The sequence below is a fragment of the Xenopus laevis genome, chromosome 6L (assembly GCF_017654675.1).
Source record: "Xenopus laevis strain J_2021 chromosome 6L, Xenopus_laevis_v10.1, whole genome shotgun sequence".
NCBI classification, from domain to species: domain Eukaryota; kingdom Metazoa; phylum Chordata; class Amphibia; order Anura; family Pipidae; genus Xenopus; species Xenopus laevis.
The window spans coordinates 154,935,274-155,079,452 of NC_054381.1; the positions used below are offsets into that span (position 1 = coordinate 154,935,274).

Here is a 144,179-nt window from a genome sequence, read left to right on the forward strand (position 1 = left end):
CCAGCTGGAAAGGGAGAAGCTGCTATTTTGTTCCAAACTGTCAGATCTGGGGCTGCTGAGGTTTCACAGGCCGGGGAATCCACTGCTGAGGATCCTGCAGGTAACGAGACACCTGAACCCAACTCTCAGCTTAACCCTTCACCTGCCCAACTGACTGCAGCCACTAGAAGGAATCAGGGAAGTTCAGCTGTTGCTGCTGGGAATGTGATGCCTGATACAGATGCCTGTGCAGAAATCCCAGGACTCCGGTGATTTAAGTGCAACGTATGAACCAACTGCACAAAGGAGAATGGGGGCACCCACTGATGTAAACCCCCAGCTACCCAGTCATAAGGATTTTGCTCCTATCCTGCAGCAGCTGTCTGAGGCCTATAAGCAGAAGGGAAAAAAAGAGGCAGAAAATGTTGCACAGCAGAAGCTGATCAGAGCTGCTTATAAGAGAAATAGACTGGAATTGGACCTCATTACTCTTAAAGGGGACCTGAGGTCTCCATAGAGAAACTGTTGAGCAAAGCAGGGCCCTGGAGAGAGACTTTTGAAAACAGTGAGCGGTTTGAGAAGCTGCAGAAATCTCTCAGGGAGGAGGTGCCATACCGCAGCCGTAAGCTCAGCACCACCAGCTACTCTGCCTCTTCTGATACAGAGGGGGATTTCAAGAAGCCACAAGCTCCAGCCAAGAAAGCACCAACAAAGAGCAAGAAGGGCGGGATCCACTGGCAGGAACTGGCATTTCATGTGCAGGAGGAGACAGAACAAGAGAAGGAGAAACAGCAAAGGGAAGAATTTTATTGGCAGAGATGGTCTTTATGATGATCACACAGGGAACACTCAGCACAGCAACTTGGGAAAGGATTTACTTGTGAATCACTCAGGGATAATACAGAGCACATTTAACAGTGTGCAAGATCAAAACCAATATGATGGAGAGAAAAGAAAACCAACAGAGTGCAGTAATACAACAGCAAAGATCATTGCAATCAAACATTAACAATATGCACAGCACCACCTTGTGACCATTTTAATACTCCAGTGTTTAAGCATGAATGCTGTTGCATGTATTCCAACACCCCTTCTCAACAGTGAAAGGCTTAAACTCTTCTTTAACAGTTCCAAGTGTCTCTTTGCATGTAGAGGCTTAGTAAGCATATCTGCAACCATGTCCTCAGTCGGACAATATTTTAAGTCAAGCTGTCTTTGCTCTTGCAAGTCCCTTAGGAAATGATACCTTACATCAATATGTTTGGTTCTTGGGTTGACTCGTTCTGTCTGTGCAAGTGCAATGCACCCTTGGTTGACTTCAACATCTTTGTGGGTAAAATTAAGCGTAGGACTGGCCAGATATGGGATGACTTTGACGTAGTTGTTCAGCTTAAATATATTGCAATATATGGACAAACAATCCCTGTGTTGTTTAAAGGGTAAGGCATTTTTTAGTAGCAGTATGCACAAAATGTCTCTGTCTTAAATATATTGATAATGGGTTGAGTGCAGAGGACTCTTGTATTTGACTATATGTATTTTGTGGTCACAGCCTCATTGCACCCCCGCCTAATGGTTTTAAAAAATAGTGGTGAGCACAACTTTCCCTTGTTTGTTATAGTTTAAACAGGAGCAGTGACCAGCTCCATGTTGTAGCTCCCACCCTTCCCAGCTATAGTCAGGTGATCCCACTGGTGTCTAATAAAAGGGCAGCCAAGTATGGAGGTTTACTTTGAAAGCAGCGAGTAAGTTGCAGGTAAAACCAAGTCCCTTTGTAAAATGTATAATGAAGCAATAGAATTCTTAATGAATCAGATAAAATTGAGCATAGGACTGGCCAGATATGGGATGACTTTGACGTAGTTGTTCAGATTAAATATATTGCAATATATGGACAAACAATCCCTGTGTTGTTTAAAGGGTAAGGCATTTTTCAGTAGCAGTATGCACAAAATGTCGCTGTCTTAAATATATTGATAATGGGTTGAGTGCAGAGGAATCTTGTATTTGACTATATGTATTTTGTGGTCACAGCCTCATTGCACCCCCGCCTAATGGTTTTAAAAAATAGTGGTGAGCACAACTTTCCCTTGTTTGTTATCTTTGTGGGTTCCATCTGCTATTGATCCAAATCTGCTAACAGTTGTCTTAGCCAAATTAACTCTTGACTTCACGCCTGCAACACAACTAGGCTTAGCAATGCCTAACTACGGATCATACTACCTAGCAACGCAAGCAATACATGCCTCCAATTGGAAAACATTTGACACTGAAAACCCTGCCTCGCTGTTAAAAGCTCTATACTTTGGTTCCATTGAATCACTACATCATGCTCTTTACAGGCCTAAAAAATCCTTACCACCATTAATTCCTTTGTTAGATGCTACTAAGAAATCATGGGACATGTTGTACAAATCTACCAATAAAGACAATTCCCTCTCACAGATGTGCCCCTGTGGCATAATGCTTCACTAAGCAACTTTGATAAATTTATAGGGGGGGGGCTTCTGGGCACGAGTGGGAGTCAAACAACTCCAACACATAACACAAGTGGGTATTTTTAAAACTCTAGAATAATTCCAGCAAACTCTGGAACTGTCAGGTCTGTCGGTGTATAGTTACCTGCAACTGCAACATTTATACCATGCTCAATTTCACCCCACCCAAAATACAACAGACTAATGCTGAGACTATAATAAGCTCACCAAGGAAACAGAAATTAGTATCCAAAACATACACATACATTGCATCTCAAAAATACGACCCCAGACCCAGGGTCAAACTTAAGTGGGAAAGTAGTGGAGTTCACTTAGATCCCGATGACTGGGAAGAGTTAGTAGACAACCTCTATCTCCCTCTAATCAGTACAAGAGACAGGCTCATTCAATTCAAAATTGTACATCAAACATATCTAACACCCAAAAAAACTACAACTTATGGGCCGTCTAGAGCATTCCAGATGTCCTCGCTGCAATTCACCAGATGCGGATTTTATGCACCTTATATGGTATTGTACAGAGATACAGACATTTTGGAAAAAAGTAATGCAGTTTTTAGCCGACGAATTTGCTCTACCACAAGTATTGAACCCAGATACCTGCCTACTGGGAGTAGCAGATGCTCTGGTACCCAGAATCCACTCAAGATTATTGATGAGGGCACTTTTGTTCTATGCCAAGAAAACAGTGGCCCTACACTGGATGGGGCCAACACCTTCTACACTTAAGAAATTGATAAATATCATTAATTCCCAACTGGAACTTTATAAGTTAACGTACATGGCCAGAGGTTGTCCACAGAAAGTATATGGTCTCCTTGGCTGGATTCACCCGCAACAACGACCAATAAGTCTACTGTGAAGTTCCATTATATCCTCTCCATGTCTACCCTTCTTCTTCCTTACTTCTTTATTTCCTTCTTTCTTGTTTGTTAATGGAAACCTAATAAAAAGTTACTATTAAAAAAAAATTAACTCTTGACTTGCTTGTGCAACATACTCTGCTTCAGTTGAAGAAAGTGTCACAGTTGACTGTTTTCTGCTGTTCCAGCTAATGGGTCCACCAGAGAGTAGAAACAAGTGTCCACTAGTAGATTTTCTATCACTTGAGTCTCCAGCCCAGTCAGCATCAACATATCCAATCAGGTTACATTTGCCCCTTGCAGGCAACTTTAACTTGAAATGTATCGTTCCCTTTAAGCAGGGATCCCCAACCTTTTGAACCTGTGAGCAACATTCAGATGCAAAAGGAGTTGGGGAGCAACACAAGCATGAAAAATGTTCTTGGGGTGCCAAATAAGTGCTGTGATTGGCAATTTTGTAGCCCCTATGTGGATTGTCAACCTACATTGAGGCTCTGTTTAGCAGTACAACTGGTTTTTATACAACCAAAACTTGCCTCCAAGCCTGGAATTCAATAATATGACCTGCTTTGAGGCCACTGGGAGCAACAGCCAAGGGGTCGGAGAGCAACATGTTACTTACGAGCTACTGGTTGGGAATCACTGCCTTTAGGTAACGTATGACCTGTTTTACAGCATTCCAGTCCATCTGACTTGGCTTAGACACCTTTCTGCATACAAATCCCACTGCTGTAGTGATGTCGGGTCTTCCAACTGTAGCAACGTAAAGCAGTTTTCCTATAGCTTTTCTGTATTGACAGTTATTTGGTAGCAAATTAACTTCATTGTTCATTTCTTTTAAGTCATTTGTTTCCATAGGAGAGTTAACTGGTTTTGCATCATTCATCCCAAAAGTTTCAATTACTTCTTGTATTTTGTGACTTTGGTTCAGAAGATAACTGCCATCTTCTTCTCTTTCAATCTGTATGCCAAGGTAATGTTTTATGTCACCTAAGTCTTTGGTCTCAAAGTCCTTATTTAGAGCTTGTAGTAGTTTGATGTGATCCCCTTCTTCCTCAAAGCATACTAACAGATCATCCACGTATATGAGCACAAAGATCCACCTACCAGCCAGTTTCTTAGTATACAAGCAGGGATCTGCTTTGCTCCTTTGAAATTTTTCTTTTGTGAGCACATCATTAATTTTCATATTCCATGCTCTAGCTGCCTGTTTGAGGCCATAGAGCCCTTTCTGGAGTTTGCACACTAGGGGCCCATTCCCTAAGTTCGAGTGAAGGAATAGAGGAAAAATAGTTCGATTTTCGAATGTTTTTTTGGCTACTTCGACCATCGAATTGGCTACTTCGACCTTCGACTACGACCTTCGAATCGAACGATTCGAACTAAAAATCGTTCGACTATTCGACCATTCGATAGTCGAAGTACTGTCTCTTTAAGAAAAAACTTCGACCCCCTAGTTCGCCACCTAAAAGCTACCGAAGTCAATGTTAGCCTATGGGGAAGGTCCCCATAGGCTTTCCAAGTTTTTTCTGATCGAAGGATAATCCTTCGATCGATGGATTAAAATCCTTCGAATCGGTCGATCGAACGATTATTCCTTCGTTCGTTGCGTAAAATTTTATTAACCCTCGATATTCTACCCTTAATACATCTGCCGCTAGGTCTGGCTTTTGTGGATTCTCAAATCCCTGTGGCTGTTCCATGTAGATTTCTTCTGTTAGCTCATCGTGTAAGAAAGCTGTTTAGACATCTTGAGTGCTTTATCTGCATTTTCTTTGCAGCTGCTACAGTGAGCAGAGACCTAATTGTAGTGTGCTTAACTACTGGAGAAAATGTCTCATCATAGTCTTCTCCATATTTTTGAGAATATCTTTTGGCTACTAGTCTTGCTTTGTATCTCTCAACTGTACCATCAGTATTATACTTGATTTTAAGAGTCCACTTATAGCCAATAGCTTTTCTTCTTGTTGGTATTTCTGTAAGCTTCCAGGTGTGGTTGTTATGCAGAGATTTTATCTCCTCTTCAGCAGCCTTTATCCACTTATTGGCTTCCCCTTCTGGAAGTTGTGATACGTCTTTCCAACATGTAGCTTCACATATGCAGGTATGTATTTGCTTTGTATGAAAGTCGAGCAGGTGGTTTGCCCTTGTTCTCTCTTATTGAACGTCTTGGTTCATTGTCAGTGCTTGGTTGTGTCTGCTCATCTGTGGTGTCAAATTCAGTGCCAACTTCAACTATTTGTTCTGGAGATGTACATGTTACTTGTTCAGTATTTTCCACCTTTTCTCGTCTTTGTTCTAGTGAAGTCATTACACCATCTCTTAGGTCTTCAATAAATGTTACACTGGTACTGATCACCACCTTGTCAATCTTTGGATCCAGAATTCTGTATCCTTTGGAATTTTCTGCATATCCAACAAGGATACCTTCCACTGCCCGATTTTCTCTTCTGGAATGTAAGCAAATGCTTTGCACCCAAAAACTCTAATATGTTTAACACTGGGTTTTTCGCCATGCCACAGTTCATATGGTGTTTTCATGACAGATTTGGAGTACAAACTGTTTTGCAGGTAAGTAGCTGTCATTGCTGCTTCACCCCAGTATTTTTCCGGAATCAGTCAGCATACATCTGATCATTTCTGTTAGGGTTCTATTTTTCCTTTCAGCCTATTCAGGCTGGATCTTTCATGTCGTTTTTGCAATGCATCCCACATGCCTTTAACAGTATTCTGATGCCTTATATGAATAAGATGTTCATCTTCCACTAACAGACTTATTGTTGCCTGGGCCTGTCTGTTTTTCTTATCCCATTCCTGGTGATTAACATCTGGTCTATCTGTAGTTATAGCTTCCCACAAGTCATCTCTGGATAGCAGCATTTCTACTTTAAACTTCCACAGTTGATAATTCTCATTATTCAGTTTAGCCACTGCTAGTTTAAGTTCTGAGCTGCTAACCATGTCTGCCTCACTTCCTTGACTGTGATTCCCACTTGTGCTTTGTAGTTCACAGAACCTCTGGAAGTTTCCTTGTGCCAGTCTGTTCACTGAGTTGGATTGTGCCTGGGCCCAGAACCTGTTGGCAGAGATGGTCTTTATTGCTAATGTGGTGCCTCTATTCAAAAAAGGATCCCGTTCTCAGCCTCAAAACTATAGGCCAGTTAGTCTGACGTCAGTGATAGGAAAGCTTTTCGAAGGGTTAATAAAGGTAATAAAGATACTGGACTTCATAGCAAATCATAATACTATGAGTTTGTGCCAGCATGGTTTTATGCGTAATAGATCTTGCCAGACTAACTTAATTTCTTTTTATGAGAAGGTAAGTAGAGACTTCGATTCTGGGATGGCAGTGGATGTGATTTACTTAGACTAAAGCATTTGATACAGTGCCACACAAAAGGTTACTGGTTAAATTAAGGAATGTTGGCCTGGAACATAGTATTTGTACCTGGATAGAGAACTGGCTAAAAGATAGACTACAAAGAGTGGTGGTAAATGGAACATTTTCTAATTGGACCAGTGTTGTTAGTGGAGTACCGCAGGGCTCTGTACTAGGTCCCTTGCTTTTCAACTTGTTTATTAATGACCTGGAGGTGGCCATTGAAAGTACTGTTTCTATTTTTGCAGATGAGACTAAATTGTGCAGAACTATAGGTTCCATGCAGGATGCTGCCACTTTGCACAGTGATTTGTCTAAACTGGAAAACTGGGCAGCAAACTGGAAAATGAGGTTCAATGTTGATAAATGCAGGTTATGCACTTTGGCAAAAATAATATAAATGCAAGTTATACACTAAATGGCATACTAAATATACACTTAAATGAGAAGGATCTTGGGGTTTTTGTAGATAACAAGTTGTCTAATTCTGGGCAGTGTCATTCTGTGGCTACTAAAGCAAATAAAGTTCTGTCTTGCATAAAAAAGGGCATTAACTCAAGGGATGAAAACATAATTTTGCCTCTTTATAGGTCCCTGGTGAGGCCTCATCTGGAGTATGGGGGGCAGTTTTGGACTCCAGTCCTTAAGAGGGATATAAATGAGCTGGAGAGAGTGCAGAGACTAAGTGAACTAAACTGTTTAGAGGGAGGGAAGAGTTAAATTATGAGGGGAGACTGTCAAGGTTGGGGTTGTTTTCTCTGGAAAAAAGGCGCTTGCGAGGGGACATGATTACACTTTACAAGTACATTAGAGGACATTATAGACAAATGGCAGGGGACCTTTTTTACCCATAAAGTGGATCACCGTACCAGAGGCCTCCCCTTTAGACTAGAGGAAAAGAAGTTTCATTTAAAGGAACAGAGTAGGGGGTTCTTCACAGTCAGGACAGTGAGGTTGGGGAATGCACTGCCGGGTGATGTTGTGATGCTGATTCAGTTAATGACTATAAGAGGGACTTGGATGATTTTTTGGACAAACATAATATCAAAGGCTATTGTGATACTAAACTCTATAGTTAGTATAGATATGGGTATATAGAATTTAATTAAAAGTAGTGATGGGTGTGTGTATGGGTGCTGGGTTTTCATTTGGAGGGGTTGAACTTGATGGACTTTGTCTTTTTTCAACCCAATTTAACTATGTAACTATCACACAGGGAACACTCAGCACAGCAACTTGGGAAAGGATTTACTTGTGAATCACTCAGGGATAATACAGGGCACATTTAACAGTGTGAACGATCAAAACCAATATGGTGGAGAGAAAAGAAAAAAAACAGAGTGCAGTAATACAACAGCAAAGATAATTACAATCAAACATTAACAATATGCACAGCGCCACCTTGTGACCATTTTAATACTCCAGTGTTTAAGTATGAATGCTCTTGCATGTATTCCAACAAATTTAACATCATTCAGGAAGATTTCCCTCCTTTGTCACCTGCCGCCCAACCAACCAAGTCACCCCAAGCCCAAGCGTCGCAGGAAGATCCAGTTGCCCCAATGGAAGTATCGTCCAACCATTCAGCTGCGAGTGGCATGTCTGGGGTGGTGCATGGAGATGCTGTTGGCATGAATGATGGTGCGGCTGATGCTGTGCTTGTGGGAGCAAGTGCTCACGGAGAGTCAGTGGTGGTGGGTACACAAGCGGTGCTGGTGGCAGGTAATGATGGCAATAAAATGGCAATAAAAACCCAAAGCCATCTGTAAGTGATGGAGGGAGAGATGGTAGGGCCCAGGCAGAGAGACAAAAACAGCAGGGACAGAATGGTAGGGCTCAGCAACCTGGTGAACAGGCCTCAACTTCTGGGGCAGATGCCGGCACTTTCTGGGAGCGCAGGCGGTTTTTCCCTGCAGGTGCAGGTCCTTCTTTTGGGGGTCAGGCTTTCCGTAGGCAAAACTGCGTTAAACTGGTGTGGGAAGGGAAGAAAGAAGAGGCTCCTAGTAGAACCTACATTATTAAGACACTGCTGGAAAGGTCTGCCAAGTTTAAGGCCCGCGAAATGGAGGCCTGCATTGTCCAGTCCCCTACAGAATCGGATGTCGGCTTTAAAATACCACTGGGACTGGATGCATTTTGAAAAGAAGAAGAAAAAAAGGGTAAATCAGACAGTGAGCAGAGAGACACCCATAGCCCTGAGGAAGGGGGCTGGCAGTTTGTTAAGACCTCAGGTAAAGGAAAGAAGTCCCCTGGAATCATGTCTTTCAGCCAGGGCCGGATTTACATTATGGGTGCCCCTAGGCCCACTACCGTTCGTCACCCCTGTCCCCTCCAGGGGGACAGGAGCAATGGGGATTGGCACATGGGAAATTCAAAAAATTATTGTATCTCCAGCGCATCCCCAGTGTTTTTTGAACCAATGTGGGTGAGGTTGGGCAGCATGCCGCCCCCCTAAAATCCTGCCGCCCTAGGCCCGGGCCTAGGTGGCCTTTCCACAAATCCAGGCCTGCTTTCAGCCCACAAACATCCAATCGATATGCCCAGCTGCAAAGCGAAGGTGATGATTTGAATGATGATGATTCTTGGGGGTCTAAATGGAGACCGAGTTTCAGAGAATAGATAAAGAACTTTCTCTACAACAGTCAGTGCAGGATTCATCTCCCATTAGTCAGTCAACACCTATGGGTGGTGGGACCATATCAGATGATGTGGTGTGTAGTGAAGCCTTGTCAGAAGTGGTTGGACCCACTATGGCCTCTTCAGAAGAGGTTCAACTTGTCCTGGCATCGCCGGATATGGTTATCTCTCAGCCTGAGATGGATCCAACCACAGAGGACGAGATGGTCCCTCTTGAGGATGAGGACCCGATACCAGCAGGGGTCCAGATCAAGAGGTTTGGAGAGGGGGTATGTGAAGATGAAAGAGAAGGAAAAAACACCAAATTAAAAAAACAAAATGACTATGGTACCAGTTAGCATTTACACCTCTAATGTCTGTAAAATCCAGGACTAGATTTCTGGCCTTCTCTAGTGTCTCATCATCCGATGGAGACATTTTTTTTCCTTCAGGAGACTCGATTGACCACCAGGGCTGACATTCGGAAGGCAACTTATGAATGGTGTCATGGGCCTTTTGTCTGGCCAATAGGGCTGAGCCATGCGGTGGTGTTGGGGTGCTGTTCAGAGCTGCATTAAATGTTGTCATTCACCGTCTTATTGAGATCCAGGTAGGCAGGTGTCTGCTCCTTGATGTCACAGCTGGGGGTAGGAAGATGCGCCTCATTAATATCTATGGGCCACACAATGCACAGGAAAGGAATACACTGCTGTCTGACATGAGGCAGTACCTCCACACCTCTCTCCCAGTGGTTCTTGCTGGCGATTTTAACCAGGTTTTAAGGCCCCAAGATAGGACAAGTGGTAGAGTCAACAGGGCAGAAGGATATTTCCTTAATAATATTATCCAGCAGGCAGGCCTGGTTGATGTTGCTACCAAGGGTGGCCGTATCGGGCGGCATACTTACCACAGTGCAGGGCGATCTAGTCGTCAAGACATGGCCTTTGTTAGGGGAGGGGAGACCTTTACCGATGTACGTGAGCAGGCTGTTGACCACTTTACAGTCTCTTTCTTATGGGGGGCTTCTTCTATCCCAGCCAGAGGTAGAAGCCTATGGAGGCTTAATGCAGATTCCCTGGCAGGGCAGTCAGCTCAGCATTCCTTCAGGATGCGTCTTCAGAATGAGATTGATAGGGTTGACTTTTATGACTCTTTGTCATTGTGGTGGGAGGATGCCAAGGAGTCGTTCCGAAATCTCTTCAGAAAGCTATCTGTACGTAGGGAGGGAGAGAGATACAAAAGATACCTGTCCCTACGAAAGAAGTTGGAGGCCTGTATTTCGGACAGGGTGGACAGGCCAAAGTTGAACCAGCTGAAGGCTGAGATCAGGCGGCATCAGTACAACCGGTACAGATCTTTGGTTCTGGAGAGGGATTACGGGATTTTTTACTCGCCGGACCCTTTTCAGAACTACCAAGAATCTGTGGCCAGGAAGTTAGTGACCGGCCTCATGGACACCCAGGGTTACAGACTACCAGGGAGGGCATCCTGGGTGTTGTGAGGTCTTACTATGCTGACCTTTTCCGGAACAAGGCTTTGGATGGGGACTGGCTGACTTGACTACTTGGAGGCAACCGCAGGGTCTGATACGTCTAATTTGGACTTTTCCCCTTTGGAAGCACAAATAACGGAAGGCCGAGGTAAGAGCAGCTATTGACAGCTATTGACCCTTTCTTTGGGTCACTTTTCCTGAAGTTTAACTTTGGGGGCTTGGCCCAAGGAAATGATTCCCTGTGGGAAGTCTGTATCAGGAATTGGGTATCGCCTTTTGTAGGGACAAGGTTTCAAGGCGGTAGAATGAAGAGATTTCGAATAGTACAGGGATCCCTCCCATTATACCTAGTTCTCACTCTGAAGATTCTGAAGAGGTGGGATTTCAGGGTGGGTGAACTGGCCACATCATCCCGAAGGCAGTTGTACCACAGGGTGATCAGGGACTATTTTGCTGTTCCTCTCGCTTTGAGAGACTGTGTGTGTGACATCCTTCAGGAAAGCCTTCACTATCTTAATGGCAAGAGACCCCCCCCCTATGTTTTTTGACAACTGATGGCTTTTACTCCAAAGGAATCTCTATGTCCGGGGCAACTTGAATTATTGGCAGCACAAATTGCCCCTGGGAGTGTGAAGAGGAGGAGACCCAGGATCACTTTCTGGTCAGTTGCCCTGTGACTAGAGATGTGTATGGTCAGCTCTTAAAGTTCCCGTATTAAACAACTTGACCTATACAGAGTCAGCCTATGGGGTTTCTGTCAGGCAACATCTACTGGACCGTGAGACCCTCTACTTTATCATTGCCTGTACACGGTACCAGATCTGGCAGCATAGGTGCAGGAGATCCTTTGGCTATTCTGGTGCTACTCCTGATAACATTGTTAGGGCAACTCTGGCTCAGTTGAGTTTCCTGAAGGAAAATTATATAAGGAGGTTGTACCTTTCTCTTTCATGAACATGCCCTCTTGTTATGTGCTGTATGGGGGGGGGGACTGTTGTACTTTAATTAATACTGTCTGCCGTACTCTGATACAGCTCTCCTTTTCTTCTCAGGGGTATGGTGGTACCATTGCCTAGCCTGGAGTATGAGGACTGGCTAATGTTTTTGTGTTTTGGGGTGGTATAAAGTCCATATGGACAAAAACAAGACTTTGCAAGTTTGGCCTTGTGAATTGGTGGGTTGGATGAGTTTTCTTTGGACTGTTGCCTATGGACAGAGGGATGGACTCTGAGGGCAGGAGGGTGGGTGGATGCATTTGTGGCTTTTGGATTTGCTAATATTATGTTTTGATGAATTAATGTAAGTGTATTTTTATAATAATAAAAACTCTATACATTAGGTACCTATCTGGTGCTACCAATCCCTAATTCATTAGGAGACAGAGCAGAGCCATTATGATGAGTGAAGAGATGTAACATGTCTCCATCTAGTGGCAAAATGACTTTACATCACTTTACATCTTGGCTTGTAAATGTCACGTAGCAGTGCATAAGGCAGCCCAGAACAGACACTTGCAACGGCATCACAATAACATTACTACAAACATAGACGTAGCACAAGAACAAGGCTCTTTGGCTGATTAAGCACCAAACTAATAAACAGCAGTGGGAACCCACAGATCCTACAGATTTCCTATATATCAAATAAAGATAGTCTGCCAACAACAGGGTGAACTGGGGAACAAGCACTTGTATAGTGGAGCGCTCCATACATTACTTTATATGTCCCCTATGTACAGTATGTCATCTTCAGCCATTAATAATACAGTCACACCCTGATTTTACTTTTCCTGGAATTTACAACCCCATCATTATCTAATGCATTTCCTTATTTAAAGTCAGTTTTCCCACATTTTAGGTTATAAAAGCACAATTCAGCAGGAACAGCCCCTAAGTTTGCTCATAGTCTGTACAGAGAGATCCCATAAAACTATGGCAGCATAGGTATTCCCTGTACTAAGCACAATTCAGCAGGAACAGTCCCCTAAGTTTGCTCATAGTCTGTACAGAAAGATCCCATAAAACTATGGCAACATAGGTATTCCCTGTACTAAGCACAATTCAGCAGGAACAGCCCCCTAAGTTTGCTCATAGTCTGTACAGAGAGATCCCATAAAAATATGGCAGCATAGGTATTCCCCTGTACTAAGCACAATTCAGCAGGAACAGTCCCTAAGTTTGCTCATAGTCTGTACAGAGAAATCCCATAAAACTATGGCAGCATAGGTATTCCCTGTACTAAGCACAATTCAGCAGGAACAGTCCCCTAAGTTTGCTCATAGTCTGTACAGAGAGATCCCATAAAACTATGGCAGCATAGGTATTCCCTGTACTAAGCACAATTCAGCAGGAACAGTCCCTAAGTTTGCTCATAGTCTGTACAGAGAGATCCCATAAAACTATGGCAGCATAGGTATTCCTCTGTACTAAGCACAATTCAGCAGGAACAGCCCCTAAGTTTGCTCATAGTCTGTACAGAGAGATCCCATAAAACTATGGCAGCATAGGTATTCCCTGTACTAAGCACAATTCAGCAGGAACAGTCCCTAAGTTTGCTCATAGTCTGTACAGAGAGATCCCATAAAACTATGGCAGCATAGGTATTCCCCTGTACTAAGCACAATTCTGCAGGAACAGTCCCCTAAATTTGCTACAACTATATCAATATCAATATCCTGTACTAAGTACAATTCTGTAGGTTATTCTCAATGCTTCCTTGTCCTTTAACTGTGTGATATCTGTGCGTATACCTTTTATACATAACCTTCTTTTATTCCGGTGCATTTTCTTCCAGGCTAGAATGATGTATTTCCCAGTCCAGCCGTTAGAATCAGACATTGTAAAAGTGTGGCCGCGAGGCAGCGCTCCGTAATTACCAGCAATCTCCATTCCTCGCTCCTTCTGGACATAAAACATTCTGACCAAGGGAACAAACCCATAAACAAACCAGAGAGGTCGATATTTAATAAGAATGAATTTATTTCAAGTAAAATAAGTGTTTGTATCAATTTGAAATACAAAACAATAGAAAGAAATCTCACCCAGAGAAACTTTGGCTTTTTTTTTTCTATATACACAATTTTCAACATTTTCTTTTTTTTGTACAAAATTAATATCTTTGTCACAAATACAAAGGGGCGCGACGTCGCGTCAACAGCATGCGCCAAAAGGGAAAAAAAAAGTGAACTAAAATGAAAATTCTGTGCAATAACAAAGCCGGAGCGTTAAAAGTCCGATTTGATTTTTTGATTTTTGTAGATTTTACAGTTTTTACATACAGTAAATGAGTCATATTTTAATAACAATCTGCAAATAATTTGCAACCAAATTCTACATCAAAATTCTGAATTAGGGAACAAATTTATTATAATTCCCATTTAAGGTTTTTGCTGTGATTTTAAGAAAATCGTGTAACATGAATGGGATTTGAATTATTATTTTTTTGGTTATTTTTTGTTTTCTAGATTCAATGAACATGAATCGGATCAAGTGTTTCATCTGAGCACTTTTGCAATTTACATGATCATTTTTTGGTTGCTGTGATATTAGCACTTTTACACGTCTAATAATTGTCGGATTTCGTAGTAATGGGAGTTTTCTTGAACTCCCATAACCTCGTAATTCGAATTAAAAAAGACCAATTGAAATTCATCAAAAATTTATCGAAATCGTTTTTGGGCAAATAGGTCCGTTTTCGAATCGTACGATTCAGCGCATTCGATTCTAAGTTTTTCCAAAAAAAACCTTTGATTTATCAAAGTCCTACAATTGACTCCAAATAGGTTCTAGAAGGTCCCCCATAGGCTAAAACAGCAATTCGGCAAGTTTTAGATGGTGAATGGTCGAAGTCAAATTTTTAAAGAGACAGTACATGATAAATTTTAATTACTTGAATTTGAATTTTCGATTCTTTTTCAAATTCGAATAGAATTTGGACTATTCCCTAGTCGAAGTACATAAAAAAAGCTTGAAATTTTTTCCTTCAAAAATTCACCTCGACCTTTGATAAATCTGTCCCTTAAAGTATGAAGATCTGAATTACAGAAAGATCAGTTTTCAGGAAAACCCCGGGTCCAGAGCATTCTGGATAACAGGTCCCATACCTGTACTGAAACCCCATTTGCAGACCAAAAACACTTGATTGTCATGATTTGGTTATAAATACATGAAAATATTTGTAACTGAAAAGTGGTTCCAGAAACGCTCCCTGTTCAATAACTCTCAGACCCTATAGTCCCTTCTCCAGCTCAGTCTATGGATGTTGGGCTCGGGGGTGAAAACACTCACAGGCTGGAGTATAGATATAAACAGTGTCACAACTTTTTGAGCCCACCAAAGTGCCCAATATCTCTCTTGAGACAGAGACTAGTGATGGGCGAATAGATTCGCGAGGCGCGAATTTGCAGAAAAATTCCGCTTTTCTCCGCCGGCGAAAAAACTTGTGAAACTGTCGCAGAAAATCGCAGGGGAAAAATCTGCCACGTCAAAGAATCTGGCACGTCAAAAAAATTTGGCCGCGCGTCAGAATAGTCGCGCACATAAAAATTGTCGCAACACCCATTGACTTTAATGCATTTGGACAAAATAGCCGTGCGTATCAAAATTGTCACAGGTGTCAAAATTGACGCACATCAAAATAATTATGACGCCCATTGATTTCAATGCGTTTCACGAATTTTTTCACTGTTTCGTGAATTTTTCCGTCGTTTTCACGAATTTCACGGGAAAATGTTGCAATTTTTCCGGTGAAGCAAAGCGGGACAAATTCGCCCATAATTAACAGAGACATTTTCACATTGAAATCTAGAAGCCTTACAGCACCGACCACCCCCCTGAAATGAAAAACCTCCCATTGAAATGGAAACCACATATACGTGATTTAATAATAGTGTTTTTGAATTACCGTATATACTCGAGTATAAGCCGAGTTTTTCAGCATCCAAAATGTGCTGAAAAAGTCTACCTCGGCTTATACTCGAGTTAGCGGCAAGTAGCTGAGATTGCAGTCACTTTTAATCATTCCTATACCAACAGTTCACTTGGGGAGAGACTGCAATATCACACAGCGCCCTCTGTTGGTTATATGAAAGAATAACAGTGCACCCTCTGTTGGTTATATGAAAGAATAACAGTGACTGCAATATCACACAGCGCCATCTGTTGGTTATATGAAAGATTAACAGTGATGGCAATATCACACAGCACCCTCTGCACATGGTAGTGGGACTATGTACACAGTAATCCGTTTGGCAATTCTCTGTCACCATCAACTTTGCAAAGAAGTCCGGTTGATCGCTGGGGGGGGTCGCTTTGGCGGAATGTGCGCTGCTGGGAGACAGGGCTGTAGTTGTGTCTAGGCTTATACTCGAGTCAATAAGTTTTCCCAGTTTTCGTAGGTAAAATTAGGTACCTCGGCTTATACTCGGGTCGGCTTATACTCGAGTATATACTGTACTTGGCGTTGGCCTAATGCTCAGCATTACATACGGGCAACAGAACTGCCCTCTGGGGTCTTTGTTGGATGGCTATTTATACATTAGGTTAAAACCACATCACGCGTTTCGCGCACAAGTTTGGCACATGCACTGGCTCCTTTGTTTAAGTGGTTTCATAAATACAAAAGAGGTAGATGTCATACTGTCTCTTTATGATGAGTAGAAGGTCAACCTGTTCCTCTAGTACTAAGAGCCCCAAACCATCACAATCATTTAATTCTGCTGCCGAACTCCATTGTTTGATCCAATAACAGTGGAATTCAGTTCTTCTTTAAATACAAAGTACATTGCTCATAAACTCAGGAACCTATAACTTAATGGTATCCCCACATCTCAATGGAATGGACTTAAGTTTTTATGCACATCATGTAATATGATTGGTTATCTTCCATTACAGTGATATTTCCCACCACATGATGCCCCATATCTGCTGTTGTGTCCTAAAGGGGCACGTCTGAAAGGCGTCAGTATCAACTTTACCACAATATAGGAAGGTGCTCTACAAAGACCAACTGGTCATACTTTAGATGATCCTTCTCACTAATTTATGATAAAACGAACAGTTAAAAGTTGACAAGTGTCACCTACATCCACATCATGACTCTTCTGATTGACCCTCTTGGCCCATATGTGTTAAAAGGAAGCAAGTAGACACAAGCCAGCTTATAAGGAGCACCTAATATATTGGTATTGCTTGGGGGAACCCTCAGGTAGAAAATAGATCCAAAATCTCCAAAGCAACCTTGACTGCTAAGAGTAACTTTGCAGATATAGGTACCCCCAAAGTGTAGTAGATACTGAACTCTGTCCCCCAGCAACCTGTTACAATTTTCAATAGACATAATGCAGTTACAGCTAAGGGCTTGGTATGATATGGTTGATATTGTTGGATGGCATGGGTTATAACAATGGAAATAATTTACTTATGAACCTCCAGGGATGGTGATCTCATTATGCTTTCTTTGAGACATTCTCAAATAGGCAAGAGATGGTTTCAGTCTCAGATTTAAATACCACAACCCAAAAATGACAAACAATTTTGTAGATATAGAGCTCTGAAGGTTCAGGTTGAAGCTGACTTGCCACCTCTTGTAGAATAATAAACCACTGCTCTGTATCTTCCCACCAGGCATCATTCTTACCGGCCAGGTGACCACCCTATGTGTAGGTCATGGTAGAATCTATGACTATGGTTGTCAATTTCAATACACAAGTTCTTTGAGCCATCACACACTTGATACAGCAGTTAATACAACCTTCCACAGCCCAGATTTTACAGACTCATAGAATGCTCCTACCACCAGTGCTAGAGGGGACATCTTAGACATTCTAGTTGGAGAACAATAGTTTGCCTACTCCAGCTGTACCCAAGTGCAGCCTTAGGGTCTGGGCACACGGTCAGATTTGGGGAGATTAGACACCCTGCGACAAATCTCTTCTTCTTCGTGTCAACTAATCTCCCCAAATTGCCTTAGTTTTCCGAAGTCGCCTGAAGTTTTCTCCTCAGGCAACTTCGGCGACTTAGGAAAACGAAGTGCTATCACACCGGCTAATTACATTCTAGCATGCAGGAGGCAGTTTGGGGAGATTAGTCTCCCCGAATATGAGTATATGCCCTGACCCTAAAAGCTGGAAAGGTGCGATCGTGTCTCACCCATTTTAGCCCAATCCATAAAACAGTCTACTATTTAAGCACTGAAGAACAAGAATGAGAGTAGACCAGAAATGGTCCCTCAAAATTCTGCTGTATATTGGTCTGGGCAGATTCACAGAAGGATTTTATTTACAAAAACTAAATGTCCATGTTGACTGCCAATTCTTGATTTCTTGACCAGTTTGCAGTCCATTATTTATTGGAGCCAACAATTGATTTCATTCAGTCGTTTGGATATTGATCAAGTTGGAAATAAAATGCGAGGACCTCAAAAATGGTGCTACCATATATATATAAATAACAGCATATTAGCCATGCCAACATTCTTTTTGCCTACAACCTGGCCTTTGTTAGAAGGAACTTCAGCCTTGAATACACCCGATGCATCTCCAATGGCCCAAATGGGTGGATGACAGAAAGTAATTGACTTCCAACATGGAACCATGTGGTGCTTAGATGCTTGCAAAGAAATATTCTATGAAATACAAACGTAGCCTTAAAATGCAGGCCAAAAAAGTTATTAAAAAAAAAAAAAAAAAAAGCTGTCCCTTCAGGCTTGGGCCCCTACAATAAATACATCTGGATAAAACTTGTGAGAACCTGAAAGCTTTCCTAAAAATAAATACTTGGATAAAAAAAATACAGTTAAACCGCGTGTAATCAGATATTGAGATTGAAACGCCTGGAAAACCTTTGGAAAAATATTCAACAATAGAAATATTAATGTCCAAGAAATGTCTATATTGGTTCTGTTGAGAGGGTTCCAGAGTTCCGGGGCAACCAAATCCAGAAATCCATTATGCTGTATGGGCCCTAAAAATGAAATGGACCCCGGCTGAAGAAAGGTCTACAATATAAACATCAAGCTGAACGTCTAAGGCTTCAGCAAAACTTGAAATGGCTCAAGAAGGGTTGAGGATGAAATGTTACCACTCATTCCTTTTAGAAGAAATCTTTTAAAAAAATAATTTTTCTATCCAAATTAAAAAACAAAACAAAAAGCAAACATATCCCAGATGCAGCGCAAAAACCCCCCTTCAACTTAGTGCCACGTAGTTAAGAATATAGTGGTTCAAGGGTGGTGGCCATAGTCACTAGAAGACCTCTGGCTATGACAGCATAGGGGGCAGCAAACTCTTCATTATCTTTTTCCACGTTAACCAGAAGCAGCTGGTGGGTGAATTTTTTATTTGAGGAGAGTGCTAATTGAAGGTTTTTTTTTAAAAATAAATATATAGGAGATGGTGTCCTTTTGTGGAGGCCAAGCCTCACTAAGCAAGGACGGAAAGACCATGACCAGTAATCAATGGTAACCTTATAAATGGAACGTTACAAGTAATGTATAATCCGGTTCTGTATGTCTTCACCATGGACTTGACCAATTCCCTACAGGAGAGAAGAGGAGGTCCAGTGTCTAGCCGAGGCTGCAGTTGAGTTGAACGTTACTGCTGGTTTCCTAATGTCCATACACAGCGACTGCGTTATTTTCTCAGCTTTGCTTATGTCAGGAGGCATCTTCCATTATGAACTTTTTGGGCAGGGGTTCTTGCTTTTGATTGACTTTTAGAATGCGCCCAATCACATTCTCCTTAGAGAGGTCCATGCCTGCCTCGTCCGTATAAATATAGGTTCCACAACCGGCCTTTCTCTAGGGTCATCTGCCTCTGAACATAAGCACTTTGTTGATGGAAGTCAGATTTGCTAAAATGCTCGCCTCAAAATCTCCATCGTGGACTCCGGTCACTCGAAAAGCTCCGGCTGAGGCATTGTTTTCCCAGTAGTGATGCCAATTACCTTTGCTGTCGGCCCCAAATCCGTAGATGTCCACCTACATAGGGAATTAAAAAAAACTTAAAATGTTTATAAATCTTATGGGGTTCTGCTGCAAGTCTAGAAGACCAATTGTGGAACAGGTCCATAACATACAAAAAGTTCAATTAAGAGAATTCTAAATGATAAAAATGCTGTATTTTATATACTGAACTTATTGCTACAGCCAATCAGCTCTATAATAATAACGATCCAGGCCTTTAGCGTTGCCCCCAGTGTGTCAGTGGCACTGCACATGCTCAGTGTGTCCTGGGCTGCTGCTGAGAAGCTAAACTTAGGGGTTGTGGGAAATCTTAAAAATTTAGGTCACATCTGTCATAGAAGCTGACGCTACAAGGCTGATGCAGACTGCAGTGATTTCTATGCTGACATGCAATGTGAACCTAAACTAAATACAGATATGGGATCCGTTATCTGGAATCCCGCTATCCAGAAATCTCTGAATTACGGAATGGCTGTCTCCCATTGACTCCATTTTATCCAAATAATCCAAATTTTAAAATGATTTCCTTTTTTCTCTGTAATAATAAAACAGTCGCTTGTACTTGATCCCAACTAAGATATAATTAATCCTTATTGGACGCAAAACCAGCCTATTGGCTGACATTGATGCTCGGTAGGTTTTAGGTGGCGAAGTAGGTGGTCGAAGTTTTTTTTAAAGAGACAGTACTTCGACTATCGAATGGTCGAATATTCAAACGATTTTAAGTTCGAATTATTCTTTTCGAAGTCGAAGTCATAGTCGAAGGTCGAAGTAGCCAATTCGATGGTCGAAGTAGCCAAAAAAACCCTTCGAAATTCGAAGTATTTTTTATTCTAATCCTTCACTCGAACTTAGTAAATGTGCCCCTATATGTTGTGCTTCTGTACCAGCCCAAGGCAACCACAGCCCTTTAGCAGTAAAGATCTGTGTCTCCAAAGATGCCCCAGTAGCTCCCCATCTTCTTTTCTGCTGATTCACTGCACATGCTCTGTGCTGCTGTCACTTACTGAGCTTAGGGACCCACTCACAATATACAGTACACATAGAATAGAAATGTCACAATATAAGGCTGATTAGTAATTAATACAGATAATTACTACATGGCAGCACAGAAACCAGTGCAATTAGCATCAGAATTTAATAATCAGCAAACCTGTAGCATCAGCTTATATTACAGCCAGGGAAGCTCATTTTCTGCTGGATAATTAGTGACGAGCCCTAAGCTTAGCTTCTCAACAGCCAATCAGAGCCCACTGAGCATGTGAGTGTCACAGACACTTTCCAAGATGGTGACCCCCTGTGACAAGTTTGAAGTCCTGGATCATTGCTGCTATTGACAAGCTCAAACTTTAGCCTCGTAAGTTCACTATATAAAATATGCAATTTTTAGCCACATTCATTACTAGGGTTTAGTTCTCCTTTAAAAGTCAACTTCCAGTATAATATTGTTTGAGAAGGAAAGGGAATTTGTACCTTATCGCAGACGTGGAGGGCAAATATGACAGCCAGAAGGCCGGTGGATGGGTATCGGCCATGATTTAACAGCCACTTGTCGTACACGTACTTCATCAGCTCCGGACTGTATACCAGAACCTAAACGTGAAAATTAGAACATACAACTGAATATCAGAACTAGGAGTGCAGAGAACATTACCAAACCTCCCGTTTTGAGAGGGACATTCCCTCTTTTGACATCTCAACCCGCAGTCCCCAATTTGTACTGAAATGTCCCGAGTTTCTCTTTGATCTGCTGCACTGAACAGTAGTGACGCGCAAATTTATTCGTCAGGCGCGAATCCGCAACGAATTCCCGGGATTCACCACCGGCGAATAAATTTGCGAAACTGGCATCCGTTTTTTTGAACGCCGGGGCATTTTCGCCAGCGAATGTGCGCCGGCGTAAAAAAAAGAGTCTCTGTTTCAAGAATTTTTTGCCGTTGCGCGAATTATTAGGCGAAGCGAAACGCCACAGATTCGCCCATCACTACTGAATAGCCAGAAAAAGATACAACGTTTCTAACTTAATTGGCTCTTGGCAGAGAGCCCAGAATAGATACCTAAGATACTTTAGTAACACATAAGAACTGACTCACAGCTTAAAGGGCAATTCACCTTCATTCGCAAAACTGGAATAACATATAAAAGCCATAGAAAATGTGTTCAAACTTTTATAACCTGCCAAACTTTGTAAAATGGACATGGTGATTAGGGGGTGTGGCCACAAAATGGGTGTGGTCATAAAAATTTTGCCTCGCTACGTGCAACAAATCTTTTTGTCTCCAAAATGTTGGAGGTATGCATTACACCATACAAATTCGCCAGGCGCGAATCCGCAACGAATTCCCGGGATTCCCCGCCGGCGAATAAATTTACAAAACCGGCGTCTGTTTTTTTGAACGCCGGGGCATTTTCGCCAGCGAATGTGCGCCGGCGTAAAAAAAAGAGTCTCTGTTTCAAGAATTTTTTGCCGTTGCGCGAATTATTAGGCGAAGCGAAACGCCACAGATTCGCCCATCACTACTGAATAGCCAGAAAAAGATACAACGTTTCTAACTTAATTGGCTCTTGGCAGAGAGCCCAGAATAGATACCTAAGATACTTTAGTAACACATAAGAACTGACTCACAGCTTAAAGGGCAATTCACCTTCATTCACAAAACTGGAATAACATATAAAAGCCATAGAAAATGTGTTCAAACTTTTATAACCTGCCAAACTTTGTAAAATTGACATGGTGATTAGGGGGTGTGGCCACAAAATGGGTGTGGTCATAAAAATTTTGCCTCGCTACGTGCAACAAATCTTTTTGTCTCCAAAATGTTGGAGGTATGCATTACACCATACAAATTCGCCAGGCGCGAATCCGCAACTAATTCCCGGGATTCCCCGCCGGCGAATAAATTTACAAAACCGGCGTCTGTTTTTTTGAACGCCGGGGCATTTTCGCCAGCGAATGTGCGCCGGCGTAAAAAAAGAGTCTCTGTTTCAAGAATTTTTTGCAGTTTCGCGAATTATTAGGCGAAGCGAAACGCCTAAGGTATGCATTACACCATACAAATGGCATGCACACAGAATTGCTAATGTAAGTTATGGAAATTCTCTGTCCTGCAGAGCTTACAATCTAATCTTCACCAACTGAGCGGAACTGAAGTCAAGGGGAGATTTCTCAGCAGGTGCTCACATCTGGCCAGGTAACATGGAAACCGTGCTTGGGTTTTTTGGGTTCTCCTCGCTAGGATGGGGGTCACTTGGGAACAAAGAAGTCCTCTGTATGAACATTTGCCATTTGCAAACTGCCGCATTTTTACCCACAATTCAGCATTTTAACCTGGAAATGTTGCAATTGTTTCCTAATTGCAATCAGCGCCCACTGCACCCGTATTTTTTTGCTGCATTTGTATCATCTCTAGTTGGGTCAGTAGGTGGCAGCAAACCCTAACGCTGAACTTGTTATGTCTCAGGGCTCGGTACAAACACGGAGCCAGAGGCTGTTCACCAGGATAATGTTTGTGGCCCTGGATTCCGGATTTTGATGCCGGCGACTATTCGCCGGCGTCAAAATGGGCGCCAGTGGCCATTAAAGTCAATGGGCGTCTGTTAATAGTCGCCAGCGGCCAAATCATCACCGGCGTCGATTCCGTCATCGGCGTCAAAAAAACTTTGAGGCCGGTGAATTTTCGAGGCAAATTTGCGAATTTATTCGCCAGCGCAAAACGTGGAAATTCACCGCGAATTTATGCCTGCCGAATAAATTCGTCCATCACTAGATATGAGGGAAGTTGTATGGCAGCTCCCACGCATATTTAGAAATACATAGATCCATACACAGGGGGATATTTACTAAAATCCAAATGTATCTCATATTTAATTAAAAAAAAAACACACAACCAAACTCCCAATTTATTTATGAAATAATCGGATCGCAGAAAAAACTCGATAAAAGCGAGAGAGAACACGAATCGCTCAAATTCGTCAGTCTTTTTTCCCAAACCGCTTGATTTTTTGCAGGGAAACCCTGAAAAAGTCGGATTTTTGGGTTAAACCCATCGCAAACCACAATAGCTTCAAATTGAGATAGGTGACTCTCCCATTCACTTATACAGGACCTCGACAGGTCTCAGATGGTGGATTTTCGGATTCAGGCTTTTTGCAGCATTTGGGAATAATACATCTTATAAAAAAATTTTTTTACCAAAGCTTCAAGTTTTTTTTGAGTTTTTGCTGCAAAACTCTTGAGCAGCAGATAAAGTTTAGTAAATAACCCCCCACATGTTCGGTGAATAAAATAGGCCGTACCCTTGTACTATACTGTTTCAGAGAAGCAACATGGCAGCCAGTGTCGGACTGGACCGGCGAGACACCAGGAAAAAACCCGGTGGGCCCCGCCAACCCAGATCCACGCTGCTTCCTGCTGTGCCGCCTGTAAATCGAAGTGTGAATGCGGCGGTGCCCACACGCAGTTGCTTGCGCATGATTGGTGGCGCACCAGAGGGGTCCGGAGGCGGGCCATGGACTGCAGCCCCAGTGGGCCGGGCCCCCCAGTCCAACCCTGATGGCAGCTCCTATATTATTATTAGTTTTATAAATATAAAAACACAAGGATGAAGGCCGAGTGTTTTTATACAGGTCATGGAACTTCGAGGTAACTTCTAATATCCTCATATTTTGCAACTGGGGGTACTTTATTTATTATAATACACAAGTTTCAGTGAGTCATGTGACAGAAATGACATCATCACCGTTTATAACTGATGACATCAGAACTCACCGTTTATAAGGATATAATTGACAAGATATTGATGGCTTTTGTGTATATAAATATATATATTCATACAGAGGAGGAATGTATAACTACATATTAACCTGCCATTATCCTTTGTCTTAGGTTAGACGATGCAAAATATCAAGGACCTCTGTACCCAAGAGCTTACAACCTCCCACACAAAACAGCAGCCTGGCAGCAGGGCAGTAAATGCCGTATATCCCGGATCTATGGGCAGGTTTATGGCCCCAGTTTTAATTTATGTTCTGCTGAGAGAGTTCCGGCTGTTTATGGGGAGCTCCGCGGCATCCGGAAGCTTTTATAGCAGGAAACACATTATCCACTGGGATATTTGCACAGACAGACTAAGCTGGACGTCCCCGGATGAGGCAGGATTTTGGCAGCTGACTGAGAAGTGTGACGGGCGTATGATCCTCAGTCATTATAAGGCTCTAGCGAAGCAGCAACAGTCACAGCTGGAGCCTCACCGGAATCCTTCCTCCGTTACTCGGTGTATTTAAAGAGATATTGCCATCGTGGCTCGTCTACTTCTGTCTGTACTAAGCTTTCTCCTCTCATAGCTAAACCAGACGCAGGCCTCTCCAGGCAGCAGTGCTGTATAGATAAATAAGCCCAGATGATAAGGAAGAAAGAATCCTGCCAGTGGGGCATTTACTAGACCCTCGCAGGGAACCACATGGAACGTCCATATTTTATGTGCCGCTCAGTAAGCGCAAGTCAGCAGTGATTAGGGAAACACGGCACCAGCGCTGCCCTCTGTGCAACATGAGGTTAATACACAGGCCACTCCTCCGTCAGCTTCACCGTATCCCAAGGATATTTACTATACGCCTAGAGAACTGGGTACAAATGGAACATTACGGGATACTGTCATAAGAAAAGATGTTTTTTTTCCCCCAAAACACATCCAGCAGAATTCTGCACTGAAATCCATTTCTCAAAAGAGCAAACTGGTTTAATTTTGAAATCTGACACGGGGCTAGACATATTGTCGGTTTCCCAGTTGCCCAATAAAAAAGAGGGACACAAAATGTTTTGACCACGCCCATTTTTGTGGCCACACTCCCTAATTACCATGTTCATTTGACAAAAATTGGGAGGTTATGAAAGTTTGAACGTATTTCTGTGTTTTTTTTTTCAATTATCACAGATTTGCTAATGAAGGTGAATTTCCCTTTAAGCGGTGAGTCGAACTTCTCCCAAGAGACCTGCTTATCTTATTACAATTACTTATTTGCTTATCTCAAAATTGTTCCAAAAGTATCTTATCTGCTGCTGTGGCTGTTCTGGGCTCTCTGCCAAAAGCCAATTAAGTTAGAAACATTGTTTCTTTTTCTGCCTGTTCAGTGCAGAGAAAATCAGGACTTTCCTGTACAAACGAGGGACTGCGGGTTGAGCTGTCAAAAGAGGGACTGTCAATCTAAAAACAGGACAGTTTAGAGGTATGCAGCATCCCAGATTTTTTTATATTTAATTTTGAAATCTGACATGGGGCTAGACACATTGTCAGTTTCCCAGCTGCCCCCAGTCATGTGACTTGTGCTCTGATAAACTTCAGTCACTCTTTACTGCTGTACTGCAAGTTGGACTGATATCACCCCCCCTAGCAGCCTAACAACAGAACAATGGGAAGGTAACCAGATAGCAGCTCCCTAACACAAGATAACAGCTGCCTGGTAGATCTAAGAACAAAACTCAATAGTAAAATCCAGGTCCCACTGAGACACATTCAGTTACATTGAGTAGGAGAAACAACAGCCTGCCAGAAAGCAGTTCCATCCTAAAGTGCTGGCTCTTTCTGAAAGCACATGACCAGGCAAAATGACCTGAGATGCACCTACACACCAATATTACAACTAAATACACTTGTTGGTTCAGGAATGACATTTTTATTGTAGAGTGAATTATTTGCAGTGTAAACAGTGTCATTTATAAATAAAAACGACATCATAAAAATCATGACAGAATCCCTTTAGCTCCTTACCTTCTCCTTGGAGACCCGGACTTTCCGCGGGACAGGAATATACGTTCTGCGGAAATGAAATATAGAAACTGAGCACAATTGAACACAATGACATCATTCGAGCATCCGGTACCAGTCTAGTAACCCACGGCAACAAAATCAGTAAGTTTAGGATCAGTGTAAAGAAGTTAGACATAGGGGCATACAAAAAGAGGGATTCTTGCTACTGCCAATTTGCAACTCTATAGGGCAGATTTATCAAGGGTTGAATTGAAAATTCTAATTTAAAATTTCGAATTTTTTATGGTCAAAACTGTCAAATTCGACTAGGGAGTTATCCAAATTCTAATCAAGTTTTTAAAAAAACATTGAATTCAATTTTCGAGATTTATCATACTCTGGCCCTTTAAGAATTTGAATTCAACTATTCGCCACCTAAAACCTGCCAAATTGCTGCATAAGTCAATGAGGAGCGGTCCAGGGATCAATTTGGGGATGTTTGCAGCCTTCCTGACATTCGAGTTTTTTTTTCAGAGAATCTTATTCGATTCGCATTTTCTTTAAATCCGTCCGAGTTTAGAAATTCGATTTTATTAATAAATTTCAAATGTATGGGAGTTTAGGGGAGTTTAAACTCCTATGAATTCGAATTTCAAACCTTGATAAATGTGCCTCTCTGTACAGACATTATAAATCATTTCCATCAGTCCCTTTCTCAAAGGAGCTTACAATCTAAGATGACAATTACTTACACTATGATAAACATTATCAGGGGCCTGTATGTTTTTGGAGTGTAGGAGGAAACCACAGTACCCCAGGAAACTCACGGGGGGACCCACGCACTCCTTCCAAATAGCACCCGGGCTGGAACTGAAACTACGATCCAAGCCAGATTTAAGGGGGTTATTTATCAAAGTCCAAACTTATCTCAATATTTTCTGCTACAAACTCTGATCAAATCTGCTGGGGGGTTTTGCGCTTATTTATTATTAATTTTTCTCGAAAATTTGCTTTGAGGGAAAAAAAATCAGTTTTTTTCGGATTTTTCATAAAATTTCTACGATTTTTCCAGATTTATCACCCAAAAACTCCAGATTTTTGCCAGAAATCTCCGAAAAAACTTCAGGGTAACCCAGCACACATTAAAAAATCATTGAGATTTCTCCCATTGACTTATATGCAACCTCGACAGGTCTAAGATGCCGGATTTTCAGATTCAGACTTTTTAATTCTCTGGGTTTAATAAATTCCAAAAAATTTGTGATTTTTTAAAAGTCTGATTTTTTCAGAAATTTTTTGTGATTTTTGCATTCAGAGTTTAGTAAATAACCTCCTAAGTCTTTCCAGTAGAACCAGCTTAATTTACAAATATTTTAAATGTAAGTCTCTCTACAACCCAATTTCAAAATCTGATGCTGATTGGAATTTGTCAGCTTGTTGCTGACACTCATTTTGCCCTAGGGGGAGACAGAGAACTACCTGATTCTAATTCTATTTATTATGAACCGTAATAATCACTCTAGTTATATAAAGGCCATGAAACATTTCCATGACTCCGGGGAGTCATATAGTATGTAATTCAAAGACGCCCAGAGAAAAGCTGAAGATTAATAGTGCAGTGTGTGATGTCACAATAGCCAACCGCAGAATCCACTGTGATATCTACAAGCTGTATATATATATATATATATATATATATATATATATATATATATATATATATATATATACACACTGTATATCTATACTTGAAATGCTGCTGCACTCAGTAGGTATGACTAGGGGGATTGGAAAGGTGGGGGTAATTTGGTTACACAAGGCTGCTGGGGAAGAGTAAAGCAGCATTAATGTTAATGAATCACTGGTCATTGTTATGTTTGGTTCCCCTTTAAATACCTTCAGAATGTAAATTAAGGTTGAGTATAATGTGTGTTCTGTTCGTGGGGATACAGGTAATATATTTGTTTACATGTTCTTGCCAAATGAATTTATAATTAGCCTTGGGCGCACCCTGGGAGCCAGAGATGGTATCTTCTAAAATGCACCAGGTGTTCACCGCCCATTGTGACGTCAGTCTGACAGTAGTACTAAATTTTACTCAAAAAATTCTTCTGTCCATAAAATTATCTCTATCTTATCTCTGCTGCATGGATTCCTGGAAATGACTGGTTTCAGCTATAGCAATAAATTAAAATGATATTTCATGGGGAACTGCATACGTGAGTGATGACTTATTTATCCTTCTCCCTAGCAACACATGGACTTATAGTTATTAACTGATAACAATGTCCGCCCCTCCTCCCCAACAGCTGCCTTCTATTCAGGGTACCTTGATTGGAATTGGAATTCTACTGGGATTTTTCAGTAGCTCCAATGTATATTTATTTGTCCCAGTACTTGAACAGATACCTATGGGTGAGAGTTACACCCCTGGCCATGTCCCTAATCATGTCCCCAGGGTTTATATGCCTTTATGTTAATTTTATGTTACAGAATGGCCATTTCAAAGCAACTTTTCAATTGGTCTTCATTATTTATTTTTTGTATAGTTTTTAGCCTTCTTCTGTCTCTTTCCAGCTTACAAATGGGGGTCACTGACCCCATTAAAAAAACAACAAAAGCTCTGTAAGGCTACAAATCGATTATGATTGCTACTCATGTTTCTATTCAGGTCTCTCCTATTCATAATCTACTGTCGTATTCAAATCAATGCAAGGTTGCTAGGGTAATTTGGACCCTAGCAACCATTTTGCTGAAACTGCAAACTGCAGAGCTGTTGAATTAAAAAATTTAATATTTCAAAAACCACAAATGATAAACAATTAAAACCAATTGCAATTTTTTTTTCAGAATATCACCCTCTAAAAGGTAACTCTGACTAAAACTTAACACAAAGGTGAACAACCCCGTTAAATGTCAGGGGTTTAAAATCAGTTCAGTGCAAATGGGAGACTGGGGGTGCCAAAACTATTGGGGAAAGCTGTGTGTGAGTATTAAAGTCTAGCTTATTATATATAAACATACACATGCATGGAAACTGCTCAACGGAAATGCTATTCCTACATGTCACAGATTAGCCCCATCTAGTGGTCATAGACAGAATCACCATGATGAAATTCTCAGCCGAAGCAAGCAACATGGCAGCTCCTTATCAAATTTATATCGGCACAAAAGCAGAGACGTAAAGGCCTAAATGAACAATGCTGGTGGTGCAAGGGCTATAGAGGTAAGGGGCACCCCTTGGGACCTCATACAGGAATTGTTAGGTGCAGGCTGTGTTCTACATTAAATATCCACAGTTTGAGTGGGTGCCAGGGTGCCCTATCTACATGGTGCATAGTGTCATTTTTTAATGAGTCCCAAAATTATTGTGCACATGGCGAGCTTTGCAAAAAAATAAAATATTAATCACTGCATCTGAATGGGATTAAAGTGTAACTAATAATTCTTATTTTCATAAGCCAAATACAATGTTCCTCTGTTGGACCTGAGCAGGGAAAGTGGCAACGGGGGAAAGCTGATGGATTTGAACTTGTGTTTACAAGCTCTAAATAAGTCCATTGTCCCTATGGCTGTGCCCTTCTGTCAGGGAGCCGGGAGCTCCCTCCAGGGAGGTTGTCAGGATCAAGGAGGAAGCCCTCTTGAGGGAACAAGGTCGCGGTGTCCAAAGGGTTAAACGAAGAATAGTCAGGATCAGGCAAGAGTTCACAGGCAGGCAGAATACAACAAGGTCCAAAGTCCAGGCAAAGGGGTCAGGAAACAGATCAGGAACAAGATTTGGCAATAAGGTACACAGGAAACCCAGGATACACTTTAGGGAAGGTAATCCTATACTTGGGCGCCATTCTGGCGTCTAAACAGGCTTTTTATTTGAATTTGGCGCCTTAGTGACGTCATTGACGTCCTTGCGCCGACGTCGTCGCACTGACGTCATCGCGCCGGCGCCGCTTACCCACGTGGCGGCCATGGGCGCCGCCATCTTGGGAGCGACGCCGGCAGGAGAGGACGCGCCGCCCGGAGCTCTTGGACCTGCTCCGGGCGGCGCTCGTGACAGTACCCCCCCCCTCACGGGGGGCCTCCGGACCACCAGGATTTGGCTTCTGGGGAAATTTGGAGTGGAACTCCCTCACCAGACGAGGAGCGTGAACATCACGGTGACCTTCCCAGGAGCATTCTTCAGGGCCAAAGCCCCTCCACTGAATGAGGTACTGAAGAGACCCTCTGGAGATCCTGGAGTCTAGGATTCTCTCCACCTCGTACTCGAGTTGACCCTCCACAGAGATGGCAGGAGGAGGAGATTGACCGCCAGAGAACCGGTTGGTGATGGCGGGTTTCACCAGAGACACGTGGAACACGTTGGGGATTCTCATCTCTGGTGGCAGTTGGAGTCTGACAGCCACAGGGTTGATTATCTCCAAGATTGGAAATGGACCCAAGAATTTTGGACCCAACTTGGGAGATGGTATCTTCAACCGGATATTCCTGGAAGAGAGCCAGACATTATCACCCACCTTGTAGGGAGGAGAGGATCTTCGACGACGATCCGCGAAAGTCTTATGAACAAGAGCGCTCTTCTCTAGGTTCAACTTGGTCGCAGCCCAAATAGCAGACATATGGGCTGCGGAGTCGTCAGCAGCCGGGACATCAGATAGCACAAAGTCTTGGGGAAAAGCTTGAGGATGCAGACCATACACCGACATGAACGGAGACCTCCCTGTAGAGGAATGACAAGCATTATTATGAGCGAATTCCGCCCATGGGAGGAGATCAGACCAGTCATCCTGGCAGAGGGATACGTGGTTCCTCAGGAACTGTTCCAGGGCTTGGTTGACACGTTCAGCTGCCCCATTCGTCTGCGGATGGTATGCAGATGAAAACTGAAGAACAATTCCCAGGTCTTTGCATAGGGAACGCCAGAATTTGGCAGTAAACTGGGTGCCTCTATCGGAGACGATCTCCACCGGGAAACCATGCAGGCGGAAGATGTACTGGATAAATAGCTGGGACAACTCCACCGCAGAGGGCAACTTCTTCAGAGGGATGAAATGGGCCATTTTGGAGAAGCGGTCAATAACAACCCAGATCACAGTATTCCCACCGGAGGGAGGAAGTTCGACAATAAAGTCCATAGAGAGGTGTGTCCATGGACGAGAGGGTACCGGCAAAGGCTGTAACAACCCACTGGGGCGGGAATGGCTAGGCTTAGAAGTGGCGCAGACATTACAAGCAGCCACAAAGTCCTTTACATCCTTGCGGATATCAGGCCACCAGACTAGGCGCCTCAAAAGTTCAAGGGTCTTGGCCGGACCAGGATGTCCAGCTTGCCTGGAGCAGTGGGTTTGTTGCAGGATGGCCAGGCGAAGTTCTGGAGGGACGAAGGCCATGCCAATCGGAGTATCTTGAGGAGCCGAGGACTGCCCAGCCAGAATCTGGTCGGCAAATTGGGGATACAGAGAGGCAATGATCTTGACTGGTGGAATGATTGGTTCCTGTCTCTCAGGGTCACGGTCCACCGGAGTGAAGCTACGAGACAAGGCGTCGGCCTTCAGATTTTTGGAACCTGGGCGATAAGTCAAAACAAAGTTAAATCGGGAAAAGAAAAGGGCCCACCTGGCTTGTCTGGGATTTAGCCTCTTGAGGGACTGTATGAACTCCAGATTTTTGTGATCAGTGAAAATCTGGACAGGAATTTCAGAACCCTCCAGGAGGTGACGCCATTCTTCAAGGGCAAGCTTGACTGCCAGGAGTTCTCGATTTCCGACATCATAGTTCTGCTCTGCGGATGAGAACTTCTTGGAGAAAAACGCACAGGGGTGCAATTTTCCATCAGAGGAGTGTCTCTGAGACAGGATAGCTCCGGCTCCGACTTCAGAAGCATCAACTTCGATGCAGAAGGGTAGTGCAGGATTGGGATGTCGAAGAACAGGAGCAGACGTGAAGGCCTCTTTCAAGGACTGAAAGGCTTCTATGGCAGATGGAGGCCACAGGCTGGGTTTACCCCCTTTTCGGATGAGGGCCAGGATAGGTGCAATGCGGGAAGAGAACCCCCGGATGAACTGTCGATAATAATTAGCAAATCCGATGAATCTCTGGATTGCTTTGGTACTCAGTGGGAGAGGCCACTCCTGGATGGCCGACACTTTCACGGGGTCCATCTCAAATCCCTCTGGAGAGATAATGTATCCTAGGAAGGGGATCTTGGATACCTCGAAAACACACTTCTCCAACTTGGCGAAGAGAGAGTTCTTCCTCAGACGAGAGAGTACCTCCTTCACCTGGGAGCGATGACTTTCAAGGTCCTTGGAAAAGATCAGGATGTCGTCCAAGTATACGACTACGAACCTTCCTAGGAGATCTCGGAACACATCATTCACAAACTCCTGGAAGACGGCAGGGGCATTGCATAGGCCGAAGGGCATAACGAGATATTCATAGTGCCCATCCCGAGTGTTGAATGCCGTCTTCCATTCGTCACCCTCCCGGATGCGAATGAGGTTGTAGGCCCCCCGGAGATCCAACTTGGAGAAAATCTTTGCCCCTTTCAGCTGGTCAAAGAGCTCGGCAATCAGGGGCAGAGGGTATCTGTTTTTCACGGTGATCTTATTCAGACCCCGATAGTCTATACAAGGCCGAAGGCCTCCGTCCTTCTTCTCCACGAAGAAGAACCCAGCCCCTGCAGGAGAGGTAGAAGGGCGGATAAACCCCCGCTGGAGATTTTCTTGGATGTACTCCTTCATAGCGGTAGTCTCTGCAGGAGAGAGAGGGTAGGTGCGCCCTCTGGGGGGCATAGCTCCAGGCAGGAGTTCAACCGGACAGTCGTAGGAGCGATGTGGGGGAAGGAACTCTGCAGACTTTTTACAAAATACATCGGAAAATCCCTTGTAAGTGGAGGGCAAAGTCTTTAATTCCGCAGAGGAGACATTCACCTTCTCGAGGGGTTTTGGCGGAAGGCAATGTTGCAGGCAAAATGAACTCCAACGAGAGATCTGCCCAGTGGACCAGTCTATGGTGGGGTTATGCAGACGTAACCATGGAAGACCCAATATCACTGGAGTAGAAGGACAGGGGATGATGAAGAATGAAAGTTTTTCTTGATGCAGCGCCCCAACTTGTACAGATAGTTCCGCCGTGAACTTTGTGACGAATTCAAACTCCAGGGGTTTGTCATCTATGGCAGTAATTCGCAGGGGAGAAGACAATGGAAGCAGAGGAATCTTCATGCATTCGGCAAAAAAGGCATCCATGAAATTGCCATCCGCTCCGGAGTCGAGGAAGGCCCTTTCGAAGATAGACTTACTTGCCAGGTGAATCTGCAAAGGAAGAAGAAGCCTGCGTGAATTTTCTTGATACTTCTCCAGAGAACCTCGAGTGATGCCCCCTACATGAGAAACCTGAGACATACCTCGGGGTACAAAACTCTTGGCTTTGGCAGGACAGGCGTTGGCAAAATGGGAATGCCCACCACAGTATAAACAGAGACCTGCCATACGTCTTCGGAGTCTTTCCTGCTCGGAGAGGCGAGTCTTTCCTACTTGCATGGGTTCCTCCAAGGGAGACGTCGACACATGGGTCACAGGAACAGCGGGTGTTTGCAGAATCGGCCTTTGAAAGCGAGGGGCCAACATGGGAGAAAATCGTCTACTGCGCTCTCTCTCCACCTGGTGCTCTCTGAGACGAGTGTCCACCTTAATGGATAGAGCGATCAACCCTTCCAGGGTGTCAGGAGTCTCTCTGGAGACGAGATCATCTTTGATGCGGATGGATAGGCCTTGGTAGTATACGGCCTTGTAAGCGTCATCACACCAGGAAGTCTCCGCCATCAGTGTTCGGAAGTCTATAGCATACTCATTGACACTGCGGCTTCCTTGCCGGAGCTGCAAGAGACGGGCAGGGGCGTTCGTAACCCGACCTGGAGCATCAAAAACTATACGAAAAGCCTGGAGAAAGTCTTTAACATCAAAAGTCAGCGGGGAATTCTTCTCCCAAAGAGACGTGGCCCACTCTAGTGGCTTGCCTTCCAATCGAGACATCACATACCCCACCTTGGAACGCTCGCTAGGAAACTGTGTGGGTTGGAACTCAAATTGAATTTGGCATTGCGTGGCAAATCCCCTGCAGGCTTGTGGGTCCCCACTGAAACGAGGGGGAGGTGGAATGCGAGGCTCACCTGTCGGGTAGCTTGTGTTCGTGGGGGCTGCCGCCATGGGGGGATCCCCAGTAGGTGGAGCAGTGGAGGACGCAGAAGGCACTTGAGCCAGCAGGACATCGAGTGCTTGCCCAATGCGAACCTGCTGGTTTTCGTAGTCCTCCATGCGGGATGCCAGTCCGCGGAGCGCTCGTCCGACATGAGGTGTGGCTTCCTCAGAAGGATCCATGGCCCAAGTATAATGTCAGGGAGCCGGGAGCTCCCTCCAGGGAGGTTGTCAGGATCAAGGAGGAAGCCCTCTTGAGGGAACAAGGTCGCGGTGTCCAAAGGGTTAAACGAAGAATAGTCAGGATCAGGCAAGAGTTCACAGGCAGGCAGAATACAACAAGGTCCAAAGTCCAGGCAAAGGGGTCAGGAAACAGATCAGGAACAAGATTTGGCAATAAGGTACACAGGAAACCCAGGATACACTTTAGGGAAGGTAATCCTATACTTGGGCGCCATTCTGGCGTCTAAACAGGCTTTTTATTTGAATTTGGCGCCTTAGTGACGTCATTGACGTCCTTGCGCCGACGTCGTCGCACTGACGTCATCGCGCCGGCGCCGCTTACCCACGTGGCGGCCATGGGCGCCGCCATCTTGGGAGCGACGCCGGCAGGAGAGGACGCGCCGCCCGGAGCTCTTGGACCTGCTCCGGGCGGCGCTCGTGACACCTTCTCTAGTGGAATTCAGGAGAGGATTGTGGGATTTCCAGCAGGCTAGTGCCATACTGAGACTATTTCCCACTTTTTTAAAGAAAGCGCATATATTTGCGGATGTGTTTTCTCAACTGGATTTCACAACCGAGTAGAAGAGGACGCTTCTTGGGTGAGTGACGTATATAAGTTGAATCAGCAGCACTCAGAGTTGGAACTAGCTATTATTTACTCATAGTTACTCATAAGACACGGATGTGATTTCACAAGGTAAATGTTTGCATTGAACACATCTTTATTGACTTTCATCATCGTAATGGTGTAACCTCATAGGATCTTCATACACTTACTAATGATCTTAGCATGGGTTCTCTGTTTTATCCTACAAAGCTAACGTTGTAACTCCCATCCCAGGGGCAGAGAGGTCTGCTGCCATCTTGCTCTGCTCATCAAACTGGGAACTGCCATCAGAACTGATGAGCCTAGACTGTACTGCTATGTTTTGGTTCTGTGATTCACCGTTGGCATATATAGATGCATTTATGTCTTAAATCTGGTTCCTGGTCCCTATTTCTGTTACTATCCTGTTGCCCATGGTTCTTCTGCTCCTGGTGGCTCAGAGTTGGCTGCTCTTCCAGTCTTGTTCACCTTATCCTGTTGGTTACTGACTTTTGGCTGACTCATCTAGTTATTATTCCAGATCAGTGATCTCCAACCAGTGGCTCATGTTACTCTCCAACCCCTTGGATGTTGCCTCCAGTGGCCTCAAAGCAGGTGCTTATTTTTGAATTCCAGGCTTGGAGGCAAGTTTTGGTTGCATAAAAACCAGGTGTACTGCCAAAAAGAATTTCCCGGTGGTTGCCAGTCCTTATAGGGGGTTACCAAATGGCACTTATTTTGCACCACCCAGGAACATTTTTGTGTTGCTCCCAAACTCTTTTTACATCTGAATGTGCCTCATGGTTGGGGACCACCACTCTAGATATTCCATACTACACTTTTGTCTTCTTTTGATTCAAGGTGAAAGAGGTTGATTATAGCTGGAGAGCTGCTCTGGGGCCAGGTTCCCTACACATTCTCTGGGTTGGGAGTCACCTCTTTTTTTATTGCCTAAGTAACCTTGTTACACACTTGTGCTTATGGTTTCCACTATAAGGATGCTCATGCCCCCAATGACAAAGCACTGAAATTCTAGCCCAAGACTTCTCCTAGCTTTTTGTAAAGGGATTATCACACAAAAAATGAGGTTGGGATGAGGTTGTGGCTAGCCAGTCTGAAAGACAAAGGGTGCCATTGATCCAGAGCAGGATCCTCCAAGGCTTTCTCCATGTCATGGACTTATTTGTATAACTAAATCTCAAAAGAAATCCAGCCTGTGAATATTCAGAGCAATCAGACTTACCGGTTGATGGTCCCGTGAGTGAGTGCGCTGATTATCCATTGCAGGTCTAGAGTCTTGAAAGGGATAAGGATCATGCTGACGTTGGCCTGCAAGTCCCTGACGCTCTCGGGATAGACAAAGTGGTGAGTGGTTTTACTCCCAACGTCTTGTTCGAAACGAGCCGTCGGGGCGTGGTTCATCCTGCGTGTCAGACAGATCATAAAAAGATTATTTTATTTTCTTCGCAAGATTATACTTAGAGTTTCTTTTCATAGACAAAAGTGCGGAAATATAAAATTTGGATGAAAACTTTCCTACAAGAATATGAATAACTTCCAAAAAGAAAGAAAGCACCAATTCATAGCCATGGTTTCAAAGCCTGAAATGATGTTTAAATAACGGGATTTCGGCAACAAATTTTCCTAACTTCTAGACATCCCTGGGACTCTGACGGAAACGTTTTGAAGCTTTGTAAACAACCATTTCCAACACCGAATCTTCTAAAACTCACATTTAGAATTTACTGGGCGTTTGTAGGACTCTGTGACAATATACACTGTACAACCCACACACGTATATTTTTAAAGGGGAACATATGTATAAGCATCCACACAACATTTTGTAAAATTACACAGTGTCTGTTCTTTTGAGCATTCTTGGCAGTCTTGAAAGTTCGTATTAAGATACATTGAAAAGTTGCTTAGAATTTTTTGAGTTTTCAATATTGAATAAGCCCTATTTTTTATATAATTCACCATGGTTGGAGTTCTGCCATGAGTGTGTTTTATTGGTTGTAGGGAGTTGGCATCTCCACTGCACATGTGGGGGGTGAAATAATTACTCTAAGGAGGTAGGGGTGGTGGTGGTTGAGTCTTTTCATCAAATATCAGCCGTGCATTCATGGGTACAAGATTGTATTTACCTTTCACACATCCTTGGGCTCATTTTATTCTGGTGACTCATGGTCCACACCTGATTTTATTTATTTTTACAAAGGAAACTGCCCTTCGTCTGATCCTTTGCAGACCTCCAGGTGTGTGTGGGGGGCAGTTTGGGGCGTTCTAAGTGCCAACGCTTGAAATACTGCGACTTTGTTAGAATAAAAGTGACCTAATGCCACGGGAAAGGACAGAATTAAATATTCCTGGACTCATTTCTTCTTCCCACTTTGTATAAACCCAAAGCAAGGAATTCATCTTAACTGACACTGAAGCCAAACAATATTATCTGCTTCATTTATAGAGCAAATATTGTATGTGTTTGACTGTTTGCAAAGAAAACCTGCCTGAGAGTCTGATTTGTCAGCCATCGGAAAGTGCCTTTTAGTCAAACTCATAGGCTTGGCTAACAAAAAGTCCAGCTGGCAAACTGCACAATTTAGCTATTTCAACCAAGAAATAAAAAAAAACCTCAAAAACTAAAATTGTAAAAAATGTTAATTGATTTGTCACACTTTCTAGAGTATTCCCCTCTTCTTAAAAATAACGAAAAGTGAAACAGATTTATTACATTTCTTAGTTTATCTACTTTTTAGTAGGGATGCACCAAATCCACTATTCAGCAGAATCCCAAAAAGAATCCGAACCCTCGTTTGCATATGAAAATTTGTGGAAAAATAAGTAAAGAGAACTGCTCGTACAGCAACATTTATTTCCTTGTTTGTGTGACCAAAAGTCACATGTAGTGATGGGCGATTTTATTCGCCAGGTCTGAATTCACGGCGAATTTCCACGTTTAAATAAATTCACGAAATTGCTGCGAAAATTTGACGCCGGTGACAATTCTGATGCAGGCGACAATTACTAGGCATCCATTGAATTTAATGCATGTCAGAATTGTCACTGGAGTAAAAATTCCCATTTTTTGCGAATTTTTCGCCGTTTCACAAACTTTTCACCATTTCACGAATTTCGAGGGAAATTCGCTAAATTTTCAGTGAAGCGAAACAGAAGAAATTCACCCATCACTGTCGCATGATTTTTTGGATCTGGTTAGGCCAGGCACTTGGATTTGGCCGAATCCGAAACCTGCTGAAAAATGCAGAATCCTAGATTTGGTGCATCCCTACTTTTTAAAAATGATACGAAAAAATGCCAATGTTACAACATTTTCCAGATGTTTCTTCTTAAAGGGATACTGTCATGGGAAATTTTTTTTTTTTTTCAAAATGAATCAGTTACCGTATATACTCGAGTATAAGCCGATCCGAGTATAAGCCGAGGTACCTAATTTTACCTACGAAAACTGGTAAAACTTATTGACTCTAGTATAAGCCTAGACACAACTACAGCCCTGTCTCCCAGCAGCGCACCTTCCGCCAAAGAGACTCCCCCAGCGATCGACCGGACTTCTTTGCAAAGTTGATGGTGACAGAGAATTGTGCAGAGAGTGCTGTGTGTCATAAAACCATCACTGATCTTTTGTATAACCAACAGATGGCGCTGTGTGATATTGCCATCACTGTTAATCCTTTATTCAACCAACAGATGGTGCTGTGTGATATTGCAGTTACTGTTATTCTTTCATATAACCAACAGATGGCGCTGTGTGATATTGCAGTCATTGTTATTCTTTGATACAACCAACAGATGGTGCTGTGTGATATTGCAGTTACTGTTATTCTTTCATATAACCAACAGATGGCGCTGTGTGATATTGCAGTCACTGTTATTCTTTGATACAACCAACAGATGGTGCTGTGTGATATTGCAGTTACTGTTATTCTTTGATATAACCAACAGATGGCGCTGTGTGATATTGCAGTCACTGTTATTCTTTGATATAACCAACAGATGGCGCTGTGTGATATTGCAGTCACTGTTATTCTTTTATACAACCAACAGATGGCACTGTGTGATATTGCAGTCACTGTTATTCTTTGATACAACCAACAGAGGGTGCTGTGTGATATTGCAGTCACTGTTATTCTTTGATACAACCAACAGAGGGCGCTGTGTGATATTGCAATCACTGTTATTCTTTGATACAACCAACAGATGGCGCTGTGTGATACTGCAGTCACTGTTATTCTTTGATATAACCAACAGAGGGCGCACTGTTATTCTTTCATAAAACCAACAGAGGGCATTGTGGGATATTGCAGTCTCTCCCCAAGTGAACTGTTGGTATAGGAATGATTAAAAGTGACTGCAATCTCGGCTACTGCCCACTGACCCGAGTATAAGCCGAGGTAGACTTTTTCAGCGCATTTTGGATGCTGAAAAACTCGGCTTATACTCCAGTATATACGGTAATAGTGCTGCTCCAGCAGAATTCTGCACTGAAATCCATTTCTCAAAAGAGCAAACAGATTTTTTTATATTCAATTTTGAAATCTGACATGGGGCTAGACATATTGTCAATTTCCCAGCTGCCCCAAGTCATGTGACTTGTGCTCTGATGAACTTCAATCACTCTTTACTGCTGTACTGCAAGTTGGAGTGATATCACCCCCTCCCTTTTTCCCCCCCCCAGCAGCCAAACAAAAGAACAATGGGAAGGTAACCAGATAGCAGCTCCCTAACACAAGATAACAGCTGCCTGGTAGATCTAAGAACAACACTCAATAGTAAAAACCCATGTCCCACTGAGACACATTCAGTTACATTGAGAAGGAAAAACAGCAGCCTGCCAGAAAGCATTTCTCTCCTAAAGTGCAGGCACAAGTCACATGACCAGGGGCAGCTGGGAAATTGACAAAATGTCTAGCCTCATGTCAGATTTCAAAATTGAATATAAAAAAATCTTTTGAGAAATGGATTTCAGTGCAGAATTCTGCTGGAGTAGCACTATTAACGGATGCGTTTTGAAAAAAACATGTTTTCCGATGACAGGATCCCTTTAAAAATAAAAAAAGTGAAACTGATTTATTACATTTTCTTTTACATGTTTTTAAAAAATTTCTTCTTTGAAAAAGATTAAAAGTGAAACGTTTCTAAATTCCTTTTTTCTTCTTAAAAATTAAACAGCTATCAAACGGATTTCGTCGTTATTACATTTTCCAGATTGATTTTTTTTTTCCATTTTAGAATAATAAAAAAGGTAACAGATTTGTTTCTTCGAGCTATGTCAATTCTCCTTCAAGAGAACAACAGACCATAAAATGGATGTAATTGCCCTTTCTCACCTCAAGACAAAGTCATGTTCATCAATCTCTGGCCCATAATAAGAGCTCTTCAAGTTCCCGGAGTTTCCCACCACGGCGCACGTTCGACAGCGGTATGGGCTCTGATCCATCAAATCAAAATCTCCGGGAATGACTTTGAATAATTCCTCCATAACTTCATAAATGTCCTTGGGTTTTTTCTCACCCTGCAGAGTCTGTTTGGGAAATAAAACCACCAGTAACCAACACATCTGTGAATCCCTTTGTAATCATAACTTAATGGTCAATTGAAATGAGTAGACACCAGCGTAAAAGTTATTCATCAATGGCCAAAAGTATCTGGACACTCAATCTAAAATGCCTTGTCCTCAGTTGGGACCCTTTTCTGCTGAGTTCTGAATTGTCTCTGGAAACAAAGTCACTGCAGAAACTATTTGTAGGGAGTTTAAGGTTTTTATAGGTGATCAGAGGCAAACAAACCTAACATCACCATGTGCAATGCCAAACGTTGGCTGGAGTGGTCTAAAGGTCACCCACATTGGAATCTGGATCAGTGGAAATGGTTGTCTGGAGTGATAAATGGCAATTCACCAGCCCAAGAAAAAATGTATATGTTCATGGTCGGACTCGGCTGGTGGGCCCCAGTTCTTATGACTTATGATTAAGTACCGGAGGGTACGAAACGTGTAGAGTGGATTGTTGGAGTGTCAGTATGTCTATTTAATAAACTTTTGGACTTTTATGTACAGTAGCTTCTGTGACCTTGTTTTTGATTAATTATTCTATAGTGCCTTGGAGCTGTGGCAAAGTCCTTGAGCTTCTGTTGCCCTTTGTGGACTGGCGGATTGGACTCCCCTATAATTAAATGTATCCTTATTTTTCCCAGCTCTTGTGGGCCCCGCTGACCCAGACCCACTCCCTGCTCTGATTACCTCCCTGATCCCGGCCGTGATGTCCAGGAAAAGGTATGAACATGTCCAGAGCAGGGGGGAGGTGTGAGTTGCAGCTGGGATGGGGTGGCTTGTTGGGGAGAGGGGGCTCTGTGGATGGGGGGCTTGGGGGATGGTGTGGAGGCCCCTGAGGCTGCAGGCCCAGTGGGCCCTGTGCCCCCAGTCCGACTTTGTCTATGTTTGACAGATGACAGGAGAACATTACTTGCCTGAATGCATAATGTCAATGGAAAAGTTTGGTGGAGTTGGTCTGGGGCAGTTTCCATGTTTGAGTCAGGTCCCCTAGTTCCATTGAAAGCAAACCTAAATGTTACAGGGTACAATGACATCTGTGATCCTTCTGCGTTTCCTATTTTGCAGCAAAAATTTGGGGAAGGCTCTTTCCTGGTTTTGCAAAATAATGTCCCCCTGTACAAAACAACGTCCTTGCAGAGTGGGTTTGCCAAGACTGGAGTGGAAGAACACGAATGACCTGCACACAACCCTGACCCCAACTGAATATTTGTGGGATAAATAAGAACCCCGGCTGTGAGCCAGGCCTGATCCCAACTTCACTTATGCTCTTGTGGTTGAAATCCCACCAACAATGTTCTAACATCTAGTGGAAACCTTCTCTGGAGAGTAGGGGCTGTTATAGAAACAAAGGGAGGGGCAACTTCATATTCATCCCCTTGGTTTGGAAATGAGATTTTGGGAATGAGATGCTGGATAGGCAGATGTTGAGATACTTTTGGCCATACAGTCTATATATATGTCATATACATGGGCAACACTTCCATATTGTAGCTCTACATATACCAATATTAATAGATAATACTTATGTTTGCCTATTCCATGAAATAATAATAATAATAATCTCACAGATAGGTGTAAAAATAAAATAAATAAAAATTCTATGGACCACCAGAACCCCCCCCCCGCTACTTATACTTTCACTTGAGTTCAATGAGTTCAAACAGCAAGTACCAAATGGGGTACATTTTCCCTTTAAAATATTTTATATCCATAGGCATTTATCGCTGCTCATAACGGGCAATCTCAAGTACAGTAAACTATGGAATGCTCTGTGCAATGGTGAAAGGAGAAATCAATTTATATGAGGCCAACAAATGCCATTTATCAACAATAAATAATTGTTTTCAGACAGCCTAATACGCAGCCCGGGCAATTCATGTGTTTTATGGTCGGGTGCCGGCATTTCATTTAGTACTATTGAACTACTCATCCCATTAAATCTTTTTTTTTTTTGCAGAGAATATAGTAAATCTCAGCCGAAAATAAATTTGATAGTGAAACTATTTGCAGCAGGGATGCACAGAATCCAAGATTAGGGTCTGGATATAGGGACAATTCCAAGCAATTTAGATTTGGCCGAACTGTAACAGACTTATTCATCAAAAATATAATTTGTGAGGTTTTAGAGGTTTCTTTCTACTTCGAATAAACTCACAATTTAAAAAACTGGAATGATTACTTTTTTATTAAAAAATCGGAATATAAAAAAACTTGATTGAAGACAATTGTGAAAAAAATCCGATACCTTGAATTTGTGAGTTTGCAAGCTCAAAAAAACTAAAATTTGTGAGTTTACAAGCTCAAAAAACACCTTGAAAATGTTGAATTTTCCCTAGGACAACTCCCATTGCCTTCTACGTGAATTTGCAAGCTTTTGGATGCCAAAGTTTTACGTTTGAGCTTTTCGCATTAAAAAATACAAAATACCTGAGTTTTTGAAAATATAATTACATTTTTTGAGTTCTTGTGCAAAAAAATTTGAATCAAGGAAAGAATTTAAATTTAAATGTTGATAAATCACCCTCAGGGGCCTATTTACTAACATTTGAAATAACAATTCAGAAGTCAATTTTTTTCTAAAAATGTGTGTTTTTTTAAAAAAAAAATTCTCTAAAACTGTAAAAACCACGAAAAACTTGAATACAAAACTTCAGCAAGTAAAAGCAGTCGAGGTCCTATGGAAGTCAATAGGAGCTGCAGCACTGATGGTATTGGACCTTTTTTGAGCTATAATGAGAGTTTTCTCATTTTATTTTTCGCAAGTAATAGTCCGAAAAACTCAAATTTTTAGAGATTTACATCATTTGTTTTTTGATCTTAGAGCACTTTTTTTTGTTTGTGTTTTTATGTGGCAATCATGATTTTAGAGAAATTGAGTTTATCTGTGGTTTCAAAAACCTTTGGGGGCCCATTTACTTAGTTTGAGTGAAGGAATAGAGGAAAAAAAGTGGTCGAATATGGCTACTTCGACCATCGAATGGGCTACTTCGACCTTCGAATCGAACGTTTCGAACTAAAAATCGTTCGACTATTCGACCATTCGATAGTCGAAGTACTGTCTCTTTAAAAATTTCTTCGACCCGCTAGTTCGCCACCTAAAACCTACCGAGGCCAATGTTAGCCTATGGGGAAAGTCCTAACAATTTCCTGATCGAAGGAACGTTCGATTCGAAGGATTTAATCGTTCGATCTAACAATTATTCCTTCGATCGTAGGAATAGCGCAAAATCCTTCGACTTCGATATTCGAAGTCGAAGGATTTACCCTAGGTAAATGTGCCCCCTAACATCACTAAAATGAGAAATCTGATAAATGGGCCTCCCCATGTCACAAGACAAATTTTTTGTGGTGCAATTAAAAAAAATATTTGAAATCTGAATATGTAAATTATGGTTTGGATTCATCTAAATCTAAAAAAAAATGATGGATTTGGTGCAACCCTAGTTTGCAGGTAGAGCCCATTAGACTAACATACCAACCACCACTTGTACACACTCTCCGGTATCACGTTATTTTGTTTGGTCAGCAATGGAGAGATGGACAGATTCAATCTCTCGTCGAACCAGGTAGATCCTTCTGGCTCTGCAACACAAGTATCACAGCCGCATTGTCTCCTGGAGCTCATCATGAACCTCCACAGTTGCTCCGGGAACTTGTACAAGGAAGTGGACTTGCCGTTGTCATTGAAACTGATGTAAGTCATGATGAAGAACACAGCAAATCCTACAGACAAAAATATCTTAAAATTCCTCAGTCGCCTGAAAGCCATCGTTTAATTTAAATCCTCCGCCTCTTCCAAGTCGGATATAACGGCTACACCACACTGGTGTCCGTACTCGACTAAGCCGATGGTTATTTTCCCAAAATTGTGTTCTTCTTAGTTTGATATCTACCAGTTGACTTCCGCATGCCTGCAGAACCTATAATTTTTTTAAATTGAAATTTGTTTTCCCAATCAGAGCTGGAAACCCGAGATGGAATTCCTGATCCAGTTTGGTTTTCTCTTATGAGTTTAAAATTTCTTGACACCTGGAAAGAAAAAAAGAGAAAACTGTTAAATTGTTAAAAATTCACGAGTAGATTATATTCATAAAGAAACAAAGGAAATTTATCATGGGGGGTTACATCTTGAAAAACCATAAAACAAATACTGTCTGCTCATCAGGTGGCTTTGTGTTTATGATCATTTTCTTGTCTTCCTGATCGTGAACAAAGATATAACCTATATAAATAGGGGCTAGTGTTTACCATGGATCCAAAAATAGTCCATAGAGAAAAATTGGATTAAAAAAATGCAAATTTTCTTTGAATGGTTATTTTTCAACCAATTTTTTTCACATTTATCAGAACAGAAATACAGTTGGTGGACATTTCTTTTAAAACAGATCAAACCAAGAAAAAACAAGTAAACAAAAGGGGAAGACATAGTACTGTAAGTATATTTATATAGTTCTACTAGTATATACGCACCACCGTCTATTTCTACAATATATTTATAGTGTAGAGAAGGGGCATAAACAGTGGTGTAACTATAGAGGAAGCAGACCCCGCAGTTACAGGCCAACAAGGACAACCCGAAGAACGTCGGCACAGGGAGGATAGTAGGCGGAGTCTGGGTGGGGGATGGGAGAGCAGAGTCTGGTCTGGGAGTGGGTGGAGTTCAGGGAGGAATTGGGCGGAGTCTAGATGGTAAGTGGGCGAGACGATGGGTATCGGGCCCCTCTGAAGAGTTTTTTGCAGGGGAGCCCGGGGCACACGCCACTGGGCACAAATCTGACAAAAATATATAAGTTTCCAAGATAAACTGCAAGGATATAGGAGGTCCCTGTATTGACATTCCAGTGTTAGTCAATAAGCCCCATACTGTTTTTTTAAGCATTTGTAGTGAAGAGGTCCTCTTTCCCATGATTTATCTTCTGATGGGAAGGCAATTAGAGATGTGAGGGATAGGCCAAAACCTGCAGGACCCATGGGTTGGTTGGATTTGGGCAAACATCATTATGTGTCGCAGGAGGGTTGGAGATGAGTAATTCCTTCCACCTGCCTGTAACCTTACTTTGATCCACTTCTGCCTCCAGCAGCCTCAATTTATAGGCATGCGCTTGTTCCACCCTGGCACCTTTGTGACATCAGAGATGGAGCTAACCAGTTCTGGGTCTTTAAATACAGGTAGATTGATGGGCTTGTTCGGTTATGGTTGGTAGCAGATGGCTTAGGGTAAGGTGCAAGTTGACTTTTGAAAACCTGCACATCATTAATGGTGACAGTAGGACAAGATGGTGACAGTAGGGCATTGTGGAGACAGTAGGCAAGATGTTGGCTGTAAGATGAGATGATGGCAGCAGGGCAAGATGGTGGCAATAGGGCAAGATATTGTTGACAGGAGGACAAGATAACAACAGTAGGAAAGATGGTGATAATAGAACAAAGGATGACAGAAGGACATGGTGGAGACATTAGGACAACATGGCAAAAGTATTGCAAGATAAAGACAGCAGGGTAAGATGGCAAACATAGAGCAATATGGTGACAATGGCACATTACATCATTGTTGCACAACTACGTCCCTCCAGTTTTGCTGGGTGCTGATGGGTCCACAGGTTGGACATTCGTATCATATATAAGTAAAGTAAGAAGTAATAATAATAAGTCCCATGTGGTATGTTTTGCCAAAGGCAGCCTTGAATGTGATTGCTAAATATATTTACCCTAAGTATCACATGAGGCTCAGCCGACTTAACCAACATCCCTTTGCTCTGTATGTGACAAATCCTCTTTGTCTCTGAGATCCTGAATGTTTTAAATCAGCTGCAAATTAATCCCCACTTTTGTAAAAAAAAAAAAAAAAAAAAATGTAAAACAACACATCGATGAATGTAATTTCTGTGGGGTGGATTGGTCTTTACACGAGAAACAATCAGTTCCTCTTTTTGTATCTTTGCCTACTTGCTTGCTGCTTAATGCTACTTAATGGCTGTCAAACTTATAGGTTTTAAGGGATGTATCTGCGCCCTCTGACTTGTCTTTTTGTTAACGATGCAATAAGAAAATGAATCAGCAATCAGAAAGTGAGCAACAGTCACTACAGATATTTATTTGGATGCCCTAGAGATCTGGAGTCCCTACTACTAGTCAGCAGCTCACATCACACAAAGTGCCTCTTCAAAGTGATCTTGCTGTGACGACCATTCCCCTGGAGAGTTACCTGCCGTATGTGTCAATAACATACGGAAAAAGGAATAACAGGACAACAACTCGACCTTCTCGGTGACATGCAATTTAAATAATTAAACCTAAAGGGGGAAGAATAATGTTCCTGCACTGACTAGTGATTCCAAATGCTGAACGCTCGGTGCCAGAGGAACTTGAGTTTCACAGCAGACAAAACCCGTTACACAACAGCAGAGAAAGACGGGCACAACAGCTGCCACATAGAGAAACCAAATATGCCCAAGGACCTGGAATTTTAAGGATTGTGCTTTGTTTTTTTGTGAGTGAGCTGCAACATTTAACCATTTCAGGGAGAGATGGAAAAAATCAGGACTGTCATTTTTAAAGAGGAAGTAAAGCTTTGAATAATTGGAACTTCATTTACCTGGCAATGCCTTTGTCTGTAGAAGGGGCCAGTGGCTGCCCTTGTCCTACTTTTAAGAGGCAGAATATGTTTTTTAGAGTCCCGTGGGGTTCTGACTGTGTTACAGATATTTCTAAATATCAGTCATTGTGAAACAAAATATTTAGAAAAGCATGAAATTCTTCACCTAATTGGCTGGGATTCCAGGAATATCTAGGAGAGCAAATATGCATTGACTTTAAATATCACCCCATGTGACTCTCCCACAATAACTTTGGAAATGTAGTTTGGCAACACTTACAGTGACACTGGTTGTTACAAATAAATCAAATAAAAAAAAATGCATGTTTGTGTAACCCTATTAAATAAAACCACGGTTACTGCAAACGAACAGAGCGTCTAATGGGAAATGGCAGTGGAACAAAAATACAATTAAAAGCACAAATTTTATGTCCTGATCTGCAAACCAGCAATATTCATATATCAGCCCCTCGATATAGCACGTCAGCCTATCAAAATGCTAATGAGACCTTTACTTGGGAACCCAGCATAATAGGGAGAACTGGCCAAGTGCTAGGATAGTGCAGCCAGTACACTAGAGTGGAGGAGATAGGAATAGACTGGTACATGCATATCCTGAATGTTTTAAAAGAAACATCTGCAAAACAGGTTTTCATGCCATGAAAGGGAGAGTTCAACGAAGAGACAACTAATAACATGTCTGCTGAGCATGTCTTCCCTGAAAGGACCTCAAGTGTTCTGTGTTGCAGTGGGATAATAGTCTCTAGGAAGGGAGTGTGACTGTGGGATAGCAGGTATAGTAGGGAGAGATGGTGTCTATAGTAACAGTGGGATAATAGTCTCTGGGAAGGGAGTGTGACTGTGGGATAGCAGGTATAGTAGGGAGAGATGGTGCCTATAGTAACAGTGGGATAATAGTCTCTGGGAAGGGAGTGTGACTGTGGGATAGCAGGTATAGTAGGGAGAGATGGTGCCTATAGTAACAGTGGATACTAGTCTCTGGGAAGGGAGTGTGACTGTGGGATAGCAGGTATAGTAGGGAGAGATGGTGTCTATAGTAACAGTGGATAATAGTCTCTGGGAAGGGAGTGGAGTGTGACTGTGGGATAGCAGGTATAGTAGGGAGAGATGGTGCCTATAGTAACAGTGGGATAATAGTCTCTGGGAAGGGAGTGTGACTGTGGGATAGCAGGTATAGTAGGGAGAGATGGTGCCTATAGTAACAGTGGATAATAGTCTCTGGGAAGGGAGTGTGACTGTGGGATAGCAGGTATAGTAGGGAGAGATGGTGTCTATAGTAACAGTGGATAATAGTCTCTGGGAAGGGAGTGTGACTGTGGGATAGCAGGTATAGTAGGGAGGGATGGTGTCTATAGTAACAGTGGGATAATAGTCTCTGGGAAGGGAGTGTGACTGTGGGATAGCAGGTATAGTAGTGAGAGATGGTGCCTATAGTAACAGTGGATAATAGTCTCTGGGAAGGGAGTGTGACTGTGGGATAGCAGGTATAGTAGGGAGAGATGGTGCCTATAGTAACAGTGGGATAATAGTCTCTGGGAAGGGAGTGTGACTGTGGGATAGCAGGTATAGTAGGGAGAGATGGTGTCTATAGTAACAGTGGATAATAGTCTCTGGGAAGGGAGTGTGACTGTGGGATAGCAGGGATAGTAGGGAGAGATGGTGCCTATAGTAACAGTGGGATAATAGTCTCTGGGAAGGGAGTGTGACTGTGGGATAGCAGATATAGTAGGGAGAGATGGTGTCTATAGTAACAGTGGATAATAGTCTCTGGGAAGGGAGTGTGACTGTGGGATAGCAGGTATAGTAGGGAGAGATGGTGCCTATAGTAACAGTGGGATTATAGTCTCTGGGAAGGGAGTGTGACTGTGGGATAGCAGGTATAGTAGGGAGAGATGGTGTCTATAGTAACAGTGGATAATAGTCTCTGGTAAGGGAGTGTGACTGTGGGATAGCAGGTATAGTAGGGAGAGATGGTGTCTATAGTAACAGTGGATAATAGTCTCTGGGAAGGGAGTGTGACTGTGGGATAGCAGGGATAGTAGGGAGAGATGGTGCCTATAGTAACAGTGGGATAATAGTCTCTGGGAAGGGAGTGTGACTGTGGGATAGCAGATATAGTAGGGAGAGATGGTGTCTATAGTAACAGTGGATAATAGTCTCTGGGAAGGGAGTGTGACTGTGGGATAGCAGGTATAGTAGGGAGAGATGGTGCCTATAGTAACAGTGGGATAATAGTCTTTGGGAAGGGAGTGTGACTGTGGGATAGCAGGTATAGTAGGGAGAGATGGTGTCTATAGTAACAGTGGATAATAGTCTCTGGGAAGGGAGTGTGACTGTGGGATAGCAGGTATAGTAGGGAGAGATGGTGTCTATAGTAACAGTGGATAATAGTCTCTGGGAAGGGAGTGTGACTGTGGGATAGCAGGTATAGTAGGGAGAGATGGTGTCTATAGTAACAGTGGGATAATAGTCTTTGGGAAGGGAGTGTGACTGTGGGATAGCAGGTATAGTAGGGAGAGATGGTGTCTATAGTAACAGTGGATAATAGTCTCTGGGAAGGGAGTGTGACTGTGGGATAGCAGGTATAGTAGGGAGAGATGGTGTCTATAGTAACAGTGGATAATAGTCTCTGGGAAGGGAGTGTGACTGTGGGATAGCAGGTATAGTAGGGAGAGATGGTGTCTATAGTAACAGTGGGATAATAGTCTCTGGGAAGGGAGTGTGACTGTAGGTATAGTAGGGAGAGAATGATGTTCCAATGTTCTACTTTATATAAAGTCTAAACACAGTAGGGCTAATAAAAGCACTGCTGCCGGCTCTTAAGTATTCCCTGGGCTTCAGAAGGGGTTAAGAGGCAAACTGTTTTTTATTTCAAGAGGGGATACAATCACTGCTACGCTGCTACTTCATATCACACCTGACTGGCTTTATGGCATTTGCTATTGCTACATTTCTAAACGTTATGCATCAGTAAATATAAGCAGTTGAGAACTCGTTAAGAACCCGGAACAAAGGCACTTGCTTTATAGTGGAGATGCCAGACTCGTGGTCCTACAACTATTGTGATATACAGTTCCCAACATGGTCAGAATGATGGGGGGGAAACCATTTAACTCTTACTTATCACCTGGTCCTTCCTTGTTACTGAAAACAATGACCTTCTGATCAGGTGAAGATAAGCCTTCCTATTACCATGGTGCAAAACTACACAATTACAAAGAAACTGATAAACCAAAAGTAAAACAAAAAGAAAGAATATAATACTAGGTGCATCTAAGCCCTAGTAATCCAAGCAAACAATTAGAAGATAATATTTTTACCTGGTATTGCAGTTATATTGCTGTGGATTTTTGAGGAAGCTCCATAAACAAGTTTGGGAAAAGCTTTTGAAGTAGCCCTCACTTTAAATCAACATTAGTGAAAGCAACCATAGTTACTTATCAGGGGCTGAACATGCTACTTACTCAACAACTATCAGTGACACAGCAGCCATAAATGTGACCCAAGACCTCCAGTCTTGGCCCTCACTGAGTAGACTATGTGCAACCATTCAGTAGAACTCATTGGGGGTAGCTGGTTTGGCTGTTTTTGACTTCTTGACCATCGGCAGGGGGCTTTTTCAACAGACTGTCCAGGTGTTGAAACCTCATCTCAGCACATTTATGGAACTTGTGATCCAAGATCACTGGAGTAAGACCTCCAGTTTTTCTCCTTACTGTGTACAACATGTGCACCCATTCAACAGAACTCATTGGAGATAACTAGTTGGTTCTAGGCATTTTGGCTGTTTTCGACTTCATGACCATGGGTAGAGGGCAGATGATGGTTCATCTGCCGATATCTAATCTGACCCCATTTATGGAAAGTGTGATCCTTGATTAGTGGAGTAAGACCTTCAGTTTTTCTCCTTTCTAAATAGAACTGATACACCCATTCAACAGAACTCATTGGAGATAACTGGTTGGTTCTATGCATTTTGGCTGTTTTCGACTACATGACCACGGGTAGAGGGCAGAGGATGGTTCATCTGCCGATACCTAATCTCACCACATTTATGGAAGTGTGATCCAAGATTAGTGGAGTAGGACCCCTGATTTTCCTCCTTACTGAGTAGAACATGTGTCCATTCAACAGAACTCACGGGAGATAACTGGTTGGTGTGGGGCATTTTGGCTGTTTTTGATTTCATGACCATGGGAAGAGTACAGAGGATGGTTAATCTGCCGAAACCTAATCTCAACACATTTACGGAACATTAGCAGACCGGAAGTCAGAAGGCTGGTAGCTCCCTCTCACTTACATGTCATTCAAGTCAATGGATTAATAAAATTTGGTCATTCATGCGAGTTATACAATATAATCATTATTCCATTAATGGCCTTCTAAAATGGAGGCTGGTAGACACCATGGCCATATTATAGGTTGTCAAGTTCTCTGGTGGGTTCTAGAAGACCCAGTCTTACACTGGATAGACCAATACAATTGTGGGCACCAGGTTCAATTCCTTTGACATAAGTAAATGCTATAAACTAGTGCAACTGTTAGTTAATTAATATGGCTACATGACGCTGCTAGACCTGGGCTTTGCCTTTAGACTGCAAGCTTATGCTAAGAGGAATGATAAAAACTATAAACTGGCATGCAGAGAGTAATATATGTCTTACAATATGTCAGACAAGCAAGTAGAAACTAGAGTCCCTCCTAAGGTTGGTTTTCTTGAAACACGGTGATTAAATTGAAGGTGCACAAAAGATACAGTAAATGACAAATGAAAAGCAATGATCTGATGATGCAGGTCTTACTGTAACTCCCTGAAGCAAAGGAAAGGAAAATGAATGACCCCAAATGCCCCTGGCAGAAGTCCATCTCTAGAGAAAACCTCATTGTGGCTTCCTCTGTTCTGGCAGGTGATGTTTCTTGAGAATAACAGCCTTGACCTTTTGTAGGACCTGTGTATTTCTCGGAAGTGTATTTCTCTGCTGTGTATGCTATGACTCTTTGGATAGCTTTTACAGCACATGTGTTTTTTTTTGTTGTATGAATTCCATATGTCTGTTATCTGCTCATATAGTAGAGCAGTGGTTTCCAGGGTTCAATAACATGGTCTGGTCTCCTTTATGAAGAGGTTACAGATAAGGAGTAATGTGGCCCCTATTGTAAAAGTCAAATATATAAGAAATCACAGAGGAACTTGTATTATCCTCAGATTATAAAGTGGGGGGGGGGCAGTCCTCAAAAAAAACACTCAGTGGCTTTCAGGCCGAGTCGCCATATTCACAGCTTTGGACCAGCTCTACAGTTTGAAAACCTCTGCATCCTTATTCTGAAGAGCCAACAATCTATCAGTACATGACTATTTTATACATGAAGGCTGCAAAAGCATGAAATTTGCAATGGAAAGTTTGACATCTAAGATTTTTAAGATAATTCTACTTTAGCCATCAGTCAGAGCCAAACAAGTGAAAAAATCTGGGAGGTTAAAACACTGGTGAAAGAGAATACAATTCAGATTCCCTACGGGAGCCCCCTGACTTGGATGGATTTTGTTCTCATGCTTGCTTGGTCACTAGTACCTTGGCCTTGAGGCAGAGACACCTGTTTGGCTGTAAGAGCAGTTTGTTTTTCTGTTCTGTGGCACAATAGCTCTATGCTCTCCCACCGCTAACTACAATAAAAACTTTGTGATTCCTTTGTTCGATGGTTCTGATTCTTTGTGAGTTCAGAATCCATGAAGCTTGTGTCAAATAAACTTTGTATTTCACCGCAAGTGATGTCTAGTTCCTGAAATTTCATGACACTGGGAATGCCAATATATTGAGAACCCCCCACCCAGTATGGAAGATCACTTAAATGCATTTTTTCCATAAAAATTGGACTGACACAAGGATTTTTTTTCTCGGATGCCTCAATATTTGATCCATCTCCCATGTATCCCCTGTGCTGCATGTGCATGCACAGTATACTAAACCACCATTCACTTGGATCTGCCCTGGGCTGTGGACACTTGGAAATTGGATCATACATGGCGGTGCTGCACCTTCGAAGAAATCCCCCCGACAGGATGGATATTTTACTGAAGACACAACAGACTGGGCCACAAGGTTCATCAAGTCGTGCTCCACATATTGGCATCTGAGTTTTGTAATTTTAGGTCTACTTTAGGTTCTGTAACTCCTTTTCACTCTCTGATCAGCGATTCCCAAACAGTGGATCTGATTTCCTTGGGGAAGGCTTGGAGCAGTAGGGGTAAAGGTGGCCATAGACGCACAGATAATATTGTACAAATGAATTTTCATACAATATTCGGTGCGTGCATTGAGGGAAAAGAGCTGACCGATATCGGCAGAAGACCTGGATATCATCGGCTCATAGATCAGGTGAAGGGACCCAAACATCGGCTATTGTTTTAGTGCTGAATCTACAGGTAGAATTCTATTGTTTCTATATGTTTATCTGAGGATTCAGCTCTACACGTGTGTATTGAAACAAACAATCTTTCTCGGAAAGATCTTTTCCAAGAAAGATCGTAATTGTTACTTCTCTGGCCACCTTAAGAGTTGGGAAGAAGCTGTAATAGATACACCTGAAAGCCCAACATGAAAGTCATGTAAGTGGAGACTTGGGGTGATCATGTATTTGCTGTTGGGTTGCCACTTGTCCAGTTTTGACCTACACATCCCAGTTTTTGGAAGAGCTGCCTGGGTCAAAACTACCTGCCCGTTTTTCCAAATTAGGAAAACCAGCAGATTGATGTGATGACCATCCAATTGCCGATTGCCATGTCAGAGTCTAACCCTTGTGGAAGTACTATATTGCCCCATGATGTTACTGTCCCAACCCATGATATCACTGTCCATTGTTTTGGCAATGGGGAAGGTGGCAACCCTAGTCTGAGATATCCTTATAATTTTAGCTGAATGGCTGATAAACTATTTGCCTGTATCTGTAACCTGGATATAAGCCAAGGAAGGGGGGCCTTGACCAAAGGTTGGACCTCCAAGGTGAACCTGAACTGAAAAAGTCCAACAACTACTGCATTAAAAAGTTTCACGAAAGGGTCGGGGGCCTTTTTAGCAAAGGAAACAACTTGCTAATTAATCCTCCAGTTCGGCCACCTCTCTCTCTCTCGCCCTATGCAGATCATTTTTGCATAACATTTCGAAGCATTAATTAGCCATCAGGAAGTTAAAGGTCAGGTACTTATCAGTTTCATTATTTGCTAATTTGAAAGCAATTCCAGTTGGATTTGATCATTCCGATGCACCGGAGCGACCTGGCCGGGCAAATTATTTGCAAAAGGAGCCTGATTAATACAGAATGTAACCTTACATTAAAAAATAATGAGCAAACAATGTTTTGCCTAAATGCGAGTACAAGGAGGTGAAATGCGTTGGGTTATAAGAGGCTTCTCGCACGCACGCCTTCACCGCTGCAGCGGCTCTGCAGTAAAGCAAACTGTTTATTCTCGTCGTGACCTTTTCATTGAAAATGCCAAGAAAAAAACGGCGCACTTGTAAACAGAGCAGATGTTATCCATCATTTCCATCCCACGTCGCAGCTAATTAGTACCTTCTAATTAGCTGTCAGCTGCTAGAATACTTTTTCACAATTTTACTGTACAAAAAAACGGTCCAAGTCGAATAATCAGGCAATGGAGAGGGTTTTGCATAATAAAGGGAAACAACAAGCCGTGTACAGATGAGACGTGTAGCCGCCTAAATACAAATCCATCTGCAAACTGGGCCCAATCTCAACTCCATTTGTGCCCCTTAGTAACAGCAGAACTTCACCCCTGGATATAACTGTAGCTGCGTCGGATTAGATCAAAAAACACTCATTTAGTTCTACTCTAACTCAAAAACCACAAATAATAAAAAATGAAAACCAGCTGCAAATTGCCTCAGAATATCCCTCTCTACATCATACTAACGGTTAACTCAAAGGAGAACAATCCCTTTAAAGGAGAACTAAAGCCTAACTAAAGAATTAGGTAGACATGTTGTACATGATTTTTTGTGCTTCTATACCAGCCCAAGGCAACCACAGCCCTTTAGCAGTAAAGATCTGTGTCTCCAAAGATGCCCCAGTAGCTCCCCATCTTCTTTTCTGCTGATTCACTGCACATGCTCTGTGCTGCTGTCACTTACTGAGCTTAGGGAGCCACTCACAATATACAGTACACATAGAATAGAAATGTCACAATATAAGGCTGATTAGTAATTAATACACATAATTACTACATGGCAGCACAGAAACCAGTGCAATTAGCATCAGAATTTAATAATCAGCAAACCTGTAGCATCAGCTTATATTACAGCCAGGGAAGCTCATTTTCTGCTGGATAATTAGTGACGAGCCCTAAGCTTAGCTTCTCAACAGCCAATCAGAGCCCACTGAGCATGTGAGTGTCACAGACACTTTCCAAGATGGTGACCCCCTGTGACAAGTTTGAAGTCCTGGATCATTGCTGCTATTGACAAGCTGAAACTTTAGCCTCGTGCAATAAGTTCACTATATAAAATATGGCATTTTTAGCCCTATTCATTTTTAGAGTTTAGTTCTCCTTTAAGGTGCCATTGCTGCTGGCCATAATCTATCACTAGGAAGGGTCACACAATCTCATTGGAGAATGAACAAGTCAGTGCTGAGCAGAGGAATAATAATGAAAGCAGCAAAAAACCCATCAGTATCAAGTTGCTGGTTTGGGTCCTGAGTGATGGACAACTGGACCTTTTTTTTGCCAAAACCAGGCCTGGCCTGGGCCAACTTACATTGTCTCTGCACCTCACATTTATTATGCTTGTCTGTGTAAATGACCCCCAATGTTTTGCACAGCAAATTCAGCTGTGAACATTATGGGGCAGATTTAACAAGGGTCGAATTTCAAAGTAATGGGAGTTTTTTTTTTTTTTAACTCCCATAACTTAGAAATTCGAATTAAAAACGACCAATCGAAATTTATCAAAAAGATCTAAGTTTTTTTTTTTTGAGGGAATAGCTCCGTTTTCAATTTTTCAAAGTCCACCAATTGATTCCAAGTAGGTTCTAGGAGGTCCCCCATAGGCTAAAACAGCAATTTGGCAGGTTTTAGATGGTGAATGTTCGAAGTCGAATTTTTAAAGAGACAGTAAATTTTGCTATTCTAATTTTTCGAATTTTTTTTCTAATTTGAATCGAATTTGGACTATTCCCTAGTCGAAGTACACAAAAAATAGCTCGAAATTTGAATTTTTTAAATTCAAATTTTCACTTCGACCTTTGATAAATCTGCCTCTATGTTTCCGTACCCATAACCTGCCAAATTTAGTAAAATGGACACGGTAACTTATAACCAACGCAAACTCTTTCTCCTCAAACTGTTGCGGCAGCCGGGGGGTTAAGCCCATCAGTTCCCTGTTACTGGAGCGTAGGGAAGCCAACTTCCATATGTTTCACTCGCTGGGAATTACACTTTTTTTTTTTTGGATGCCCCGAATCCTCGCAACGGAAATGACTGGAATATTCTGGAAAGCGTGAGCTCATCTGGGAAGCCTGAGAAACGCCTGGTCGCTCCGCAGCTACAGATCTGCCAACAGCCACAAAAAAAGCTCTAATTGTTTGCAGTTAAACCCCTACCAATAAACACAAATGATTTCGGTTATTCACTAGAGTTTCATATTTTGCCTCTTTAGAACTGGCCCAGAAAATCAGCGACACCCACAAATAAATGTGTGCGCTACAACTCCCAGCATGTTTTAACCCTTAAACACACCAGTTAATAGTGCTGCTCCTGCAGAATTCTGCACTGAAATCTATTTCTCAAAATAGTACCCAGATTTTTTTATATTTAATTTTGAAATCTGACATGGGGCTAGACATATTGTCAATTTCCCAGCTGACCCCAGTCATGTGACTTGTGCTCTGATAAACTTCAGTCACTCTTTACTGCTGTACTGCAAGTTGGAGTGATATCAACCTATAGCTCCCAATATTTTGTAAATTAAAAGAGGGACACAAAGGGGCAAATTCACTAAGCGCCGAAGCACCGAACGCTAGCGTTACTTCGCTACCGTTTGGCATTTTCGTTACTGCGCAAATTCACTAACGAACGATGGCGTAGATTCGCTAGTGTTACTTCGCACTCTTACGCCTGGCGAAGTTTCGCTACGGACGTAACTACGCAAAATCACTAACGCGCGCAGTGTACTGAACGCTACCTTTTACGCTAGACTTCCTTCGCCACCTCAGACCAGGCGAAGCGCAATAGAGTAGATAGGGATTGCTTCAAAAAAAGTCAAAATTTTTTCTAAGTCCCAAAAAACGCTGGTGTGTCTTCTACATTATGGGTGATAGGCTGAAAAAGATCGAAAAATTTTTTGGGGCTCCCCTCCTTCCCCCCTACATTTCCTGTCTCATGGCAACTTACCTATACAGTGAGCACATGTGTAGGGCAAAATAAAATTTTTATTTGATGTTTTGAAGGTTTTCTAGGCATTTGTAGTGCTGATACGTATTCCTCCATTGAAATTTGAATTTGGCGCCGTATGCAAATTAGCCTTCGCTAGCGTAACTTCGCTTCACTTAGCGAATCAACGCTAGCGCAACTTCGCAACCTTACGCTACCCCTGAGCGCAACTTCGGATTTTAGTGAATTTGCGAAGCGCTGGCGAAACTACGCCTGGCGAAGTGTGGCGAAGTGCGGCGAAGTTACGCCTGGCGCAACTACGAATCTTAGTGAATTTGCCCCAAAATGTTTTGATCACGCCCATTTTTGTGGCCACACTCCCTGATTACCATGTTCATTTTGGAACAAATTTGGGAGGTTATGAAAGTTTGAGCATATTTCTGTGTTTTTTTTGAATTATCACAGTTTTGCTAATGAAGGTGAATTGCTCTTTAAGCTGTGAGTCTAACTTCTCCCAAGAGACATGCTTATCTTATATTGTTACAATTACTTATTTGCTTATCTTAAAATTGTTACAAAAGTATCTTATCTGCAGCTGTGGCTGTTCTGGGCTCTCTGCCAAAAGCCAATTAAGTTAGAAACATTGTTTCTTTTTCTGCCTGTTCAGTGCAGAGAAAATCAAGACTTTCCAGTACAAACGAGGGACTGCAGGTTGAGCTGTCAAAAGAGGGACTGTCCCTCTAAAAACAAGACAGTTGTGAGGTATGCAGTATCCCAGATTTTTTTACATTTACTTTTGAAATCTGACATGGGGCTAGACATATTGTCAATTTCCCAGATGCCACCAGTCATGTGACTTGTGCTCTGATAAACTTCAGTTACTCTTTACTGCTGTACTGCAAGTTGGAGTGATATCACCTCCCTCCCCTGCCCAGCAGACTAACAAAAGAACAATGGGAAGGTAACCAGATAGCAGCTCGCTAACACAAGATAACAGCTGCCTGGTAGATCTAAGAACAGCACTCAATAGTAAAATCCAGGTCCCACTGAGACACATTCAGTTACATTGAGAAGGAGAAACAATAGCCTGCCACAAAGCAGTTCCATACTAAAGTGCTGGCTCTTTCTGAAATCACATGACCAGGCAAAATGACCTGAGATGCACCTACACACCAATATTACAACTAAAAAATACACTTGCTGGTTCAGGAATTAAATGTTATATCGTAGAGGGAATTATTTGCAGTGTAAACAGTGTCATTTAGAAATAAAAACGACATAAGAAAAGCTACCGAAGCAGTTTATTGCCAATAGATTAGCCACTATAGTGCAAGCTATACCACTATATTTATTCTGTAGAATGCTTTAACATACCTGAGTAAACAGCTCTAGAACTCTCTCTGTTTGTTTAGTATAGCAGCTGCCATATTAGCTTGGTCTGACATCACTTCCTGCCTGAGTCTTTCCCTGATCACTCGCTCTGTGCTCAGATTACAGCAGGGAGGGGAGGAGAAAGAGGAACAAACTGAGCATGCTCAAGCCCTAGCCCTGGAGGTTTAAGCTGAAAATAGGAAGTCTGATACAGAAGCCCATGAGTACACAATAGAAGGAAAGAAATGTGGTGTTTCTTTTGACAGAGGACTCAGAGCAGCATTACTTTGAGGGGGTTACTGGTGTATTTATATAGACCTTTCTGATGAAGCTTACTTATTTTTAACCTTTCCTCCTCCCTTAATAATATGCTGGAAGATATAGTTAAGCAACATGTAGGCACGCACCAAACTGTAAAGTTTATATCCCCTTTAAAACCCAAAGGATTTTTCTTTTTCATCTCTTTCTCTAAGACAACATGAAACTAAAATATGTTTATCATAGGGCGAAATGTGACTCAATTACATCTGTCCTTCAGACGACTGAGTCGTTTCATTATGTAAATGCCGTGCAGTTAATAATTAAGACTTTCCTGCATAATCAGTGCCGCGGCTGGTGGACTCATTACAAATGAAAGGCCGGCATTTAGAGAGCAAAGAAAAAATGGTGTTTTAATGGGAGAAAACCTATATTATATTCAATTGAAATTCCTTCATAAAATTACAGTCATGAGGGATTTGGGAACCTATAAAGGAACAACAACGAGGGCTGCCATTATGTAGTGATGTCACAATATGTAGGCGTGTTTCTGTTCCTATTGTCCTTCTGCGACATCCTGTAACTCAGGAAATGAGGTGTGGCTGCTGTAATGATTGGCAGGTGTCCCCACATATCAGTAAGGGATGTTATGAGCTTTGGCGTGTATATGACAGTGATAGGAAAGGTTATATAGGGATTTTTGGGTTGAAAAAGTTCCAACATTCTGATTTAACCCACAGCTTTTATGAAGTGCACTTATATACGTAAATAACAGCAACCAATTGGATGTTTGCTGCAATTAATATGACTGCACAAGACCTTTAAATATCAAATGCTGATTGGTTGCTGTACTTGGGAAAAAGCTGCCCATGTTACTTTACTGAGCAACATGTATCTCAAGGTAGAGAGTCGGTTACACGCATTGGGTCGGTTACACGCGGGTTACCCGCAAAAACCTGTGGTACCCTGCTGGTTGTGGGTAGAAGTACAGGTGCGGATATAGACGCGGGTCGATGGTTCTGCGGGTCACGGGTCGGGCCACCGTTCTTCTCAATAGCGCTTTTAACACCTTTTTTCTGATCACGCCTACTTCCGATGATGTCACTTCCGGTTTACAATGACAGCACTTTCTAATTCTTAATGGTCAGCGGGTCGCGGGTCCTGGTTGCGGATAAGGTACTTGCGGGTCGTGGGTCCAAGCGGGTAAGAATGAGGGTTGCAGGTCCGGGTTGCGGATTGCAGGTTGCGGGTACGGGTTCCAAAAAATGGACCCGCGCAGGACTCTATCTCAAGGCAGTGATCTTAAGCTGTTGTTGAACTACAACCAGGGGCGCTTTGCGAATGAGGAGAGTTGAGGCTGTTGCCTAAATGGCAGCGCCCCACTAGGTACCAGGGACGGCAAAAATGCCGCTCCTCGTACTTCCTAGAATTTCCGATTTTCAAACTGGAAATTTGGCTCTTCTAGCGTAGTTAGGATCTATGCGCCAGCGTACTGGCCCTCTCTGCCGCCCTTGTGGACCCCCTGGACTTTCTCAGGCGCAAAAAGGTAAGCGACCGGGGGAGGGGGTGGCAGCAACTGCGGCTGCCTCAGGCGGCGGAGGGGCCAGGATCAACCCCTGACTACAACTTCACCATCCAACAAAATCCATGCTAGAGTTCTAGTTCAGCAACATTTAGGGGAGTCGTTGCAGGTCGAATACAGCTGGTATACGGTGAATGTTCCCAATAGGGGGGCTGAAGGGTTAACAACTCCAGGTTGCTAAAGTACAGATAATTCAGGGATGCGTCATTAAATAAAACTAAAGCCCGGAATACATGCAAGCACGGACAAGCCCCTCTGCTATGTCTGTTCTTTCCCAATGATATGAATGTTTTTTACCCTTAACCCTTTATAAATGCTGTAGAGGAGAAGAGGGAACCTTAACCATCATGCTGACACTCTAATTCATTGTGACGTCACTACATGGTAAATAAAGCCTAAAGGTGTTTGTTATTTCAGACCAGTGCAGTCATGAGGGTGTCTCAATCTCCTACAGTTGTGCCTGTCAGTGGGATAGAGTTTAAAGGGCAAGTCAACCCCAAAATAAACCTGTGCCTAATAAAAGAAAACATAATTCTAAGCAACTTTCCAATATACATTTATTAAAAATGTTTAGTATTTGCCTAACTCCTGGTTGTTACTCTTTAAACAATGTTGCAAAAGTCTTTGGTTCGCCAGCAAAGACAGTTGCCTTGTCTTGCATTGTATCAACAGTCTGAACCACCAGTGCAGAGACTAGAAAGGGACACACACTGCTTCCAATAGCAATACAGGTTGCAAGTAATTTAAAAAAGTAGAAAATGTGTAAAAAAATAATATTGCAAAGTTATGTTTTCTTTTATTTGGCAGAACATTATTTTTTAGGTTTACATTCCCTTTAAAGAACAAGTCGAGTCCTATGGCAAATAAGATATGCAATCATGCTCCAATTACTTTCTTGGCTTGACTTTACCTGGCAAAGCCTTTTTTCTACTGTTGTTCTTGGGGGTAGCTGGAAACAGGCAAACTAGGGGCTATAAGCAAGGTGGGGCTCACACAAGAGCTGGGGTTCTAATTTACTTTACGTTTGCTTTAAATGAACAGAAACACCAAAAAAAATAGAGCATTTTAAGGAAATTAACATCTAATATACTGTTAGCATTCACTGGAAAAAGTCACATGTTTGCTTCGGACAGTGTCGGACCGGGGGGCCCAGGGCCCATCAGGGCTGCTGTCCCAGGACCCCCCTCCGGTCTCCCTTGCTGAGTCTGCGCCGCTACGTCGCGTATGCGTGCATTCGCAAAATGTTTTTTTACTGCAAGAAGAAGCTTCCGAATTTCGGATCTGGGCCAGCGGGGCCCACAAGAGCCAGGGGCCCACCGGGGTTTTTCCCGGTGTCCCGCCGGCCCAGTCCGACCCTGGCTTCAGAAACACTACTATAGTTTATATAAACAAGCTGCTGTGTAGCCATGGGGGCAGCCATTCAAGCACAGGATACACAGTAGATAACAGATAAGCACTACTATAGTTTATATAAACAAGCTGCTGTGTAGCCATGGGGGCAGCCATTCAAGCACAGGATACACAGTAGATAACAGATAAGTACTACTATAGTTTATATAAACAACTGCTGTGTAGCCATGGGAGCAGCCATATAAAGAAACAGGATACACAGTAGATAACAGATAAGTACTACTATAGTTTATATAAACAAGCTGCTGTGTAGCAATGAGGGCAGCCATTCAAGCACAGGATACACAGTAGATAACAGATACGTACTACTATAGTTTATATAAACAAGCTGCTGTGTAGCAATGAGGGCAGCCATTCAAGCACAGGATACACAGTAGATAACAGATAAGTACTACTATAGTTTATATAAACAAGCTGCTGTGTAGCAATGAGGGTAGCCATTGAAGCACAGGATACACAGTAGATAACAGATAAGTACTACTATAGTTTATATAAACAAGCTGCTGCGTAGTCATGGGTGCAGCCATTCAAGCACAGGATACACAGTAGATAACAGATAAGTACTACTATAGTTTATATAAACACTTAGTTCTTATCTGTTATCTACTGTGTATCCTGTGCTTGAATGGCTGCCCCCATGGCTAGACAGCAGCTTGTTTATATAAACTATAGTAGTACTTATCTGTTATCTACTGTGTATCCTGTGCTTGAATGGCTGCCCCCATGGCTACACAGTAGCTTGTTTATATAAACTATAGTAGTAGTTATCTGTTATCTACTGTGTATCCTGTGCTTGAATGGCTGCCCCCATGGCTACACAGCAGCTTGTTTATATAAACTATAGTAGTGTTTCTGAAGCAAACACAGCAGCTGTACAAGTGCAGAACAACAGTAAATTCTAGTTTTATAATACACAAGATCCATGAATATCCTGTAAATTATATCCTTATAAACGGTGCTTAGTGATGTCGTCGCTATAATTGGAGCTTAGTGATGTCATTTCTGTCACATGACTCACTGAAACTTGTGTATTATAATAAATAAAGTACCCCCTGTTGCAAAATATGAGGCTATTAGAAGTCACCTCGGAGTTCCATGACCTGTATAAAAGCACTCGGCCTTTTGCCTGCTGCTTTTATACGGTCACGGAACTCCTCTGTAACTTACAGTATAATATCCTTATATTTTACAACAGGAGGTACTTTATTCACTGAATTTCAGTTTTTTGTGTTACCGTTCCTTTAAGTAAGAAGATAGTGAGGCACCTCTATCGCCTGTTTTGCAAGGACCTCACCAAATCAGAGCTACTGCCAAGATATGCCTTATCTTCTGCCTCCCCATCCACTTCCAACCTCAAGATCCTCCTCCCTACCCTGGAGGTGACCTTCCAGCAAGCTCCTCACATGCTCCAGCCCCCACTCCTACGCACTTCAGCCTCCCTCCTATCTTTTCTACATTCTACACGGGCCCAGACCTGACTCCATATCTCTGGAACATTCTCCCTCTCCATATTTCCCACATACCCCATAAATCAAGAACATTCTGAAAACCCATCTGCTAAGGAAATGCATTGAAGATCTTCTCCAGCACCAACTGTATATAGGGCTGATCTTGGACTATACAAATATATTCTCTGACCATAGCTTCACGTAGGTGGAAAAAGTCCAGGAATCATCGAACCCAAGCACCTTCCTACCTGAAACAGCTCCATTGCAAATGCACTCAGCATCAATAACAAAAATCACTCAATAAAGTAGAGGACATCCCAATCCCTACCCCTTTAAATGGACCCCATATTGTTTATCATTAAACGTCTGACATCCCCTTGGGTCTGGCACTTTCTCTTTCAGCAACATGTTCTCGGCATGTGTCAGATGTCAGACAGGCTTGGAACGTTTTGGGTTTGGACGCCCAGTTCCCTCTGTTGGAACGAAGCAGCCTTTGAAAAGTCGCCACCTGGTTCCAACCCAAAAAACAATCCAGTGCCAGAGAAGGCAGCGTATGAAGGCCGCGAGCCCACGCTGATTGTTACCATAAGGCTCCACTATGGGTTACAGTCATAGAAAAGAAACAGCCACTCAGAATAGAGGCAGCAGCAAAAGGAGCAACTTAAAGCCCGGCAGTTTTATACCTCCTTTATGTGATATGTAATGATTGTGGGATAAATCTCGCCCATAAACAGGGTTTATTTTCACTGAAATCAACACTGCACATGTTGCAAGGGTGAGCAGAGCTTAGGTTTGCAGGAAATAAAAGGGTTGCTAATTATATACAATTACCGGAGAGTTATTAGGGGTGATATCACAGTGGAGTTTTCTGCAAGGCTGAAACTGCAAGCAACGCCGGCTAATAGCTTCACGTTTTCTTTCAAGTAGACAAAAGGAGAGTGAAACATAAATGTAGTGGCTGTTTAAGGACACTTATAAGGCATTTGCCCTGGAGCAGATATTAAAGGAGAAGTTAACCTTCCTCTTACACTAGGTATATTGTCGACACAAGACATTTACTCAGCTTCATTTATTCCGTGGCTGCTGATTTTATTCTCATTAGTTTATTTCTTATCTTTCTATCCCAGCCTTATCCCAGTCTGCCATCCGTAATACTGGCAATCTCCCACAGTCTGTCACACCGGGAGCCAGATAGCAGCTTAAATGGCAAGCTACAGAGATGTAGGATAAAGAAAAATGATTCAAAACTCAGGTTCTAAGAAAAAAACAAAGGTCATTTCTATATGGCCGTCTGCATTGTAGTGTTTATTGCAGTGAGTGTTTATTGCAGTGAGTGTTGATTGTAGTGAGTGTTTATTGTAGTGAGTGTTTATTGTAGTGAGTGTTTATTGTAGTGAGTGTTTATTGTAGTGAGTGTTTTTCATAGTGAGTGTTTTTCATAGTGAGTGTTTATTGTAGTGAGTGTTTATTGTAGTGAGTGTTTATTGTAGTGAGTGTTTATCGTAGTGAGTGTTTATTGTAGTGAGTGTTTATTGTAGTGAGTGTTTATTGTAGTGAGTGTTTATTGTAGTGAGTGTTTATTGTAGTGAGTGTTTATTGTAGTGAGTGTTTATTGTAGTGAGTGTTTATTGTAGTGAGTGTTTATCGTAGTGAGTGTTTATCGTAGTGAGTGTTGATCATAGTGAGTGTTGATCATAGTGAGTGTTGATTGTAGTGAGTGTTTATCGTAGTGAGTGTTTATCGTAGTGAGTGTTTATCGTAGTGATTGTTTATTGTAGTGAGTGTTTATTGTAGTGAGTGTTTATCGTAGTGAGTGTTTAATGTAGTGAGTGTTTATTGCAGTGAGTGTTTATTGCAGTGAGTGTTTATTGTAATGAGTCTTTATTGTAGTGAGTGTTTATAGTAGTGAGTGTTTATTGTAGTGAGTGTTTATTGTAGTGAGTGTTTATTGTAGTGAGTGTTTATCGTAGTGAGTGTTTATCGTAGTGAGTGTTTATTGTAGTGAGTGTTTATCGTAGTGAGTGTTTATCGTAGTGAGTGTTTATTGTAGTGAGTGTTTATTGTAGTGAGTGTTTATTGTAGTGAGTGTTTATCGTAGTGAGTGTTTATTGTAGTGAGTGTTTATTGTAGTGAGTGTTTATCGTAGTGAGTGTTTATCGTAGTGAGTGTTTATTGTAGTGAGTGTTTATTGTAGTGAGTGTTTATTGCAGTGAGTGTTTATCGTAGTGAGTGTTGATTGTAGTGAGTGTTGATTGTAGTGAGTGTGTATCGTAGTGAGTGTTTATTGCAGTGAGTGTTTATTGTAGTGAGTGTTTATTGTAGTGAGTGTTTATTGCAGGATCAACTGCCCAATGGTAAAGGCCTGAATTGTGCACAATTGCACAAGAGCAAAAAGTAGGGCAAAATTCCTGATTTCTGCTCCTTGAACTACGGTTACACACTGAGGAATGGAGTGCATGAAGCTCATATCTACATCACAACATAGAAGAATATTGCCACAAAATGTTCAGCACAAACACACACCCCTGCACCCCCAAATTCCTTCTATTTATTGCACCCTACTTGCCAACAACCATTCAGCAATTGCATGAGCTTGTCACACCTTCACCAACTCCCCAATAAACCTCACCCTGCTTGACACCAGGAGGAATAATAATTAGGGATGCACCAGATCCGGGGATTCGGCCGAATCCTTTGTGAAAGATTCGTCCGAATACCAAACTGAATCCTAATTCGCATATGCAAATTTGGGGTGAAAAAGGCAGAATCCTGAACTGAATCCTGGATGCGGTGCATCCCTAATAATAATACAGCCAATAGGTAAGTCGCATTTATATTAATTGTGTTTATTTTTACCTTTACATGCGACGGCTTCCGTTAAAACTTCTGCCTGAAATTCCAGGGGATCCACAGACGAGTGTTGCTCAGTGTTTCCTATATCTGGTGCCACAGGAATCTGAGCAAAAACACAAGAGGGGCCAGATCAGTATTTTCCTTATCTGTAAGAGCCAGAGAGGCGGCTCCTTGTAACAGAAACAGTATTGCAACAGTATTGTGGGGAAAAAGCAACAGCGAGGGTTTCCCATGCAAATTATAATACTCCCACCGTCCCAAGTATTAAAACAAAAAATAATAAGGAATAGGCTGGATTCTGAGCAACTAAACCCAGGGAAGGGATAGGCTGCACTCTGAGTAGTTAGAGCCAGGGAAAATATTGGCTGGACTTTGAGCATGTTAAACCCAGAGAAGGGATAGGCTAGAGTCTGAGCAACTAAACCCACTGAATGGATAAGCTGGATTCTGAGCAGTTAAACCCAGAGAATGGATGGGCTGGACTCCACACAGTTAAAGCCAGGGAAAGAATATGCTGGACTCAAAGGTTAAAGCCATTGAAGGTATAGGCTGGATTCTGAGCAACTAAACCCAAAGAAGGTGTGGTGTGTTTACCTCCAGCCACCAGAGGGCTTCAGTCGATAATAATAAGTGTTTATGTAGTTCTTATCTTTAGACTTTTATTCAGAGTAGTGATAGTACACATCAGTGGAGCCTCATGGCTGTATCTCCGTTCCTGAACCAACAAGAGTCTAAAGATAAGAACTACATAAACACTTATTATTATCGACTGAAGCCCTCTGGTGGCTGGAGGTAAACACACCACAGAAGGGATAGGCTGAACTCTGAGTAGATAAAACCAGGGAAAATATAGGCTGGACTCTGAGCAGATAAAACCAGGGAAAATATAGGCTGGACTCTGAGCAGATAAAACCAGGGAAGGAATAGGCTGGACTATGAGTAGATAAAACCAGGGAAAATATAGGCTGGACTGAGCAGATAAAACCAGGGAATAAATAGGCTGGACTCTGAGCAGATAAAACCAGGGAAGGAATAGGCTGGACTATGAGTAGATAAAACCAGGGAAAATATAGGCTGGACTGAGCAGATAAAACCAGGGAAGGAATAGGCTGGACTCTGAGCAGATAAAACCAGGGAAGGAATAGACTGGACTCTGAGCAGATAAAACCAGGGAAGGAATAGACTGGACTCTGAGCAGATAAAACCAGGGAAGGAATAGACTGGACTCTGAGCAGGTAAAACCAGGGAAGGAATAGGCTGGACTCTGAGCAGATAAAACCAGGGAAGGAATAGACTGGACTCTGAGCAGATAAAACCAGGGAAGGAATAGACTGGACTCTGAGCAGATAAAACCAGGGAAGGAATAGGCTGGACTCTGAGCAGGTAAAACCAGGGAAGGAATAGGCTGGACTCTGAGTAGATAAAACCAGGGAAGGAACAGGCTGGACTCTGAGCAGATAAAACCAGGGAAAATATAGGCTGGACTCTGAGTAGATAAAACCAGGGAAGGAATAGGCTGGGCTCTGAGTAGATAAAATCAGGGAAGGAATAGGCTGGACTCTGAGCAGATAAAACCAGAGAAGGAATAGGCTGGACTCTGAGTAGATAAAATCAGGGAAGGAATAGGCTGGGCTCTGAGCAGATAAAATCAGGGAAGGAATAGGCTGGACTCTGAGCAGATAAAACCAGGGAAGGAATAGGCTGGACTCTGAGCAGATAAAACCAGGGAAGGAATAGGCTGGACTCTGAGTAGATAAAACCAGAGAAGGAATAGGCTGGACTCTGAGCAGATAAAACCAGGGAAGGGATAGGCTGGATTGGGAACAGTTAAAGCCATGGCTAGGCTGGGAATTTAAGCATTTAGCACTGAGCTAAAGAAAGTTGTATTGTTATACATAATTCACAAAAAGTAGAAAGTATTTTATGTTCAAATCTGATCCATTTATGATGTAATATATAAAAAAAGAGAAGCAAGCTTTTCAACATATTATTTGTGTCCCTTTATCAGGCAGAATTCCAAGCCAGTGAAAGGGGTCGGCTGTGCGCTCTTTTGAGCAGGAACCCTCGGTGCTTTTGTGGGAACGTGTTGCAGTTGGCAGTTTTTGTGCTTCGCTACACGTGCTGGTAATGATTGTTAGGCACCGCAGCGTATGTCAAACGCAGAATTCTTATCTCCACAAAAAACATGCCTGTGGTTGTTAGTGCTGCATTCACACAGCTCTGAAAGGCGCTTGTATTTCCATTCTTCACATCTCGACACAAGGCAACAAACAAGCCACTTCAGAATACACAAAAAAGTACATGTTAACCCCTTCAGCGCCAACGTAACGGTGCAAACCAGCCGTCTGTTGGCCATAATCTAGCCCAGGGTCGGACATATTGACCTGTAATAACAGGAAAGGCAATACAGGTATGGGACCTGTTATACAGAATGCTCGGAACATGGGGTTTTCATGGGACATGGGGTTTTCCAGATAACGGGTCTTTCTGTAATTTGGATCTTCATACCTTAAGTCTACTAGAAAATCATGTAAACATTAAATAAACCCAATAGACTGGTTTTGCTTCCAATAAGGATTAATTATATCTTAGTTGGGATCAAGTACAATGTACTAGGGATGCACCGAATCCAGGATTTGGTATTTTTCTGCAGGATTCGTATTCGGCGAATCCTTGTGTGTGGCCGAACCAAATCTGAATCCTAATTTGCATATGTAAATTAGGTGTGGAAAGGGAAATCACGTGACTTTTCATCTCAAAACAAGGAAGTAAAACATTTTCATATAGGCTGGACTCTGAGTAGATAAACCCAGGGAAGGAATAGGCTGGACTTTTTCCTTTCCCGCCTCTAATTTGCATATGCAAATTCAGATTTGGTTCGGTATTCGGCCAAATCTTCAACGAAGGATTCGGGGATATATATTACTACAGAGAAAAAGGAAATAATTTACTACAGAGAAAAAGGAAATAATTTAAAAAATTTTTTGATTATTTTAATAAAATGGAGTCGGCCATTCCGTAATTCGGAGCTCTCTGGATAACGGGTTTCCAGATAACGGATCCCATACCTGTACCAGAATAAACAGATAATGTAAAGGGGAGCAGAGCTATTTTGGGGGAGTCTGGTTGTTGCAGTTGGGGAGCCTGTGCAAAACTCAATTGTGTATCAATGCCTTTTCTTCTTGTTGTTCACTTTAAATTAACTGTTAGTATGATGTAGAGAGTGATATTCTGAAACAATTTGCAATTGGTTTTCATTTTTTTTTATTATTTGTGGTTATTTAGCTTTTTATCCAACTCATTTTAAACAATCTGGTTGCTAGGGTCCAAATTACCCTAGTAACCATGAATTGATTTGAATAAGAGACTGGAATATGAGAAGGGCCTTAATAGAAAGATAAGACAAATAAAGTAGCAATAACAATAGGAGCAGATATATCAAGGGTTGAATTTCAAATAAAAAAATTCGAAATTCAAATAAAAAAGAACAACCGAAATGTAATTAAAAAAAAACGAAATAATACATTTTTTTTGGGTGAATGGCCGTTTTCGTTTGAATTCGAATCGTACGAATCAAAGTAATAGCACATTAGCACATAGCACAAATCAAAAAAAAAAAAAAACAAACTTTAATTGACTCCAAATAGGTTCTAGGAGGTCCCCCATAGGCTAAAACAGCAACTCGGCAGGTTTTAGATGCCGAATGGTTGAAGTCGAATTTTTAAAGAGACAGTACATGATAAATTTCGTATTTTTGAATATCGAAATCAAATTTGGACTATTCCCTAGTTGAAGTACACAAAAAATAGCTTGAAATTCTAATTTTTTTCATTCTAATTTTCACTTCGGCCCTTGATAAATCTGCCCCTAAATGTGTAGCTTTACAAAGCATTTGCCTTTTTTTAGATGGGGTCAGTGACCCCCATTTGAAAGCTGTAAAGAATCAGAAGAAGAAGGCGAATAATAGAATAATAGAATTCCCGAGTTTCGCCACCGGCGAATAAATTTGCGAATCCCCCATGAAAATTCGCTGGGAAATTCACTATTTTTCCGTGAAAACATTTGAATTGTGCGATTATTTCGTGAAAAGGTTAGAATCGCTCAATTTTTTAGTGAACACGTTGGAATTGCTGGATTTTTTGGTGAAAACGTTCGAATTGCTCGATTTTAGTGAAGAAGTTTGAAATGCTCAATTTTATTGTGAAAATGTTCCAATTGCACTAATTCTTCGTGAAAACGTTCGAATGTCACGATTTTTTTTGTGAATTTTCGCATTTTGCTGGAAATTCTCGAAATTTTTCGGTGAAGCAAAACGGGAGAAATTCGCCCATCACTAGAACTGGTTTGTTTCTGCTGTAGAATGAAAGTTAGAGGCTAATCAAGACTTGGCTGATGATGATGATGATGAAGAGGGTTTATTCTCGGGATCAAATATTACAGAAAAACAGACAGATCAGACTTCCCATCATTGTTCTACAGGTGATCCGAGCGATGGAAGGGTAAAGAATGTGATAATTTATCCCCAGTGCCGGTTCTGCGCTCAGCGAAACTGCCAGCTGCCCTAAATGAAGGCTCTTCAGAAATACCGAGTGTGAGCTCTCCGCTGCAAGGCGTGGGAATGAATAAACACAGACAAAGGCTCACAGGGAAAAAGTTGGATTTGTGACAGGAGTGGAATGAATGCCCGAGGGACAGGTTGGTTTTCATCCCGGCACCATCGACTGCTGCACAGGTTAAAGTCTAACAAAGTAAAAGAGTAAAAAGCCTTGTAGGGTTTAGACCTTGTGGGAGATAAAGAACGGGGCTATGCAGGTGATGTGGGTCCCCAGTTTTATAAATATGTTAATTTCGCCTATTTTAAGTCTGTCATTCAGACGGCTGCCTTGTTGCTGGGGTTACTGACCATGGCAGCCATGTTTGCAGTTTTATGACCCCCCCCACCCACTCCAGTCCCAGTCTATCTCTGGAGTATTAGCAACTATTGTATCAAGTCTAACCGCTGCCTGTAATGAAACCCAGAGATTCTGCTCAGAAGGGAGAAAGATAAGAAATGTATCAACTAAATGTATCAATTTAGAACAGTTTACAGGGTCGGCGACCCCCCCCCTCCACCAGGGCTGCTTCAGAAGGTGAAAAATGACACTTTACACTTCAATATTAGAAAAACGGTCACACATAGTATATAGAAGGTCATTGGAAAAAGTCGTAATTTCTGGTGATCTGTCTGAAAACAACTAGTTGTTTGAAGGTGAACAACACCTTTAAAGGAGAACTAAATCCCCTGGTTTATAAAAACCCCTACCCTTCATAGTCCCCCCTCCCTGCTCCCCCCCGCACAGGTGTTCACACAAGTAAATGCCCCTAATCTGGTAATTAACTCTCATTGCAGTCAGCGCAGCGGAGCTCACGGCCGCCATCTTCAGCGCTTAGAGAAGCTTCAGAAAGTAAGCGGTGTATCGGCGCATGCGCAGTTGTAACAATATACCAGTCCCGAACAACTGTGCATGCACCGAAAGCAGCGGCAATTGCCGAAGGGACCCGAAGATTCCCGAACCGCAGCAAGGTGACGCCCGGGAGCCCGACTGACTCTGCAATGAGGGGTAATTTGCTTATGTGAACAACTGTGCGGGGGGAGGGGAGCAGGGAAGGGGGACTATGGAGGGTAGGGTTTTTTTATTAGCAACGGGCTTTACTTCTCCTTTAAGATGGCCACACAAAGGCAGAATTCTGCACTGAAATCCATTACTCAAAAGAGCAAACAGATCTTTTGATATTTAATTTTAAAATCTGACATGGGGCTAGACATATTGTCAGTTTCCAGCTGCCCCAAGTCATGTGACTTGTACTGCAAGTTGGAGTGATATCACCATCTCCCTTCCCCCACCCCAACAGAACAATGGGAAGGTAACCAGATAACCGCTCCCTAACACAAGATAACAGCTGCCTGGTAGATCTAAGAACAGCACTCAATAGTAAAATCCAGGACCCACTGAGACACATTCAGTTACATTAAGAGAAATAACAGCCTGTCAGAAAGTAGTTCCATCCTAAAGTGCTGGCACAAATCACATGACTGGGGGCAGCTGGGAAACTGACAATATGTCTAGCCCCATGTCAGATTTCAAAATTGAATATAAAAAAAATCCGTTTGCTCTTTTGAGAAATGGATTTCAGTGCAGAAGTCTGCTGGGGTAGCACTATTAACTGATGTGTTTTTGAAAAAAACATGTTTTCCCATGACAGTATCCCTTTAAGTTAATGTTAAGTATGTTACAGAAAGGCCAATTCTAAACAACTTTTCCAATGGTCTTCTTTTTTTCCTTTTTTATAGTTTTTTAAATTATTTTCCTTCTTCTTCTGACTCTTTTTCCAGCTTTCAAATGGGGGTCACTGACCCCATCTGAAAAACAAATGTTCTGTCAGGCTACAAATGTATTGTTATTGTTTCTTTTTATTACTCATCTTTCTATTCAGGCCTCTCCTATTCATATTCCTGTGCATGGTTGCTAGGGTAATTTAGACCCTAGCAACCAGATGGCTGAAAATGAAAACTGGAGAGCTGCTGAATAAAAGGCTAAATAACTGAATGAAGATTCACTTCCTTGCCCTTTATAAGGAACTGAGTTTAATTGAATTGTAAGCCCCTGGGCAGGATTGTTACAGACAAAGCACAACTTCCATCTGTAAGAACATACCTGGGGCCAGGGATTATTGCAGAGAGACAACACACACTATTACTAATACCTGACAGACACACATACTGATAACTATACTTCCACACCTCTCACTGGCACTTACACATATACACACTCCTATGTACTATTGGCATCATGTGAACACAGCCCCAAACCTCCCAACTGCCCCATTTCTTGAAGAACAGTCGCAATTGCTCAACCCGCAGTCCCAGAATGTTACTGAAATGTCCCGACTTTCTCTTTGAACAACCAGAAAAAGATACAAAGTTTCTAAAACTTAATTGGCTTTTGGCAGAGAGCCCCGAATATGTGGCAGGTGCACTTAGATACTTTTGTAAAAACTTAGGATAAGCAAAGAAACAATTGTAACAATTTAAGATAAGCAGATCTCTTGGGGAAACTGTGCCCTGCAGCTTACAGGGCAATTCACCTTAAAAAAAAACTCTAATAACACCTAAAAACCACAGAAATGTGTTCAAAACTTTCATAACCTGCCAAGTTTTGTAAAATTAACATGGCACTTAAGGAGGGTGTGGTCTAAACATTTTTGTTGCAAAATCTTTTTATCTCCCTTTCTATTTCCAAAATATTGGGAGGTATGCAGCCCCCAGCACACATACATGCAAAACATAGGAGCAGTTTTATCCATATAATAAATAAAAAAGTCACCCAAAGTCTTAACCTGACTGGCCTAAAGCTGGGACTGCACAAGGCTGCAGAGTGAGTGATAGAGGGAACTCATGTATTATAAGGGATAATGTACCCCCCTACTGTACATGATAAGGATATTAGAAGTCACTGAGGGGTTGTTCTGTGACCATATAAAGACACAAGGCTGCAGGCTGAGTTATACAGGGAACTCTGAGTATCACTCATGTATTATAAGGGATAATGTACCCCCTACTGTAAATGATAAGGATATTAGAAGCCACTGAGGGGTTCTGTGACCATATAAAGGCACAAGGCTGCAGGCTGAGTTATACAGGGAGCTCTGAGTATCACTCATGTATTATAAGGGATAATGTACCCCCTACTGTAAATGATAAGGATATTAGAAGCCACTGAGGGGTTCTGTGACCATATAAAGGCACAAGGCTGCAGGCTGAGTTATACAGGGAGCTCTGAGTATCACTCATGTATTATAAGGGATAATGTACCCCCTACTGTAAATGATAAGGATATTAGAAGTCACTGAGGGGTTGTTCTGTGACCATATAAAAGCACAAGGCTGCAGGCTGAGTTATACAGGGAACTCTGAGTATCACTCATGTATTATAAGGGATAATGTACCCCCTACTGTAAATGATAAGGATATTAGAAGTCACTGAGGGGTTGTTCTGTGACCATATAAAGGCACAAGGCTGCAGGCTGAGTTATACAGGGAACTCTGAGTATCACTCATGTATTATAAGGGATAATGTACCCCCTACTGTAAATGATAAGGATATTAGAAGTCACTGAGGAGTTGTTCTGTGACCATATAAAGGCACAAGGCTGCAGGCTGAGTTATATAGGGAGCTCTGAGTATCACTCATGTATTATAAGGGATAATGTACCCCCCTACTGTACATGATAAGGATATTAGAAGTCACTGAGGGGTTGTTCTGTGACCATATAAAGACACAAGGCTGCAGGCTGAGTTATACAGGGAACTCTGAGTATCACTCATGTATTATAAGGGATAATGTACCCCCTACTGTAAATGATAAGGATATTAGAAGTCACTGAGGGGTTCTGTGACCATATAAAGGCACAAGGCTGCAGGCTGAGTTATACAGGGAACTCTGAGTATCACTCATGTATTATAAGGGATAATGTACCCCCTACTGTAAATGATAAGGATATTAGAAGTCACTGAGGGGTTGTTCTGAGACCATATAAAGGCACAAGGCTGCAGGCTGAGTTATACAGGGAACTGTGAGTATCACTCATGTATTATAAGGGATAATGTACCCCCTACTGTAAATGATAAGGATATTAGAAGTCACTGAGGGGTTGTTCTGTGACCATATAAAGGCACAAGGCTGCAGGCTGAGTTATACAGGGAACTGTGAGTATCACTCATGTATTATAAGGGATAATGTACCCCCTACTGTAAATGATAAGGATATTAGAAGTCACTGAGGGGTTGTTCTGTGACCATATAAAGGCGCAAGGCTGCAGGCTGAGTTATACAGGTCAGGTAACTCAAATATGACTTCTTAAATCCTCAAACACACAGAGAATGAAAGGTCTGTGCATAAACTAAGCCATACACTAATCCTAAACTAACAATATGACGGCTTTAACCAATACGCTCACAACAAACTATATACCTGTAATACAGTGTATAAATATACATGAAAGCAAATACATGGAATACGATACACTGCTTATAAACGTCATTATCTTCTCCATTTGACAGGACAGTAGAATGCTAAATGTTGCTAGAATGTTTTAATCTTGTAACAAAAATCCAAATGTCCTCCAACTGTCACCTGCAACTTGATCGAGCTGCAAATGTCCTTCCCAGTATCTGGTCCCTGAGGTTGCTGAACGGTGACATTCGCTGGCCTCCCTCTCTCAATATACTCATTCCCCCTCTCTGCAATACCTTCCCTCCCCAGCCAAGAGCAACTGTCACTTACAGAACAGAACACTGTCATGGCAGCTGCTCAGCACATTTCTTCTAACATTGTAGGGACACATAGGGTTAATAATAGTCCCTATTGCTTTAAAGGGGTGATTCATCTTGAAGTTAGCTCTACATATGTTACAGAATAGCCAAGTCTAAGCATCTATCTTTTTATAGTTTTTAAAAATAATTATTTTCCTTCTTTTGACTCTTTTCAGCTTTCAAATGGGGGTCACTGACCCCATCTAAAAAACAAGTGCTCTGTAAGGCAACAAAATTAATAGTTATTGGCACTTTTTAGTATCTATTTTTCTATTCAGGCCTTCATAATCCAGTATCCTATTCACAACAATACATGGTTGCTATGGTAATTTGGACCCTAGCAACTAAATTTCTGACACTGCAAACTGGAGAGCTGCTGAATAAAAAACTAAATAACTCAAGAACCACCAATAATAAACAATGAAAACCAACTGCAAATTGTCTCGGAATATCACTCTCTACATCATACTAAGGGGTATATTTATCAAGGGTCCAATTTCTAATTGAAAAAAACTTCGAAATTCGAATTCAAAAAGACCAACCGAAATTAAGTCAAAGTTTTTTTTTTGGTTGAATAGGTCAGTTTTTGATCGAATAGGTCCATATTTGGCCGAATCGTACGAATATCGCATTCAATTGAATTCGATTTTTTTTCAAAGTCCACCAATTGACTCCAAATAGGTTCCAGGAGGTCCCCCACAGGCTAATACAGCAATTCGGCAGGTTTTAGATGGCGAATGGTCGAAGTCGAATTTTTAAAGAGACAGTACATGATGAATTTCGATATTCAATTTTTTTTCAAATTCTAATTGAATTTGGAATATTCCCTTGTCGAGGTACACAAAAAATAGATCGAAATTAGATTTTTTTTCATTCGAAAATTCACCTTGACCTTTGATAAATCTGCCCCTAAAAGTTAATTTAAAGGTCAACAACCCCTTTAAATCCCTACTAGTTCCGTAGGTACTGGCAGTGGCCCGTGTTTCATATTTTTTAATCTACATATCCAGGTTATTGTCTCTTCAAGTAGTAATTACTTCTTAGGGGGTTATTTATCAAAGTCCAAATTTACCTCAATATTTTCTGCTACAAACTCCAATCAAATACTCTCGGGTTTTTTACGTTTATTTATTATTACATTTTCCCGAAAATTAGTTTTGCGGAAAGAAAAAATCAGATTTTCATGATTTTTTTCATCAGATTTTAACAATATTTTTGGAATTTTCACCTGAAAACTCCAAAAACTTCTGAGTATTGCACAAAATCCAGAGCACATCAAAAAATCATTGGGACTTCTCCCATTGACTTATATGCAACCTCGACAGGTCTGAGATGCCGGATTTTCAGACTCTGACTTTTCCATCCTCAGGGTTTAATAAATTCCGAAAAATACGTGATTTTTTAAAAGTCCAATTTTATTAAAAAAAATCACGGAGTTTAGGAAATAACCCCCTAAGAGTAGTAACCACTGAAAGTCGGCGAAAAGGAACCCCGTGACCACAATACAGTGAGTTACAGGACTAGCTATAGTTTAAAACAACGTTCCAGTAATGTGAGATAGTCAGGAATAGCTATAAAGAGCAGCCTACGCTCCAACCAGGAGAGCTAGAAGGGAGTAGCTCCACCCAGGAGAGCTAGAAGGGAGTAGCTCCACCCAGGAGAGCTAGAAGGGAGTAGCTCCACCCAGGAGATATAGTAGGGAGTAGCTCCACCCAGAAGAGATAGAAGGGAGTAGCTCCACCCAGGAGAGATAGAAGGGAGTAGCTCCACCCGGGAGAGATAGAAGGGAGCAGCCCCACCCAGGAGAGATAGAAGGGAGTAGCTCCACCCGGGAGAGATAGGTGTAGCCCCACCCAGGAGAGATAGAAGGGAGTAGCTCTCCCCAGACTCTGCTTGGACCCCAGTACTAAAGAGGGATTGTGGCTATATTCTTCTCTCTGATCCAGTTGTAGGGGATCTTAAATCCACCTTAATACCACCTCATTGCTGGTGAGTATTAACCCTGTGGTTCTACATAAAAGCAAGAGAGGTGTAGTTGCACAGCACCCTCAGCTCTTCCACTTAGGGAAGGCCCATCTTGGGCTAGAGAGTCTGATGTGACCCATGTTTTATCATATCTTGCTGGGAAGGACGATTTTTAGCCAAAATGGGGTTACAACTAGTGATGGACGAATTTGTCCCATTTTGCTTCGCCGAAAAAGTCGCGAATTTCCCGCAAAATTCGCAACACTGAGAAAAATATGCGAATTTTGACGCTCGCGTCAATTTTGATGGTGGCGTTAAAGTCAATGGGCAGCCGAATAATGTTGACATTCGTCTGTTGTGACGCGAGTGACTTTTCCGACAAAAATAAGGCTCCCGCTTTACAAACAAAAATGCTTTTACAAATGTGACTTAAAAAAAAAAAATTAAACCGTATTGAGAAGAAAAAGTCTTTGAAATGTACGAGAGGAGATCTTTGTCTGGCCGGAGAGACGTAAATACCATTTTAATGGGCCTCTCGGAGGGGCGCAATCTGGGACGAGAGCGTCAGGAGCAGCGTGTGGCTCAGCGAGTGTCTGAATTACATTGTACAGAGCAGAGACTTCTAAAGAATTTAATTGCCTGCCTGTGGCCTTCAGCCAGGGCTCTCTCACTATCTGTGAGTATGCGAAGTGTTCCTGCCAATGGAACTGGACTAATGCATGAATTTTTATTCTCATACTATTCAAGCCAATGTGTTTCATTTAAAGGGGACAACAAACCTTTTTGCTAAAGCAACACACCATTCTATCCCAGTGGCTGCACAGATTCTATCTGATCCCCATTGTAAGCAGCAGTCCTGCCCTGCTTTATGGCAGCTGAGATTCTAGCTATCTGTATAACAGAGCATTCAGTCCCAGTGGCTGCACAGATCCTATCTGATCCCCATTGTAAGCAGCAGTCCTGTCCTGCTTTATGGCAGCTGAGATTCTAGCTATCTGTATAACAGAGCATTCAGTCCCAGTGGCTGCACAGATCCTATCTGATCCTCATTGTAAGCAGCAGACCTGTCCTGCTTTATGGCAGCTGAGATTCTAGCTATCTGTATAACAGAGCATTCTGTCCCAGTGGCTGCACAGTTCCTATCTGATCCCCATTGTAAGCAGCAGTCCTGCCCTGCTTTATGGCAGCTGAGATTCTAGCTATCTGTATAACAGAGCATTCAGTCCCAGTGGCTGCACAGATCCTATCTGATCCTCATTGTAAGCAGCAGACCTGTCCTGCTTTATGGCAGCTGAGATTCTAGCTATCTGTATAACAGAACATTCTGTACCAGTGGCTGCACAGATCCTATCTGATCCCCATTGTAAGCAGCAGTCCTGTCCTGCTTTATGGCAGCTGAGATTCTAGCTATCTGTATAACAGAGCATTCTGTCCCAGTGGCTGCACAGTTCCTATCTGATCCCCATTGTAAGCAGCAGTCCTGCCCTGCTTTATGGCAGCTGAGATTCTAGCTATCTGTATAACAGAGCATTCAGTCCCAGTGGCTGCACAGATCCTATCTGATCCTCATTGTAAGCAGCAGACCTGTCCTGCTTTATGGCAGCTGAGATTCTAGCTATCTGTATAACAGAACATTCTGTACCAGTGGCTGCACAGATCCTATCTGATCCCCATTGTAAGCAGCAGTCCTGTCCTGCTTTATGGCAGCTGAGATTCTAGCTATCTGTATAACAGAGCATTCTGTCCCAGTGGCTGCACAGATCCTATTTGATTCCCATTGTAAGCAGCAGTCCTGTCCTGCTTTATGGCAGCTGAGATTCTAGCTATCTGTATAACAGAACATTCTGTCCCAGTGGCTGCACAGATCCTATCTGATCCCCATTGTAAGCAGCAGTCCTGTCCTGCTTTATGGCAGCTGAGATTCTATCTATCTGTATAACAGAGCATTCAGTCCCAGTGGCTGCACAGATCCTATCTGATCCTCATTGTAAGCAGCAGACCTGTCCTGCTTTATGGCAGCTGAGATTCTAGCTATCTGTATAACAGAACATTCTGTCCCAGTGGCTGCACAGATCCTATCTGATCCCCATTGTAAGCAGCAGTCCTGTCCTGCTTTATGGCAGCTGAGACTCTAGCTATCTGTATAACAGAACATTCTGTAATCTTGTGGAGAAACACTCCTGATCACCTGTCATTACACAAGAATGGGCAACATTTTAGTCAGACAGGAATGGTGACACGTAATCTCTGCCCTAAAACTCCAATTCAAATAGTTGTTGAAATGTGAACAATAGAAATACCAAATGTCTTTACCTAGTGATGGATATTGCTCTTGGCATTGAGAGACCATTGAGAGACGTACCCACAATCACATGTACTACAGGCTCTCCTATTGGTTATCATGAAGCAGGTGCATGTTCTCGAGCGGTCGACCAGTCTCCAGGGAAAAGGGGGTTAATTGCATAAGAGAACGCAGTGTGTAAAAGATATCTGCACTCTTATACTCTTTATAAAGTGATGTTTCAGAGTGCAGAGACTTGCAGCCCCTTGAATAGAGAACTATAGAGTGAGGGGCAAGGGAAGGAATAAAGAGCAGCCCCTTAAACCCCTTAGCACCCTATAATCACCCCTAAAATATTCAAAAAGATAGCATGACACCCATGCTCTAAGTGTGGAGGGGGAGTTCATCTTTAGGTTAACTTTTAGTATGTTATAAAATGACTAATTCTAAGCAACTTTTCAATTGGCCTTCATTTTTTTTTTTACTTTTTGAATTATTTGCCTTCTTCTTCCGACTCTTTCCAGCTTTCAAATCGGGGTCACTGACCCCATCTAAAAAAAACAAAACAAAAAAAAACCAAATGCTCTGTAAGGCTATTTATTTATTTTTATTGCTACTTGTTTTTACAGGTACGGGATCCATTATCCAGAAACCCACTACCCAGAAAGCTCAGAATTACCGAAAAGGCCGTCTCCCGTAGACTCCATTATAATAATGCAAATTTTAAAAAATGATTTCCTTTTTTCTGTGTAATAATAAAACAGTAGCTTGTACTTGATCCCAACTAATATATAATTAATCCTTATTGGAGGCAAAACCAGCCTATTGGGTTTATTTAATGTTTCCATGATTTTCTAACATCCAAACTACGGAAATATCTATTATCCAGAAAATCCCAGGTCCGGAGCATTCTGGATAACAGGTCCTATACCTGGACCTGATCCCGACTAAGATATAATTAATCCTTATTGGAAGCAAAACCAGCCTATTGGGTTTATTTAATGTTTACATGATTTTCTAATAGACTTAAAGATCCAAACTACGGAAATATCTATTATCCGGAAAATCCCAGGTCCGGAGCGTTCTGGATAACAGGTCCTATACCTGGACCTGACCCCAACTAAGATATAATTAATCCTTATTGGAGGCAAAACCAGCCTATTGGCTTTATTTAATGTTTACATGATTTTCTAGTAGACTTAAGGTATGAAGATCCAAATTACGGAAAAATCCATTATCCAGAAAACCCCAGGTCCCGAGCATTCTGGATAACAGGTCCTGTACCTGTACTCATCTTTCCATTGAGGCCTCTCCTATTCATATTCCAGTCTTATTCAAATCAATGCATAGTTGCTATGGTAGATTAGACCCTAGTAACCAGATGGTTGAAATTGCAAACTGAAGAGCTGCTGAATAAAAAGCTAAATAAGTCAAAAACCACAATTAATAAAAAATGAAAACCAACTGCAAATTGTCTCAGAATATCCCTCTCTACATCATACTGACAGTTAATTTAAAGGGGAACAACCCCTTTAAAACATCTTTATTCTATTAATGGCAGCAGGATGATAACCAACATATTTCGGAGGGACCTTTGTCCGCCTTAGACTCTGGGATCCACCCGAAACCATGTTTTTAAGATCCGTTTGCCAGTTTGAGTGCATTCTAAGCAAACTGTCATCATTAGAGGAATGTGAAATACACTGTAACCTTCCCACAATGACAGTTTCTCTCTCACATTCAAGTCTCTTTGAGAACCTTTTTTTTTTTTGATGCTGATGACAAATTTCTCTGTAATGTCAGTTTGTTTGCTCCTCACATACTTTGTGGAAGAAGCAGGAGAAAAGCAACGCAAACAATTACACCGGAGAACACAGACATCGCACTCAGAGCAAATACAACGTCATTGAGGGGAAATGGCAGCTCCTTTGAATTACAATACGACAGGCTATTTGCTCTATTTGCTTTACCTTTTATTGCGAAATGTTCATAAAAGAAACAATTGCCCTCAAGGCCTCACTTCTTCCTGCCCCAGCTTTGTTATAGTCTATGCATGCAATAAAAAAGTCACTCACTTACTGCACTGCCGTTAGCTTTTAGTACAGATGTGGGATCCGTTATCCGGGAAACCAATTATCCAGAAAGCTCCGAATTATGGAAAGGCCACCTCCCATAGATTCTTTAGCTTTTAGTACAGATGTGGGATCCGTTATCCGGGAAACCAATTATCCAGAAAGCTCCGAATTATGGAAAGGCCACCTCCCATAGATTCTTTAGCTTTTACTACAGATATGGGATCCGTTATCCGTGAAACCAATTATCCAGAAAGCTCCGAATTATGGAAAGGCCACCTCCCGTAGATTCTTTTTTATCCAAAAAATTTAATTTTTAAAAAATGATTTCCTTTTTCTGTGTAATAATAAAACAGTCGCTTGTACTTGATCCCAACTAAGATATAATTAATTCTTATTGGAGGCAAAACTGGGTTAAATTGGGTTAATTTAATGTTTACAGGATTTCCTAGTAGATTTAAGGTACGAAGATCCAATTTACAGAAAGATCTGTTATCCAGAAAACCCCAGGTCTCCAGCTTTCTGGATATCAGGTTCTATACCTGTAGTGGTTTTGTGATGTAAAAAAAAAAAATTCCTAATAATTGAAAAAAAAAAATTCAGACTTTGGAGATATAAAGCGCTGCATCAGGGGGGAGGAAAAACGTCACGTGTAAAACAATGAAGTGAGAGAAGTGACTTCAACTGAAAACTAATTAGCTTTAGTCTGCTACATGGTTTGGGGTCAGGAGACAAATCTAACACCCCTTTGTGATTATTCGCCCGCCCATGCCAAATTTGCTTGGGTTGAGGATGACATGACAGGGTGCTGCACCCGCTGCTACTGGCTCCTCTGTATTTACACCCTGCCGGAATTCTCCAACTTCCTCTCAGAATAAGGGAAATCTTCTTGTTATTCTTTCATTTCAATTGTAAATCCCCCGTCAACAGTGAGCTCCCCAAATAAACTCTGTCTGTGCCCCTTCCATACAGCAGAGGCTCAGGATCTACTGGGTGACCTACAGTGTATGTATATGGGGGGATTGTTCCCCTTTAAATTAACTGTTAGTATGATGTAGACAAATTGCAATTGGTTTTAAATTTTTATCATTTGAAAAGCTTTCTGGAGCTCTCTGGATAATGGGTTTCCGGATAACGGATCCTTTATCTGTATTTAATGATTCTCACTATAGACTACATTAAAGAAAGGGTTACAAACATCTGCACTCAAAAACCTAAGGTTTTCTGGTTGGCCCTCAGTCTAAGGTTTTCAGTTTTTCTGGTGGGCCCTCAGCCTAGGGTTTTCTGGTGGGCCCTCAGCCTAGGGTTTTCTGGTTGGCCTTCAGCCTAAGGTTTTCTGGTGGGCCCTAAGCCTAAGGTTTTCTGGTTGGCCCTAAGCCTAAGGTTTTCTGGTTCGCCCTAAGCCTAAGGTTTTCTAGTGGGCCCTAAGCCTAAGGTTTTCTGGTTGGCCCTAAGCCTAAAGTGTTCTGGTGGTCCCTCAGGCTGAGGGCCAACCAGAAAACCTTAGGCTGAGGAACCACCAGAACACTTTAGGCTGAGGGCCAACCAGAAAACCTTAGGGTGAGGGCCAACCAGAAAACCTTAGGCTAAGGTTTTCTGGTTGGCCCTCAGCCTAAAGTGTTCGGGTGGTCCCTCAACCTAAGGTTTTCTGGTGGGCCCTCAGCCTAAGGTTTTCTGGTTGGCCCTCAGCCTAAAGTTTTCTGGTCGTCCCTCAGCCTAAGGTTTTCTGGCGGGCCCTCAGCCTAAAGTTTTCTGGTGGGCCCCTGGCATCCCAGTCCGACACTGGGCTCATTGATGAGGTCCTTGCTCCGACTTTTCGTTTCCCCTTCATTGTGTTGCAATAGTTTGACCCTAGGGCCAAACAATTGCATTACCACGATATTGTCCACCCAAGGTGGGCCTGTCGGAGGGAAGATTTGCTCATTTGGTGATCTAGCCAAACGAGTGAATCTTAAAGTTTATGGCCACCTTTACTGTATATATACAGACTGTAAGCTCTGCGCCCCAGAGTCTGCCTTTCCCAAGAACCCAGAGCTGAATTCCCATTGTTCACATTAGGAAACTCTGCTAATCTCTGCATTCCCCGGGCACCGATTTGTATGACTGGTGGGAATATAAAAAAAGTCTCTAAAGCCTCTAATGAGTTCATCGAGGGCAATGCTAATGTTATCTGGAGAGGCAAATGCGGAGAGTAATGTAGAGGAACCAAAGGACAAGTCCCCCAGCTGCTGACTCGGTCACGGGATGTTTAAAGGACAAGGAAAGTTAAACTAAAGAAGTAGCTAGAAATGTTGTACATGATTTTTTGTGCTTCTGTACCAGCCCAAGGCAACCACAGCCCTTTAGCAGTAAAGATCTGTGTCTCCAAAGATGCCCCAGTAGCTCCCCATCTTCTTTTCTGCTGATTCACTGCACATGCTCTGTGCTGCTGTCACTTACTGAGCTTAGGGAGCAACTCACAATATACAGTACACATAGAATAGAAATGTCACAATATAAGGCTGATTAGTAATTAATACACATAATTACTACATGGCAGCACAGAAACCAGTGCAATTAGCATCAGAATTGAATAATCAGCAAACCTGTAGCATCAGCTTATATTACAGCCAGGGAAGCTCATTTTCTGCTGGATAATTAGTGACGAGCCCTAAGCTTAGCTTCTCAACAGCCAATCAGAGCCCACTGAGCATGTGAGTGTCACAGACACTTTCCAAGATGGTGACCCCCTGTGACAAGTTTGAAGTCCTGGATCATTGCTGCTATTGACAAGCTGAAACTTTAGGCTGGTGCAATACAATACGTTCAATATATAAAATTTCAGTTTTAGTTATATTAATTGTTAGGGTTTAGTTCTCCTTTAAAAAAAACAAGATGTAGAGGTGATTGGACAAGTTTTACCCGACCAAAGTGATCCGTGTATTTCAACCCCAGATCAACATAAACGACAGACAGACACCCCGACATACAACGTTCACTGAAAACTGAATCTTTTGCAACTTTTTATTTATTTGATTTTTTTTTTTTTAAACAAATTTATTCCCCGGTCTAAATAACGAGGTGGCGAGTAACACTGCCGGGGATTATGGGAGGCAGATTTGTTTTTCTCGTGTCTAACAGGCGTCCGTGGATCATGCAAATGGAGGCTTAAAAGATAGAGCGGCCAATTATAGAAAGATTTCTGCCTTGTTAATCCCCCCAGAAATGAACCAATATGAACTTTAGCCTTAATCCCCCGCGCTTCATTTCCCACTGCTTTTAATTATCCAATTTAGACTTTTGTATCACAAACACACACATGCCTATATATATATATATATATATATATATATATATATATATATATATATATATATATATATATATATATATATATATATATATATTATATATATATAATATAATATAATTTATTTATTAGGGATGCACCGAATCCACTATTTTGGATTCGGCCGAACCCCAGAATCAATTGCGAAAGATTCGGCCGAATACCGAACTGAATCCTAATTTGCATATGCAAATTAGGGGTGGGAAGGGGGAAACATTTTTTACTTCCTTGTTTTGTGGTTAAAAGTCAAGCGATTTCCCTCCCTGTTCCTAATTTACATATGCAAATTAGGATTCAGTTCGGCTGGGCAGAAGGATTTGGCCGAATCCTGCTGAAAAAGGCCGAATCCTGGATTCAGTACATCCCTAATATATATACATAAACATATACAGGTATGGGATCTGTTATCCAGAATGCCTGGTTCTTGGGGTTTATTTCTGGATGACAGATCTTTCCATAATTTGGATCTCCCTACCTAAAAATCATTTAAACATGAAATAGACCCAACAGGATTCATGCAGCTTCATTTTCATTAATACATTGTACTGCTTTATTACAGAGAGGGAAAAGGAAATCGGTTTTAAAAATTAGACTTGTTTGTTTAAATTGGAGTCTTTGGCAGATGGCTTTTCTGTAATTCAGAACTTCCAGATAACTGATCCCGTTTATTATTAAAGAACCAAACTATTTGACGTTTTTTTTTTTTTTAAAGTAATTTTAAGTTATGAAAAAAAGCTTAAAAAAAAAAAAAAAAAAAAAAAAAAAAGCTTTAACGTCTTCTAAGTAACAGTTGCTGCAGGGATCAAGAATCACCGTAGAGCTGGTATTTCCTATGAAAGAGGTTATATAATTAAAGGGGTTGTTCATCTTTAAATTAACCTTTAGTATGATGTAGAGAGTGATGATCTGAGACAATTTGCCATTGGTTTTCATTTTTTATTATTTGTGGTTTTTGAGTTATTTAGCTTTTTATTCAGCAGTTCTCCAGTTTGCAATTTCAGCCATCTGGTTGCTAGGGTCCAAATTACCCTAGCAACCATGAACTGATTTGAATAAGAGACTGGAATATGAATAGGAGAGGCCCGAATAGAAAGATGAGTAATAAAAAATAACAATGCAATTTTAGCCTTACAGAGCATGTGTTTTTTAGATGGGGTCAGTGACCCCCATTTGAAAGCTGGAAAGAGTCAGAAGAAGAAAGGAAATAATTAAAAAACTATTAAAAATAAACAATGAAGACCAATTGAAAAGTTGCTAAGAATTAGCTATTCTAGAACATACCAAAAGTTAACTTAAAGGTGAACCACCCATTTAAAATGTTGGGGTGCAGGAATGAAATACAAATGGTGCAGGACCTCGCACACCCTGCCCGGTACAAAGATGCCTGGTGCACAGGTGGAGGTTCAGCCACCTCCTAGCAAAAGTCCAGTAGAAAAACCCAATGGCACACAGGTACCCCCACAAAGGGGTACGCCCCAAAACGTTGCATTGCACTCCGTAATAAACACTTAAAGTGTTTCAACAGACCTGTGTGCCAATGGGTTTTTCTACTGGTGTGCAGGAATGAACCAACTGAGTTTCTAATAGAGGTATGGGATCCATTATCCAGAAAGCTCCTTATTGCAGAATGCCCATCTCCCGTAGACTCCATTTTATCCAAATAATCCAAATTTTTTCAAAATGATTTCCCTTTTCTCTGCAACGGCAGGGGCACACGGGCAGATTCGGCGAGATTTAGTCGCCTGGCGACTAATCGCCTCTTCTTTGGGGTGACAATCTCCCCAAACTGCCTTCCACCTGCTATAATCAGAAAACGCCAGCGCAATGGACTCGCGGCACTTCGATTTCCGAAGTTTGCTCGTGAGGCAACTTCGGGCGACTTTGGAAATCAAAGCGCCGCGAGTGCCATTGCGCGGCGTTTTCTCATTATAGCAGGGGGAAGGAAGTTCAGGGAGATTGTCGACCCACAGAAGAGGCGATTAGTCGACCAAATCTTCCCGAATCTGCCCGTGTGCCCTTACCCTAATAACAAAACAGTAACTTGTACTTGATCCCAACTAAGATATAATTAATCCTTATTGGAGGCAAAACCAGCCTTTTGGGTTTATTTAATGTTTATATGATTTTCTAGTAGACAAGGTATGCAGATCCAAATTACAGAAAGATCTGTTATCCAGAAAACCCCAGGTCCTGAGCATTCTGGATAACAGATCCCATTACCTGTAGTGCCCTTCCCCCTAACCTCACACCCATGCCATAGGGAACTACACACAGACACATGCGAAACCCGATGAAAAATGGGACGTTCTGTTCCAGACACACAAAGCTTTTATTTTCTTCTTTGGAAATATTAAACATTTATAAACCCTGTGCCAGGTCCAAATCCGTTACAGAGAAGGGAAACAACAGAAAATGACTCATTGTTTATTGCTGTGCAAACAAAACCCACATTGGGATAAAAAACAAACTGTGTTGGCACCATGATGCATCTGTACTGAGCAGGGCGCCGGCCAATCAGAAACGAGCAATCTGCACTGTCAGACGTGACTACTGCTTTCTGGCTCTGTAGCAAGAGGATATCAAGGGGGAATAAATCTCACGGAATTAGAAATGTTTATTCTGAAACCCTATAACTATATGTGAACAACGTAGCTGGGACTTTCCTACAAGCAGGGTCAGGGTCTAGACTGTAAGCTCTGTGGTACAGGGACTATTTGTAGCAGAATATGCTGTGTATAAAGTGGCACTGGAAAATGTTATGTATAGGATGGCATAGATTGTAAGCTTCATGGTGCAGGGATTGTTGTGCCTGAAAATTCTGTGTATGGTGTTTAGTGTGATGGAGCTTACAAAATACTTTGTAGGGTGAAGTAGATTGTAAGCTTTATGGTACCAGGACTTTTTGTGCATGATAAGTTTATTGTAGATTGTAAGCTCTATGGTACCAAAATTCTGTCTATAGTATGGTATGTATTCTAAACTCTACTATACAGGATACCTCTGTGTAAACTCTGATAGATTGTAAGCTTTACAGCAGAGGAATTCTTATGTGATGCAGGTTCTGACGATCCATAGTACAGATATGGGACCTGTTATCCAGACTGCTCGGGACCTGGGGGTTTCCGGATAACACATCTTTCTATAATTTGGATCTTCATACCTTAAATCTACTAGAAAATCATATAAACATTAAATAAACCCAATAGGCTGGTTTTGCCTCCAATAAGGATTAATTATATCTTAGTTGGGATCAAGTACAAGCGACTGTTTTATTATTACAGAGAATAAGGAAATCATTTTTATAATTCTGTGTTATTTAGATAAAATATGGGAGATGACCATCCCGTAATTAGGAGGTTTCTGGAAAATAGGTTTCCGGATACCTGTAAAGATTGCAAGCTCTGTGGTATTCAGACTTTTTTTTCTCTGATATCTAGAGGCATAGATTGTGAGCTCAGTGGTACAAGGTGTGACAATTCAGATTGCGATCTCAGTTGTACAGGGAGTTCTTGTGCCTGGAAGCTTTAGGGTAGAGACACACGATGCTATTCGGGGGAGATTAGTCGCCCAGCCACAAATCACCTCTTTTTCGGGCGACTAATCTCCTTGCAATGCATTCACCGGCTAGAATATAAATCGATGGGGGGGCGGCACTCGAAGCGATTCGTTTCCTTGTGAGGCCACTTCGGGCGACTTCGGAAAACTAAGTGATCCGAGTGCCATTGGGCCGGCAATTTCAATTGTAGCCGGTGGGAAACAATTGCGGGGTGATTAGTCGCCCGAAGAAGAGGCGATTTGTCGCTGGGCAACTGAATCTCCCACGAATCTCCACTTGTGTCTCTGCCCTTAGGGTGTGGGGGATTTTGGCACCTGGGTGCATATAATTAACAGCAGATAATGATCGCGGTGGGAACTCTACAAACAGATGTTCTTTGCCGACAGCGAGTTATTTAAGTGAAAATTTTAAAAATAGAAGTGCTGAGTGGAGGTGCGGTCAGCGAATGCGGTGAAATGTAAGAAAGGAGCTCTTGTAAATGACCGACCCCTTTAAAAATAAACATCAGGAAGCTTGAAAGCCTGGGGGGAGGTGATGGGGGTGGTGGAGGGGGCCTGGGAGTTTTACTAAAAAGCCAAATTCCTAAAAAGGGCCTTGGGAGCCCCAGTGTAAGGGGAGCCTGAAAAGCCACAGAGAAAATGTTCAGCAATTCAACAGACTCTCCTCTGATCTGGGATTCAGGAAAAATAGGCAGCGGAAATTTTATTTCAGTTTAAATCTGTTTTTTATTTTTAATTCTAGAAAAATAAAACCCAATAATGTGTGGTGCCCGACCGCAGAGAAGACTGTGAACCTATTACCGAGTGAAGATTTGACGGTCAAAGCAATAAATACGAGTCAAAAAGGAAAAAACATGATGATCTAGTCGTTTTTGGGGCCTTTGTCTATTTAAAGCAACATGTGATACAAACACATCCGACAGGAAACTGATGGGAAACATTGACGTACGCTGGATACTTTATTGTTGCCCAATATAGCCCCATAATATTGTTCTGTTCCATGAAATACAATTAGGCATATTGCTGCCACTGTACCCCCTACTGTAAATGATAAGGATATTAGAAGTCACTGAGGGGTTGTTCTTTGACCATATAAAGGCACAAGGCTGCAGGCTGAGTTATACAGGGAACTCTGAGTATCACTCATGTATTATAAGGGATAATGTACCCCCTACTGTAAATGATAAGGATATTAGAGGTCACTGAGGGGTTGTTCTGTGATCATATAAAGGCACAAGGCTACAGGCTGAGTTATACAGGGAACTCTGAGTATCACTCATGTATTATAAGGGATAATGTACCCCCTACTGTAAATGATAAGGATATTAGAAGTCACTGAGGGGTTGTTCTGTGACCATATAAAGACACAAGGCTGCAGGCTGAGTTATACAGGGAACTCTGAGTATCACTCATGTATTATAAGGGATAATGTACCCCCTACTGTAAATGATAAGGATATTAGAAGTCACTGAGGGGTTGTTCTGTGATCATATAAAGGCACAAGGCTACAGGCTGAGTTATACAGGGAACTCTGAGTATCACTCATGTATTATAAGGGATAATGTACCCCCTACTGTAAATGATAAGGATATTAGAAGTCACTGAGGGGTTGTTCTGTGATCATATAAAGGCACAAGGCTACAGGCTGAGTTATACAGGGAACTCTGAGTATCACTCATGTATTATAAGGGATAATGTACCCCCTACTGTAAATGATAAGGATATTAGAAGTCACTGAGGGGTTGTTCTGTGACCATATAAAGACACAAGGCTGCAGGCTGAGTTATACAGGGAACTCTGAGTATCACTCATGTATTATAAGGGATAATGTACCCCCTACTGTAAATGATAAGGATATTAGAAGTCACTGAGGGGTTGTTCTTTGACCATATAAAGACACAAGGCTGCAGGCTGAGTTATACAGGGAACTCTGAGTATCACTCATGTATTATAAGGGATAATGTACCCCCTACTGTAAATGATAAGGATATTAGAAGTCACTGAGGGGTTGTTCTGTGACCACATAAAGGCACAAGGCTGCAGGCTGAGTTATACAGGGAACCCTGAGTATCACTCATGAATTATAAGGGATAATGTACCCCCTACTGTAAATGATAAGGATATTAGAAGTCACTGAGGGGTTGTTCTGTGATCATATAAAGGCACAAGGCTACAGGCTGAGTTATACAGGGAACTCTGAGTATCACTCATGTATTATAAGGGATAATGTACCCCCTACTGTAAATGATAAGGATATTAGAAGTCACTGAGGGGTTGTTCTGTGATCATATAAAGGCACAAGGCTACAGGCTGAGTTATACAGGGAACTCTGAGTATCACTCATGTATTATAAGGGATAATGTACCCCTACTGTAAATGATAAGGATATTAGAAGTCACTGAGGGGTTGTTCTTTGACCATATAAAGACACAAGGCTGCAGGCTGAGTTATACAGGGAACTCTGAGTATCACTCATGTATTATAAGGGATAATGTACCCCCTACTGTAAATGATAAGGATATTAGAAGTCACTGAGGGGTTGTTCTTTGACCATATAAAGACACAAGGCTGCAGGCTGAGTTATACAGGGAACTCTGAGTATCACTCATGTATTATAAGGGATAATGTACCCCCTACTGTAAATGATAAGGATATTAGAAGTCACTGAGGGGTTGTTCTGTGACCACATAAAGGCACAAGGCTGCAGGCTGAGTTATACAGGGAACCCTGAGTATCACTCATGAATTATAAGGGATAATGTACCCCCTACTGTAAATGATAAGGATATTAGAAGTCACTGAGGGGTTCCGTGACCATATAAAGACACACAAGTTATATAGGGAACTCTGAGTATGACTATTTTTCATGACTTTGCATAAAAGATAGCACTGATGACATCACGGAGCACCATTTATAAGGGCAGATTGTACAGACACACACACATATATATATAATATACACACACAGCAGTGTACATGTAAATACAACTCCCACCACCTGCTTTGCCCGACAGCTGTGCAAATACAATTTATGTCAAGTATCGGGTTGACCAAATCCAGGCAAAGTTACCCCCAGAAGAAATAAATACGCGTATAATATAAACATCTGCTTTTCTTGTCCCAGTCTCTGAATACATAACATGTGACAGATATGTCTTTGGCACCCACAAAGTACAACACTCAAGACATGAGAGAACCCCTTTCAGCTGAATCTTATTTACAGGATGAGAGAACCCCTTTCAGCTGAATCTTATTTACAGGATCTTCCCCCATGGAAAGGATTCCCGTCGCCTTCCTCCGCCCCATGCAGACTCCCCGCACAGATCTCTCAAGTTTCAACTGGCATAATGTGAAATGATAAAACTGCACTTGCCTGTGAGATTGTTGTGACTCCAGCCAGTAAGTACCTGCAGCCCCAGGCTCCGTGTCTTGCTCAGCATTTCTACACATATAGAATATAACGTCACTTCTCATTCTCTATCACTATTCCTGGGATGTCCTATCTGCAGCCCTTATGATTGTGTTGAACAGCTGCCAGTATTTCACCAATCACCAACAGGCTTCCCATCCCTGCACAAGTCATCATTAGAAGTGTCTCAGAGACATCCACAACAGCTGGGTTTTGCAAAAACATATCATGCAATGCAATGCACCCCTTTAAACTTTATTAAATATCCACCCACTGCAAAGCAAGGTCATGGTTATCTCTGTCTCATTCTACTGTTCTGCAGGGAGTACCTTGTTTTTTTCTGGTTTCATGGTTGAGTCAACCATTATATTAATTATTATAGCTTCACCATTGTGATATCACCTACAGTTTCTCCATTATCATAGCACATATGGTAGCTTCACCCATTGTGATATTATTTATTGTAACTTCACTATTGGAAACATACATACTGTAGCTTCACCATTGTGATATCACCTACCGTTTCTCCATTATCATAGCACATATGCTAGCTTCACCCATTGTGATATTATTTACTGTAACTTCACTATTGGAAACATACCTACTGTAGCTTCACCATTGTGATATCACATGTTTTAGCTTCACTACTATGATATCACATGGTCTAGCTCCGTCATTATGATATTGAATATTGTAGCTTCACCACTGTACTATCACCTACTGTAGCCTCACTGTTATGATATTGCATATTGTAGCTTCACCATTATCATATCACCTGATGTAGCTTTGCCTATTGTGATATTATCTACTGTAGTTTCACCACTGTGATATCACCTAGTATAACGTCACTATTATGATATCCCATACTGCAGATTCACCATTACAATATGTAGCTACAATTGTAGCTTCACCTACTATAACTTCACTATTAGCATATCACATTACAGCTTCCCCACTGTAATATCACCTACTGTAGCATCACCATTATCATAGCAAATGTAATAAAAGTTACAAACAGCAAAACAACTGGCACCAATAAGAATAAAAATCCACATCTCGCAATGTAATATTGCTCCTTAAACTGTTATTGCGTTGTGAATTTTAATTGAGCACTCTTGAGAAGGGCTTGATGGTGTCGTAATCTTTTGGAGCAAACAGAACGATTTTTTCAGTAAGAAGTTTTATTATATTGCGCATTGGCGCAAACTATAAAATTCACAAACGGTCTTCCACTGTCGGATGCGGTCGCTAAACAGTCTTCAGGTTCGCAAAAGCTATATTAAATTTGCGCAAAATTTCGCATTGTGAATCATTTTTCTGTTACCAACTTTTATTACATTCCCCCGATGGTAGCTTCGCCCATTGTGATATTATTTACTGTAACTTCACTATTGTGAAAATGCCTACTGTAGCTTCACCATTGTGATATCAAATTTTAGCTTCACTACCATGGCATCACATGGTCTAGCTTCAACACTATGATATCATATATTCTAGCTTCACCACTGTGATATCACCTACTGTAGCTTTTCCATTATCATAGCAGATATTGCAGCTTTGCCCATTGTGATATTATTTACTTTGACTTCACTATTGTGAAAATACCTACTGTAGTTTCACCATTGTGATTTTTATATATTTTAACTTCACCACTGTGATATCACCTACTGTAGGTCCACCATTATATCAAATATTTGTAGCTTCACCTTATGATATCACATATTGTAACTTCACCGATTGTGATATTACCTACTGTAGCTTAACCATTGTGATATCACATGGTCAAGCTTCACCATTGTGATATTGTATATTGTAGCTTAGCTTCACCACTGTGCTACCACCTACTGCAGCCTCACTATTAGGATATCTCATATTGTAGCTTCACCAATATCATATCACCTTCTGTAACTTCACCTATTGTGATATTATCTACTGTAGCTTAACCACTCTGATATCACCTACTGTAGATTCACTATTATATCACACATTGTAGCTTCACCATTATGATATCACCTGCTGCACCTTCACCTATTGTGATCTATTATCTATTGTGGCTTCACCACTGTGAAATGACCTACTGTAGCCTCACTATTATGATATCAAACATTGCAGCTTCACCAATATCATATCACCTGTTGTAGCTTCACCTATTGTGATATTACCTACTGTAACGTCACTATTGTGAAAATAGCTACGGTAGCTTTACCATTGTGCTATCACATGCTGTAGCTTCACCATTGTGACATCATATAGTGTACGCTAACCAGTGTGATCTTATTTATTGTGGCTTCACCATTGAGAAATCACATATTGCAGCATCAACCCCCAGCAGAGCAGCATATTCTTCAAGAATGAATGCTGGGAAGTGTAGTTCACATAGGGTACAGATTGCACTGCAGTTTAATGGCTGCCGGACGGTTGAAGAAACCATCCACAAATGCATAGAATACATAATGGACAGTGAGCCCGTTATTTCAGTAACCGGATATACATTCAGTAGAAGAAGTTGAAGATGTAACTAGCTCCACCATTCATCAGTCATACACATGCCTTGTTCCACTCTCTTTATACCCAGACCTGCTTCATAGCAACCGTTTCCCTGTTCCTTGGTAGCATTTCACTGGACAGAGCTGTCAAGCAAACACGCTTATTCTTTTTATAATATGGAATGCCTATTAAATAACATCTTGCCTTACTATACACACTACTCCACAGTTACTATAAGGGCCACATCTTCCGTCCCTGCTTGAATCCTCCCAAGTCAGACATAGAGACATTTAACGTTACCCCTGGGCAGGCAGACAAATGTACCAAACAGTAATGTTGTTTTGGCTGTGACCGGCTATGGGTCCAGACAGTGATTCATTGCTGCTCAGCTGTTGTAATGTTTCCAGTAACTGCCAGTTAAATGACTCTATATTTGCCCACGTCCCTCTCTTCTGTCATCACTGTGCCCAAGGAGGTGCGTTCTGAGAATAAACACCAATAAATCCCCCCTCCAGTAGGGTCACAGAATAGGCACCTATACCCACCCAATGCCAACCTTCTGCCATCCAGTTTCAGGCTGAGAATGTAAATAAACTTTAAGGGATCCTGTCATCGGAAAACCTGTTTTTTTTCAAAACGCACCAGTTAATAGTGCTGCTCCAGCAGAATTCTGCACTGAAATCCATTTCTCAAAAGAACAAACAGATTTTTTTATATTCAATTTTGAAATCTGACATGGGGCTAGACATTTTGTCAATTTCCCAGCTGCCCCTGGTCATGTGACTTGTGTCTGCACTTTAGGAGAGAAATGCTTTCTGGCAGGCTGCTGTTTTTCCTCAATGTACCTGAATGTGTCTCAGTGGGACATGGGTTTTTACTATTGAGTGTTATTCTTAGATCTACCAGGCAGCTGTTATCTTGTGTTAGGGAGCTGCTATTTGGCTACCTTCCCGTTGTTCTTTTGTTAGGCTGCTGGGGGGGGGGGGGGAAGGGAGGGGGGTGATATCACTCCAACTTGCAGTACAGCAGTAAAGAGTGATTGAAGTTTATCAGAGCACAAGTCACATGACTTGGGGCAGCTGGGAAATTGACAATATGTCTAGCCCCATGTCAGATTTCAAAATTGAATATAAAAAAATCTGTTTGCTCTTTTGAGAAATGGATTTCAGTGCAGAATTCTGCTGGAGCAGCACTATTAACTGATTTTGAAAAAAAATGTTTTTCCCATGACCGTATTCCCTTTAATTATACTTTTGGAGAGTCACATGATGTTGTCCCCCCTCCAGGTCTCCTGCAGCAACTGTCGAGTCTCCCACATCTTTGCACAAATGGAGCACATTCACTTTAAAATTTAATTGTAGCACGATGGAACTGAAACTGATTTGTGCAGGTATTTAAATGGCATGTAAACCCTCTGATTAGATTCAATGTGCACGAAAAAAACATTTCTTAACACATACCTTTTTAATTAATTTCAGCCGTGGATGAGCAAGAGACTTTAAAAGCTTCTTCTCCTCCAAAAGATCCTGCAGAGATCGAAGATCACTACAAAACCACAGGAATTCCCTATGCAGGAATATAGCTATCATGTCACATTCAGAAACATACCAGCCTCTAGAGAGAGCTGCCATACTGCTCCTGAAACCAACAATGGTAACTCCCGCGCTTCACTCAGCATTGTACAGCCTGCAGGAGTTATTTTAGCTCTAAATGTTGGACCAAGTATATTTTTCACACGACCATTTTCATTTCATTGTAGGTTTGCCTTTAAATACACACATAAGAGGGCAGATTAATAGCCCGGAACCTAGATGAATGGAGGATACAGCGGGGAAGAATTCACTCTTGTTGACTTGTTTTATCTGGACTCAATGCAGCTGACGAAAAACCCTTCTGCTCTCACTGTCAATCTGGAAATTCTGCCACTAAAATTCTAAAGTTTTTATATAAATAAAGAAAACCCTGTGTAAATATTTAGCAGAAACCTCAGAAAGTTCATCTCCTTGCTATGTTGTTGTCTGGTTCCACCTCAAAGCACCTGTTTCAGACAGGGGCGGGGGTGGGGGTTTAATAATCTTATAGATTTAAAGGGAATATACACCCCGAAACAAAATGTGCCCAAATAAAAGAAAATGCAGTTCTAAACAACTTTCCAATATACATTCATTAAAAATTTCCTGCGGTTTTAAAGGTATGCGCAAATGGAACTGCTATTATAAGCTGTGTCTGTTCCTCCATTTCTGTTCTCAGGTTCAGTTATTTGAAACAATGTATCAAAGTCAGTTCTCCTCCAGCCGAGGCCGATCTGTTAATCAGCTGACAACGTTTCAAGAGACAGCACCTCCAGGCAATGGAGAGACAGACACTGCTTTCAATAGCAATTACATTTACAAGTAACTTTAAACCCAGTGAGAATTCTTCATGCGTGTCTATTGGAAAGCTGCTTAGAATTACGTTTCCTTTCACTGGGCAAAATGTTGTTTCTGGTTTTATATACTCATTAAGTATTTTAAGGAACTTCTTTTGTGAATTGTGTCCAGATTGCTGGTAACATATCAATTGATATTATATATATATATATAATAAGATAAAGCATGACAAAAAGAGCTCATATACAAAAATTCTCGAAAAATTCACAGAAATTCCAAAAGAATTAATACTAGAAGTGGATTGCATAGCAAGCAATTGTAATTAAAAGGACTATTAGCATATTACTAATTACTACTTATTCCATGGTTTGTCCATATCAAAGCTTCGAAAACCGAGAGTAAAATCGCTACCGTATGTTATGTAGGTGATGTACTGAGTAGTTGCCTTACTGTGGGAAATTCCCCATAATGTACACTATGCTCTGTGGGAGGGTTGTGTTCCTATTGACCCTGGAGTGGTTATATAAAAGGAATCCTATAGTTCTGTCTCTTTGGACTGAACTCTATGGGGAGGTTGGATACAACCTGTGGCAAGAGGATCAAGGACCATAAGGTATGGAGAGTAACATAGGGCAGTGGCTGCTGGACTTTTTTTTGGAGATTCAGCATTTGGTTGAGGCTCATAGAGATATAGAAGGGAATGCCTATAAAAGGGATGGGATCCTACAGTTCCGTCTCTTTGGACTCTTAGGAGAGGATAGATGCAACAAGGGAGCCTGTGACAGGAGGACCCAGGGTCCTAAGGTATGGAGGACAACATCGTGCAGGGGTTGGTAGACTTGTTTTATGAAGATTCAGTCTTCGGTTGAGGCTCAAAGAGTTATAGAAGGGGGTTGCCTATTAAAGGGACTTTATTCTACAGTTCTGTTTCTTTGGACTCAGCTCTATAGGGGAGGATAGATGCAACCAGGGAGCCTATGGCAGAAGCATCCAGGACTCTACAGTATGAAGGACAACATAGTGCAGTGATTGCTGGACTATTTTGGAGATTCAGCCCTTGGTTGAGGCTTGTAGAGATACAGAAGGGGTTGCCTATTAAAGGGACTGTATCTACAATTCTGTCAATTTCTAGGGGAGGATAGATGCAACAGGGGAACCTGTGGCAGGAGGATCCAGGACCCTAAAGTATGGATGACAACAGGGGTTGCCAGACTTGTTTTTTGAAGATTCCATCTTTGGTCAAGGCTCATAGAGATATAGAAGGGGAATGCCTATTAAAGGGTACTGTAGGTATGGAGGACAAAATGGTGCAGTGGTTAATGGACTTTTTGGAGATTCAGTCTTTGGTCAATGCTCATAGAGACATAGAAGAGCATTTTGCCTTAATCGACCACAATCTCACCCAGGCTCTTCCAGTGGGGGCAGCTCCAGAATTTGGAAAATACTAGTAGATAAAGATGGGGAAAAGGAATCCATTGATGAGGGCTTCTAATAAGTATAAAGGATAATCTATGAGTGTGAGATAGGCACGGTAGTTATTATGAGCAGTACTGCACCCTGACAAGAAGGTATTAGGTGGGGTAGGGTGGGATAGCTCCCCAGATGACACCCCGTCAGAAAGGAACCTTCATAAGCCAGGGGTTGGTCTTGTGAATAATGCCAAAAAAGAACTGATGTGATGTGATAGCCTCTAGTACTAGTACTTTAGTTCCTCAAAAAATTGAGGGTTCCTATTGAAGAACCACTGCTAGTGATAAGCGAATCTGTCCTATTTTGGGAAAAATATGCGAAACTGCGGAAAAATTTGTGAAACGCCAACATTTTTTCAAAACACATTGAAGTCAAGGGCGTTTTTACACATGACAATTTTTTACTCACTTCAAATGCATTAAAGTCATTGGGCGTTTTTTCTTATGGTGACTTTTTTGTCCAAATGCATTAAAGTCAATGGGCGTTTTTTCTTATGGACGTTCTTTCTTATGTACGTTTTTTCTCTGCAAATTTTTTCTGGAAAAAATTCCACACATTGCAAAATTCTGAATTCATGGCTGGTGAATAAATTCACTCATCACTAACCACTGCCGCCCAAAAGAAGACTGTGGGATTTCTAATTCAGCTTGGAGATCCTCCACCTTGGATATGGAGATGCTCTACCTGGAGACCAGCAGGAGACAACCTAGCGTTACATCATATTGTTCAGAGTATCATTAAAATAAAGTCTGCTAACTGGGGGATACTATTGGCAGGGTTGTAAAGCAATTATTAGTCATTTGGATAACGTCTACCCCATTTTCTGCTAAAAAGACCACTGTAACCCCATGACCGCATGGAGAATGATATATATTCCCTCAAGCTAACAACTTCTTAAGGTACGAAAAAGATTATTTTCCTTGGATTATACATGTACTGTAAAGGAAGCATCTTACGAGACAGCCGACCCTCATATAAGGGGTTGTCTATGGTAAGCTCTATGGCAGCTCCTGCTGTGTATAATTATAGAACATGAATATTCTTTCCAATAAATAACCCTGTAGCTGAACTGGCTTATAGCAAATATACATTATCCCTTTATATATTTCTGGAGGAAGCCGTATCCGTGACGATTATGCTCAACATATGTATCAACTCACATGACCAAAGTGACTTTTTATGTCTTTTACACACGGCTATGCAATGTGACTAATTTATCCATCTGGGGACCTTGTTAGAGTGAATCTTCATGCAGTCTCGCTGATGAGACTACAAGGAGAGTGACGTCACAATTAAAGTGGCAAAGTGGCAAACGAGTGTGTCTGTATCTAATGCGAGTGGATCTGACAGGTAACTGCAGCCCCGTTGAGTCAGATTCCTTTTATCAGGGACGTATAAAGCTCCACTTCTTCTATGTTAAAGGGGAACTCCACCCTATATATATAATTCTAAATATACTTCTACAGTATAATTGTAAGCAATTTTGCGATATACATTTGTTTCTATTGAAAGTAGCATCCATTCTCTGCTCTGCTGCTTCTGACTCCCCAAACAATATCGCAGAAGGCAGTCGATAAACAGACTAAGAGGAGGAAGTGATTTCTGCTTCATTGTTTCAAGAGTCAGAACAAAAAAACAAAAAAAAACATTCATTTGCATTCAATAGCAATTCCATGAACAAATAGCTTTAAACAAACAGCACACATGTTTATTAGCTCAGAATAGCATTTCCTTGAAAGAAAAAAAAAGAAATAAACAGGTTCGGGGTGGAGTTTCCCTTTATTGTGCGGCAGATTTTTGTCTTTAGGTTTTTATTTGCCCCCCCCCCCGAGGTAAATCAAACAGGGGCGGGTACCCCAAAACTCAAGGTTAGATAGGGGAAGGGAAATGACCAACAACAACGTTCTGTTGCTTTTGCCCTACAGTAAGTTCATTTATGAGTTCATCTTTAAACTGGGGAGATATGGGGGGCAGAATATAGAAAAACCTTAAGTTGTTGTTGAATTATAACACTCAGCAGCCACAGGGCGACTGCTGTTATAGTAAAGGGGAATGCCATCCATAAGCTCTTTTTTGAGGTATGGGATCTGTTATCGGGAAAGATCCGAATTAAGGAAAGGCCATCTCCCATAGACTCCATTATAATCAAAAAATGCAAATTTTTAAAAATGATTTCCCTTTTCTGTGTAATAATAAAACCGTAGCTTGTACTTGATCCCAACTAAGATATAATTAATCCTTATTGGAGGCAAAACCAGCCTATTGGGTTTATTTCATGTTTACATGATTTTCTAGTAGACTTAAGGTATGAAGATCCGAATTACGGAAAGATCCATTATCCAGAAATCTCCAGGTCCCGAGAATTCTGGATAACAGGTCCCCTACCTGTGCTAGAAAATAAAATTGAATTGTATTCAACTTCCCGGTGATATATATATTTATACCACATTGTTCAGTGGTTTTGATGTCACATGTAAATGCGATTGCTACTGAATGCAGCATCTGTCTTTCCCTTTCCGTTCTCTGGTTCTGACTCTTGAAAAAATTGTAACAGCAGTTAACTAGATAACTGCTGTTACACTGTATCAGGAGTCAGAACCGCCAGTGCTGAGAATACAAACAGCCGCACAGATACGGCTTCCGATAGCAATTACATCTACATTAACTTTACAACCATTGAAAATGTGGAAGAATGAAATGCATGAACAATTTTGGGTGAATTTCCCCTTTAAAGGCGTGGTTCACCTTTAAGTTAACTGTTAGTATGTTATAGACTGGCCAATCCTAAGCAACTTTTCAATTGGTCTTCATTATTTTATAGTTTTTTCATAATTTGCCCATTTCTTCTGACTCTTTCCAGCTTTCAAATGGGGGTCACTGACCCCATCTAAAAAAACAAATGCTCGGTAAGGCTAAAAATGTATTGTTATTGCTACTTTGTATTACTCATCTTTCTATTCAGGCCTCTCCTATTCATATTCCTGTCTCTTATTCAAATCAATGCTTGGTTGCTAGGGTAATTAGGACCATAGCAACCGGACTGCTGAAATTACAAACTGGAGAGCTGCTGAATAAAAATCTAAATAACTCAAAAACCATAATAATAAAAAATAAAAACCAGTTGCAAATTGTCTCAGAATATCGAACATTCCTGATTTATTCAATTCTAACAGTAAAAAGTTGATTTTTTTTTAAAGCAGATGAGGCGATTTATCGCCGGACGAAAACTCAAATCGTTCGTTTTTTTCCCCCGATTGCTCGATTTGTTTCTGGCATTTTCCTGAAAAGCCTTGTTTTTTTTTTTTTTTACATTTTTGCCCAAAAAGTCAGAAATAGTCAGATATTCTCAGATATTCTGAGCTAATTCCAGCAAAGACCACAGAAACTTCAGTCAGTCATGTCAGTCAGTCATGTCTGTAGGGTTGTGGTTGTTGGGGAATGTTGGGAATTGTAGTTCCACAACACTTAGGGCCTTATTTATCAAAATCCGAGTATTTTGATAAAAAAACCAAAACTAGACCAAACTAGAATCTACGATTGGATATTATTTATTGGTAAAAAAGCTTGATTTAATGGGATCGGGGACTACAAAATTGAGCAAAAACGCGAATCGTATGATTTTTTTCGCTCGTTTTTTTTTTGGATTTTTGCCCGAAAAGTCAGAAATAGTCAGATATTGGAGCTAATTCCAGCACAGACCACAGAAACTTCCAAATAGGATAGGGACCTCTTCCATTCACTTATATACAACCTCGGCAGGTCTGAAATGCCGGATTTTCGGGTTCAGACTTTTTCCATAATAAATCATGAAAAATTTTGTGGTTTTTCAACTAAAAATTTGGATTTCATAGTAAAAAAAAAACTCAAATTGTTTGTTCTTTAATAATTAACCCCCTTAAACGTACAAAATGCATTGTAATAAAACATAAAATGAACATGAGGGGGCGCTGCTTTCCTACAACTTGCAGTACCACGTCTCACCTTTAGCCTGCAGGGGAATCCCTTCCATAGAGTAGAAAAGAACAGCGCCCCCACCTATGAATAATAAGATAAGGGTCTGTCTCTGGCTGTGTCTGTACTATACAGTATTACAGGGATCATATTGGATAAGGCAGGGGGTGAGCTGGAGACAGACAATAGGAGAGGAAGGATAGAGGGAAGTATCCAGAGATAAACCAGCCCTACAGCACAGGGTATTTTCTATCATGTTTAATAAGGGAATTTGGACTCACATAATAACTAAATACAGACCAAGGACTTTCATTGTTTTATCCCCGATTTTGATAAAAAAGCAGCTGAGTATAACAGTCCCCTGAGGCTTTAGATTGTAAGCTCTATGGGGCTAAACGCCTGGGTGATATTTATACAGAAAAAGGGGAAATGAACGTGTGTCTGTGCAGCAACTCCCAGCAGGCTCAGTACTCCCCGCACCCCTTGTGTAATTACAGGAACGTGTATTTCATTGAGTCTTATGAATAAGGAGAATAAAGTTGGGGAAAAAAACACAATCCAGACAATTGTAACATTTCCCGCAGAAGTTGTGAGTGTGTGAGTGAGTGTGTGACTATGAGTGTAAGTGAGTTTGTGAATAAGTGTGTGACTATGAGTGTGTGACTATGAGTGTAAGTGTGAGTGTAAGTGAGTTTGTGAATAAGTGTGTGACTATGAGTGTGAGTGTGTGACTATGAGTGTAAGTGTGAGTGAGTAAATGAGTGTGGGGGGGCTGAGAGTTCCCGGCAGTGACCCCGACCCCCTATAACGTCAGTCCCAGGTGAGACATAAGGTCAGTAAGTTACACTGAGCCCCCACTATAAATTCCATTGTGTAACTGATCCCTCAGCTCTGCCCCCCCCTGTAACTCACTCACATCCAACACTCCCCAAACTGATACACTGGGGCCTGAGCTGGGGGGGCTGAGACTTTATTTGTTACTGTGTAATGGGGGGGGGGGGCGAATGGATCTGATGAGTCTGAGAAACTGTAGCCCCAGAATTATACTGTCCCCCCCCATAATGTACAACAGACCCCCCCTCATGTCACTCACCCTGAGAACTTGTGTCATGTGATCAGTCACTTGTGTCAGATGTGGGGGGGCAGTTGGTGTTGGGGGGTCTGTAATAAGAGACAATTAGTGGGGGGTTTCCTTATATAAATAAATAAATATGTGTGGGGGAGAGGTCAGTATTACTGTGCCCCCAATAACCTCACTGTACCCCCAGATTTACATCATCATCATCATTATCATGATCATTATTATTATTATTATGTGGAGCCAATAGCCGAGTCTAATGACGCCCCAGTACAAGACTGATGTTTCTATAGAAGGAGTAGTGGGAGCAGTTGCCCAAGTCCCGTTACACACAGCCCCTTCCCCGGCACCGAGTCTGATTCAGCAGCGACCCCGCCAGTCAGTCGCAGACACAAGACAAGAACTAACCGGGAATCCTCGCGACAATCCTGATCCTGAGCAGCCGCCACTTCCATCCCCTCCGGCCGCAGCTCCAGTTCCCTCTCCTCCCGCTCCTCCCGCTCTCGCTCATATACTGACTGGCACCGGCCACGTGGATTGGACTGAGACAAACAAACCCCGCCCCTCTGTCTCACTCACACTTCTGTCATCTCCCCCCAGACTCGCACATTCTCTCCTCCTCTGCACAAGCCCCAGCCCCGCACCTTCCCCCGATTCTCTCCCGTTATCCGTCTCCCAGCACCGACCCCCCACTTCTTCCTCCGACCCCCCATCTCTTGACCCCTCATCACTTCTCCCGTCACCGGCAACTTCCCTCCTGTGCGCCTGTAGCTTCCCCCAGAGCAGCCGATACCCCCCACCCCTCTCCTAACCCCCCATCTCCCCAAAGCAACACCAGCCTCCCCGACCCCTGTCCTGCCCGACCCCGGCTCTATCTGCACCTCCCGGTCTCCAGCTCAACCCCCAACATCCCCCAGACACTTCCCCATCCACCGACTTTATCCTACACTGTCCCCCCAATTTGTCCCTTCAGCACCAACTGTAGCCCAAACACCCCCCCATCACTCCCCCCAGTGTCCTGCCATTTACTGCTCCCAATTTAACTTTATGTCCATTCCAACCCCCTCCCCAGTCAACCAACTCCCTCATTAGCCTCCACCTTCCTCCTCAATCTTTGGAACTCCAGCCCCTCTGTCTCTATAGAATCTCTGTCCTTCTTCCTCTCTCTCTATAGAATCTCTGCCCCTTCTTCCTCTGTCTCTATAGAATCTCTGTCCTTCTTCCTCTGTCTCTATAGAATCACTGCCCTTATTCCTCTGTCTCTATAGAATCTCTGCCCTTATTCCTCTGTCTCTATAGAATCACTGCCCTTATTCCTCTGTCTCTATAGAATCTCTGCCCTTATTCCTCTGTCTCTATAGAATCTCTGCCCCTTATTCCTCTGTCTCTATAGAATCTCTGCCCCTTCTTCCTCTGTCTCTATAGAATCTCTGTACCTTCTTCCTCTGTCTCTATAGAATATCTGCCCTTATTCCTCTGTCTCTATAGATTCTCTGCCCTTATTCCTCTGTCTCTATAGAATCTCTGCCCCTTCTTCCTCTGTCTCTATAAATAGGGATGTAGCGAACTGTTCTGCTGCGAACTAGTTCGCGCGAACTTCGACCGCTCGCGTCCGCCGAATGTTTGCGAACGTTTGGGAACGTTCGCATTTTGAGTTCGCGTTCGATTCGAATACAAGTCGTTCGACCATTCGAATTCCTTCGACCGCTAAAAATCGAACGATTTCCATTCGTTCGAACGATTGTAAGCATTCGATCGAATGAAAAGCATTCGATCGAATGGCTTCGATCGTTCGATTCGAATGAAAATCCTTCGATCGAATGATTAAAATCCTTCGATCGTTCGAATCGAACGATTTTAGCGGGTGTTCGAAGTTCGCGAACTGTTCGCGAACGTTCGCATTTTTTGCCGGTGTTCGCGAACGGCGTTCGCGAACACCAAATCTTCAGTTTGCTACATCCCTATCTATAAAATCTCTGTACCTTCTTCCTCTGTCTCTATAGAATATCTGTAACTTCTTCCTCTGTCTCTATAGAATATCTGCCCCTTCTTCCTCTGTCTCTATAGAATCTCTATACCTTCTTCCTCTGTCTCTATAGAATATCTGCCCCTTCTTCCTCTGTCTCTATAGAATCTCTATACCTTCTTCCTCTGTCTCTATAGAATATCTGTAACTTCTTCCTCTGTCTCTATAGAATATCTGCCCCTTCTTCCTCTGTCTCTATAGAATCTCTATACCTTCTTCCTCTGTCTCTATAGAATATCTGTAACTTCTTCTTCTGTCTCTATAGAATCTCTATACCTTCTTCCTCTGTCTCTATAGAATATCTGTAACTTCTTCTTCTGTCTCTATAGAATCTCTGTACCTTCTTCCTCTGTCTCTATAGAATATCTGTACCTTCTTCCTCTGTCTCTATAGAATCTCCTCCCAGTGTCCTACCATTTACTGCCCTCAATTTAACTTTATGTCCATTCCAACCCCCTCTCCAGTCAACCACTCCCTCATTAGCCTCCACCTTCCTCCTTAATCTCTGGAACTCCAGCCCCTCTGTCTCTATAGAATATCTGCCCCTTCTTCCTCTGTCTCTATAGAATCTCTGTACCTTCTTTCTCTGTCTCTATAGAATCACTGCCCCTTCTTCCTCTGTCTCTATAGAATCTCTATACCTTCTTCTTCTGTCTCTATAGAATCTCTGTACCTTCTTCCTCTGTCTCTATAGAATCTCTGCCCCTTCTTCCTCTGTCTCCCCAGAAGCGATATAATCCCTGTGTTAGTACCAGGCATTACCCACTCCCCAGGATTTTCCTCCTACATGAAACTATAGCAATTTCCCAGGCACAACCCCAGGACACAGACCGGGGAAGCACAGCATGAGTTCCTGATATCTCCGGCCCAGCTCTGATTTCTATCGCTATTGCAGCAGGTTCTGATGCAAAATTCAGTTCCTACAGGGCACATTACAGTTGTCGCCAATTGAAAGCCCAGTCTGAGACCCCCAACTGCTGTGGAACTTCAACTCTCAAATCCCATGACAGCCAAAAACTAGAGACATCATTGATCAATATACTGACAATTGTTACCCAATAAATACTTTTTCTCAGTTTGTATTTCTATGATAGGGCAATGAGATGGGGCACCTAGGGCAAGTTGCCTCTCTGACTTATTCTATTGCCTTCCCTGCACATAATGTAGAGACAGGAGACGAGATCTCAAAGAATTTACAATTTAGACTATTAGACTTCAAATGGCTTCTATTGGCACAGGCATTCTACTGCCCCCTTCTGGCCAACATAGGAACTGAACTGCTGCGCATCTTCTCTCTGTTCCCCCCAGCACTGCTCCCAATGTACAAACAACTCCTGCTTTGGATGGGCAGTTCTATAGTAAATTGATAGGAATCCTTATAACACCCTAACGGTATTCATAAAATAACCCCAATAGGCTGGTTTTGCTTCCAATAAGGATTAATTATATCTTAATTGGGATCAAGTACAAGGCACTGTTTTATTATTACACAGAAAAAGGAAATCAGTTTTAAATATTTAGAATTATTTGGATGAAATAGACTCTATGGGAGACAGCCTTTCCGTAATTCGAAGCTTTCTGGATAACAGGTTTCCGGATAACGGATCCCATACCTGTACTCAAAAGAGCTTATGGGTGGCATTCCCCTTTACTATAACACCAGTCGCCCAGTGAGTGCTGAGTGTTATAATTCAACAACAACTAAAGGTTTTTCTATATTCTGCCCCCCATATCTCCCCAGTTTAAAGATGAACCCATACATGAACTTACTGTAGGGCAAAGGCAACAGAAACGTTGTTGTTGGTCATTTCCCTTCCCAAAAAAGCTTCAAATAGGAGTAACACGTAACCTTTACGTTAAGGTTTAGTATGTTGGTCTTCATTATTTGTTTTTTATCATTTTTGAAAGATTCTTCTGACTCTTTCCAGCTTTCAAATGGGGGTCACTGACCCTATCTAAAAAAACAAATGCTCTGTAATGCTTTATAATATAATGCACATTTATAGTTATGGCTACTTTTTATTACTCATCTTTCTTATCAGGCCTATTTATATTCCAGTCTCTAATTCAAATCAAATGCATGGTTACTAGGGTAATTTGGACCCTAGCAACCAGATGGCTGAAATTGCAAACCGGAGAGCAGTCGAATAAAAAAACGAATGAATTTAAAAAATAAACGACAAATAAAAAAAAAATGAAAACCAACTGCAAATTGTCTCAGAATATCGCTCTCTACATCATGCTAACAGTTAATTTAAAGGTGAACAACCCTTTTAAAGGGTTCCCACCATTACTGTTTGGGGTGTCTTTCTGTTGACTATAAATGTACCCCTGTAATTGATCCCACGTCCCATGGAATGTAAGTTGGTCGATATTGATAACGTTAGGTGATTGTTACAGTTCTTCTGGGCATGTACCTGGGGAACTGGAAGACTGGACCCATAGACAATATCTGCTCTGCTGGACAGCATTGAAGTATTGATGGATGAATTTATTTGGCAGACGCAAATTCGCAGCAGATTTGAATGTTTCACCGCCGGTGAATAAATTTGCGAATTTGCTGTGAAAATTAACCAGTGATAATTCACAGGCGTCAAAGTTTTTTTGACGCCAGCGACGGAATTGACGCAGGCGACAATTTCGATTCCGGCGATGATTAACAAACACCCATTGACTTTAATGGGCGCCGGCATCAACTTTGATGCCGGCACCCATTTTGACGCCGGCAAATTTGCTGTGAAAATTCACCAGTGATAATTCACAGGCGTCAAAGTTTTTTCGACGCCGGCGACGGAATTGACGCAGGAGACAATTTAGATACCGCCGATGATTAACAAACACCCATTGACTTTAATGGGCGCCGGCATCAACTTTGATGCCAGCACCCATTGTGACGCCGGCAAATTGTTGCGAAATTCGCGGTGAAGCGAAACCAATATGAAGCCCCCAAAGGTGAAGACCTTTAGAAAGACCCAACCAGTCTATCTCTCTAGAGCTGTATGTGTTTCTATAAGAAAAGGCGCCTATTATCTGCCCCAGGCTCATACTTTATGTAAAGAATTCTGCCTACAATTCATTTCTACAGTAGGTTCCACGTTGAGGACCTCCACCTCCACCTCCTCAAGGCAGGGCATCATTACCCAGTGAATGTTAGGAAAGAATATGATGTCGAAGGAGCTTGTGTGATCACTTACACAAGCCCTAGGCTGCACATTGCCATGGAAACGGGCTAACAATAGGACATTTCATCTTTCGGCATCTGAACAAAAATAAACGACATGAAATAAAACAATGGATCTCATTTAGGGGGAAAAAACAGCAGGTGCTCAGCGGTTGCATTTACTTGTTATTGTACCTAGTGCTACCGGGCCCATTTACACCTGTTAATGTAAATTAGGCACTGGGTGCAATTACAGCCAGCAAGGTAATGCTTTACTCTATAGACCAGGCCTCCCTTTGTTCAGGTCTGTTACTTTTCTGCTCTCCAGACAGAGTGGCCATTAGTAATAATCAGGCCTTATACTACTAGGATATATAGGGTTTAATGCAATAAAAGGCACTAAGTTTGCCAAGGAGCTGTAACCAATCAGCAGGTGGAATTTACTGGTCACCTGTTTAAAAGCAAACATCCTATTGGTTGCTATGGGTTACTGCTCCTTGCAGGGGCGTAACTATAGAGGAAGCAGACCCTGCGGTTGCAGGGGGGCCCAGGAGTGTAGGGGGCCCAGTGGGACCCTAATTAATTAGCAATTTTAATATATCTTGGTAAAATAGGCCAACTTATAAATATTTTGGGGCCCTAAATTGAATTTGCTATGGGGCCCAGTAACAACTAGTTACGCCACTGGCTCCTTGGCAAACTTAGTGCCTAAAATTACATACGGGGGATGAGGTTCTACAAACAGTGGGCCCCAGTTATTGGCCACTGATCACCTGGGACCCATGGGTGTTGGACAGAGCTGGACTGTCAGCGGCAGGGTGCGCGTCCCCAGTGCTCCTCAGCATGACGCCCCTACCAACCTCCCTCCCAGCACATCCATGACCATGATCCACCCCATCTACTCCCTAATGCAACAATTCCACCCACACACACCCAACCCTTACACAAACCCCATCCCAAAAATCCCCCTTTTCCATCTCATGTCCCACCCTCTGCTACAGTCCCTTGACTAGTGATGGGCGAATTTGCGGCGTTTCACTTCGCCGAAAAATTACTACCCTTGACTACAGTACCCCCGGTAACCCCCAGACGGAACCTCTGACCCCAGAAACTGTACAAAAATAATGGGCACCCCCATGCCCACCTCTATAACTGCTTATGCACCAGAAGTAACAACCTAGTTGGGGATCATCAAGTGCATTCTCCCCTTATCTCTCTGTATTTAGGCTTCAAACTGTCACCCCCCCAGCAACTAAATCTCTATAGTTGGACCAACCCAACAGCTTAGGGACCTGTGATCTTGGGGTGACCCATATCCCCCTCCATAGGTCCAAGGATCTTTTCTATAACACTTGTGGTCTCTTATAAAGACAGCAAAATCTTCATTTATAGGGTTTTGGGCAGGGCCGGATTCCTGCCTTCTCCATCCGAGGCCTCTTCACGTCGCAGGGTCCTAGCGCCCGGCAACATCGCGACACAGGGTCCTAGCGCCCGGCAACATCGCGCCACAGGGTCCTAGTGCCCGTCAATTTCCCGTGCAACCACCTGCAGGAGTGTGCTTGCTTGCGCCAAAATGATGGCGATTAGCGCCTCATAGAATGCTACCCCTACTGTCTTGCCTCCCTAGGCCTGGGCCTTTGTGGCCTCGCCACAAATCCAGGCCTGGTTTTGGGGGACAGAAGAAAGAAAGTGGGAGGGGGTATAGGAAGTCATATCTATGCCTATTCTATTCATTTTGACATTGAATGAAATCAATACAATCAAGGCAGGGCTATATAGTTTCAACAATCTATACATAAAAGATTAGAGTGTATGCTTACTATAAAAATTAGCTTATGAGTTATAGGGGCTGGTCGGAATCTCTTTCCTATTTAAAGGGGTTGCTCACCTTTGAGTTTATTGATGTAGAGAGGGATATTCTGAGACAATTTGCAATCCATTTTCATTTTTTATTATTCATGGTTTTTGCATTATTTAGCTTTTTATTCAGCAGCTCTCCAGTTTGCAATTTCAACAATCAGGTTGCCAGGTCCAAATTCCCCTAGCAACCATGCACTGATTTGAATAAGAGACTGGAATATGAATAGGAGAGGCCTGAATAGAAAGAGGAGTAATAAAAATCAGCAATAACAATATATACAGGTTGGGGAATGCACTGCCGGGTGATGTTGTGATGCTGATTCAGTTAATGACTATAAGAGGGACTTGGATGATTTTTTGGACAGACATAATATCAAAGGCTATTGTGATACTAAACTCTATAGTTAATATAGATATGGGTATATAGAATTTGTGTGGTGTATGGAGGGATGTGTGTATGGGCTGGGTTTTCATTTGGAGGGGTTGAACTTGATGGACTTTGCCTTTTTTCAACCCAATTAAACAATAGCTTATCTGAATTCAGTTCCATTGTGAAATGTTGGCTCTTTCTGAAATCAATGGTGTTTTTTCTCACTCCAATTGCATTAAAGTAAAGCATTTTTTTTTTTTGCACCAAATTTCTGTTGCAGTTTCATGAACAAATCCACTGATGACGAAATGCTGAATTTTGCAGTGAATCCATAAGTGGTAAAAAAAATTTACTCATCGTTACTGGTAAGGAGAGGTCACTTTTAGGTTTTGGAAAAGTAAGAAGGGAGAAATGCACCTGTGGGTTCTTGAATAGGTTCTTATTGGATCAGATAATAGTTTTCAGTTCTCTAAAGAAGGTCTACTCTTGGGTATAGCTATCGGGAGTGTCACGAACGGCACCCTAAATCCAGAACCAATGCTGGGCTCCCCGGTCTTGGCTCTTGCTTGTTCTTTAACAGCCGCCTTTCACCTCGGGAGGAGCCGTCGGGTAATTGGATGCCGCCAGGTCTAAGAGAGGAGCAAAGCTACAGGTTCTGGACGAGCAAAGGGGCACGATTGTCTCACCAAGGATACTGGACGAAAGAACACAACTTGGAACTCATTGTGGAACAGGCAGGCCGGGCCAGCACAAACAGAGTTAGAATAGTCTGATAGGCCGGAATCAGGATTGTAGAACGTAGAATAATCAGACAGGCAGGGTTCAGCTTGGAGAGGTGAGATTAAACAGCCAGGCAAGGGTCAGGATACAGAGTTCAGAGTCAGGCAAAGCAGGGGTCAATACACAGAAGATCAGGCAGGTTACACAAAGAATAGCATCAGGAACAAACTAATTAAACCTAACAACGGGCAATGTGTTTAAATACAAAGCCCCTTTAAATAGTTTGAATTTTGTGTCATCACGCCGGCGCATAAACCAGGAAGCACACGGCTGCGCGTGCCATAGGAGAACCAGTGCTGGAAGGGAACAGACGAATGCAGTGGGCATCCCCGCATGCCAATGGGTAAGCCACTAAACCACCAGGGAAACTATTTATCGTTACAGGGAGACATTGAAGGATATAAAGTATTTTCAAGAATTACTGTCAAAAAGTCTACTCCAAGTGTCCCCAGCCCTTTTCACCTGTGAACCACATTCAGTTGGGGAGCGCCACAAGCATAAATAAAGTTCCTGGGGCTGTGATTGGCTATTGGTAGCCCCTATGAGGACTGGCAGCTACAGGAGACTCTGTTTGGCAGTACATCTGGTTTTTATACAACCAAAACTTGCCTCCAAGCCTGGAATTCAAAAATAATCACCTGCTTTGAGGCCACTGGGAGCAACATCCAAGGGGTTGGGGAGCAACATGTTACTTGCCCCTGGGCTCAATTGCTAAAGCTACTTACAGAATTATATTTCTGTTTTGCTTGTGCTGTTTTCATGATAAAGAATTGGGACCTATTTATTGATGGAAATTGTAATTCATGTTTCTCCTCTCCAGACCTGATGAAACCATTTCCTATCCATGGGAACGTTATCAAAATCATTGAAATGGTCTATAAATGATGACATTTCAATGACATTTTACAATCATTGCCATGCAGATTTCCCCATCTTTTTCACTTTCCTTCAGTTTCAAAACGCTTATCAAAACATCATTTGAAACATAATTTATTGATGGTATAAAGCCCATGCTCCATACTGAAGACACGAGCAGGTGCAGTATATTCCCCAGGTAGGGAACGGATTATGTTTTAGAGAAAAGAGAAGAAGAAAAACAATTCCTTTTTATTCTCTTTGGTAAAAAGTGTTAAAACTCATCAAAAGGCTTTATTTCAATAGATTTTGACAATTTCAATGTCATTTCCATTGATAACAGCTTTTCAGCATTTTTTGATTCTTTAAAAATAGGCAATTATATTTTACAATAGCGAACAAAATAATTAGACAGGTATTTTATTTCATTGGACTAAATTGGACCATTTTTGCCCGCTGACAACATAAATCAAAGGTAAATATTATATTAAATATAATGATACAGGAAAGCTATTTTTCAGAGATTTCCTATTCCCTCTATACCCCTTGTCAACTATTCTAATAACTATTTCTAATAAAAATGTTAAACCTTTTGTGAGTTTCTATTTAACATTAGGAGGCCCATTTATCAACGTTCTCATTTTTGTGGTTTTAGAGATTTTTGAAACCACAAATAAATTGATTTTCTGTAAGGGGGTTATTTGTCAATATTTTCAGAAAAAAACTGTGACCAAATCTGCATGGGTTTTTTCGCCTTATTTTTAAATACACTTTTCTGAAAATGTTTGCGGGAAAAACCCCCAAAAATACGAATCGTACTAATTTTTCAGTCTTTCCACTCGAAAACTCCGATTTTTTTTATTTTTTTGCCTGGAAACCATGAAATCATGAAAGTTTTTACACCTATTTTTTACACCTGTTTATTGAAGGTTGAATTGTGGTGGTTTTAGAGGTTTTTGAAACCACGACTAAACTCACTTTCTCTAAAACCCTTAAATGTCATGACATTTACTGAAGATCTGAATTTAAAAAAGTATTAATGGAAAATTACTCTGAATGATCTGAAAAATATATACAAATACCTTACCTCAAAACATTTAAAAATAGTTTTTCAGACAATTCCTAGCAAAATAAAAGTCCGAATTGATTTAAAACAGTCAAATAAGACCTTTCCATGGCCATGTCCAAGAATTCTCCATCAGTCTAAAGAAGTGGTTCCCAAACTCTAGGGCTGGCCTCCCTGGGGGGCTTGGAGCTGTGGTGGGGGCTGGTCCTGCAGGCCAATTAGGATATTTGGGTAGAATTCATATTTGCTCTCCTAAATATACAGTCTTATGAAAAAGTTTGGGAACCCCTCTCAGCCTGCATAATAATTTACGCCACTTTCAACCAAAAAGATAACAGTGGTATGTCTTTCATTTTCCAGGAGCATCTGAGTACTGGGGTGTTTTTCTGAACAAAGATTTTTAGTGAAAAAGTATTCAGTTGTATGAAATTAAATCAAATGTAAAAAATGTCTGTGCAAAAATGTGGGTACCCTTGTAATTTTGCTAATTTTAATGAATGTAACTGCTCAATACTGATTACTGGCAACACCAAATTGGTTGGATTAGCTCCTTAAGCCTGGAACCTCATAGGCAGGTGTGTCCAATCATCAGGAAATGTATTTAAGGTGACCAATTGCAAGTTGTGCTTCTGTTTGACTCTCCTCTGAAGAGTGACAACATGGGATCCTCAAAGCAACTTTCAAAAGATCTGAAAACAAAGATTGTTCAGTATCATGGTTTAGGGAAAGGCTACAAAAAGCTATCTCAGAGGTTTAAACTGTCAGTTTCAACTGTAAGGAATGTAATCAGGAAATGGAAGGCCACAGGCACAGTTGCTGTAAAACCCAGGTCTGGCAGGCCAAGAAAAATACAGGAGCGGCATATGCGGAGGATTGTGAGAATGGTTACAGACAACCCAAAGATCACCTCCAAAGACCTGCAAGAACATCTTGCTGCAGATGGTGAATCTGTACATCGTTCTACAATTCAGTGCAACAAAGTGCTTTGGACTGATGAGACAAAAATCAATTTATTTGGTCATAACAAAAAGTGCTTTGAATGACGGAAGAAGAACACAGCATTCCAAGAAAAACACCTGCTACCAACTGTCACGTTTGGTGGAGGTCCCATCATGCTGTGGGGCTGTGTGACCAGTTCAGGGACTGGGGCCCTTGTTAAAGTTGAGGGTCGGATGAATTCAACCCAATATCAACAAATTCTTCAGGATAATGTTCAAGCATCAGTCACAAAGTTGAAGTTACGCTGCAGGGGTTGGATATTCCAACAAGACAATGACCCTAAACACACTTGGAAATCTACAAAGACATTTATGCAGAGGGACAAGTACAATATTCTGGAATGGCCGTCTCGCTCCCCCGACTTGAATATCATGGAAAATCTACGGGATAATTTAAAGCAGACTGTCCATGCTCGGCAGCCATCAAGTTTAACTGAACTGGAGAGATTTTGTATGGACTAATGGTCAAATATACCCACATCCAGAATCCAGACACTCATCAAAGGCTATAGGAGGCGTCTAGAGGCTGTTACATTTGTAAAAAGAGCTCAACTAAGTATTGATGTAATATCTCTGTTGGGGTGTCCAAATTTATGCACCTGTCTAATTATGTTTTTTCCTTTTTTTTCCCCTTTAATTATGTTATGATACCTATTGCATATTTTCTGTTAATCCAATAAACTTTATGTCACTACTGAAATACTACTGTTTCCATGAGGCATGTTATATATTAAAAGGAAGTTTCTACTCTGAAAGCTCAGCCAATGATAAACAAAACTCCAAAGAATTAAGAGGTTTCCCAAACTTTTTCATATGACTGTATGTAAAATTTCAATTGGAAAGGTCAGGTATGTTGAGATTTGAGGTGAAAATTTTCTATCCTAGATATTCTTAGAACTATGACTGAATGGATGATAATGATGCTTCAATCTGTCTGTAACCTGGTTATGGGAAACATGGACCCTACATTGAAAAATCAGACAACCAGTGGCCTAAAGTACAGGTATAGGATCTGTTATACAGAAATCTGATATCCAGAAAAATCCTAATTAGGGGAAGGCCCTCTACCGTATACTCCATTTCAATAAAAAAATTAAAATTTTTAAAAATGATTTCACCAGGGGCCGTTCCTCTTTAACTCCAGATTTGGTGAATTAGGAGATAGAGCTTTTTCAGCCAAAGGACTCCAAGAGGAAGATGGGAATGAATTGTTATCCTATAAGGTAATTACACAGAGCAAGGGGAGAGTGTAATGAGTGGAGACAATCATGTCCTCGTGTGGCTAAACATTCTAAATAATATATTGCTTACAACTGCAGATTACAAGGTGTTGACAATGCTGTACTAATATCAACTGAAACGCTTCAATAGCACCTACACTAAGAGACTTGTGCCCCCTCAGGATTGTGTCTCAATTTTGGCCGGGTGTCAGCAGGTGCAGGGTCTGGGTGCTGATGGAGTATAAAGTGCAATGAGTGTCGCCTCCAGAGCTCACAATTAAGTGTGAATGTGAAAAACGGTCGATGTTTGCTTTAAAAAAAGATTCATTATATTAATATTATCTTTTATATATATTTATTTTTAGGGTGGTTATTTATCAAGGTCCGAATTTTTCTAAGTATTTCTAACATAAAAATCTGATCAACTCCGACTGCCTGAATGGAACTTATTTATTAAGAAAAGAGCCCGAAAAATAGGGGCAAACGTCCGAGCTTTCCTGAAAATTGTTGAGAGTTTTGCGCAAAAACTAAGATTTTTTAGTAGTTTTTTGCGCAGAAACCACAAACTCATCGGATATCGGTACAGACATCAGCGCAGAGACTGGAACCTTGCCCATTGACTTATACAGGACCTCCAGAGCTTTGAGTTGTCGGATTTTCAGAGTCAGACTTTTAAGACCACCAGGCTTTAATAAATTCAGAAAAATTCATAGTTTTTTTAGCCTGCAAACCATGAATTATTCGAATTTCGGATATTCAGAGCATAATAAATAACCCCTTAATGTTTACATGCTTTTGTAGTAGACTTAAATGGCAACTAAAGTGTAAAATAGAATAAAGCTAGAAATGCTTTATTTTGTATACTAAACATGAACTTACTGCGCCACAAGCCTAATCAAACAAATGATTTATGCTTTCAAAGTTGGCCACAAGGGGGTCACCATCTTGTAACTTTGCTAAATATCTTTGCAAGACCAAGACTGTGCACATGCTCAGTGTGGTCTGGGCTGCTTAGGGATCATCATAAATTATCAAGACAGCACAAGTCAAATAATATCTGTCAGAAGCCAATACAACAAGACTGATTAATAATCAGAATATACAGACTGCACTGGGCCCTGTGTTGTCATGTAATCTAATGTGGATTTTATAGGTTTTGTATTGTTTAATACAAACTTTCTCCAACTCTGCAGAACCAGTGGCTGCAGCAAAATAATCCTCCAAATAGAATCCCAATTTATCTGTTTAAATCTGGCTCCATGATCTTTGTCCCTGCAGCTGGAGTTGGAAATATTAAAGGGATTTAAAGATAAAAATAAAATCCAATATAAATCTACACAGTCGCTGACTGCTCTACAGGGAAAACAAACAAAGCTGCTTGAGTTCTGCATGGCTGGGAAGTAAGGCGGGGGCTCCCCCTGCTGTTCATAAGTATGATTGTTTCCCTGCAGAGCAGTTAGGGACCGTCTGACAATTCCTATCCACAGCAGTAAATGAAGGGAGAATTTCACTGCATACAGTCAGGTTTCTTATAAAAACAGTACACATTTTTTAATTAAAGTATATTGGAGATAGGTTTCTTTTTCATTAAAGAAAGTTAAAATGGGATTTCATTTTTTTGCCTTTACATGCCCTTTAAGGTACGAAGATCCAAATTACTGTAAGATTTGTTATCCAGAAAACCCCAGGTCCCGAGCATTGTGGATAACAGGTCCCATACCTGTGTAAATATATTTTAATGGAATTAAATGGAACAGTAAACCAGTTCCCTGATAACATTAGCAGACTCAAACCTGTTTAATCTTGAATGACAGCTCATAGTTTGAAAGGTATTTCCAAATCATGTTGGTCTTTAGAATTTTCATGAACTTTGTGAGAGACTAGGGAAAGTTCCAACATAAATCCATTAGCTGGGACCCTAGGGGGCTCCACTGCACCTGGACTGCTGCTGCCCAAGAACTACGGGGCAAATGGTTTGTCCATGGGCAGATTACTGGGCAAAGATATGCTGCAAATGGAGAGGGGTAGCTACATAATTGTGGGAAACCTCCACAACTGGGGTGCCCTTGTGGTGAGGTTTCCAGTGGACCAAGGTACCCCTGTGTGACACTGCACATTGAGTCCAACTTAGCATTCAGGCTCAGGACATATGTGAAATATACTCAGCCAGAGGAGGAGGGCCCAAACCTGATTGAGCCAGCTATTTGGTTGAATGGAGAGTCTGTTTCTATTATAACTAATGACATGCTACATGACAGGGTTCTGGATAAATGCAAGGGGTCTTCCAAAAAGCTGGATGTCCAATATGCATACGTTTACAAAGTATATGGTATATTGTGACATTAAAAGATTACATACAGAATTAAATGGCTGAGTATACAATACTCTCTTTATTTATCAAGCCTGTAAGAATAAGTTGACCCCAGAAAACATGTTTTTATGAAGTAAATATTCTGACAAATTAAGAATGAGTAGATTTCTCTTTCTACTCCAAACTACCAAACTACAAAGCTTTTATAAAGTGAGAATTTACTATTAAAGCTTGAACTTTGTAACATCTTATTCCCCTGCGTGTTCTGAGCTACAAATATCATAAAGATGAGTGTCAAGATTCTGAACCTTTTGATACCCAATATGCGTGAGATTAAGAAGATGCACATGTAATCCAAATACAATAAAACCAACCCAAGCAATAAGAAAACATATCACACAGTGAGCTGTTGGTGTCAAAACACTAGTTCCATTAGTCTTACTGGGCGAGGAATGTTTTATGGGCATGAATGAGCAATACTGGAAGTACAATGAATTTACTAAAATTGGAAGAACAATGAAATCACTATAACACAGTAAAATCGCAGAAATAAAACACAGAATTAGGGGCAGATTTACTAAGGGTCGAATTTCGAAGTATTTCTGGTCAGCTGATCTCCGAGGCAGCACACAGACCATCACAAAATGGGGGTTCAAGGCAAGAGATGTAAAAGGGCAATATTTACTTAAATATATATTCCAGTTTGATAAGATTCTTTAATATGAAAATGATTAAAAGACCCGATTATAAAAAGTACGAATGGAAAAAAAACAAATCACTGAATGACGCACTAAAAAAATACCAAAACTTCTAAAACCTTTAAGATTTCCGAAATCTCTAAAAGTCTGAATGGCTAAAAAAAAGGTCTAAAGGGATCAGCACAGCTCCATTGATTCCTATAGGACATTGAATGCACTTACTTGTCGACGTTTTGTGTTTTTTATAATTCATAAATCTAAAATTTTTAGGGGTTATTAATTAAAGGAAAACTATACCCCCCAAATAATGTAGGTCTCTATAAAAAGATATTGCATAAAACAGCTCATATGTAAAACCCTGCTTCATGTAAATAAACCATTATCATAATAATATACTTTTTTAGTAGTATGTGCCATTGGGTAATCATAAATAGAAAATTGCCATTTTAAAAAATAAGGGCCGCCCCCTGGGATCGTACGATTCACGGTGCACACAAACACATCAACAAGCCATACTTGTTAGGTCACATGAGCCAATTGTCAGTAAAAAAAAGATAAAACTCACATATCCACGTCCAAAAGGTCACTCTTCCATTGTGCCTACTCCACGTTGCACAGACATTTCCTCTTACTGGTCTCCATTCCAGTCAGTGTCATATTCTTGGGATTTAGTGGATGAGCAAACATTCCGCAATTGGAAGTTAAAATCAAAAAAGAGATTTTATTTTGAGACTATTAAAAATAACAAACAGGCATCAGTTGCAGATGTATTTCCTACTCTATGACATGTTTGATCACCTAAGCCAATTAACAGACAGAGTTGTGTCTTTTGCTTCCACACTTCTTCCTGTCACAGTTAGAGCTGCAGTATTTCTGGTCAGGTGATCTCTTCCTGTCACAGTTAGAGCTGCAGTATTTCTGGTCAGGTGATCTCTTCCTGTTACAGTTAGAGCCGCAGTATTTCTGGTCAGGTGATCTGTTCCTGTTACAGTTAGAGCTGCAGTATTTCTGGTCAGGTGATCTCTTCCTGTTGCAGTTAGAGCTGCAGTATTTTTGGTCAGGTGATCTCTTCCTGTTACAGTTAAAGCTGCAGTATTTCTGGTCAGGTGATCTCTGAGGCAACACACAATCCATCACAAAATGGTGGTTCAAGGCAAGAGATGTAAAAGGGCAATATTTACTTATATATATATTCCAGTTTGATAAGATACTTTAATATGCCACTTAATTTGAGATAATCCTGTTGCTCAAGTATTCATTTTGGGCGTATAGTTTTCCTTTAATGTCTGAATGCCAAAAACAAATTTTAAAAATTTTAGTTTTTTTTCCAATAAAATCTGAATTTTAAGTGGAAATAAAAATCAGTTCCCTGAACTTATCTTCTTGCCGCGCGTCATGGGAAATGCAAGCTGCATGTGTGCGTATGTGCGCACATGCAATGGGGGGGTGGCGGCTCGATGGGGGAACCTGGCAGCAGGGGACCCAGAGGGGGGCCCTACGAAGTCCTGTTCCCTGGGCTTATCTTCTTGGCGTACGTCACGACAAATACATGGTGCATGTGCTGTGGCAGCTCGAACCTGGAGGCAGAGGACCCGGAGGGGGGCCCTGCAATAGCAGTGCCGTGTGCCCTAGGCCCCCCAGTCCAACCCTGCAGGCGGTCACGGTAGGAAGCACAGTGAAAATCGCTGATCTGGGTCCGACCCTGTAATTACGCAACTAAATAATATGCTGAGTGTTTCACTGTCCCACCAGCACCCACATTCCATTCCCCTGTTCTATGGTTCCAAAGGTGCATCATATCTAAACACTTATCTTTACCATCAATGTGGTTCTTTACCTCTAGATTAGATAAACAAATGCAGTGGAAATTCTGTCTAGCCTATTTATTGCATATACAGTAGATATTGCATGATCAGAATGTACAAAATGTAGAGTTTGCATTGCCTGTTTCTTCCTGACAAGGAATGTTGGCTCATCTCTATATTGTATGTCTTCTGTCCCAGTTGGTCCTGTGTTTATTTTGGAAATTACAGAGAAACATTATGTCACAATATGCATCCAGCATTGTTGCCCTTCATTAAAGGGCGGCTCACCTTTAAGTTACTTTTTTGGGGTTATTTATTAAGCTCTGAATGCAAAAATCACGAAAAATTCTTGATTTTTTTTTCTAAGATCGGACTTTTTTTAACCCCAAGGACCTCAGATCTGTTGAGGTTGCATACAAGTCAATGGTCGAAGTCCCAATGATATTTTTATGTGCGCTGGGTTTCGTGCAATACCCCAAAGTTTTCGGTCAAAAATCTGAGTTTTCTGATGAAAAATCAAAAAAAATAAATAAAATCGGATGAAAAAATCCGGAAAAATCTAATTGTTTACGGCAAAGCAAATTTCGGGAAAATGTAATAATAAATAAGTGCAAAAAATAGAGCGGATTTGATCGGTTTGTAACAGAAAATATTGAGATAAATTCGGACTTTGATAAATAACCCCCTTAGTGTGTTGTAGAATGGCCAATTCTAAGCAACTTTTCAATTGGTCTTCATTATCTATTTTTTCTTCTTCTGACTCTTTCCAGCTTTCAAATGGGGGTCACTGACCCTGTTTAAAACAAATGCTTTGTAAGGCTACAAATATATTGTTATTGCTACTTTTTATTGCTCATCTTCCTATTCATTTTCCAGTCTCTTATTAAAATCAATGCATGGTTGCTAGGGTAATTTGGACCCTAGCAACCAGATGGCTGAAATTGCGACCTGGAGAGCTGCTGAATAAAAAACGAAATAACTCAAAAACCACAAATAATAAAAAAATGAAAACCAATTGCAAAATTGTCTCAGAATATCCCTCTCTACATCATACTAAAAGTTAATTTAAAGCTAATCAACCACATAAAGTGCAAAATATCAGATAAAAAACCCTCTCATAAAACGTGGATAAGATAAAAATGACCCAAGATGAGATTTGTTTTGTTCCGAGCTGAAGATGCAGATGACAGTTATTCAAAGTCAATATTACGCAATGACAACACTGAAGAAACAATTAATGGACATAACTACACTAAAAAGAATAGACCATATATTGACAGTTGACCAGAAGAAGACAATAAACCCTAAGGACATAGTTGATACAAAACTGTAAACCATTGAAGAGAATAACTAGAAAAGAACAGATTAATAACTTACTACTTGCAAAGACATAGGAGGGCTAATGGCCATCATTAGGGACATTCCATGTATTACAAGACTTTGGATATGTATCTTTTTAACAAGCACAATATCTTCAAAACTCAGGCTTGAACCATTGGCTTGAACAATCTCACATTCCAAAAGAAACAACACAACGTCCCTTCCAGGGCAGGTAAATTAATGACACACGGGGAGATCTAACGGCAAACCCAAACCAGTTTGTCGTAGAGTGACAAAGTATCAAAAAAGAATCATGGAGTCATGGAAATGAACTTCTAGCTAGGCTCTCAATATAAATGTTGATAAAGATTTAGAGTCATATCTATACCTTGGTCAAAGTCTTACTTTCCTTTCAGACACTGATGAACTCCATTCAGGTAGTAAATAGAATAGAATTCTATTAAACCCAAAGGGTTTTCCTTTCTTTCATGGCAGTTTAGCCCCTGGAACTCTTATTATCAGGGGTCACCACCTTTTGCTGTTAGCCACATTCATTTTTAAAAGGAGTTGGGGAGCAACACAAGAATGAGAAAAGTTTCTGGGGATGCCAAATAAGGGTTGTGATTGGCTATTTGGTAGCCCCTATGTGGCTTGGCAGCCTACAGGAGACTCTCTTTGGCAGAACACTTGGGGGCAAATTTACTTACCTTCGAAGTTGCGCCCGCGTTGGCTTCGCCGCACTTCGCCGCACTTCGCCAGGCGTAGATTTGCCAGGGCTGCGCAAATTCACGAAGATTCGAAGCTGCCCACAAGTTACTGATCGTTTGCGAAGTTGCGCTAGCGATGTTATGATCAGCGGTTCAAAGTTACGCTAGCGATCGGAAATTTGCATATGGCGTGCAGTTAAAGTACAATGGCAGTATATGAAGCAGCAAATAAATTACACTATACAAGGCCAGGGAACCTTAATAAATGTATTCTAATGCCCTACACATGTGCCCACAGTATAGTTTAGGTACCATATGTTATCAAATGTAGGGGGGAATGAGGGTACCCTAAAAAAAATTTCACTCTTTTTCAGCCTTAAAAAAGGAAAAGACGCCAGCGTTTTTGGTTAAAAAATGCAACTTTATATGGAGCAATCCCTATCTACTCTATTGCACTTCGCCTAGTCGGAGGTGGCGAAGCAAAGTCAGGCGCAAGAGGTAACGTTCACGAAAATCTGCAACTTAGTGAATTAGCGTAGTTACGTCCCTTCGCCAGAGTGCAACTTCGCCTGGCGTAAGGGTGCAACTTCAGTATGCCAGCACTCGTTAGTAAATTGGCGAAGTGGCAAAATTACGCATAGTCACGCTGGCAAATTTTCGCTAGCATTAGCCACTTCACCCTTTAGTAAATTTGCCCCTTGGTTTTTATGCAACCAAAACTTGCCTCCATGCCTGGAATTCAAAAATAAGCTCCTGCAACATCCAAGGGATTTATGGATTACATTTTGGTCCCAAGCCACTGGTTGGAGATCGATGCCCTACATGGAACAAATGGTAACATGGCACTTGGTACCTGAAACAGAATATTGGGCTCACACGAAAAATGAAACAGAAGTTCCTAAAAATCGCTTCTTGGGGTCTGCCGTTATATCTACGTCTATCCGACAGCCTTAGAACTAAATGTAAAAAATAAATGCATCCCACTGCTAGCAAGGGCATCTTTCCGAAAATCCAAAATGGCACCTAATGTGTCTCAGCGCGTGTGTTCCACTGCGGAGTGCAAAACTCCAAATTTGCTCACACCGAATCTCAGTAATTTACAGATTTTCACGCTTTCACGATTCACGGAGTCCCGGTCACTTTCTATTCCTCATTCACAGGGTTGCCTGGTCCCTGACATGGACAGATGACTTTCTGGGCTCCCCTGGGCACACCCAGCAGGATCAGAATCCAGCAGCCAAAGAGGAAGAGGCCACTCCTTACTCACTATAGTGCAGTGTGGCAGGAAGTTGTCATATCACCTCTTGGCCACAAACACTGAGCAAAGGATGGGGCCTTAAAGCCATAGGGGTAGATTAACCCCATATGGGCCCCTACACATGCTACATGACAGGGTTCTGGATAAATTCAAGGGGTCTTCCAAAAAGCTGGGTGTCCAATATGCATGCGTTTACAAAGTATATGGTATATTGTGACATTAAAAGAGCACATACAGAATTAAATGGCTGAGTATAATACTCTCTTTATTTATCAAGCCTGTAAAAATAAGTTGATCCCAGAAAATATGTTTTTATAAAGTAAATATTCTGACAAATTAAGAATGAGTAAATTTCTCTTTCTACTCCAAACTACCAAACTGCAAAGCTTTTATAAAGTGAGAATTTACTATTAAAGCTTGAACTTTGTAACATCTTATTCCCCTGCGTGTTCTGAGCTACAAATATCATAAAGATGAGTGTCAAGATTCTGAACCTTTTGATACCCAATATGCGTGAGATTAAGAAGATGCACATGTAATCCAAATACAATAAAACCAACCCAAGCAATAAGAAAACATATCACACAGTGAGCTGTTGGTGTCAAAACACTAGTTCCATTAGTCTTACTGGGCGAGGAATGTTTTATGGGCATGAATGAGCAATACTGGAAGTGCAATGAATTTACTAAAATTGGAAGAACAATGAAATCACTATAACACAGTAAAATCGCAGAAATAAAACACAGAATTAGGGGCAGATTTACTAAGGGTCGAATTTCGAAGTATTTCTGGTCAGCTGATCTCCGAGGCAGCACACAGACCATCACAAAATGGGGGTTCAAGGCAAGAGATGTAAAAGGGCAATATTTACTTAAATATATATTCCAGTTTGATAAGATTCTTTAATATGAAAATGATTAAAAGACCAGATTATAAAAAGTACGAATGGAAAAAAAACAAATCACTGAATGACGCACTAAAAAAATACAAAAACTTCTAAAACCTTTAAGATTTCCGAAATCTCTAAAAGTCTGAATGGCTAAAAAAAAGGTCTAAAGGGATCAGCACAGCTCCATTGATTCCTATGGGACATTGAATGCACTTACTTGCCGACGTTTTGTGTTTTTTATAATTCATAAATCTAAATTTTTTAGGGGTTATTAATTAAAGGAAAACTATACCCCCCAAATAATGTAGGTCTCTATAAAAAGATATTGCATAAAACAGCTCATATGTAAAATCCTGCCTCATGTAAATAAACCATTATCATAATAATATACTTTTTTAGTAGTATGTGCCATTGGGTAATCATAAATAGAAAAGTGCCATTTTAAAAAATAAGGCCCATCCCCTGGGATCGTACGATTCACGGTGCACACAAACATACCAACAAACCATACTTGATAGGTCACATGAGCCAATTGTCAGTGAAAAAGATAAAACTCACATATCCACGTCCAAAAGGTCACTCTTCCATCGTTCCTACTCCACGTTGCACAGACATGTCCCCTTACTGGTCTCCATTCCAGTCAGTGTCATATTCTTGGGATTTAGTGGATGAGCAAACATTCCGCAATTGGAAGTTAAAATCAAAAAAGAGATTTTATTTTGAGACTATTAAAAATAACAAACAGGCATCAGTTGCAGATGTATTTCCTACTCTATGACATGTTTGATCACCTAAGCCAATTAACAGACAGAGTTGTGTCTTTTGCTTCCACACTTCTTCCTGTCACAGTTAGAGCTGCAGTATTTCTGGTCAGGTGATCTCTTCCTGTCACAGTTAGAGCTGCAGTATTTCTGGTCAGGTGATCTCTTCCTGTTACAGTTAGAGCCGCAGTATTTCTGGTCAGGTGATCTGTTCCTGTTACAGTTAGAGCTGCAGTATTTTTGGTCAGGTGATCTCTTCCTGTTACAGTTAAAGCTGCAGTATTTCTGGTCAGGTGATCTCTGAGGCAACACACAATCCATCACAAAATGGTGGTTCAAGGCAAGAGATGTAAAAGGGCAATATTTACTTATATATATATTCCAGTTTGATAAGATACTTTAATATGCCACTTAATTTGAGATAATCCTGTTGCTCAAGTATTCATTTTGGGCGTATAGTTTTCCTTTAATGTCTGAATGCCAAAAACAAATTTTAAAATTTTTAGTTTTTTTTCCAATAAAATCTGAATTTTTAGTGGAAATAAAAATCAGTTCCCTGAACTTATCTTCTTGCCGCGCGTCATGGGAAATGCAAGCTGCATGTGTGCGTATGTGCGCACATGCAATGGGGGGGTGGCGGCTCGATGGGGGAACCTGGCAGCAGGGGACCCAGAGGGGGGCCCTACGAAGTCCTGTTCCCTGGGCTTATCTTCTTGGCGTACGTCACGACAAATACATGGTGCATGTGCTGTGGCAGCTCGAACCTGGAGGCAGAGGACCCAGAGGGGGGCCCTGCAATAGCAGTGCCGTGTGCCCTAGGCCCCCCAGTCCAACCCTGCAGGCGGTCACGGTAGGAAGCACAGTGAAAATCGCTGATCTGGGTCCGACCCTGTAATTACGCAACTAAATAATATGCTGAGTGTTTCACTGTCCCACCAGCACCCACATTCCATTCCCCTGTTCTATGGTTCCAAAGGTGCATCATATCTAAACACTTATCTTTACCATCAATGTGGTTCTTTACCTCTAGATTAGATAAACAAATGCAGTGGAAATTCTGTCTAGCCTATTTATTGCATATACAGTAGATATTGCATGATCAGAATGTACAAAATGTAGAGTTTGCATTGCCTGTTTCTTCCTGACAAGGAATGTTGGCTCATCTCTATATTGTATATCTTCTGTCCCAGTTGGTCCTGTGTTTATTTTGGAAATTACAGAGAAACATTATGTCACAATATGCATCCAGCATTGTTGCCCTTCATTAAAGGGCGGCTCACCTTTAAGTTACTTTTTTGGGGTTATTTATTAAGCTCTGAATGCAAAAATCACGAAAAATTCTTGATTTTTTTTTCTAAGATCGGACTTTTAAAAATTCACTAATTTTTCAGAATTTTTTAAACCCCAAGGACCTCAGATCTGTTGAGGTTGCATACAAGTCAATGGTCGAAGTCCCAATGATATTTTTATGTGCGCTGGGTTTCGTGCAATACCCCAAAGTTTTCGGTCAAAAATCTGAGTTTTCTGATGAAAAATCAAAAAAAATAAATAAAATCGGATGAAAAAATCCGGAAAAATCTAATTGTTTACGGCAAAGCAAATTTCGGGAAAATGTAATAATAAATAAGTGCAAAAAATAGAGCGGATTTGATCGGTTTGTAACAGAAAATATTGAGATAAATTCGGACTTTGATAAATAACCCCCTTAGTGTGTTGTAGAATGGCCAATTCTAAGCAACTTTTCAATTGGTCTTCATTATCTATTTTTTCTTCTTCTGACTCTTTCCAGCTTTCAAATGGGGGTCACTGACCCTGTTTAAAACAAATGCTTTGTAAGGCTACAAATATATTGTTATTGCTACTTTTTATTGCTCATCTTCCTATTCATTTTCCAGTCTCTTATTAAAATCAATGCATGGTTGCTAGGGTAATTTGGACCCTAGCAACCAGATGGCTGAAATTGCGACCTGGAGAGCTGCTGAATAAAAAACGAAATAACTCAAAAACCACAAATAATAAAAAAATGAAAACCAATTGCAAAATTGTCTCAGAATATCCCTCTCTACATCATACTAAAAGTTAATTTAAAGCTAATCAACCACATAAAGTGCAAAATATCAGATAAAAAACCCTCTCATAAAACGTGGATAAGATAAAAATGACCCAAGATGAGATTTGTTTTGTTCCGAGCTGAAGATGCAGATGACAGTTATTCAAAGTCAATATTACGCAATGACAACACTGAAGAAACAATTAATGGACATAACTACACTAAACAGAATAGACCATATATTGACAGTTGACCAGAAGAAGACAATAAACCCTAAGGACATAGTTGATACAAAACTGTAAACCATTGAAGAGAATAACTAGAAAAGAACAGATTAATAACTTACTACTTGCAAAGAAATAGGAGGGCTAATGGCCAACATTAGGGACATTCCATGTATTACAAGACTTTGGATATGTATCTTTTTAACAAGCACAATATCTTCAAAACTCAGGCTTGAACCATTGGCTTGAACAATCTCACATTCCAAAAGAAACAACACAACGTCCCTTCCAGGGCAGGTAAATTAATGACACACGTGGAGATCTAACGGCAAACCCAAACCAGTTTGTCGTAGAGTGACAAAGTATCAAAAAAGAATCATGGAGTCATGGAAATGAACTTCTAGCTAGGCCTTATTATCTCAATATAAATGTTGATAAAGATTTAGAGTCATATCTATACCTTGGTCAAAGTCTTTCTTTCCTTTCAGACACTGATGAACTCCATTCAGGTAGTAAATAGAATAGAATTCTATTAAACCCAAAGGGTTTTCCTTTCTTTCATGGCAGTTTAGCCCCTGGAACTCTTATTATCAGGGGTCACCACCTTTTCTGCCTGTTAGATACATTCATTTTTAAAAGGCATTGGGGAGCAACACAAGAATGAGAAAAGTTTCTGGGGATGCCAAATAAGGGTTGTGATTGGCTATTTGGTAGCCCCTATGTGGCTTGGCAGCCTACAGGAGACTCTCTTTGGCAGAACACTTGGGGGCAAATTTACTTACCTTCGAAGTTACGCCAGCGTTGGCTTCGCCGCACTTCGTCGCACTTCGTCGCACTTCGCCAGACGTGGATTCGCCAGGGCTGCGCAAATTCACGAAGATTCGAAGCTGCCCACAAGTTACTGATCATTTGCGAAGTTGCATCAGCGGTTCGAAGTTACGCTAGCATTCGGAAATTTGCATATGGCGTGCAGTTAAAGTACAATGGCCGTAAATGAAGCAGCAAATACATTACACTATACAAGGCCAGGGAACCTTAATAAATATATTCTAATGCCCTACACAAGTGCCCACAGTATAGTTTAGGTGCCATATGTTATCAAATGTAGGGGGGAAGGAGGGTACCCTAAAAAAAAAATTCGCTCTTTTTCAGCCTTAAAAAAAGGAAAAGACGCCAAAGTTTTTGGGGAAAAAAATGCAACTTTACTCTATCCCTATCTACTCTATTGCACTTCACCTAGTTGGAGGTGGCGAAGCAAAGTCAGGCGCAAGAGGTAACGTTCAAGGAAATCCGCAACTTAGTGAATTAACGTAGTTACGTCCCTTCGCCAGAGCGCAACTTCGCCTGGCGTAAGGGTGCGAAGTAGCGCTACAGTAGGTTCACTTCGCTAGTGAATTTATGCCAGCACTTGTTAGTAAATTGGCGAAGTGGCAAAATGACGCATAGTCACGTTGGCAAATTTTCGCTAGCATTAGCCACTTCACCCTTTAGTAAATTTGCCCCTTGGTTTTTATGCAACCAAAACTTGCCTCCATGCCTGGAATTCAAAAATAAGCTTCTGCAACATCCAAGGGATTTAGGAGCAACATTTTGGTCCCAAACCACTGGTTGGGGATCGATGCCCTACATGGAACAAATGGTAACATGGCACTTGGTACCTGAAACATAATGTTGGGCTCACACTGAAAATTAAACAGAAGTTCCTAACAATCGCTTCTTGGGGTCTGCCGTTATATCTACGTCTATCCGACAGCCTTAGAACTAAATGTAAAAAATAAATGCATCCCACTGCTAGCAAGGGCATCTTTCCGAAAATCCAAAATGGCACCTAATGTGTCTCAGCGCGTGTGTTCCACTGCGGAGTGCAAAACTCCAAATTTGCTCACACCGAATCTCAGCAATTTACAGATTTTCACGCTTTCACGATTCACGGAGTCCCGGTCACTTTCTGTTCCTCATTCACGGGGTTGCCTGGTCCCTGACATGGACACATGACTTTCTGGGGCTTGCTGCACCCAGGCTCCCCTGGGCATACCCAGCTGGATCAGCATCCAGCAGCCAAAGAGGAAGAGGCCACTCCCTACACTCACTATAGTGCAGTGTGGCAGGAAGTTGTCATATCACCTCTTGGCCACAAACACTGAGCAAAGGGTGGGGCCTTAAAGCCATAGGGGTAGATTAACCCCATATGGGCCCCTACACATGCTACATGACAGGGTTCTGGATAAATGCAAGGGGTCTTCCAAAAAGCTGGGTGTCCAATATGCATACGTTTACAAAGTATATGGTATATTGTGACATTAAAAGATTACATACAGAATTAAATGGCTGAGTATACAATACTCTCTTTATTTATCAAGCCTGTAAGAATAAGTTGACCCCAGAAAACATGTTTTTATAAAGTAAATATTCTGACAAATTAAGAATGAGTAAATTTCTCTTTCTACTCCAAACTACCAAACTGCAAAGCTTTTATAAAGGGAGAATTTACTATTAAAGCTTGAACTTTGTAACATCTTATTCCCCTGCGTGTTCTGAGCTACAAATATCATAAAGATGAGTGTCAAGATTCTGAACCTTTTGATACCCAATATGCGTGAGATTAAGAAGATGCACATGTAATACAAATACAATAAAACCAACCCAAGCAATAAGAAAACATATCACACAGTGAGCTGTTGGTGTCAAAACACTAGTTCCATTAGTCTTACTGGGCGAGGAATGTTTTATGGGCATGAATGCGCAATACTGGAAGTACAATGAATTTACTAAAATTGGAAGAACAATGAAATCACTAAACCACAGTAAAATCGCAAAAAAAACCCACAGAATTAGGGGCAGATTTACTAAGGGTCAAATTTCAAATTACAAAAAACTTCGAAATTCGACCATCGAATTATTGAATTCAAAGTTTTTTCAACAAATTTGGCAATCCTGGGGTCAAATAAAAATCGTAAACTGGGACAACAAATGTCAGAGTGAAAATGTTAATAATATACAAACGCATGTTCTCCGCTCCTCTATAGATACAATCAGCATGAAATCAGCTGTAATCGGATTGTTTTGACATAATTACGCAATCAGCAGTTTTAAAAATAGCAAAAAAGTAAATAAAAAAAGGTCTGTCTGATCAAAGACAACACAATAGGGCACAGGTACATTCATAAATGAATGGGAAAAAACCAAAACACTGAATGACGCACTAAAAAAATACGAAAACTTCTAAAACCTTTAAAATTTCCAGAAATCTCTAAAAGTCTGAATGGCTAAAAAAAAGGTCTAAAGGGATCAGCACAGCTCCATTGATTCCTATGGGACATTGAATGCACTTACTTGCCGACCTTTTGTGGTTTTTATACTTCATAAATCTAAAATTTTTAGGGGTTATTAATTTAAGGAAAACTATACCCCCCAAAAAATGTAGGTCTCTATAAAAAGATATTGCATAAAACAGCTCATATGTAAAACCCTGCTTCATGTAAATAAACCATTATCATAATAATATACTTTCTAATAGTATGTGCCATTGGGTAATCATAAATAGAAAATTGCCATTTTAAAATAATAAGGGTCGTCCCCTGGGATCGTACGATTCACGGTGCACACAAACACACCAACAAACCATACTTGATAGGTCACATGAGCCAATTGTCAGTGAAAAAGATAAAACTCACATATCCACGTCCAAAAGGTCACTCTTCCATCATTCCTACTCCACGTTGCACAGACATTTCCTCTTACTGGTCTCCATTCCAGTCAGTGTCATATTCTTGGGATTTAGTGGATGAGAAAAAATTCCGCAAGTGGAAGTTAAAATCAAAAAAGAGACTTTATTTTGATATTATTAAAAATAACAAACAGGCATCAGTTGCAGATGTATTTCCTACTCTATGACATGTTTGATCTCCTAAACCAATTAACAGACAGAGTTGTGTCTTTTGCTTCCCCATTTCTTCCTGTCACAGTTAGAGCTGCAGTATTTCTGGTCAGGTGATCTCTTCCTGTTACGGTTAGAGCTGCAGTATTTCTGGTCAGGTGATCTCTTCCTGTTACAGTTAGAGCTGCAGTATTTCTGGTCAGGTGATCTCTTCCTGTTACAGTTAGAGCTGCAGTATTTCTGGTCAGGTGATCTCTGAGACAGCACACAGACCATCACAAAATGGTGGTTCAAGGCAAGAGATGTAAAAGGGCAATATTTACTTAAATATATATTCTAGTTTGATAAGATTCTTTAATATGCCACTTAATTTGATATAAACCTGTTGCTCAAGTATTCATTTTGGGCGTATAGTTTTCCTTTAATGTCCGAATGCCAAACATTTTTTGTTTTTTTTACTATAAAATCTGAATTTTTAGAAATGAAAATCAGTTCCCTGAACTTAACTTCTTGCCGCACGTCATGGCAAATACAAGCTGCTTGTGTGCGCGTATGTGCGCACATGCAATGGGGGGGGAGGGTGGCGGCTCGATGGGGGAACCCAGCAGCAGGGGACCCAGAAGGGGGCCCCGCGAAGTCCTGTTCCCTGGGCTTATCTTCTTGGCGTACGTCACGACAAATACATGGTGCATGTGCTGTGGCAGCTCGAACTTCGCTAGGCGTAGATTCGCCAGGGCTGCGCAAATTCACAAAGATCCAAAGCTGCCCACAAGTTACTGATCGTTTGCGAAGTTGCGCTAGCGAAGTTATGATCAGCGGTTTGAAGTTACGCTAGCGATCGGAAATTTACATACGGCGTGCAGTTAAAGTACAATGGCCGTATATGAAGCAGCAAACACATTACACTACACAAGGCCAGGGAACCTTAATAAATGTATTCTAATGCCCTACAAATGTGCCCACAGTATAGTTTAGGTGCCATATATTATCAAATGTAGGGGGGAAGGAGGGTACCCTATAAAAAATTTTGCTCTTTTTCAGCCTTAAAAAAGTAAAAGACGCCAGCATTTTTGGGAAAAAAATTTCAACTTTTTTTGGAGCAATCCCTTTCTACTCTATTGCATCTCGTCTGGTCGGAGGTGGCGAAGTAAAGTCAGGCGCAAGAGGAAATGTTCACGAAAATCCGCAACTTAGTGAATTAGTGTAGTTACGTCCCTTCGCCAGAGCGCAACTTTGCCTGGAGTAAGGGTGCGAAGTAGCGATACAGTAGGTCCACTTCGCTAGTGTCAAAATGACGTCACGCTGGCGAATTTTTGCCCTTTAGTAAATTTGTCCCTTGGTTTTTATGCAACCAAAACTTGCCTCCATGCTTGGAATTCAAAAATAAGCACCTGCAACATCCACGGGATTTATGAGCAACATTTTGGTCCCAAGCCACTGGTTGGGGATCGATCCTCTACATGGAACAAATTGTAGCATTTTCTAACAATCACTTCTTGGGGTCTGCCATTATATCTACGTCTATCAGACAGCCTTAGAACTTAGAAATAAATGCATCCCACTGCTATCAAGGGCATCTTTCCGAAAATCCAAAATGGCACCTGATGTGTCTCAGCGAGTGCGTTCCACTTCGGAGCGCAAAACTCCACATTTGCTCACAGATTTCTTACAGATGTTCACGATTTCACGGAGTGACACACCACCTAGATACTGCGACGCATTTCGCCTATATAAGGCAGTTGCATCAGGCGCCATCTTGGATTTTCGGAAATAGTTACTTGTAAAGTGGAGGCATCATGAAAAGGCTATTAGATCCAGCGCTAAGTGACCTCTCACCAAGTGACTGTGCCCAACTGTACTCTTGAGGAAAGCAGGATCTGGTGAGATCAGTCCATTATGGGGGGGCACGTGTAGCTGAAAAGAGAGGGGGTGTGGGGGACGCCCCAATTAACCCCTTCTGTAACCTTCTCTTCATATATCTCCACATAATAAGCCTGACAACCCATTTGGGAAAGTTACCTCTTACTTGATTATCAAATTGGAGAACTAGAACTCACACTGTTGGAGAACAGTAACTCGCCCAATTTTGCTCTACATAATTGTTGTTGCAAGACTGGGGGAATCATTCAATACAACCTAGGAGATTTGGAAAAATCCCATCACTGCGATTTTAAGTGACCACCTACCTGAATCTTTTTGAAAAATCTTTTTATGTATTTACATTGTTATATGTTGGGTTCCTGGCCAGTTAGGTTTTAAAGGAAAAAAAAATGTTTTTAAAGCCAAATAAAATTCTTATACATTCAGATTCATTTGGTCTCCAAATACACCTTTAATTAATGTATTACTGTTGTGTCAATCTCTCAACAAAGCTGTTATACAGGTGAAAATCGCCAATTGAGCAACTGTATCCAGCAGATCCTAATTAATCTTTACCATGATGATTAATATGCAAAGGAACCGGCTGATTGTCCCACATATGGTGGTCATGCCAAATACCACAAGCCTACTGGACTCACGTCTTTAACTTTCTAAACCAGGTTTCAAGCCTTGCCCTGCCAACTAACCTGGAAATAGTGATTAAGCATGGCATCTACTTATATAAACACAATTTCTTCCCATCATACTTCCCATCCTATTTGCAGCAAGATCCATTTGACAAGAAACTGGAACAAGACAGACAAGCCAGGGTAGAATCTGTAGGATCTGTGGTATGAAATATTTCCTGTATTAAAAAAAATAAACACATGGCAACCTCTCTAACAACAAAACAAATAAAAACATACTGACTACATTAAAGTCACGGAGGAACTCTTTAAGCCTCAATATAACCACTAATTGCATATTAATACGCATGACTAACGAATAATGTGCTCCAGGCCCTCTCTAGGCCCCACTTCATCTTCTTTCTGCTACTTATGGAAAAGAGATGTAAATAAAATATATTTGATGGCAGTGATAATCTAAAGGCTATGGGCTCCTCTGCTCTTCGTGTAAAATATAGTTTTGCATTAATGAAATAGGAAAATATCCTTTCGTGGCACTCTGGTCTATTTTGAGAACTCTTAACAGCTTTGAGTACAATGAAAATTGTCATAATTTGCCACGGCAGCTCCTCGCGGCTAGTTTTAAGTAATTTCGTCCCTGGAAGCCCATTTTTTTCCTTATTATAATAACCCAATTTCCTCTCCGGAACCCCTATTATGGAAAATGACAGATAATGATTATATATTAATTTACATCCCCTGCCATATAGCGTTAAAATAAAGTTACGGCATTAACTGAGCAGCAGGCGCCTCTTCCATTAGCCTGGCCTTTTTTGGGGCAGTAACTACGGGGGTTCTGTACAGAGAAGAGAGAGTTTTAGAACTGTACAACAGTAAGTCATTTTTAGATAGTTACATGGGCAAGCCAATAACGAGTATTTTTGCCTTTTAATATAGAGTATATCCCTCAAATCTACTTAGTTTGATACAGGTTTGTTATTTACCTCTTTACACTCCCTGTGACACCCTGCTCCAAAACTTTCTTTGAGAAAGAGAGAGACAGAGAAGGTAGTGATGGGCGAATAAATTCGCCAGGCGCAAATTCGTGGCGAATATGCGCGTTTCACAGATTAAATTTGATGCAAACGACTTTGCCGACGCGCATCCAAAATTTTATGACACCGGCGGCGTCCAAAAATTTTGGACGCCTGTTGGAAAAGACGATCGCGTCAAAACCATTGCGCGTCAACATTATTTGGATGGCCATTGACTTTGGCATCAAAATTTACACGACTGTAAAAATTTCACGACAAATTCGCCCATCGCTAAAAGAAGGTCTTTTGCTACAGAAAAGTAACAAAGAAAATTGTGCACCATACTCTAACAGATATAAGGTAAAGGGAGAAATGTGCACCTGAGTTAAATACAAATGCAATCAACAAGGAGCGAGGGCTCCAGAACTCAGTTCAAGTGCACGATTAGTGATGGGTGAATTTGCGCCGTTTCGATTCGCCGAAAAATTCGCCGCATGAAATTCGCAAAACGGCGAAAAATTCGCGAAACAGCGCCGGCATCTCATTTTTGATGCGTCCGTTTTTTTGACGCCGGCAAATTTTTGCAGCGAATTTTCGCCGGCGTTTTGTGAACTTATTCGCTGGCAGCGAATCGCGCAAATTTGCCGTGAATTCGCGCCTGGCGAATAAATTCGCCCATCACTATGCACGATAATTCCAATGGTCAATTGGGATTCCAGCAAACCATTATGGGGAAGTAATGTAATGAATTAATGGTGTCAAATATATGAACTTTACTAAATGATTTTGGTGTACTTAAATTAATTGTGAGATTTCAAATAAATTCTTAGATTTTTTGAATAAATAATAAAACTATAAAATGGAGCAAATTACCGATTGCGGTTGGTGAGTACTTTTTTCAAGTTTTTCGAATTAGCTATTTTTTCAATCGCACCACTCCCTAGATTGGAGTAGTGTAATCTCCAAAAAAAATTAATAGTGTGCGCTGCCAGCACTCAATCTTATGGTGGAAGTGAACTGAGTTCTAATTGGTGCCCTCGCTCCTTGTTAATGGGGTTCTTTTGCTACTAAGAAACTCTTGAATCTTGGACCCCAAAAAGAGAGGAACTTGCCAGAAAGTGTCTGCAATTTCAGGCTGATCCAGGTGTAGCTACAGTAGGTGCATATCGGCATAGTGTCCACTCCAGGACCAAATTTATATACATTTGTGGTGGTACATGAGCTCATATATAAGATATATTTAGATAGAATGCACTGGAAACAACTGGGCAGGGCAGAAGTCCAGTTCTCACCATGGGGCAAATTCACTAAGCGCCCAAGCGCCTAACGCTAGCGTCAATTCGCTAACGTTGGGCATTCTCGTTACTTCTCAAATTCACTAACGGACGCTGGCGTAACTTTGGTAGTGTAACTTCGCACCCTTACGCCTGGCGAATTTGCGTAACTGACGTAACTACGCAAATTCACTAACGCGCGCATTGTTTTGAACGCTACCTTTTACGCTAGACTTCCTTTGCCACCTCAGACCAGGCGAAGCGCAATAGAGTAGATAGGGATTTCTTCAAAAAAAGTTAGAATTTTTTCTAAGTCCCAAAAAACGCTGGCGTGATAGGCTCCCCTCCTTCCCCCCTACATTTCCTAATTCATGGCAACTTAACTATACAGTGGGCACATAAAAATTTTATTTGATGTTTTGAAGGTTTCCCAGGCATTTGTAGTGCTGCTACATATTCCTCCATTGAAATTTGAATTTCGCGCCGTATGCAAATTAACCATCGCTAGCGTAACTTCGCTTCGCATAGCGAATCAACGCTAGCGCAACTTCGCAACCTTACACTACCCCTGAGCGCAACTTCGATTTGAGTGAATTTGCAGAGCGCTGGCGAAACTACGCCTGGCGAAGTGCGGCGAAGTTACGTCTGGCGCAACAACGAATCTTAGTGAATGTCCCACCATGACTGAGTGTAGTGGCTGTACAATTACAGATTGATTAAAGAGAAAGAGTACAGGGCACAAGCACAATTTCCGTTTCCAACCTTTGATTGAAGTTTAACAATAATCACGCAAGTTTACACGTTTTCAGAAAAAGAACAAATGTCCCAAATAGCAACCTTGTCCTCAAAAAGAGTAAAAGGAAATTATACACAAAATTAACAAATGCACCAAACAGGTAACATAATAAACTGAATTAAATAGAGTTAAACCTAGCGGACAAAAAAGAGAATGAAAATAATAAACTATTGTTTCCTGAAGAAGCCCTACCTTGGTCGGATTAAATAAGAAAAGACAAACATATCTGTTTAAATAAGAAGCATTATAAAAATCTGATCTTTATTTGTGGAGTCAATAAAATCAAAATAAAGTGACCATGTCTGTTTAAACGTCATTTTGAATTTGGGGGGTTATTTATCAAAGTCTGAATTTATCTCAATATTTTCTGCTACAAACTCTGATCAAACTCGCTTAGGTTTTTTGTGCTTATTTATTTTTACATTTTCCCAAAAATTTGGTTGCGGGAAAAAAAAAATCAGATTTTCATGATTCTTTCAGGTTTTTTATCCGATTTTCAAATTTTTTTAGAATTTTTCATCCGAAAACTCAGATTTTTGCCAAAAAACTCAGAAAACTTTGGGGTATAGCACAAAACCCAGCGCACTTTAAAAAATCATTGACTTATATGCAACCTCGACAGGTCTGGGATGCCAGATTTTCCATCCTTGGGGTTTAATATATTCCAAAAAAATCGTGATTTTTTAAGTCAGTTTCCATAAAAAAAAACAACACAATTTTTTTGTGATTTTTGCATTCGGAATTTAGTAAATAACCTTCTTGTGTTTAGCTTAAATTTCAAACATTTTTTTCAATTTTCTCTTGAGAAATGACCTTATCTTAGAACAGGACCAGAAATAATGAAATAAGTTAACATCAGATTTTTTCAGATTTAGGACAATAAGAATACGATTTAGAGGAATTGTCTCTAATAAACATTTTCCAAGAATTTTTTTTTAATCTTTGAGATCATCAGTGACATTTTTGTATTTTTGGGCATTTTCTTGTAAAGGGAACATTTTAAAATGAAGATAAAGAACTCTTTGGCTTTTGGTCAGGTCTATAAAATTCCTGTGAACATTATGAAAGAAATAGGATTTAAAAGATGAGCTCTCTCCTCTTGTCACTGCTTTCCACGTTTCCCATATCAAGGAGAGATTAATATGGTGATCTTTATTCTTGTTTAAGAATAAATCCCACCTATCATGTAAAATGTTATTGACAAATTAGGAATTGTCACTCAAAGAATTTGGAAAGGACCAAGAAACAAAAATCTTAGAAGCTGCTAAATTAGAATGGACACTGAAACATGGTCCTCAAAATCAATATTAACTATGTGAGCATTAATTGTTTTGTTTAGAAGGTTATTAGAAGTCAAAATATAGTCACTTTTGTTTCCTATATTATGGGGAGAAGAGAAAAAGGTAAAATCTTTCTCAACTAGGTGGAAAATTCTCTGAACATCATTAAGGCCTGTGAAGAAGCCATGTAGACATTTAGAGGGTTATTTACTAAACTCCGAATGCAAAAATCACAAAAAATCTGTGATTTTTTTTAATATAAAATCAGACTTTTAAATAAAATCACGAATTTATTAAACCCTGAGGGTGGAAAAGTCAGAATCTGAAAATCCGGCTTCTCAGACCTGTCGAGGTTGCATATAAATTAATGGGAGAAGTCCTAATGATTTTTTGGGTTTTGTGCAATACCCCAAAGTTTTTGGAGTTTTCGGGTGAAAATTCCCAAAAAAATCGTGAAAATTGTGAAAATCGGATGAAAAAATCCGAAAAAATCCGAAAAAATCCGAAAATCAGATTTTTTCCAGCAAAGCAAAATTTTGGGAAAATGTAATAATAAATCAGCGTTTAAAAACCCAAGCAGATTTCATCGGCATTTGTTGCAGAAAATATTGAGATACATTCGATTAGATTTCTTAAAATGGCTTTACAATTCTAATCTGATCTATTTAGAGACCAAAAATAAGATTCGTTAAGGTCAGCCGCAAGTACTACATTTGTAGGGGAAGTAAAGAAATCTGTTGCTTAAGCCAGGTAAGATAGTAAATTTTAAAAATGATTTGGCACGTAAGCTGAACATAAACAGGTTATATCATTAATAAGTATTTCAGTAAAAATATATCTGCCTTGCTCATATTTGACTGCATTTAAGGGAGTTATTTATCAAAGTCCGAATTTATCTCAATATTTTCTGCTACAAACCCTGATCAAATACGATTTGTTTTTTTACGCTTATTTATGATTACATTTTCCTGAAAATTTGCTTTTCTGGGGTAAAAATCTGATGTTGACGATATTTTTGGATTTTTTTTTGTCTGATTTTCACCCGAAAACTCAGAAACTCTGGATATTGCACGAAACCCAGCGCACATGAAAAAATCATTGGGACTTCTCCCATTGACTTATATGCAACCTCCACAGATGTGAGATGCCGCGACTTTTCCATCCTCAGGGTTTAATAAATTCCGAAAAATTTGTGATTTTTTAAAAGTCTCATTTTATAAAAAAAATGTGTGATTTTTGCATTCAGAGTTTAGTAAACAAACCCCTAAGTGTTACTGCATTTCATTTATTATGGAATAAAATAGCTACACCTTATTTATGGCTGGTGAGAAGGGCAGTTCTCCAACTCAATCTTTTTAAACCTACCATTATCAGGAGGATACTCTCTCTTTAAGTAATGATTTAATCCATTGACATTCAAGGAAACAATGTTCAATGATCTTGTACTATGTTGGGTTGTTATAAAGAAAGATGAGTAGAGACAAACCAGAAAAGATTTAAAAAAAAGCATCCACTGGGCTGGAATAGAAGGAACAATACACAGTTGCAAGTTTAAGCATAGTGATGCAAAAATAATAAAACAATAAATTGCAATAACAACACATTTTTGAAAAAACAATGTGTTCATAAAGCCCCTTTTGCCTAAGGATAAATGACTTGGAGTTCTCTCAATGAGAAGAACAAACAGATCACACAGCACCCACCTAAGTAAGGGGGATCATAAAGGGAATAAACATGACTACTGAAGTTTCAGATATCATATTGTCCTCGCTGGAGTATGCAGCGCTAGTCACCCTTGGAGCAGTAGTAGCAACAAAGATGAAGACACAATGCAACAGTTGTAGGATAGGAAGGAGCATAACAATCCGCAGACTTGGCTGCAAAATTTCTTTATTATCACAACATGTTTCGGATCATCATGGATCCTTTTTCAAGTGAAAAATACAATTACAAAAAAGACCAATTTATAACACAACACCCACAATGTTACTCCTCCCTCAGTGACATCATATGTTAATCAATCAATTATTTAAAGTAGCGTGTATTTCCCATCTTAAAGACGTGTAATATCCACCAGAGGAACTGTGCACCTTGCAACACACTGCAACATTAAAAACAATGTAACATTTAAAATATAACCTTAATACTTAGAAACAACATTAAAATTGATACAAAATTTTAATTCATAAAAGAATTACTTGAAAATTAGGCACTACTCATTTCAGAGTCTGCCTACCATATGTGTCCGAAAACGGTGTCACTATTTTGGAAGATATTTCATTTCTGCTGTCTATTAGACAATAAATTATTCTTAGATTCTTTTTAAATAACTTTCTTTAGGATACTTTTTTTGGATACTTTTTTTAAGGTACTTTTTCCAAAGTTACTATTTTAATACTTTTTTAAAGAGACAAGCCAGTACATTTAGAAGCGATAAATAAATAGTTCTTACCGTACCTACACAAAAATATATGGGAGTCAGGATCAAAGGAGTCTAGAAAAAGAAAAATCCATAATTCAAATTAATACAATTCATAAGAAGCACTTTACACTCCATGCTTCATTTAGACCTTTGGGGGCCAATGTGTTTAGCCTCATGATCCACATAGCTTCTCTTTGGAGCATTTTTTGTTTGAAGTTGCCCCCTCTATTCAGTGGTTTTACTAATTCTAAAACAGCCCATTTCAGTTGTCCATGTGTATGTTTAGCCAGGTTAAAATGCCGGGCCACTGCTGTATCGGTCTGTGTATTATGTTTAAAATTACGTATATCATTCTTATGTTCCTTTATTCTGGTTTTGATGTTCCTCACTGTTTGGCCTATATATACTAACCCGCATGGGCATTTCACCATATAGATTACCCCTTTAGAATTACAGGTCGCATAGTCATTAAGTTTAATTTTTGTGCCTTGTGTCGGATGATCGATATTGTCACCTTTTATGATCGATGCACAGCAAATGCAGTTAAGGCACGGGAATGTACCTTTCCTGGGTGTCCCTAGAAATCTCTGTTTGTTCTCCTTTATTGGAGCTGCTGGGCATAAAACATCCCGAATACTTTTACCTTTTTTGTAACAAAATAAGATAGGTTCTGCAAACAGTTTCCCAAACTTACTATCCCCTTGTAAGATAGGCCAATATTTTCTTAACACTTTTTCTATTTCTTTATTGTGTTTCACATATTTAGAAATAAAGGGAATCCGATTGTTGGTGTTCTTTCCTTTTCTATTTTTTGTATTAGGGGCTAGCAAACTTTCTCTTTTTATAGTGCCCACCTCACTCATCGTATATGCTAATTTTATTGGAGAATAACCCCTTTCTACAAATCGATCAAAAACAACCTTACTGGACTTCTCATAGTCAGAGTCTAGAGTCGTGATTCGTTTAGCACGCAGGAATTGTCCTTTAGGGATTGCTTTGATAGTGTTTGGACTGTGGAAACTCTGGGCATGTAATAAGCTGTTTCTCTCTGTTTCTTTCCTATATAGGTTCGTAATGATTTTCCCTTTATCAATGGCCAAATTCACATCTAGAAAATTGAATTCCTGTTTTGACACCTCCACAGTAAATTTAACGGTTTTATGACTCTGATTCGCTTCCTGTATCATTTCCACCAACATATCTTGGGTACCCTTCCACAGCAGTAGAATATCATCCACATATCTCAGATAAAGAACAATGTGTTCACTATATCTATGTTTTAGGAAAATTCACTTTCCAATTTGTGGACAAAGATATTCGCAAATGATGGAGCGACCGACGCCCCCATTGAGGTCCCTTGTTTCAATGGGGGCGTCGGTCGCTCCATCATTTGCAAATATCTTTGTCCACAAATTGGAAAGTGAATTTTTCCTAAAACATAGATATAGTGAACACATTGTTCTTTATCTGAGATATGTGGATGATATTCTACTGCTGTGGAAGGGTACCCAAGATATGTTGGTGGAAATGATACAGGAAGCGAACCAGAGTCATAAAACCGTTAAATTTACTGTGGAGGTGTCAAAACAGGAATTCAATTTTCTAGATGTGAATTTGGCCATTGATAAAGGGAAAATCATTACGAACCTATATAGGAAAGAAACAGAGAGAAACAGCTTATTACATGCCCAGAGTTTCCACAGTCCAAACACTATCAAAGCAATCCCTAAAGGACAATTCCTGCGTGCTAAACGAATCACGACTCTAGACTCTGACTATGAGAAGTCCAGTAAGGTTGTTTTTGATCGATTTGTAGAAAGGGGTTATTCTCCAATAAAATTAGCATATACGATGAGTGAGGTGGGCACTATAAAAAGAGAAAGTTTGCTAGCCCCTAATACAAAAAATAGAAAAGGAAAGAACACCAACAATCGGATTCCCTTTATTTCTAAATATGTGAAACACAATAAAGAAATAGAAAAAGTGTTAAGAAAATATTGGCCTATCTTACAAGGGGATAGTAAGTTTGGGAAACTGTTTGCAGAACCTATCTTATTTTGTTACAAAAAAGGTAAAAGTATTCGGGATGTTTTATGCCCAGCAGCTCCAATAAAGGAGAACAAACAGAGATTTCTAGGGACACCCAGGAAAGGTACATTCCCGTGCCTTAACTGCATTTGCTGTGCATCGATCATAAAAGGTGACAATATCGATCATCCGACACAAGGCACAAAAATTAAACTTAATGACTATGCGACCTGTAATTCTAAAGGGGTAATCTATATGGTGAAATGCCCATGCGGGTTAGTA

At 41.2% G+C, this 144,179-nt stretch overlaps 1 protein-coding gene across 4 annotated transcripts; it reads right to left on the bottom strand.

Moving 5' to 3' along the window:
• Positions 1-18,048: 18,048 nt before the first annotated feature.
• On the bottom strand, positions 18,049-104,880 carry st3gal1.L (ST3 beta-galactoside alpha-2,3-sialyltransferase 1 L homeolog). Of its 4 annotated transcripts, XM_018268277.2 has the most exons (9): positions 104,751-104,852; positions 104,358-104,425; positions 67,031-67,130; positions 44,581-45,134; positions 40,882-41,075; positions 36,777-36,956; positions 26,555-26,600; positions 21,261-21,380; positions 18,049-19,802 (listed from the first exon to the last, which is right to left on the bottom strand). In XM_018268277.2, exons 4-9 carry the CDS (start codon positions 44,872-44,874, stop codon positions 19,629-19,631), a joined length of 1,008 nt encoding a protein of 335 aa, XP_018123766.1. In that variant the 5' UTR covers positions 44,875-45,134; positions 67,031-67,130; positions 104,358-104,425; positions 104,751-104,852; the 3' UTR covers positions 18,049-19,628. The 4 variants fall into 4 exon arrangements, with proteins under 4 accessions (XP_018123766.1, XP_018123765.1, XP_041422589.1 ...); XM_018268276.2 differs by lacking the exon at positions 104,358-104,425 and having other exon boundaries at positions 104,751-104,880; XM_041566655.1 differs by lacking the exons at positions 104,358-104,425; positions 104,751-104,852 and adding an exon at positions 103,295-103,916.
• Positions 104,881-144,179: the final 39,299 nt, after the last annotated feature.

What these genes read in the sequence shown, in the direction of transcription:
- st3gal1.L (XM_018268276.2), bottom strand. Translation starts at nt 44,874, where the DNA reads ATGGCTTTCAGGCGACTGAGGAATTTTAAGATATTTTTGTCTGTAGGA. An exon ending in GAACATGACTTTGTCTTGAG is followed by an intron (nt 36,957 to 40,881) that starts GTGAGAAAGGGC and finishes TCTGACACGCAG; the next exon opens with GATGAACCACGCCCCGACGG. An exon ending in TCCGGGTCTCCAAGGAGAAG is followed by an intron (nt 21,381 to 26,554) that starts GTAAGGAGCTAA and finishes TTTCACGTTTAG; the next exon opens with GTTCTGGTATACAGTCCGGA.